Source organism: Crinia signifera, chromosome 1, assembly GCF_055691185.1.
Source record: "Crinia signifera chromosome 1, ASM5569118v1, whole genome shotgun sequence".
Taxonomy (NCBI): Eukaryota; Metazoa; Chordata; class Amphibia; order Anura; family Myobatrachidae; genus Crinia; species Crinia signifera.
In genome coordinates this window covers 124793205-124915100 of record NC_139217.1, presented here as the reverse complement: position 1 = coordinate 124915100, position 121896 = coordinate 124793205, and the positions used below count along the sequence as shown (strand labels likewise).

The 121896-nt window shown below is 44.0% G+C and overlaps 1 protein-coding gene across 2 annotated transcripts; it reads right to left on the bottom strand.

Moving 5' to 3' along the window:
- Window positions 1-4094: 4094 nt before the first annotated feature.
- ANXA10 (annexin A10) lies at window positions 4095-74440 on the bottom strand. Of its 2 annotated transcripts, none has more exons than XM_083157066.1 (13): window positions 74331-74440; window positions 73789-73837; window positions 63698-63788; window positions 56401-56495; window positions 53551-53664; window positions 49689-49779; window positions 41855-41934; window positions 31853-31906; window positions 30764-30857; window positions 28679-28774; window positions 24583-24641; window positions 22567-22689; window positions 4095-4357 (listed from the first exon to the last, which is right to left on the bottom strand). In XM_083157066.1, exons 1-13 carry the CDS (start codon window positions 74354-74356, stop codon window positions 4289-4291), a joined length of 1041 nt encoding a protein of 346 aa, XP_083013192.1. In that variant the 5' UTR covers window positions 74357-74440; the 3' UTR covers window positions 4095-4288. The 2 variants fall into 2 exon arrangements, with proteins under 2 accessions (XP_083013192.1, XP_083013199.1); XM_083157073.1 differs by having other exon boundaries at window positions 74054-74385.
- Between the last annotated feature and the right edge of the window lie 47456 nt (window positions 74441-121896).

Sequence of the window (121896 nt, the reverse complement as noted above, 5' to 3'; positions counted from 1 at the left end):
GGTTTCATATACAGAAAGGCACCGTCATTGAAAGATAAACTTGTTAAGAGCTGTCTAGATGTTATTCCTAGAACAAGTGACCACACAAAAGGATTCCATAGGTGCGGCCTATGTCTTATGTGCCGAACAGTTAAGGGATCAAGCAAAACAAAAGAAGTCACCATTAATGGCACTGGGTATAAAATAAATGAATTTATCACATGTAATTCCAAAAATGTGATATACTTTTTAGAGTGTAAATGTGGGCTCTTTTACGTCGGCAAGACTACCAGAAGCCTAAAAACACGTCTAGCCGAACACGTGTACAATATCAGGAAAGGCTTGGTAGCTCACACATTGTGTGCCCATTTTAAAGATGTCCACCACTCAAGAGAACATGAACTTAAATCCTTTGGCGGTCTGGAACAAATAACGCCAACCTGGCGAAACAAAATATTGAAACCAGACTTGCACAGACAGAGATGAAGTGGATTTTTAAGTTAAAAACATTGGTTTCCCATGATCTTAATGGTGACTTCGAAGTGAAATGGTTTTTATAAATACCTGTATTATTTTTAGCAGTGTTTTTATTGTCTTTTAAACTCTGCATCCCGCTGTTTTTAATATGGTATTTTTATCTTTATTTTATTTCATATGGACTTTTTAAATGGACATTATCCGGGACTTCTGAGTGCAATTCTACAGTACGGTGCACTTTAAAGATTGGCCCAAAGAGACAGATCAAGATGGAAAACAAATTCAAGAAAATTTGACAATGGACTTAAAATGGACTATTGTTATGTAAGGTTTGATGTTCTATTCCGGGTTTTCTCTTTGAAATGCAAGCTTGTCATCTGATCTCTTAGTAAAAAAACTCCGCTATCCAGCCCCGACGTGTGGAACGCACACTTCCGGGTTTCACTGGAACGCGAAACTTCCGTATTGTGGCGTGATGACGCACTTCCGGTTCCGGACCATGTGACCGGAGACCGGGATTTTCACGCCGTCTTCTGCCCATTTAAACAGCTCCAGCCACGGAGTACAGCATGCTCCTGAGGAAGGATGAAAGGACCGAAATGCATTGAGCAGCTGTACCCGTAGCAGGAGAAATACAGCATCTTGTGTCCGTGGGATCCACCGTCCATCCTGTTATCGAGCAGCTGTGAGAACCGGCATCTTTCAGCGGCACTACCACAGGAGTAGTTGGTGAGACCCATCCTATTTGTTATCACCGGCTGGTGATTATTATGCTTTATACCCCCATACCTTTGTGAGTTTGTAGAGTGAATAAAATTGTTCCCCCCCTGCACAAAGAGGTGTTTTGCACTATCTTCCTTTCTTTACCAGATTTACTGAGGAAAAAGGAAAAAGGGGGATTGCATGGACTAAGTCCTTTTTTGGTGATTCCTAGAACATCGCTATAAATAAGAGAGGAACCAACTGGGACATTGTCCTCTAATTAGTGTAAGTTTGATCTTACCTTTTGCTCCGCTGAACACAGCGCTCAAGACATTGATTTTTCTTTTTGTCTACGCATGTGCATGTGCCAGTTGCATGTTGACACGGCGAACAGAGTTTTCGCCAGGATCACACACCCAAGACTGCTGGGTAGGAGACCAGTGTGCTGACCATTTGGGCATTTGGCAGCAGGTCATGCAGGTCAGCAGGTCATTTGGCAGCAGGTCATGCGTCCAACCACTTGGTTAGCAGCGAACTTATGCTGCTTACTGAGCCAAGCTGAATCGCCACCAATATGTATTAGGTATTATGGTGTGGGGTATAATATGTAATAGGCATTATGGTGTGTGACATAAGGTGAAATCCCGGAATTGAAAAAATGCTCAATCCCAGGATTTCCAGTATTGGCATCCCTAAAAAATTACTTATATGGGCAGGCAGGCGGCCGGGAGCGGGGGAAACAGCAGTGATGCGGGAGTGCCTGTGCCTCTGGGCGGTATGCGGCAGCAGCAGCAAAGGAGTGGGGATGTGACTGTGCAGAGGGTGCTCAGACGCTGCTCGACATTAGATTGCACATGTATAATGGACATTACGATGTGTGGTACAATGTGTAATTAGCATTACTGTGTGTGGCATAATGTGTAATGGGCATTACGGTTTGTGTGGTTTAATGTGTAAGAGGCATTACTCTAAAATGACAGGGGGGCGGGGGGCGAAACATACCCTTGCTCCAGGCACCATGTCACCTAGCTACACCTTTGCATGGGCTGTCTGAATAGAAGATCCCTCTATTGCACAAGGTTACTTTTAGACAACAGCTTTAACAAAGGTTTGGGTCAGTATGCTATCCAAAGATGTTTGTTGAACAAGGTATTTACTTTATCCACATACTTCAGTATAGACACTGAGATCCAGAGCAAGAGCGAATGGAAGCAGTAGATAGAGATACTTACTAAAGGCCCATACACACTGGGCAATTTTGAGCTAAAAGCCACCCAGTACGGCCCGGCTGCTACTCGCTCCCGCATCATCACCGGGAAAGCCTTTCATCTACTGGTATTACCATCAGATGAGCAGCTTTGTGGATATCTTTCAATAGCGATGCGCTATGGAAAGCCGCCCGCCCCCCCTCTGACAGCACTGGGCAAGGGGAAATCCGCTTAATGTGTATGCACTGAGCGGCTTTCCCTCCAGCGATGACATATCCAGTGTGTATGGACCTTAAAGCTTCTGTATTACCTGAGTGATATATAGCTTTAGAATTCACATTTTAATATGAGAAAAAGTAAAAAAAAAAAAAAAAAACTTTTAGTGATGATAAATATTCCCTACAGTAACAGAAGGCTGTTTGCATTGGATTGCAGTTTTTAGCTAGTGTCTGACAAACAAGAAGTACACAGTGAATGACAGTAAACTGTTTGTGCTGGATTGCAGTTACTAGTTTGTGTCTAACAAACAAGCATACTGTACACAGTGACAATCAGGGCAGGACGGCAACTAAAAATAGGCTCTTTCATTTAAAGCACCTCAGTGTCATCATGTGGCTTCCGGCATAGACCCCTCCCCGTATTACTCCTGACTCCTCCTACTATCTAATTTATACTCTTACAAACATAATTATTAATAAAACAACATCCAAATGTGTGTAATTATTTGTATTACAATACATACAACACAGCTCAACCAGCAAGGGAGTAAATTTGGTCTGATCTATTTGGTAAAGCTGGCACTTCATTGGTGTAGGTGACACACGAAGAAAAAGGAAGGCATTTTACCAAAAGTCAATTACTGACTGAGCAGTTGTACTGGTCTACCTAGGGTGGACTGATGGAAGATTTTAGGTCAGAGTGTTGATGACAGAAGCGGCATATCTGTGCACATCAAAGCAGAGCAGTAACTTCATTACTTGGTGACCTGTGTACATAGAGAGCATTGGTGCCCCCTTCTTTTTTTTTTTTTTTTATTGGACAAGAGTAAAAATAGGGGTGTCATAATGCTTGCAAAGGGGTGTGAGCACACAATAGTACCTCCCAGTTCAAATAGTGCCACACAGTAATGCAGCCACATTATACCACCCAGCAGTGCCCCCTTATACACATTACACCACACAGTGACCCTTATTCATGTTATATCACAGTCATGCCCTTATTCATACTACATCAAACAGTAATGCCCCCTATTCATGGTATGCCACACAGTAGTGCCTCATACACATTACTTCACACAGTAGTAGTGCCCCTTACATACATTATTCCACACAGTAGTAGTGCATGTTATAATACATTATGCCACACAGTATTGCACCTTATAACCTATTATACAACAGAGTTATGCTCCTTGCACATTGTCATACAGTAATGCCCCTTATAACACATTTTGCCACACAATAATGTGCTCCTTACACATTATGTCACACGGTAGAAGTGCCCCTTGTAAACATTATGCCCTACACATTAATGCCCCTTATACATTATGCCACACACACACACACATTAATGCCCCTTACACATTACGTAACATTCTGCACTGCATCCTTTGTAAAAGTTTAGAAATATGTATCAAGTAGAGTAACGGGTTGGTAGACACAGTAAGCAAGCAAACGTTTCCAAAATATCAATAACAACTTTGAGGTACAAGTTATACATTTATTTGGCTTTCAAAACAGGCACATCCTTTGTGTAACTTATTATTTCTATTTTTCTCTCCTTATTAAAATCAACAATTGTGTGATTATAATTTTCTGATTGAATTAATCCATTGTGAGCTCTGTGATCATTTCAGCAAAGGCAAGCAATGTTATTCAATGTATCCTTAATGTAATGGTGTCTAGTTAGTTTGGGTCTCGGTGGTCTCAGTAGTCTTGTCCATCCCCAGCACAGATGGCAAGCAATGCTTTTTCATAATGTCCTGATGCAGAATTCTGTGAGGAAAAAAAGTTATATGATTTATTTTATGGTCATATAGCATACAAGGCAGACAAATAAGCACCACTTTAACAGTCCAATCTCCCATCACTTTTATTATATTGCTTCTTTTACTCATTTAAAACTTCAATTACTCATGGGACTATCAGTAAAACACGATGCACTTTAGTATTGTTAAAGCTGTACTTTACATTAGGCAAAGGGCATCATTTATAATTGTACATAAAACTGATGGTGCCTTTAACCATTGTGAACTACGACCATCGGTCACGATGTTGATGTGTGGTTGCATCCTCAAAGCAGCACTCAGATCTAGTAAATTCCTACAGGTGGCTCCTGTCTCCTACAGACACCTACTGCGCCATTTCAATTTAATTTGCTGTGGGCCCGAGATTTGAACATGTATTAGGTTATCATTTGGGTGGGCGGGGGGCCCTGAGAGTTCGACTGAGTCGGGGGCCTCCACAGGTTTTTTTCTTGCACTGGACATACAAACACATTGTTTACAGATGTTTTAACTCCCAACTGTCCCAATTTTCGCTGGACTGTCCCTTTTTTGGGGGATAGTCCCTCATTCCACCAGGGGCTGGCAGTGTTTCTTTGGTGGAGTGGGGGGAGTTGGAAGTCTTCCCTGCAGCATGAGCAGTGGTGACTAGACACTAAGAAAGGGCTTGAGAAAGTTGGGAGGTATGCAAATACTGTATGATTTAAAAAAAAAGTACAATTACATCAGGGTTGCCGACTTTCAAAAAATCCTCTCCGGGAGAAGCCCGGAGAGGAATTTTGCATTACGAGTTTTGGGGGCGGGGCTTAACTGTGACATCATTAAGCCCTGCCCCCATTACGACAAATAGCCGAAATAACTGGTATCCATGGAGGGGGCGGGGCTAAAATGACACGATTGTGCCGTTTTAGCTCCGCCCCCTCCCCTGAGACCCGCAGATTGCGGCATATAAATGCCGGGATCGGGGGGCTCAGTGGGGTTCCCCATGATTCCGGGAGGGTTGCCCACCCTTCCGGGGGCCGGGAGGAAGGACCCGATTTTCGGGAGACTCCCGCAAATTCCGGGAGGGTCGGCAACCCTGAATTACATATGGGGTTGATATTAGGGATGATGCTTTATGTTTGTATTAATAATCTGCAGACAAAGTAAGAATTTATGGAATGAGCATTCAAGTTGGTACCATTTCTCATCATTCTGAGACCGAAAAGTGTATACATCAGCCATTACTGTACTTTGAACTCCTGGAAAACTGGAACAATACATATTTATTTTACACAAGTGCGGATACCAGTGCAGCATTCTGCGTTAAAGCCAGGAGATCAACATTTCTACTTCTTGATAATGGCACGTTATTGAATGAAAACTATAAAATGATGAGCCACATCATTATATTAGTGTATTGCAAAGAAACCGAAACTGAATTTAATCTAAAAACAGTAAACAAATGCAATCCTCTAATACTGCTTTCACATTGCAGAAATGGGTAATGACACGGTATTCTTAAATGGGACTTTAAAACGGGTCTGAGCCTTGAGACCTTTCACATTGCAGGTGAAAACCGTTTTAAAAATTATTTAATACCATTCAAACATTCAACCCGTTTAACCCCCAAGGGACACGTTTCAAGCCATTGAAATAGAGCTGTTCAAACTGCCAAAAAAACGTCTTTGAACCGTGTAGGACTCTGCTTTTTAACCGTGTTGAAATACCGGTTAACTTTAACCGGTAAATCAACTCTGGCACTTTTACATTGCAGCCTTAAACGTTTTTAAATGGAAAAAAAACGGCAATATACCGTTTTAAAAGTGCGATGTGAAAGGGGTATTATTCCATAATATGCTTATTAACAACAACTGAATATTTCCTGGAAGAGATCTTGGTCTCCATCTGCTGGTTAAAGTAATAATTACATTAACACTGCTTTCTCATTGTTCTATTCATTAGTAATGTATTTAACCCACAGTAGCAGTATACACCATACCTCCCAACTGTCACGATTTCCGCGGGAACGTCCCGATATTCGGGGACGTTCCGGCGTCCCGCCCGGAGCCGCCATTGTCCCGCGGTGGGGGGGACAATTGGGAGCCCCCCCAGCTTGCCGAGAATAGACGCTGTGCGCATGCGCACAGCATCTATTCAGCGCCGACGAGCGGCGAAAACGGGGGCGTGGCCGGAGTTCGCGTCACCCCGTGAGGCCACGCCCCCTTTTCTCGAGGCCACGCCCCCTCCCCGACCTCCCAACTTCAAAAGTTGGGAGGTATGTCTACCCTATGGGCCTGATTCTTGTTGACTCACTGAAGAAACAAAGAAATCGCTGCTTAGCGAGTCATTTAACACCGCCCGCTGGGCAAGTGAATTCCCGTCCCTGTCTGAACGTCGCTGCCGCATTGCGATTGGATGTTGCCAACCATCAAATACATTTTCCCCTGTTGACAAATATAAGTCAGTCTTGATTGACTTATATTTGCGCTGTCAGGGTCTGAGAACAGGGTGGCCGTCTGAGTCCTGTGATGTCAACCCCCCACCCCTGGCAGACAGCCACCTGCCTTCGTTGGCATGGGGACGCCTGGCGTTTTTCTGGGCGCACCCAGCTTTTCCGACTTTGAAGTGGTTCAGTCCCGAAGTGAATCGGCATTTTGCTGTCTTCACGTCCCTTTGGCAACTTGACAATATTGCCAGTTCGCCATCATCAGGGGAGGAGGCAGGGCTTGGATCTGATGTTGCTCCAAGCACTGCCTCCTCCATCAGTGTGAATGGGAACCAGGTCGCTCTAACGGGTAAACCCATTTACATTGCACGGCAATGAATCGGTACGAACCATACTTTTTTTTCCAGTTTGTAATGCTGGGTCGCTGCCCGGTTGCTAGCAGTGGTGTAGCTAGGTGCCACGGTGCCCGGAGCAAGGGCATGTTTTGCGCTCCCCTCCCCGATTTGTAGTAGGCGGGGCTCTTGGGGGACGCAGCCTAACATTATACCACACACCGTAATGCCCATTGCACATTTTAGCAAACTTTATAATACCCATTACACATAAAGCCACAGATGGGGGGGGGGGGTTGGTGAGTGAGGGTTGAGAGAAAGAGAGGTGGCAAGTCGGAGAGAGTAAGGAGAGAGGAGACAGCGGTGGGGGGGTGGACAGCAGGGGAGAGAGAGGGAGACAGAGTGGGTGGGAGAACAGGAGAGAGAAAAGGGGATGGGAAGAGAGATAAAAAGAGGAAAGATGGTGTGGGGAAGAGGTTAGAGAAGGGTGAGGTGACGGCACAAGAGGGGGGTGTGATACAGGGTGAAGTGCCAGGGGGCGAATAAGTAAGGTAATGGAAGAAGAGGTGAAAGGGGGTTAGGTGAGAGGGGGTGAGGCGACAGGGGAGTGATAGGGAGGGTAAGGTGCTTGGTTGGGAAAAGGGGCGAGGTGATTGGGGGGGGGGGTGAGACAACAGGGGCAATAGAGAGGGTGAGGTGGTGGAGGGGCTGTGATAAGGGGCAAGAGGGAGTTAGATAATTGGGATGAAATGACAGGGGAACAGAGTATGGGAGGCAAGTCTTCTCACCAGCATCTGTGGGTCTCCTGGTTCTCAGCACCATCCACTGCTCAGCTACTGGTCCGTCCACTGGCCGCTGCTTGCCTCATTATCCCCTGCTCCCCAGTGCCAGCCCGCCGCTTGACTGGGGGGGGGGGGGGGGATCCGCTGCTCTGTTTAGGAGGGGGGGTCAGGCAGCGCTGTCCGCACTGTGGATGTTCTGGGTCTGCACTCTTAGCAGAGCTGCACACGCTGTGGCTTCACTGAGTGGGGTCGGGCAGCGCTGCCGCTGCACTCCTGGGAGCAGGGGCCAACGCAGGGTTTTCATGGGTGGGTTTCTGTACATGCACATAACTATAGATACACAAATACCCACACACATCATGTACACACATTATGTACACACACACACACATAGCATACACACATTATGTACACGTACCTACATACATAATACATACATACCATTCATACACACACACACACACACCATGTACATACACATACATAACCTACATACACACACACATATACGATACATACTATACCTGCACACATCATGTACACATACCATCCATTATTTACACACACACAAACACACATATAGCATACATACATCATGTACACACATACCTTACATACACATCATGTACACACATTATGTACAAACATAGCATACATACACACATGTACACAACAGACACATGCAAGCATACAGTACATACATCAGGAAAACACACACATACCATACACACACACACATCATGTACACATACATACATCATGTACACACACATACCATACATACACATGCACAATATGTAAACATAGCATACACCCTCCACCCTCAAACATCAGGACAACCCCTGAGCCCCCAAGCATAAACCATCCACGTTAGCTGCTTCTCCCCTCTCCTGGCTTGCTTGCTCTCTCACAGAGCACAGCCACGGAGCACTGCCTGGGAGGAACTACTGTATAGGCTGCCTCTTTAAACAGCACCCCCTACCTTCAGCCAGCCCAGCAGCACCCTGTCACTCAATCTAACAAGACGCAGCTCCCGGCAGCCAAACAGACTGCACGGGGCTGTGAATGGCGTCAGGCAGCGCTGCCGCTGCACTCATAGGTGAGGGGGGAGGAGTGGGATCGGGCAGTGCAGGGAGGGAGCGGGGGAGCAGGCTGCACGGTTCCGGCGCCATTTGATGTCTCTGCGCCCGGAGCTGGTGCTCCGCCGGCTCCACCCTCCCTACGCCTCTGGTTGCTAGACCCGGTAAGCTTTTTCAGATCGCACCTATTACCGGGTAAAACTGGCATGAACCTGGTAATTAGGTGCAATCCGAAAGGGGTATAAAAGTCAGTGTAGGCTAACTTTTTTATTTGCCTCGGAGATGGACAAAATCGTGGAGAGCACTGACATCATGTGAAGCAGCTGCCAGCCCTGTGCACGCTTCGACCCACTGTGTTTGCATTGGGATGCCCATCGTTTTTCTGGGCGCACCCACGATTCTTGTGGGCATGCCCAGGAAAGCTTATTGTTCCCATGCAACAGCCCCCTTTACCCACCCCCCTCTGTGGGAAGCCTTGGTGCATGTGATACTTGGTGAAGGAGTTTGCACAGCGGACCTGCATATGTGTATATTTGCCGATACACATGAGTAGATCCGAAACATTAGTCCCCAGACCAAACTTGCTTTTCAGCAAATACAATTAAATCACCCCCTAAGTTTGCAGTCTTTGAAGAGAAATTTTTAGTGCTCTCCCATATGCAGTTCAGAATAACCACAGTAACATACCTTTGCAATTGAACAAGTCACACAGTACATTGGGATTGCTCTGTTCACTGCAAAGTGTTACTAAACCAGATTAAAAAAGAAATCTGCTGTTTTAATAGCATTTGACATTTTGCATTATCTGATGTGTTGCAAATAAGCACAATGGCCAAATGGGAATATTAGTGCTTCAGGCTAAAATTTTCTGCAACTGAGTTATTCTATAAAAGGGAATGACAAAAAACGAACCCATAAATCTTTATTGTGAGCTAAATCTGCAAAATTCACCATATGGTATTTGTTGCACTGGCAATAAAGAGAGATGCATTAGGCCAAATAAAGAAAGGATTTTGGAAGAAAACTGCTTGTTTAGACTCTGTGGGGGAAATTCACTAAGGCAAATACGTCTAAAAAATTCATATTTGCATAGTAAAATACGATTTTTTTAGGCGTATTCGTATTTTTGGCATTTACTATGCCAAAAATACACATATTCATATTCGTATTTTTGGCACATTCATATTTGTATTTACAAATACGAATGTTTGCGCCATCGGAAAATATGAATAGGAATCACCATTCAAAAGAATAGTGATTCCTAATTTACTAAGTGGCCGTATTGAAAATACGGCCACTAATTAGCGTATTTCGGCCGTAGTGGTAGATATGCCAGGAAAATAGACTTCAATTTAAGGCTGTGGGGGTCTCCCCCACGGCCGTAACCAGCACCAGGCTGAAAGAGCCGGGGCTGGTATTAAAAAAATCAGGAAACCAACCAGACAGGGGTTCCCCGATTTTTTTTAAACCAGCCCCAGGCTCCAGGGCCGGGGCTGGTTCCCAAAACACGGGAGACAAAATAACTAGGGGTCCCCTGTATTTTAAGAACCAGCCCCAGGCCCATTCAGCCAGAAGGGTAATGCCACACCCAGGAGGAGAATTTTTATTCAAGTCCCCCCGCCAAAGCATTAACCCTACCCACCAGTCAGCCTGGCCAGGGATCTTGGGGAAGTGGGGACCTCTGCAATAAAGGGGGTCCCCCCCTGCAGGATTTACCTGGCCAGGCTGAAGCCTGGTGCTGTCATCGAGCTGATTGACGTGTAAAATATAGAATAATAAACTATTGTCTTATACTGTGGAACTATGGGTCCCAGCAATCCTCCCCCGTATGCTGGGACTTGGAGAACCACAAGTCCCAGCATAGTCCGGGGCTCCAGAGCTTCAGGATCCGAAGAACTCCATTGGGCAGGCATTCCCAACCACGGTCCTCAAGGCACACCAACAGTGCAGGTTTTAGTGATATCCAGGCTTCAGCACAGATGGTTTAATCAGAATCCCTCAGATACTAATTAAGTCACCTGTGCTCGAACCTGGATATCTACAAAACCTGCACTGTTGGTGTGCCTTGATAACCATGGTTGGGAATGCCTGCCATAGGGGTACCAGTGGATGAAAATCCTACTCACCAAGGTCCTCCAGCAAAGATTACGTCCTCTTCTTTCCGCCGTAGTTGTCAGGTCTGGGGTCTGTTGTGTTCCTGACTCGGACCGTGGTGGACCAGTGGAGGGCGCTGAGTACCGGAAGGCTGGAGGCCTGATGTATGACATGCACAGGGGAAAGACCTTGCGTACCAGAGTGTTGACGGAGACCAAAAGCAGAGGCGCGGAGTCTAAGCTGCCAGCGGTATTCACCAGGGACCCCCGCAAGGGGATATGGACTTGGCTGCGTCTGACAGGCAGGTCGCGGCCCCCTGCCCTGGCTCTCTGGACGTAGGCTGGGACTGGAGCTGTGAGTATCGGAGGTGACTGTAAGCAATGACACTGGAGACACTGGCAGGTGGAACAGTCTCTAGATGGCACCGTGTGAAAGTGTCAACACAGGTGTCGACAGCGAGGTCGTCGGGGATCACTCAACTACAAGATGGTAACTGCAGGAGGCTTCTGGAGATGGTATACCAGGTAAGTATGATTAGCAGGAATCAGTTACTCGACTGCAGAGTGGAATAGCAGGAGTCTTCTGGGGATGACAAACCAGGTAGTAGCTGCAGGAACTGCGAGAGGTACACGGGGAATCCGGATAACCAGGAGCCTTGGAAACAGCTGAACTCAGGAGGTACTGGGATCAGATGAACACAAGTTCAAGGCAATGACTGAGGATTAGAGGCCGGAATATATCCCCCCTGCTGCGTGCTGATTGGCTAGCTGCAGCAACACCAATCAGTACAGGGAAAGAGTGAGCATACCTGAGAGGTATGCAGGTGTGTGGGTCAAAGGTTACCCTGGCTGAGCAGCGGGATTGGACCTTCTGGTCAGCTGAGCGCATGTGTCATGGCGGCGCCCATGACGCGCGGAGTCCAGCGTGCCGGCATGTCGATTACACGGGTCAGCACCAGCCAAACATGGGACATCTCGCCAGACACTAACAGCGACCAGAGGCCTTACTCTCAACGCTGACCACCGGGAAGTTAATGGACGCGGTCTCAGACGGGGCTGAGACCCACGGTTTGTGACAGTACTCCCCCCTTTTAGGGTGGGCACCGAACACCCTTTAGGCTTGGACGGGTTCTCTTCGTAAAACATCTTGAGTAATCGGGGGGCATGCACATCTTCCGCATCTGCCCAACTCCTCTCCTCAGGACCATATCCTCTCCAATCAATGAGGTATTGGAGACGCCCATACCTCCGACGAGAATCAATGATTTTGTTTATCTCGAATTCTACTCCCCTGCTGGTTTGGACTTTGGGTAGTGATGGGGAGGAAGTATGGAAGCGATTCAGGATGAGAGGACGTAACAAAGAGATGTGAAACGAGTTGGGAATGCGTAAAGATTTGGGCAACTTCAACTTATACGCCACAGGATTGATCCTCTGTATAATAGTATAAGGGCCGATAAATCTGGGAGCAAATTTCATAGAAGGAACTCTCAGCCTGAGATTCCGTGTGGAAAGCCAAACTCTATCCCCTGGACACAATTCAGGAACAGCTCTTCTCTTGCGATCTGCAAAGAACTTGTACCTTTTTGAAGCTTTCTTGATGTTGGAATGAACCTCGCTCCAGATTTGAGAGAAATGGTTAACAGCTGCTGCGGCTGCAGGTACATCTATCGCAGGTAACGCTTCAAAATTGGGGGCCCGGGGATGTTGACCATAAACTGTAAAGAAAGGGGAATGACCAGTGGTTGTGTGGTACCTGAAGTTATGGGCAAATTCAGCCCATGGAAGGAGTCTAGACCAGTCATCTTGAGAGGATGATACATAAAGACGTAGGAAGGTCTCCAGATCCTGGTTTACCCTTTCTGTCTGGCCGTTGGACTGGGGGTGATAGCCTGAAGAAAACTTTAATTTTATTTGGAATGCATCAGACAGAGCTCTCCAAAACCGTGCTACAAATTGTACCCCACGATCGGATACAATTTCACTAGGCAAACCATGACTTTTGAAGATATGTTGTACAAACAGCTGAGCCAGACTAGGAGCGGATGGTAGCCCGGGCAATGGAATGAATCGGGCCATCTTGGAAAATCTGTCAACTATTACCCATATGGTGTTGTACTCTTGAGATTTGGGTAAGTCGCAGATAAAGTCCATCGAAATGTGAGTCCAGGGACGGGATGGAATAGACAAGGGATGGAGCTGACCGGCTGGAGCTTGTCGGGACACTTTGTGCTGTGCACACTCTGGACATGAGGCCACAAACTCCTTCACTTCCTTGCCAATCTGCGGCCACCAGTAGGATCTCTGAAGAATTTTTAATGTCCCCTGGGCGCCAGGATGCCCAGAAAATAATGACTTGTGTGCCCAGGAGAGTAGTTTCTGACGAAGTTCAGTGGGAATGAAGATTTTACCAGGAGGAGGCACAGGCGATACTTGTGTGGGAGCAAAAGGGATGGGATCAAGAATGGGCCGACTCTCCTGCAGATCTGAATCTTCTTCCATGGAACGAGATAAAGTATCAGCTTTTACATTCTGGGTGCCTGGACGGTATAATAATTTGAAAGAGAAACGAGAGAAAAACAAGGACCAACGAGCCTGTCGAGGATTCATACACTGGGCAGACTGGAGGTATAACAGGTTTTTATGATCTGTGAAGATCGTCACGGGGAACTTGGCACCTTCCAATAAATATCTCCATTCTTCGAGGGATAGTTTGATGGCAAGCAATTCTTGATCTCCAATGGAATAATTTCTTTCTGCTGGAAGAAACTTGCGAGAGAAGAACCCACAGGGGTGGAGTTTTTCATCACTGTTTTTCTGGGATAGTACAGCACCTACTCCTATGTTAGAGGCATCCACCTCAAGAAAAAAGGGCTGGTCGACATCGGGCTGAGACAGGATAGGAGCGGTGACAAAGGCTTGCTTTAAAAACTGGAAGGCTGCGACGGCTTCTGGAGGCCAGCTGGCTGGATTAGCCCCTTTCTTGGTGAGTGCGGTAATGGGTGCAATCAGTGTGGAGAAGCCTCGAATGAATTTCCTGTAGTAGTTGGAAAACCCTATAAAGCGTTGGACTGCTTTGAGGGAAGTGGGTTGTGACCACCCATTAATAGCCTCCAATTTTTTTTGGATCCATACGTAAATCAAAGCCAGAAATGATGTAACCTAGAAAGGGCACGGAAGGAACTTCAAAGGTACATTTGGAAATCTTGCCGTACAGTCTGTTTCGCTGAAGACGAGACAATACCTCTTTGACCTGGGTTCGATGAGAGGATAAGTCCTTTGAAAAAATGAGGATGTCATCGAGGTATACCACAAGGCAAACGTAGAGCATGTCCCTGAAGACCTCATTTACAAATTGCTGGAAGACTGCTGGAGCATTGCAGAGACCGAATGGCATTACCAGGTACTCGTAATGACCATCCCGGGTATTAAATGCTGTCTTCCACTCATCGCCTTCACGGATCCGTATCAGATTGTATGCCCCACGGAGATCCAGTTTGGTGAAGACTCGGGCACCCCTCACTCGGTCAAAGAGTTCGGTAATTAAAGGAAGCGGGTAACTGTTCTTGACTGTGATATTGTTTAAACCTCGGTAATCGATGCACGGGCGAAGGCCTCCATCTTTTTTCTTTACGAAAAAGAAACCTGCGCCTGCTGGGGAACTTGAGCGCCGGATAAAACCTTTTTGAAGATTCTCCTGTATGTATGCAGACATGGCTTGAGTTTCAGGAACAGACAAAGGGTAAGTTCGACCTTTAGGAGGAAATTTCCCGGGAAGAAGATCAATTTTACAGTCCCAATTACGATGAGGAGGCAGAGTATCAGCAGACTGCTCGCAGAACACATCAGCGAATTCACTGTAGACTTCAGGGAGCTCAGGAAGAACTTTCGCATTGGCTGAACGAGTGGGCACCACTGACTTGATACACTGCTGTTGGCAATGAGAACTCCATTGCTCGTTCTGTAACGTCTTCCAATTGATGTTGGGATTATGAAGACGGAACCAGGGAAGACCAAGGACGATTTCATAAGAAGATTTGGGAATGATGAAAAATTTGATCTGCTCCTGATGCAACATGCCAACTCTAAGGGTGAGGAGGCTGGTACAGAAACGAACCTCACTGCCTGGAATTCTGCTGCCATCAACTGCTGTAACAGCTAGATGTGGAAATAACGGTTCCATAGGAATCTTCAGTTTAGTAACCAGGTCTTGTGAAATGAAATTCCCGGCTGAACCGGAATCTGCCAAGGCGGTGCTGGAATGGGCACCGGCAGGGGTATCTAACGATACGGGCAAAACAAAGTCATATTCTGGAGGAGACTTAGCCACTTGACCCAACCTGACTCCTCCCTTACAGGTTAGGCTCGGTCGTTTCCCGAACGCTCGGGGCAATTGTTAATGAAATGACTGGGAGCAGCACAATATAGGCACAAACGATTGCGCTGCCTACGGGTACGTTCTTCGGGAGTCAGTCGTGATCTACCCACTTGCATTGGTTCTTCACGCGTAGGAGACTCAGAACGAATCTTGGGAGAAACTTTGGGAATTAACTTCTTGTGTTTTTCTTGTCCTCTCTCACGAAGACGTAGATCAATCTTGACACATAGAGATATAAGATCTTCCAATTGGTCAGGAAGATCGCGAGATGCCAACTCATCTTTAATCCGGTCAGAGACTCCTAACCAGAAGGCAGCTGTCAGGGCTTAATTGTTCCACTGTAATTCAGACGCGAGAGTTTGAAAGTGGATTACATACTGCCCCATGGGGCGGGGCCCTTGCTTGATCTGGAGGATGTTGGTAGCTGCTGACACGGGTCGACCTGGCAAATCGAATATGCGGCGAAAGGTCTGGATGAATTGGTCATAGTCCGCCAGCAGTGGATCTGCTCTCTCCCATAAAGGTGACACCCATTTTAGGGCAGAACCAGTTAATAATGACACAATATATGCAATTTTAATTCTGGCCGTGGGAAAATTATGAGGAACCAATTCGAACTGGATTTGGCACTGATTGATAAACCCTCTGCAGGTCTTGGGGTCGCCATCGTATTTGGTGGGTGCTGGCAGTTGGAGACAAGAAGGTGGAGCTGGTGATGCTGATCCTCCGTGGGAAGTTGACATAGAAGTCGACAGGGACTGCTGCAGGGTGTCCAACCTGCTGGAGACATCCTGCAAGAATTTGATCACCTGCTGCTGAGTGGCTTCTTGGGTCTCCATTCTGGCAGCAACATTTTGGAGAACCGCTGGTCCCACACTTGGGTCTTGAGCCGAGTCCATCGGCCTTGAACTTACTGTCAGGTCTGGGGTCTGTTGTGTTCCCGACTCGGACCGTGGTGGACCAGTGGAGGGCGCTGAGTACCGGAAGGCTGGAGGCCTGATGTATGACATGCACAGGGGAAAGACCTTGCGTACCAGAGTGTTGACGGAGACCAAAAGCAGAGGCGCGGAGTCTAACCTGCCAGCGGTATTCACCAGGGACCCCCGCAAGGGGATATGGACTTGGCTGCGTCTGACAGGCAGGTCGCGGCCCCCTGCCCTGGCCCTCTGGACGTAGGCTGGGACTGGAGCTGTGAGAATCGGAGATGACTATAAGCAATGACACTGGAGACACTGGCAGGTGGAACAGTCTCTAGATGGCACAGTGTGAAAGTGTCAACACAGGTGTCGACAGCGAGGTTGTCGGGGATCACTCAACTACAAGATGGGAACTGCAGGAGACTTCTGGAGATGGTATACCAGGTAAGTATGATTAGCAGGAATCAGTTACTCGACTGCAGAGTGGAATAGCAGGAGTCTTCTGGGGTAGACAAACCAGGTAGTAGCTGCAGGAACTGCGAGAGGTACACGGGGAATCCGGATAACCAGGAGCCTTGGAAACAGCTGAACTCAGGAGGTACTGGGATCAGATGAACACAAGTTCAAGGCAATGACTGAGGATTAGAGGCCGGAATATATCCCCCCTGCTGCGTGCTGATTGGCTAGCTGCAGCAACACCAATCAGTACAGGGAAAGAGTGAGCATACCTGAGAGGTATGCAGGTGTGTGGGTCAAAGGTTACCCTGGCTGAGCAGCGGGATTGGACCTTCTGGTCAGCTGAGCGCATGTGTCATGGCGGCGCCCATGACGCGCGGAGTCCAGCGTGCCGGCATGTCGATTACACGGGTCAGCACCAGCCAAACATGGGACATCTCGCCAGACACTAACAGCGACCAGAGGCCTTACTCTCAACGCTGACCACCGGGAAGGTAATGGACGCGGTCTCAGATGGGGCTGAGACCCACGGTTTGTGACAGTAGTCCAGGTCTTCTTTAAAATAAAACGTGACTGAACCCGACCGGTACCCACTCATGGACTAACTGTAGGGACGCTGAAGTTTAATCTAGAAGGCCAATAGAATCATTCGGAGGAGAGGTGCTGAAGATGAAACTTCAGTGTCTCTCCGATTAGTCTGTGAGCGGGTACTGGTCGGGTTCAGTTGCGTTTTTTTTTAAAGAAGACCTGGACTATGTCGGAAAGAAGAGGACGTGACCTTCGCCGGAGGACCTTGGTGAGTAGTATTTTCTTCCACAGTTACCCCTATGGATTTCTTGGGATCCTGAAGCCCTGGAACCCCGGACCCCGGACTCTGCAGCCCTGGAGCCCCGGACCCAGGGATCTACCTACGGGCTCAAGATAGGTAAGTATCAGTATGTATGTGTAATGTATGTATTAAACTTTTATTTTTCATGTGTGCCAGTGTGTGTTTATTTAACTATTTCTTGTACTGTGGAACTACAAGTGCCAGTGGGCCCTTTAATGTCCCACATGCTGGGACTTGTGGTTCTCCAAGTCCCAGCATGCAGGGGAGGCTTGCTGGTACTCATAGTTCCACAGTATAAGACAATAGTTTATTATTCTATTTTTTACACTTCAATCAGCTCGATGCCAGGGGCATCGAGGACAGCACCAGGCTTGAGCCTGGCCAGAAAAGTCCTGGAGGGGGGACCCCTTTATTGGGGATATCCCCACTTCCCCAGGACCCCTGGCCAGGCTGACTGGTGGGTACGGTTAATGCTTTGGACTTGTATAAAAAGTCTCCCCCCGGTTGTGGCATTACCCTGCTGGCTGAATGGGCCTGGGGCTGGTTCTTAAAATACGGGGGACCCCTTAGTCATTTTGTCCCCCCGCCTGCCTGGGGCTGGCTTTAAAAAAAAATTGGGGATCCCCTATCTGGTTGGTTTCTTGATTTTTTTTTAATATCGGCCCGGCTCTTTCAGCCTGGTGCTGGTTACGGCCGCTGTTTTTTTAATTAATTAATTTATTTTTCTATATTTTTTTTTACACACTGCAGCCTGCACGGATCTGACTGATAGGAATTCGCATTAATGTCCGTATATACGGCCGCTAATACGGATCAATACGACTGAATACGACATCAAGGATTACAAAGCATCATATTTGACTGCTTTGTATATTCCCCTCCGGGGGGAATACCAAATAGTTGGTATTCTAGCATACACCCTTTCCCAGTCTGTGCAAATATGAATATCTCTGACCCTTCCGCAACTCTGCGACAGATACAGGCTGATCAATGCCTGCGGAGATGTCACACACCCTCCCTTAATATGCCTGGGTGCGCCTGCATTTCTTCTGACACTCTCAAAACGGTGACATTGTGTCAGTCAAACTGCAAAGGGATTGCTATGAGATTACTTTCACAATTTATTTTGCTATTTGGCCTTGCGCATGTGCGCTATGATCCTTATGCAATTCGATCAACGATAAGATTGTGATTTTGCAAAATAGCGATTAACTCTGAATAACCCCCTATATGTGGTACAGTCTAAGCCAGGCATGTCCAAAGTCAGGCCCGGGGGCCAATTGCGGCCCGTGCTGTCATTTCAAGTGGCCCTTAGCCTCCAGCTGGAAGCGGGCAGAGCATCAGATATGGGAAGCACAGCACAGGACACTAAAGGTGGGGCTCCAGCGAGCTCACCTTTACCTTGCTGTCTGCGGCAGTGAGGAGGTGTTTGGCGTCCTATGCCTACTGCTGCAATTGTATACCACCCTACTCCTCAATCAGTGACAGCAGTGTTTGGGGAGGGGGGCAGCAAGGGGGAAGCTTGCTCCCGTAACATGCAGAGCGGTGGAGAGCAGCAGCGGGAGCCCAAGCATATCCTGTCTTTGCAGTGCCTGCTTTGCCTCTCCTTCCTCTGGCTCACACAAGGGGCTGGGAAACATACAGAGAAGGGAGGGGGCAGAGTGGGGGACTTACAGTGAAGAAGGGTCAGGCTGGGGGACATACAGTGAATGGAGGCAGTGATGGCCATTCAGAGAAGGGGGAGCAGTGACAGGCTGGGGGACATACAGTGAATGGGGGCAGAGTGGGGTACATAGTGAATGGGAGTCATACAGTGAAGGAGGGTCAGGCTTGGGGACATACAATGAATGGAGGCACTGATGGCAGGCTGGAGGACAGAGTGAATGAGTGCAGAGTGGGGAACATACAGTGAATGGGGGTCATACAGTGAAGGAGGGGCAGGCTGGGGGACATACAGTGAATGGGGGCAGGCTGGGGGAAATACAGTGAAGGGTGCAGGCTGGGGGACATAGAGTGAATGGGGGCAGAGTGGGGGACCATTCTGATGTGATTAATGATTCAAAGAATGTCAGGCTGAATGGTCGGCCCCCACACATTTACACTTCACCAAATCCCTTCGATAACATACATTCTCTCGCATGCGGCCTAAGGGGAGAGAAATCATTCGATGGTTGAGAGATCCGGAATCGGACCCTAAGTTTCATATCATTTGAAAATTAGATTTTGGACCCAAAATGGCATCTGATGTCTTCACTACCTAGTATGACTGAAGTCCATAAACACATAGGTTGAATCTGTAGAGGCTGGAATGTAGAAGTATATGTTAAAGATATCAAGTGTCTTCTAAGATGAACCTCAGATGATGATGTCTGTGAGCAGCAGTGTACTCCACAGTTTTTACTATAAAAAAGGATATGAAAAATACAATGAGCTGTGCATTGCTATTGCTATGGCCCCTACACACAGAGAAATGTATTTTCTAAGCAATCAAGTAAAATTAAGTCAGATCGCTTAGAAATGCCCTGGAATCTCCCCACTACAATCCATTCTGATTGCAGCTGCAAGGCTAATGTTCCTTTGATCTGCTGATTTGCTCTGTCAGTCCCTGCACTGGTTTCCTGTTTTCTATTGTATTAAATATAAAACACACAAACCTATTAACTAAATGACACCATCATAAAGCTCTTCTCTCATCTCGAAAATGTTGCTCAATCTGACCTTTCCATAGGTCAGATGTGCATTTCTCATCCACACATGGGGCAGATGTATTAAGCATTAACAAGAGATAAATGCAAGGGTGATAAAGAGAGATAAACGTTCAGCCAATCACATCGCAACTGTCATGTTACAGGCTATGTTTGGAAAAAGTCAGTAAGGAGCTGATTGGCTGGACGTTTATCTCTCTTTATCACCCTTGCATTTATCTCTTGTTAATGCTTAATACATCTGCCCCATTATTTTCTCCTATTCACAATTGCAGGACATTCTTTGAGTTGCACCCACTCTGTGGAATGTCCTCCCATGCGCAGTTAAACTCTATTCTCAAAAACTTCAAGCTTTCACTGAAAACTCACCTCTTCGGGCAAGCTTATCAAATCCTGGGACATCCCACATAGCTTCCATAAGCTATCCTACTCAATTACATCCCCACAATATGGCCCACACATTACCTCACATCTTTTGTCTTTATTTAATTTACAACTTCCTGACCGCTGGCTCACATTGTGTGACTATATCATGTATTAATGCCTAGTGTTCTTATTATAGGTGTCAATTTATGTTTAAGCTGGTGGGTGCTCAAACCTCATGAAAGAAGGTGTGGCCTTGTGAAAAGGGGGATGTCCTTTAGGGAGAGGGTGTGGCCCTTAGGTTTACATCTGCTTAGATTGGCCCACAAGATTGACCCACAAGGGGTATAAGGGAATGTATAGATGCAATCCCACGGAACATTCTAGAAAATGTGTTTAAAAAACATAACTGGAAACCCCCAGTATTTGCAATAATAATAACAACCCCCAGTGTCTAATAAAATAATACCTGCATATGTTTTGGTGAAACAGCCCTGCGTTTTGGTAGGGGGCTACCAAACACTGCCAGTGAGTGTGTCACCAGTTGTCCAGGCACTGTGCTGCTCCCTCTATAATGGCAGCCGCTCTGCACCTCTGCAGTGTCCCCTTACTGTCAGTGCGGCTGCCTACTATTCTCTAGTACTCTGCTCAGTGAGTGAAGTTACTCTGAATGACATTGCTGGATCAGCAGCGACATTTGAATCAACTCCACCCACTGGAGTACTAGGGGTGGGAGGGACAAGTCGAGGGACCTAGAGCCACTGGCTGCTGGCAGCTTAAAGTCAGACTTAGTGGCACAGGAGGGCAATGGGTGAGCTCTGGCCATGGGTGCTCATTATGTTCCGTGGATGCTAGGGCCTCGGGAACACCGACGGAATCGCGCCATATTATAAGCTTGCAAGCGGGGCCTTCCTAGGTCTACCTAGGTCTACTGTATGTCTGTCTGTTCTCACCCAGTTTGTTCTATCGCTGTTGTTTACAATTGTAGAGCTTGACGGAATATGCTGCATTATGTAAGAAACTGTTAATAATAACAACATAAATAGTAACATAATAAAGCCGCTCTTATAATTTGCTATTCCTTTCTGTAGATCTCTGCAAGATGTGTTGTGAATTTGATTCCATAATTCCATCTTCCAAACAGAGTAAGTGGGGAATTCTAGTAGCCCCAATAACTTTTCAGGAGCAAAAAACTGGGCTTCACTGAATTATTTTTAACTTCGGAAAAAAGTCGATTATGACTGGTTGCCAATAGCAACATTCCATCTGAAATAGAACTCCCATCTTAGTAAATAAACCTAAAAGAATCTATGATAAGATATCTATGTGTTTTCAATGCCAGCTTCCCAGGAAATAGACTTTTCAGGGACTTTTTCAAAACCTGCGGAGGTTCTGAAGAATTTCCTCCTAAATATTTATTTGTAAAATCTTTTTTCTAAAAGTGTTTCTAAACCTTTATTTTAGCCATCTCAGAAGTGACAGGTTTCCTTAAGTCAATATAAGTGTTTTTTTTTTTCCTGTTTATGTATTTTATTTTAGTTTGCTCTAATATTTGTGTATTTCAAGTTTTTTTTTTTATTTAAAAAAAAAAAGCATTGTGACTTTTAGATTGTATAAATTGGATGCTGTAATTTGTGTTCTTAACAATTCATGACAGGTTAGCTTGGGTTTTTAATGCTGCATTTGCACAAGAAATGGTTTAGCATTGATAATGTAGTTGAGATTCTCATGGGGTAACCGGAGACATCCTAGGACTGACTATCAGCTGTTGAATTACATTTTAGTTATCACAGATTATACAGAAATAAATACATACATATTTGTGTGCATATAGATTACCTTAATGTCATGGAAGAGGGAATTTCCATATCTCTCCTTGTATCTCTGTCTGATGGTCATTAGGTCTATTTCACTTCTGGCTATTAGAGTCCTTATAATTGTTTTATTGTGAAAACCAAAATCCTAAGCAGAGGAAATAGACAAAGGCAGGCATCAAAGTTAGTTACTTGGTGTTAACATTGTGTCATCATTGACCAAGTGTGATATATTTGGCCAACAGTGGCATAACAATGGCACTGTAGTCCAAGTGGTGGCTTGGGGAGCTTGTGTAGGATCTGTGCAAAAATAGTCCTCCAAAAATATCCGCCACCATGGAGGAGACAGATACTAGAGGTCTTACTAGATCTCTAATGTCTGTCAGGGAAGCATACAGCAAGAAGGGAACACCTGGCAATGAGCATGTGACCCTGGTAAAAAGCATGTAACCCCTGGCATTAAGTAAGAAACCCCTTGCAACAAGCATGTAGCTAAAAAAATATCATTAATGTCTGATGGGGAGGTTTGCGAGCTGTGTTAGAATTTTTTTTGCCAGTTGGACATTATGGGGCAGATTTATTAAGCTTGGAGAAGAGATAAACTGGAGATAAAGCGGAGAAAAGGTAAAAGGAGATAAAGCACCAGCCAATCAACTCCCAACTGTCTTTTTTCAAACACAGCTGATTGGCTGTGCTTTATCTCCTTTTACCTTTTCTCCACTTTATCTCCAGTTTATCTCTTCTCCAAGCTTAATAAATCTGCCCCTGAATCTCTAAGTTGCGTCACTGTATAAAAGTGAACCAGCCAATGGATCCACCCATCAATTTTTGGGACCTATTCTGATGTTGTCGCTAATGCAAATGCAGCTGCATTTTTTTTTGCACAGCTGCATTTTTTTTTGCATAGTCAGATGTGTATTTACCATAATGTGCTGCTATTTTCAACTGCCAGGGTCCCGAATGGTAATGTTTGGAGTGGCAGTTGGCGTGGCTACCATCTGAAGCCATCACGGCATACAACCCATGTGAAAATGTCAATTTATGTAATTTTGCTTAGATATTTTTATGCAGACCACTTGTGGCGCTCTTTAAATAAGTGTAATAATAAAATCTATTCAGAGTTGGAAGCAACTTGGGTGGTTTTGTCTTTTCGTAAAATAGTTTTGCGGTGAGAACTGGGTGGTGGCAAATTTAACAGGGGAAACCACACTGAGTTGTGGGATTCTCATTTGTGTACATACATCATTTGCTGAGTAAACATCGCAAATATAAGAAGTACAGTATAAGAGTTTCACAAACAATACAGAATTTAATTTTGTTACCATTTGATGAAAGAAAATGGTTATAGCTTTTGTCACCAGATGGCAGCAAAGTCCATGCTAATGTATTTTACTGTACAATTTAGTTGTACTATGTACAACTAATCTGAATTACTGTACCAATACATTGAAGTGCAAAACTTGTATAGCAAACAATCTGCAGTTATTTTTTATATGTTATATGCAAGTTGCATGCGCAGGTGTTGGAATGATTGGCCTGACTTAAGTAAGAGGTAACCTTTTGAATCTTAATAATAATTTTAATAAAGAGACAAGTGAAGTAAGACCACCTGACTTCTGAATAATTTTTGTCTAACACATAGTAAATTTAGGTTGATATCGATCAATTATTTGCATTAGAGCTAAAATATACTGTAAAGTCTTCTTATGTTCATATCTTATGCCCCTTTCACACCGCATCTAAAACCTGGGTTATTGCTGGGTTGTTGCCTGGTCAAGCCAGGTCGACCCAGGTCGAGGTGCAGTGTGAAAGCACAAAACCTTATATCATGTGTCATCCAACCTGGCAATTTGACCTGGCATATAAGAAGGGTTAAACCTGGGTTGGACCCGCGGTCAAGATCTTGGGTCTGACCCGGCAATGCAATCCGAAAGCAGAGAAATTGGGAGATGTTTCACATCCAGTCCAGTGATTACATTTTTATGAATACAATTTCAATAAATACTCCTACATGACGCCTATTAGTAGTATAAACACTTACATGAATTGCAGAGTGAAGTCTGTATGCAAAATATGATGGTTTGTCCCGAACACAGGATACTGTAAAAGCATACAAAAATAGGTTATTTCAAGAAAGATGGCTAGAGAAAAGTAGATTGCAGTATCATTTTTATACATGTGGGTTTTACCAAGTGTATAGACTATGAACTCTAACTTCATTGATGATTTATTGGAGACACATGTGTTATTCTTGTGCCAAAGAATACAAAACTTCTATCAAAAGAATATATAAACCAGATATCTCCTTGTACCAGATACATTTCATTACTGCCTCACTGGGATCAGTATTGTTTTAGTCATGGTCACTTATTGCACAGGTATGTTTGTTGTGGCTACCAATGAATAGAATCATATAAACAGATGTTTTCTTTCATTAGCAAATTGTATACAAATTCAAACCTTTATATTGGTGGGTACTTGTTTCCTAGCATGGCCACACCGATTTCCATCGGGGTGGTCGTGTTGGAAAAATCGCGTCGGTCGCATCGCATGCGATTTGGTCGCATGCGATGCGACCGACCCGATTTTTTAATTGAATAAAATGTATTGGATTCAATGTAAAATATTCCCTAGACCCCCAATTTTATACCGTAAACCCCACCCCACGATTGACGCCAACCCGAAGCGTGGCGAGCGCAGCGAGCCTGCGAGGGGCGGCGGTGCGCGTCCTCCGACCTTTTCATTCCCCTACTATCCACGACGGCGTGGAGTTGAGAATATAAAGTGTGGCGAGCGCAGCGAGCCACCGTACCCGAAGCGTGGCGAGCGGACGCGTATAACTTCACAGGTATACGCGTCCCCTCGCGGGGCTCGCTGCGCTCGCCACGCTTCAGGCTCGGTGGCTCGCTGCGCTTGCCACACTTTATATTCTCAACTCCACTCCGACGTGGATAGTAGGGGAATGAAAAGGTCGGAGGACGCGCAACGCCGCCCCTCGCGGGCTCGCTGCGCTCGCCAAGCTTCGGGTTCACGTCAATTGTGGGGTGACGACGGGGCCCATATAGAATGTAAAATGGGTCATATTGGCCCATTTCACATTTTTTACTATGTGAGATGGACTTAATCAATTTCAATGTTAAAAAATATTTTAACATTGAAGCCTATGGCAAAATCGGGGGCATCGCGTCGGTCGCGTCGGGGCCAATGTTAATGGTCCCGACCGACGCGATGCCCGCGATTTTTCCTTTGCCGGCAATGTCGTGTAAAGGTACACGATGCCCGCGATTGTGGCCGTGCTAGGAAACAAGTACCTATTGGTGCAACTCTGATGTAGGATCCAGCTATTGAATGGGCGCACTCCTCTTAATAAATGATGTATTGAGAACAGTGATAATTACATTATCATAGGCTTAGGGTAATGTTTCACAGCTTAGCACCTTTTCACCAGGATGGATGGCATCATGAAAGTACTAGTGCAAAAGTGCTGTGCTCATACAGTGCAAAATGCGATTATTTATATAGCTATAAGGTGAGTGCATAATACACCAATAAGTATTTTATGTGCATTGCCCAGTCTAATGTTCTGGTGTGTTGAGATTTTGTATTCTGGTTTTGGATTTTCCTGTTGTATACTTGTTGTTAGGAAGTTTAACAGACTCTTTTTTCCAGTTCCTCATCCACCCACCTAATTTAGCTCTTGAGTTATGTGTGTTGGTAAACAACAGTTTGTGGCTCCTGAGTTAGGTCAATCTCATTATGAGTTGGTCAATAAAATTTGACATGATTTGAAAATGACAGCAGTGTTTTCTATGTCAGTAGTTTTTTTTTTGTGATTGCATTTTGGTTAAAATTGTTTACTTAAGCAACATGTGAATAAAAGCATGGGATACACCATTTAGTGGGTTTAAATGGCCAATACGGTGGTACAGAAATCAAGTAATTGTCCGACTCCTGTGAATGTCATGTTACAAGGCTATGGCCAGTAGCCATTCCTTGGATTATTCCACTATGGTTCTTCTGTAAATGTCAATGTTAATTTTACAAATATGGATGTTTTAAGTAGCTATGGATGTCTATTGATAGGTATTATACTGAAGCGGAATAATATCATAGTGTTAGTCCATTTACATCTTCTATTTTAAAGTAGTACCTGAATACTGCCTATTGTAGAGACGTGTTTGACTTTAAATCTCTGTAGTAGTAAAATGCTCTGTAATGCTGAAATTGCAATCTGTTCTCTACATCCTTTATTGCTGTCTAAATAAGTTATCTTGATCATTGAGCAGAGGCGCTTTAAAACAGGAGAGGGCCAGTGTGCAGGCTCTAAATGGGCCCCATACTCTTCCGCGATACAGTAGACTCTGGCATTGAATTAGAGTCTACTGCCCATGTGCAGGTCCCCAGGAACATGGCTCCCGCGCCACCTTCCTGAGGGCACCTCTATTGCGCATGTGTAAATCACTGAATAATGGTCACGGCTGCTTATTCACAGTGATTGTTTCCACTTATGCAGGAGCTGAACTGAGAGGTGAGTATTATTAAATGGGTGTAGGGTGTGCAGTGTGTGGGCCGCTAGGACAAGGTGTGCTGGCATACAGGCCCCTAGGTCTTAGGGGAATATGGGCCACTGGGACCTAGAGGCCCATATGCCAGCACACCTTGCACCCATTATAGATACGCCAATGCCTTTAAGGTTTATTGATGTGATTGCTGTTTATCACTCCAGTTAATCTTTCTTATATACAGTAATGTATCACAACCATATTATTCTCAATTTCAATTCTAGAACCAAAGAACCAAGTTATATATTTTGTATCTGAGGGGCAAATGAATTTTAACACTGGGGACATTATATTGTGAATTAGCCATTAGTAAGGGCACTGTAGAATCTAGGGCTGGCTATTTGTCTTTGCTCACAATACTTATAAACTGCAATACTTACACAGGTGGTTAAGTGGTGCAAGGTGCTGAAAATAGGCGACTTCAGTGCACCTTCTATTATCATCTTCCAGATCCTGTCTTGTGCTTTTTTTATGAGGCGTATGCTATTATGATATTTACATACTAGTTTTGAGCCATCTCTGCAGGTACTGTATGCCCTGGGCTGCCAGCAGAAATGCTGACATCTGACAGAGCAGTAGAATTACTCAGCCAGGCTCTCAGCACTCAAACGTCTGCCGAAACCCCCCCCCCCCCCCCATTTGCAGTTGAAATATCACAAATGGACATTCCAACAGTAAATGATGATAAACCTCTTCAGAAGCAAATTCCAGGACACTTCTTCAGATACAATAAGAAGGCCATTCATGTTCTCCAGACTGTGACTGCATGATTTTACCAATAGATGTTTACAATCTTATGGTCTACCTTACATATTATCAGAAACTTTAATCACAGTGTTAGGACTCAGCATATATAAGGCTAGCACAGACTCTTAAGTTGTGCGATTTGGCAGTGTGCCAGCATCGGCTGGCAGGGAGGGAGGGGTGGGGGGTCTAGCAGGGGCATTGAGCAGCATGGCCCTCTTTCTGACATACAATAGATAGACTGTGCTGCGCAGTCCATTTCGACTTCCACCCCAATGCTGCTGGGCCGCGCATCGGGATCGGGATCAGATGCGGGGGCACATGGTGCAAACTGCAGTCATTTGCTATCAATTTTGACTATACAGTATAGTCAAAATCGATAGTGCAAATAGAACCGTATATACACACCATTATCACTAGCTCTTTGCACAGGTTGAAGCACTTACACATAAACACCACTCACCCATCTTTCCAAGCCCAGGTCACTGCAGATGTCTTTTAGTATGAAGCTTTCTCCTTGGTTTTCATTAGCCAATGCAACTCTTTTTTTACCCATAATGTACATCAAATTCAATCACTATCAAACTCCAAATTCTTATTTAAATCCCATTTATTTCTGTTACAGAATTTGTTAAACCTTATTTTTTCCCGCCAGCAAGTTTGTAAGGCACTATTATATTACATATTTGTGTGATAATTACTAAAATGGGAGTTCTATTAAAGATGGGATGTTGCCGCAACATCCCATCTTCATTAGAGCTCCCATCTTTGTTAAATTTAGCCAATAGTGTCACTAGTTGCAAATTGTTCATCTCAAAAATCTTGACTTACCTATGGCCAAGAGAAGCTGCTGAAAATATCCGTCATAGCATTGTTCAATAGCAACAGCTATATCTTGTCCAGAGATATTTTGAAATTCTTGAAAAACTTAAAAAAACAAAACACTGTTTTAATAGGTTTTACTGACACACATAAGAGTTTTCCAAGCATCGGCATGGAAGACCAGTCATTGGCTGTGAGTGAAGGCTGGCACCAATGCTTGCATTCTATTTTGCAGTAAAACAATGGTACCCGTTTAGAGCAGTTTCAGAAAACTGTAAGTTTTTATGTATATACAGTATATAATATTACTGAGAAAATGTATTTCATTTGGATGGGGGCACTTAGAGGAACCTTTGCATGAGGACTAGATCGCTTAGAAAATGCCCCACATCACTACATGTTAAGTGGCTGTAGCGGCCATAGCGATCCATCAAAAATGGATGCAGATTTTACCTTTTCTCCGACAATGCATATTTGATTTTTTAAAAAGCGAAATCTGCGTGGGTGAAAATGTGGAGAAAGCGCCTGCATTGAATAGGTTTTTGACGAAATTTCAAACTGTCAAAAATAATGACACACCTTGAATGCCCCTATAGTAAATGGCTGCTCTGCCAGCCATATGGAAAACATGAACCGAATCACATGTTTCAGTGGCAAACACAGGATTGCTAGTGTTGGTTTCCATATTCTAGCTTTTAAAGCAAGTGTGTCCAGTCCATGAAGAAGGTATCAATAGCATTTAAAGCGTAGTGGGGCAGATGTATTAAGCCTGGTAAAGTGATAAAGCGATTATAAAGTGGAAGGTAATAACGCACAAGCCAATCAGCTCCTAATTGTTGGTTATCACTTTCCCCTTTATCACCACTATCACCACTTTTATAAGGCCTAATTCATCTGCCTCAGTGTGCAGTATGTACTTAAGCCAGGGGTGGCCAAACCAGTTCTCAAGATCTAACAACGGTCTCGGTTTTCCAAATCACCTAGCTGGTGCGTAGCTGTAGTCATTACTAACTATTTGGCAACATGCTGAATTCATTCCTAATATAGATCCATAGGTTGCCTGAAAAACATGAACTGTTGGCAAATCTCGAGGACAGTAAGATCACTGTTATGGTGTGTACACACGGAAAGATGTGCCTTAAGATCCTATCCACGATCCGATCAGATAGGATCATGGATAGGATCTTAAGGCACATCCGATTTGCATCCTATCTTGACTATATAGTGCAGATCTGCACTATATAGACAAGGCAGCCAAGACTTTCTGGCTTCCGATACGTGATCGGGATCGGATCGGGATCACAAGGGTTAAAACCCTTGCGATCTGCATCCGATTCCGATCCGATGCCGATCCGATGTTGACTATATCGCCAACATCGAAAAGGAAATCGGACCGTGTGTACACAGCATAAGAGGTGGCAGTAGGTCCAAAATGAATGGGGATTGTTTTCCAGTTGTGGGCACCATTCCACAATCCAAATCACCTGCTTGGTAGAGAATTGGAGCACTTGGCAGAGAGTCGACAGTTAATAGGTCAACCACTGTTGGTTGACAGGCAATAGGTTGACACATAAAAAGGTCAACATGGTCTAGGTTGAGATTGACAAAAGTTCAAAACAAACAAAAATTCAGCATGTCAAAGTCAATGCAGAAAAAAAGCTTGACACAAGTTTTTCATGATTTTTTTTAAAACCGACTTGTTCCTACTTCACGATCCAAGTGGGCATAAAGCGAGAATACTGAAGTGTGGCGAGCACATCGAGGCACCATGCCCAAAGCTAAGTGATACACTAAGATGCACATCAAACTTTTCCTGTGTGGACCATTTCCATGTCAACCTTTTTTTGTTTTGTTTTGACCTTTTATCAATGTCAACATTTTTCATGTGTCGACCTATTGCTTGTCGACCTGGCTAAGGATTATTATAATTGTATTATACTACTGTACATACTACTGCTATCTTGGTTATGTTCTCAGTCACCTGCTCGGCCAGGTGGATGGAGGTTTCAGGGTAGTTTGAAATCCCCATGTTTTCTCGTGTCTCTTAAATAGAATGACATTAAATTGTACAAAAAAAATAAAGGATTATATTACCCATCCATAATTGCTGGTGGCTTTTGTTACATAAAATCATCTGCATCATGTTTTTGTTTTCCCCTGTTCTGTCTTGACATGCGTTCCAGAGAACCTAGAACATAACCAGACACACCACTTACTATGTGCAATTCATTTTGATACTTTTCAGGTTCCTATAGATAAACTTAACAATAACTGCCACATTTGTCACATGACCGTCTTACTTGTGCCATACTTGCCGACTTTGGCATACTCCTTTCCGGGAGAAGCCCGGAGAGGAGTGAAAGGGGGCGGGTAGAGGCTTCGTTTTGGGGGCGGGGCAAGGGTGATGTCATCAAGCCCCCACGACGGGCTGAAGCCTCAATTTGCGGGTCCGTGGGTGGGGGGAGGGGCTAAAAATGATGCGAAATGCCGCGAATTGCATCATTTAGCCCTGCCCCCTCCCCGCGGACCCGCGAAAGTCATAGTTTTTAGACCGCGGGGAGAGGGGGAGCCGGGGCTGTAGGGAAATGCGGGAGACTTGCCCCCCTTCCCGGGGGACCGGGAGGGGGACCCGATTTGCGGGACCCTCCCGGCTATTCCGGGAGGGTAGGCAAGTATGACTTGTGCATTTCTGTAGTCTAGCAGAGCACTAAATATTCAGTATTTCTGCATGGCAGCTTATCATCAAATAGATGCAGAAACCATCTTTAGCACTTACAAGGGGGTTCTATAGGAAATATCAATTTGACCAAATAGATTATCTTATAAGACAAAGGATATTTTCCTAGAAAGACCCCCACTCACTGTATTCAGTGGACACCCCCATGCAGTACAAGCTTCAGAGCTGCTTGGTTAGAGGGCAAATGTTATTGTGTATACTGTATGAGCGAGCAAATGCAGCAATGGACAAGACATTGTAAAAGTACTATTACCCTGCTAAAGGCATTAAATGGTGCATTCCTAGGATAGGCAGTCCATCTAATGTGCTGCTATGGGAATATAAAACTTTTTATTCAATTAATATTTAAATTTACAGTGTGATATATAATTAGCAGTATTGTTCTCTGAATTACTGTACACAGCCAGTCTGGAATCAGAGAGTAAAGTGAGCATCCCTTCATGTACCATTGCATCCTGAGCGGCTACAGCAGGGTCTGGATATCCTTCCTCTCTTACTGCCTGCAATGACAAATAACAAGAATGCATGCGGTGATCATGACAGATTAAGGCCTTTATTCTGATCTGTGCGGAAATTCCCGCATTCTTACGGAGCGGTCCGCACGCCACGGTGTTTTTCCGCATGCGGCCATCGTCCGTAGAAACGCCCACGTGTCCTCCGCATTCGGACGGACTCACTCTTTAAGAACAGGGCGTGTTTACGGACGACATACAAACCATGCGTGTGCGGGAGAAACACTCCGATTCTGCACGGTATTACAGAGTATTACAGAGTATGCTCGGGAATACCGCATCCGAACGGGAGCCAAGCGGTGCTACCGCACGTAAGCGGAGGATTTCCGCCAAACAACCCACTATGAAGTATCTTCTGCAATACATCACATGACCCACTTATTCAATTACCTACCCTCATAAAAAACAGCTTATTTGGAATTGGAATCAATTAGATTCCAATATATCCTTACAAGCATGCCTAACACATGCATAGCACACATTAACCCTTACAGCAATGTAAGTGCAATGGTTTCTATTACACCCTGTGTCAAACATTATAAACATTCTACACATATACTATTTAAAGTGCTAATAAAACCAACAACTGTGAACTTGCATAAAGAATTTATTAAAATATCGATTTAACAAAATAAGGAAAAAAAAAAAATGAAACATTAAATGAGCAGGTCTTTTAGGTCCTGCAAGTCGGCTTGAAGGAGCCGGAGATGGTGCTCTGCTCGCAGGAGGGCCCCACGCACCCCCTCATCTGCCGGTGTGGTGTCATCTGTGGGCATGTCAAAGGGGCAAAAATTAGTCATGTTATTCATGCATACATTTCACATACTACGACATAAATTGCACAAATGCTAGGTGACATGTGTGTATATATATATATATATATATATAGAGATATATATCTATCTATGTAGAGAGATAGAGACACACATAGAGAAATATATATGACACATACATATATACATACATGCAAACTTATTTACTACATACTGTCTTTTTTGGCCTCGACCCTTAACTCTGCAGAAGACATAACAGTCATATTGTTTCTTCTCAGTCACAACCCACCCATGACTAACCAATGACAAGCAGGTCATGGCCTCCGTCAATAAGAACTTGTCACAATCTGCTCATTCGAAGTTCAGTGATGGTTGGTGGCATGGGAGTTATGCAAATGTCAGGAATGCACAATACATATCCTCTAAATCATAATTCTGTCTAAACCAACCTACAATTCTGTGAGGCAGAAAAATAAATCAGAACTACAGGGGGGGTTTAGGTAGAGGAGGATCCTGGGACACTGCCAACTTGTGACTCCATTCCAAGGTAGCCCGGCCCATACTCCATTTATAGCATACATCCTACAGTTTATAAATAACATTCACCAACAATATAGATGCCACTATTTGATGGCTCATAATCTACGCTTGCAGCAGGTGATTTTAATCCACAAATGATCCACTCATCCCTTTACTCCTGGATCCTGTTTAACTACAACGGTTATGTGGCAGTCAAAATGGACCTCCAACCCATCCCACAAACCTGTGTAATTGAGAGGTGTCCTGGATGAAAGGGATGCCTTGGACTCCCCATCTAACCCGTACCTGTATCTGTAGCTACCCACTTTGGGGTCTATATGATTAGTATGTGCCCAAAATTTTTAATCACCAGTGCTACATAACATATACCAGTACAACTACTTCATGAATGATGCATTATGTAAACATACCGATCTGCGGCGAGTCCGGTGCCTGGCACGCCTCCTCCCCCTCGGAACTTGATGTGTCCGGGGCAACCGTGGCCTCCTCAGCCCCCTCCTCCGCCATCTCCTCGACCACAACAACCTCCTCCTCCAACTCCTCCTCCACCTCCTCCTCCAACTCCTCCACCTCCTCCTCCAACTCCTCCTCCACCACCACCAGCACCTCCTCCTCCACCTCCTCCTCCGCCACCAACACCTCCTCCTCCGCCACAAACTCCTCTTCCACCTCCTCCTCCTCCACCTCCTCACGCACCTCCTCCTCCTCAACCTCCTCCTCCACCATTTGCTCCTCCTCCACTTCCTCCTCCTCCACCCTTGCCGCCACCTCCTCCTCGGGGTCTCGGGCCTCGTCCTGGGCCAGGCCTGCCTCCGCCTCTTCACGGGCCTGTCGGGCTCGGGCTCGTGCTGTGTGGTAGAAAAAAACATCATGGTCAATGTCGGCTCATTGGGGCACATGTATTAATCCATAACAAGACATACATGGAAGGGTGATAATGATGGCAAACGATGCAGGAAAGTAGCTCCTTACTGTTAATGGACTCCAAATTGTGACATTTAAATTATTCAGTGATGGTTAGTAATTTGTTCACACATTACAACCCAGCCATTTATCAATGTGTAACACATATTAGATCGGGAACATTGTATGCATCAGAATCCTCAATGCTATGGCATTACATATAAAAGCCACATGACTGCATGTTAACCAGGAAGAAGCACACATAAGAGTCTATGGACTTTTAAACCCATGGACACCCACTTATCATGAGACACATTTTATTGCTTATATATGCTATGTTGTAAGTGCGAAATTTCATAGCGAAAATACTCACATTCAGCAATTTCGCCCCTTATCTGTTGGAGCAGCTGGGGCTGGCGCCTGCGGAGGTCCGACCACCGCCTCTCCAGCTGCCCGAGGGACCTCCGCACCCGAGTGCGGGCGTAAATCCGGCGCCCTGCCGCAGTGTACGCCCTCCGCTTATGGCGGTTTGTTATGAAGGGCCCCGCACGGCCCAGCCTTGTCTCCATGACGGAGACAAGAACCCTGAGCTCCTCATGTGTGAAGGGTTCTGCCCTTCGTGTCTCCGCCATGTTGACAATGGCATATATCAACCAATCAGGTGGTGGCATTGGTTGATCACAGTTATTTGTGTTAATAACTTTATTGTTCATTTTTACATTAACAGCGTCTCTGCGCCAACACAAATGGTGACAAATTCGCATGCCTTCAAAACCGTAGTGTTGATGTATGCCAATGAACAAATCTGATATATATAAAACACAGTGTGTATGCACTTAGCAAATCCAATGAGGCCGCGCTCCGCCAAGCAACGCGTGCTATAGCTTAGCAACGCATAGCTGTACTTAGCATTACTTACTCTATGCATATATGTGTATGCGTACATTTATGTGTAAAAGACACATACACACACTTGCAGGTATCCTGAAACCAGCATTATACACCAGCCCTGGCTGCCTGCCTGCCTGCCTGCCTGCCTGGCTGCATGCTCCTTGAAATGTTGAAACATGTGAATAAATTCCAACATCATATATATAGATATATATATATATATATATGCAAACAAATCATACATCAACACAGGAAATAATCCCCAACACATGATAGAATAAATCAATGTACTCACCAGTCATCAGGGATAGTATCAACTACAATAATGAAGATATAACAAACACATAAGATCCCTTGTACAAGGTATAATAATTAGCACCTATATTGAACTTCCCCCAAAACTAAACACATATGCTAAATATCTCCTATTTCTTTGCCATTAGGAGGGCAGGCTGGCTAATGTTCGTTTTGTAACACTGACAACTAACACACTGGACTTATTTGAAGGGGTGATTGTGACTAAAATGGGTGTGTTATGTCAACTCAATAACATGTACCTGAAGTATCTTTGCGCCACAGAGTCCCGCAGCTGGTATCCCCTCCGGCATTCAGGGGCGCGGGATGGGCGCATGGGCGGATCTTGCGGCTCAGATGGTACCTCCCACTCATCAAAGGGTATCTCACGCCGCACAGCAATGTTGTGGAGAAATATACACAGGCCCACGATCCTCGACACCATTTCAGGCGCATATTGTAAGTCACCACCAGTGCGGTGGAGCACTCTAAATCGACCTTTTAAAAGGCCAATTGAGCGCTCCACCACTTGCCTGGTGGCAACATGCGCCACATTGAATGCCTCCTGTGGGCCCGGTGCTGGGTAGCTGTACGGCGTAAGTAGCCAGGGCATACATGGGTAACCGGAGTCACCCAGAACCCACGCATCACGGCCTTCCAGCTCTTGGAGTCTTTGCCATATCCCGGTTTGTCGGATGACATGAGAGTCATGGGCACTTCCGGGAAACTTCGAGTTGAAGGCGAGAATCTCCATGGATGGGCCACATACCACCATCACGTTCAGTGAGTGGAACAATTTGCGGTTCCTATATATCTTCTCACTTCGAGATGGAGGCACAAATGGTACATGGGTGCCATCCACAGCCCCTATCACATTAGGGAAGCCAGCAATTTGATGGAAGGCCTGCTGGCTTCTGCGCAGGGTCTCGGTGGCAAATGTCATGGCCATGAAGTGCCCCTTGCGCCTGAACATGGCCGACGTCACACGCCTCAGGATTCGGCAGAAGGCCGGCTGAGAGATTCCAGCAAGTACTGCCACTACTTGTTGGAATGATCCTGAGGCGCAGAAATGCAACACCGCCAGCAGCTGTGTGTGAGGCGGAATTGCTGTCGTGATCCCGTGTAGAGGTTCCAAATCGCTCTGAATTAGGGTGAGCAGATCCAGAATTACATGTGGGGGTAACCGGTACCTAGTAAGTACCTCATCATCGGGCATAGCAAACAGAGTCACCCGTGTGCGATAGATTCTAGCACGTCCTGGCCTCCTTGGCCGACGAGTGGGGAGAGCCGCAAGTGCCCTTAGCCTCCTCTCCATGTAGCGCAGAATAGCTTCTGCAACCTATAAAGAAATGAACATAAATACTGAGGCACCTATGCACATAATGGCCATATCCCACTACAAATTGATTTGTAGCCTTCAATACGTACAATAGATGGCCGCCCCGTGTAATCCCGCAGATCCATTTGACTCTCTAATGATGACACAATAATATGAACTCAATACACACCGTCCAAAACACACAGATAAAGGTGTCAGCATTTTTTGCCGACATCATGTACTATGAGACATTTCATCTATTGCTGGGACATGTTGTCCTGCAATAGATGAACCCACACATGTTTAAGACCTGTGAGTGAAATAGTGAACATGTGACATGTTGCAATAATGATACACGCACTTTGCTGGCCCAACAATCTGTAGTCAGTGAGGCAATGGTGCATACATTCATACACTTACATTGTTAATGGATATCATATCTACAAGGAGCATGGAAGAGCTTACCTTAGACCCTGACAAGTCCAGATCTGGAGACAAAGGATTCTAGCAGCAACTCACTATTTATAGGGCTCTCACATGTGTGGTCTATAACAGTAGAGATGAGTATTGCATGATTTGTGGCCTGGATTAGCTAAGGGATTGGGCTACTTTTAGCTTGCAATAAAACGCCACAATACCACAGTAGTCATAATTCAAATGTCATGTCATGCTAGCAAATAGCATGTGTATTGTGCAATAGTCACAGGTTTATCAGAAGATTCTATGCAATGTTAGCATTGGTGACCAGTATTTCATGTAGAACTTTCGCCAGGTTTTACACAATGGAATTTCCGCCACCGTATGCGGCGCGAAAAAACAGCGACGTACGCACACGCACGGAACGCAGCTGCCGCTGATGTCCGCCAAACAGGATACACAAACAGTATATAAAGGTCTATTACAAGCTGACAATGTTGTTGCTAACATGTCTGGATCCCAACCAGAGCTGGACCCAGAGCTGCAGCAACTTTTTCACAAGATGGACTCCAGCACCACCTATGTGCCACTGCACATGCGGGCAGTGGGTAATGAGGAGGCTGCTGGGCCTTCTACAGCAGGGCAAGCTGCACCTGACCATTCTACAGCAGGGCAACCTACACCTGGCCCTTCTGCAGCAGCCCAACCTGCAGCTGGCTCATATGCACCATCAGCAGAATTGGTTGGAACACAACCGGGGACTTCACAAGGTAGTACCATGGCCAGCACTTCAAGTGCAGCGACTGGTGCCAGGGGGCGTGGCCAGGGACGTGGCAAGGGGCGAGCCAGGGCAACAGAGGAACCAACTACAAGAAATAAGGCATATGAAGCACAGGAGCTTGCCATCCTGGTTCCCCGAGCACGTGATTGGATTGAGTGTCCATCGGAGAAGCTGACACACACACGCAGATGGAAGATTTGGGAACAGATAACGGCAGAGATTAATGAAGTAGCGCCACAAGTTCGTGAGACGGACCATGTGAAGAAGAGGCAAGTTGTTTTGTGATACATGTGGCCAGTAATAGCCAAGTAATGATTGAATTGATGCTTAGATGCATTTAGCAAATGGGCCGTGAGGTTGTTACGATACACATACATTATTGCCATGTTATTTGGTAGAGAGTTAGAGTAGGGTGATTGTGAATGTGTATTGTAACGGTTGATATCATAGTTGCATGTAATATTATATATGGGACATTAATCACATGTTGTAATATGTAGCACAGAGCAATGGCTGCAACAGCTAACATTGGGAGTGACATGTATTAATATGTCAACTTACATTGCAGGTGGCAGGACTTCAAAACCAACCTGAAGAGGAAGATGACCAAGCGGTGGGAACACAGCCAGACATCTGGGGCCGGGCCCATGCCATCAGGGCTAGAGCTCACCCCCCTGGAGGTGATGGCCGAGAGCTGTATCTCAGTTGAGGAGATCAGGGGGGTGAGCACGATGGATAGCGAGGCCCCAGCTGAAGTGTTTGCGTCTTTTCTGGAAGGTAAATATTGGTCATGCCATAAACTTGTGCAAGTAATTATCGTAGAATGTCTCCTAATTGTGTTTTTCTTTTCCCACAGACACCCCACCGCTTGGTGAGGACTCTGCTCAGGAGGTGGAGGAGTCCGTGCCACCTGGCCCCAGAGGTAGGCCTGTGCAGCAGCAGGCATCGGGCCAAGCCGATTTGGCCGCCTTGGCCCAGGTGCTTGGGGACATCAACCAGCAGGGAGACTTGGCATCAGAACGGATGCGTAGGACCGAGGAGATCCTGGCGAGCTTGGTCAGCACCCAGCAGTCCATGGCTGCGAGCATGCAGGCCATGGCTGAGTCACATCAGGCCATGGCTGCAAGTGCTCAGGTGCTGGCCGAGCAAGCCACCCGCCAAAATGATCTCCTCCTCCACCATAATGAGCTTATGGTGGAGCTGATTACCAGCAACAGGGTCCTAATGTCATCCGTTTCTGGTGCATTACCACCTGCAACACTCCCTGCTGGCAGGAGGGGTAGACCAGCCAACCCCTCCACATCATCTGCTCCACCTGCCCCAGCATCTGGCCGTCCCCGAAGAGCTGCTGCACAGGCCAAGGAGCCTACCAAGGCCAAACGTGGTCGGAAATGAACTTGTGGCTGCATTAATCTCCGCCGTTATGTGTTCCCAAATCTTCCATTGTGCTGTGTGTGTCAGCTTCTTGTGTCCAATCACGTGCTCAGGGTAACCAGATGAGCCCTTGCTTCATATGTCCTTAGTGGTTGGTTCCCCTGTTGCCCTCTTTTGCCTGCCATTACTGTCAGCTGTACTTGAAGTGATGGCCATGGTACTATCTTGTGAAGTCCCCGGTTGTGTTCCAAATGATTGTGCTGATGGTGCATATGAGCCAGCTGCAGGTTGGCCTGCTGCAGAAGGGCCAGGTGTAGGGTGCCCTGCTGTTGAATGCTCAGGTGCAGCTTGCCCTGCTGTAGAAGGGCCAGCAGCCTCCTCAGTTCCCACTGGCTGCATGTGCAGTGGCACATAGGAGGTGCTGGAGTCCATCTGTGTGCAATTATATATGTTTTGTATTATTATTTATTTTGCAGCATTCCTGCCATGTTGTTTATTGTTTGTATGTATTATTTTATGGTCTTTGCATCACACTGGCATTGAGTGTGACATGAATATAAATAAATGTGTTTACTTTACCCAAAATGTGTGGTTTCATGAGTACATGTCGAATACACATGTGTATTGATAGTATTAATATTCAGTCATGTCCATTGTTAGCAGTTTTTAAGTGTGGGACAAGTACAGCATATGTGGGGGATTACTAAGGTTTCCTTGAAGCAGCAATGGTTTCAATTAAAGCACTGACAAGCGGCCTATTAGTGAGTAATGAGTAAAGGAGTAGATTCTATTGGGTTCAGGTGTTAATGGTTGTAGTCATTAGGCGTACGTTCGCCTACCGCATGAACGAGTGGTGTCCGCAAAGCAATAGTACACTTGTGGACACCGCACATTTCTGCCCTTTTTGATCGCGTGCATTCGGAGTGGTTTCCGAATGTACGCCCCCCAACATAAGTGTACTCCCCCGTGTCCGCCCATGTTTCCGCCCCGTTTTGCCCACTTTGAAACTACGCCCATGTGTCATTCCGCATGACGCCCATAATACGCCCCTATTTCCCGAATGATAGCGGTGAACAGTTCTGGACGGGATTTGGCCGAACTGGTACCGAGTCAATGCGTGGCACATGCGCGTAGCGTTCTCCACGCATGCGCAGACGCCATAAAGACGCGATCCGTAAGAACGCGGTAAAGTCCGCATCAATCAGAATAAGGGCCTAAGTCAGGGAGACCTTAACATGATTTTATGAGTAGCATCTCAGACGCATAAACACTGAATTGCACGTGTTACAGAATATTGAATAAGTAAAATAATGTTTTTTCTCATGTGTCAGAAATGGAAATGTTGGGGGTAATTCAGACCTGCTCACTAGACTGCATATATTCATTGTCTATATCAAGCAGGTAAATGCCGCCCCACCGAATGCACCCCCCCCTAGCGACTAAATCCCTGCAATGCGAGTGGATGAGTACGCTTACACATCTGCTCGCATGCGGCCGCACAGAGGAATCATCCGGGACTTACTTTTATCCTGCATGGTGATGGCCGAAATGGGGGTGAGCACAGATGTCATGTGCCTGCCCCAAACAGGCAGGGCCACGTCTGTGTTCACAGGTGTCCGCTCCAGCGTTTCTATGGGTGTGCCCACCATTTTTGTAAGCACGTCCATACAACGCTGGGTGGACTCCAATGACCGCTCCCTGCCGATCCGCGGGTGCGCACATGCGCATGAGCAATCCCTCACCATCGAAAATGGGTCTGAATTCGCTGCCGGTCTGAATCAGCTCCATAGTACGCTATTAAATAATATTTACATTTTACAGATAGAGACTTCGGAAACGCAATTATAGCATTAAAGGGCCACAAGCCGAAGAGAAGAGACTCAGGCATGTGAGTCAATACACCATACAACCAGCAGCTCAAAGAGTGCTGGCCATGCCCCCCAATGTGACTACAATGGGGGTGGGTTCCTTTCTGGTAGGCTCCGCCCCTTTTTGGGAGCACGCTGTAGTGAACACACAAGTAAGATTCAAATATTGGGAAGTATGTATGCAAGTAAACTTTGCTATGAAAGACTATGAAATGTGTGGATGAATGGATATATAACGAGGTTCATTGAATGCACTTTAAAAGTGACCTCAAACTTGAGAGACTCCCCCATATATGGCGGCTCTGACAGTTAATGTTGCTTGTGTACCAGAAAGCACACAATGGTCACATATGGTTTCCCATAACCTTAAACAGACTTCACTGATATTATATAAAGCATATAATATAAAGGGCCAGATTCTCTAAGCTTCAAAAGTGATAAAATGAAGAGTGATAAACAGCCAGCCAATCAGCTCCTGTCTGACATTTTTCAAACAGAGTCTGTGACATGACAGGTAGGAGCTGATTGGCTGGCTATTTATCACTCTCCATTTTATCACTTTTGAAGCTTAGAGAATCTGGCCCAAAGTATGTTGTCCATAAGTTATTTTCCTTTTGCTTAATCAATGAAGGAACAATTTAAATTATGGCAATTTTTTTTTTCATTGAGATTACGTGAACGGAAATATTATCTTCTCTGTTAATGTGCATTACTTTGTGGTGGTTTTGTATTTTCACTGTTTTTACTTTTAACAATACTTCGTCATTCTAATAGTACCTGGACCAAGTTCATTAAAGTATCTCTAAAATGCCCTGAGGTTTCCGAATAAATGCTTTCATCCAGATTGTTGCCATATTCTACAAGGGAAACAAATGATATTATATTATTTTAAATGTCACATATGTGTTCTATAAAAACATCCATAGCATGAAAGAAAATGGTTTAATCAAACGTACCTGTTCCAAAGATAACAGTAATTCATACAGTATTCACCCAACTTTCCAATAGCATCTAATACATGAATAAGTTGTAATAAAAATATCATGATAAAGTATCCACACTAAGGGGTGAATTTATGAAGCGTGGAGAAGTGTTATCTATCCCCATAAAGAACGTTATGAGCAATGTTATAATGGTTCAGCCAATCAGCTCTTACCTGTCAATTTACATATTGTAGCTGATTGGCTGAACCATTATCACCTTGCTCATAATGTTCTTTATGGGGATAGATAACACTTCTCCAAGATTCATAAATTCACCCCTAAAGCTGGCCATACACCTGAACGATATCAGGCCCGAACGTACAATTTCTAGGGGTCGTGCGATGGATTGTGTGCAGATCATGAGGAAAATTGGTACAATGTGCGATCCGGCAGGTTGAGACATTGATCCTCAGATCATACGTATGATCCATCGGCATAGCTTACGGTCGTAAGCAAATTGTATGTGTTTTTAAAGCACATACAGTACAATCTCTTGTTTGATCGTTCTTATGACCTGCATACAATCAGGTTCTGATGTATGACCACCTTAAGGAAGCCTTGCCACGATAAACTGACATGAAGAAGAACTTGATGATCAAGACTGCTAAAATGCATGGGAACATGCTGGTGAGGGCATGGGGGGCACAAGCCTGGGCCTCTACCTTCCTGTGGTTAACCAACAATTTTTAGACTGCAGAGGTTCTCTAACTTGTTTTAATGTGTTATTTTGTGGTTGACTCATTATTTCCCATACTTGCCTACTTTTGGAAAGTAGAATCAGGGAGATTATAGTAGGATATGCCGTGGAGGGGGCATGTAACACTCTCCCCAAGGGGCTTGTCTAGTTCAAAAATATGGGTTTGTCTATGCTTAAATGATTGTTGTTGCAAGATATGTCTATATAACCTTAATAACAATATCTTTTTATATATATTATTTATATATACTTTTATGTTGATTCTAATAGTGCTGTATGCAAAATGGAATTTTGGTATTTATGTATTATCTAGACTCCCATGTTAAATGCACCCCATTTTTTCATACCCCTACTATCCAACTACGCATGGAGTTGATTTTATATAGTGTGGCGAGCGCAGCGAGCCACCGTGCCCGAAGCGTGGCGAGCGGACGCCGTCTCATAAGAAAAACGGGAGTCCAAATATTACATAAGTACCGGAATTTCTTGTTTGCAACTATATATGCACTGTGATATTTGTTGTGTTCTCACTTAGCACAGTATACAATAAATGCAATAAATTCCAAATGCAATTTGACCTTGTGTGATTTTATCCCTAAGCTTATAATTATAATTTATATTTTATTTTATTGTGAACACTGGACTGTCTGCAACTTGTAGACACTGCCTATATTTAATGGATGTGCTGTTTTCCTTACCATTATAACATTAGCCAAATCATAATCAGTCTGTTTAACTAAAACAAAATGACTAACATAAAATCTCATTGCTAGCAGCAGCAACATCATGCTATGGATGAGTGCACACCAGCACATGTAAGGAGACCCTGTGTGTGATCAACCATGTGCTGCCATCTCTGTCTTGTCAGAGGTTCACACAATGGGGATAATGAGAGTCCTCAGCAGGGGACACCTGAGCAACTTCAGCAAATCACAGTTACTATAGTAACTTACTATACTTGCAAATAAACCTTAGTGGGACTCCTGGCATGAGATTAGGGGCCAGATGCACTAAGCTTGAAAAGTGATAAAATAAAGAGCCAATCAGCTCCTACCTGCCATGTCACAGACTGTGTTTGAAAAATGACAGGTAGGAGCTGATCGATTGATAGCTTATCACTCTCCATCATATCACTTTTCAGGGCTTAGTACAACTCACCCTAGGAGTATAATGGAGGTCAGGGCAGCAGTGGGAGCTGGTAGGCAACTAGAGGATGCCTTTTCCCTGTGGGTACCATCCTGGCCAGCTGAACTAGGCATGGCACCAGATAATGATATACAGTACAACAGTATTAGCTGATGTTATCATGATCAATTTCTATATACTCAAATTGACTGTGCATAGCAATAGACTATACTCTATATTGGGTTTTCAAAATATAGTAATAATACCCATACTTCAGTTCCGGGCCTGGACCAAACGAGAGCCCGGGTGGCAACAGTGTGGATTGGGGCAGACCACCAGTTGGTTACCAGTAGAGAACCTTGGAGGGACAGAGCTGGCGTCATTATTACTTTAGCTTAAGCCACAAACCAATCAGTGCTTGCAGACCAGCAGTCAATCAGGAGATGACACTCAGGGGATTTTCATGCTCTGCCCAAAGGGCATGTCTAGCTTCACTTTGAAGAAGTCTGATGGACGAAACGCGTAGAGTTCCCCACTGACCTCCCATATAAAAAGGTAAGATTGTATTGTGTATATATATTTTTGGAAATTTATTATATGTATTTTAGGAGTCTGCATTTGTTGTGTATATTTTATGGCAATTAAGTTGTAATATTGTTTAAGCTATATATATATATATATATATATATATATATATATATATATATATACATACTAGAAAAACAAACAAGAGCGCTCCATAGTGCAATATATAGTGATACTTTATTCTTAAAAAGATTCTTCTCCAATAAAGGCAGGTATAATAAAATAACGTACCACAGTGGGCGGTTTTAACAACAGCATGAACATTTATGTCTCAGACACAGTAAACATCGGAGCGGTTACACTCAGGCTTCCAGACACATCAGATGGGCAGACTGCAACGCCAGGCCACGCCCCAAAGTGTTCCTTTGTTGTATGTATGTATGTATGTATATATAAATATATATATATATATATATATATATATATATATATATAGAGGAGAGGGTTTGTTTGGCACTCTCGGCAAATATCTGGTCACAGACCGTGGTGCCTAAACACAGAAATAATTATAGTGGCAGTATTCTCCCAGGACGGACCTGTAGGAAAAAATGAGTGGCACTCTCCGGATTTTTGCAAATAAAGTTTTTAGTGCAAAAAATTAGTTGTACATAGTCGTCAACGTTTCAAGGCCTCAGCCTTTTTCGTCAGGACGGACATAAAGTGCATACAGTGCTGTGCACTGCACTGTATGCACTTTATGTCCGTCCTGACAAAAAGACTCAGGCCTTGAAACGTTGACGACTATGTACAACTAATTTTTTGCACTAAAAACTTTATTTGCAAAAATCCGGAGAGTGCCACTCATTTTTTCCTACAGGTCCGTCCTGGGAGAATACTGCCACTATATATATATATATACACACACACACACATATACAAATTCGAGGGAACCAGCACTCCTGGATGCTGTGCCAAATCTAGGTGCCCTGGTGCCTTCCCAACGCAGGGACTGAGTGCATACAGAGGTACAGGAGAGGTGGCACTCAGAGACGAACATATGGTGAAACCAAAAAAGTGGTTTAATATAACATGAGGCAATGTTTCAGGGCTTGTTGTTTTGTTTGGCTTGATAAAGGGGCGCAGCCCCGAAACGTTGCGTTATATTAAACCACTTTTTTGGTTTCACCATATATTCGTCTCTGATTGCTGCCTCTCCTGTACCTCTATATATATGACATCCCTCCCTCCCTGTCTATCCTCCTTTCTCTCCCTGACACTCACACTCTCTTGTGCCTCCTACTTTCTCTCTCGCTCATCTCTCATTTTCTCTTTTTATCCATGATGGCCTCTCTTTCTCTCCCTGACCACCCCTCCCTCCCTCCACACTCTTTTCCTTCCAGCTTGGTTGTTGCTCACCCAAGGGGAATTGCAGTGGCTATGGTCGGAGGGGGCCACTTTCAAGATTTTTCTATTCTAGTTACACCCCTGCCTGTGCCCTCATTCCCACGCAGACTGGCCTCTGTGGCCCCAATCCCATCTTGGCCTCCCACCCAAGGGGGTGTCCAAATGGCCAGTTACCCAGAGGCAGAGCTGTGCAACATGTGGTGGGGCAGTGACCTGCTTACAGAACACTGCTCTGCATTGGAGTCCACACGTTTTCCATCCCTGGTCCCATCACAACCTTCGCTGGAGCCCACTGGGTGCCCTTGTCCCCTCACAGCCTCCGCTGGGTGCCCTTGGTCACCTCAAATCCACTGCTGGTGCCCACCAGATGCCCCTGGTTCCATAGAAGCCACTGCTGGAGCCCTCCGGACGCCCCTGGTCCCCTGGAAGCCACCACTGGATTCCAATGGACGCCTACACTAATTCAAACCGCCGCTGGAGTCCCCACCCTTCAAGTCTGGTAGGCCTACTATGTCACTGTTGTCAGTCTTCTATCCCTGCTGTCACTCTTCCTGTGTCCCCGTCACTCTCCCTGTCCCTGTGTCCCCCCTGTTGTCATTCTCCCTTGCATTTTGGCTTATTTCATGTGTTTTAATGTGAATTTTGACTCACAATGTATAAGGGGTACTAGATAGTATAAGGAGTCCTACTATTGTGATGCCTAATGTGTATATGTACTTTGTGTGGTACACTACATGTAAGGACATGCCCCCTTTTCAGTGGCCACACCCGCTTTTCTGAAGCTCGCGCCTTCGGTGCGCACATAACAATAGCCTTTGCTATTCCTCCCACCTTTGCTGGCTGCAAGGGCCAAACTGTCCTCCCAGCCTCCTCTTCTGCCGCGCCACTGCCAATAACAGCCTAAGGTAAGGTACTGTAATCTTACCCTGCTGCCTTACTCTCTCTCACCTGTATATCCCTGCTGTCACTTTCTATCCCTGCTGTCACTCTCCCTGTCATCACTCTCTGTCCCTTTTGTCACTCTTTCTGTCCCTACTGTTACTCCCTCCATCCCTGCTGTCACTCTATCTGTCCCTATGTCCCCACTGTCACTGTCTCTGTCCTTAAATGTTGGCTCATTCAGTGGGAATTTTGACTGCCTTTAAGCAGATCGCATTCTGTCTCGTCACCAAACCCCGCCCCTCACCAGACACTGCCCCTCAGCAGCTACCCCCCCCCCCCTTCCCGATTAGGGCTGGTTCCAGAAATTTCCTGGGCTGGTTTTCCACCCCTGACAATGTCAGATACAGTAGGAGATGATTGGCTGGATGTTTATCAATCTCCACTTTATCACTTTTTGAAGCTTGATACATCTGGCCCAGAATCTGTGGTGTGCATCCACCAAAAATAAAAATCGTATCAGAAATGCATGAAAAGAAACCATGCGCATTTATGTGTCTTCCTATGAATTACAGTTTCTACAACATATATACAGAAAATGCTTTAGCTTTAATTTTCTTCCTCAATATTCTGCGCAGGAACCTAAAGGTGAAAATACTGTCTTTTTTCTCAGAATTTCAATCAGTCTTTCTCTGTGGGAGACAGTTCTCCTTATTTATGAAGTCACAGAGGGGCTCATTTAGTTCTCAACATATTTGAGATCCAAACATTCATAAGAAAAACACACATTCTCAAAAATGTGTATGTATATATATATATATATATATATATATATATATATATATATATATATATATATATATATATATGAGATGTTTCTTGTTGGTCACATTATAATATTTGTATTAAATATAATAAAGTAATTAAGGGGCCTATTTATCACCAACCGCATCTGAGAATGCCCATGTGACAACATTGGCTCAATATGCAATGCGATAATTGATTACACCACATGGATGTATCAATTATCGCTTGCAGGGACAGAGCTTACAAGAAAGCTCCATTCCTGCAAAGGCACTCCACATATTTATTGGTGTATTCCTCACGAAAAATCCCCTATCTATGTGCTGCATGAGCGTCGGTGCTCCGGGAGCACTATCGGATCCTCTCCTGCTGCATGAGCCCCTGGTGCTGTAAAGTGGGTTGTCGCTTTGCAGCATCACTTTATTGCATCCGGGGTCATGCAGTGCAGGAGAGTATGAATTCTTTATTTTCTACAGTGATCAGCTTGTGTGTTCATCAGAAACATATCGCTAATAACACTGGCCAGATCCCAGCACATTTCCTTTCTCAGCAAATGTTCTAGGATCCGACAGTGAGCCCTGTGATCACGAAAACTGCTCCAAAAATACATTCAGGTGACATTGCTACCGGCCCCCAGCTCTGTTACAACAACACACACTATGAATGCCCACCGCTGATCACACTCATAACCCAGTGATTGCCTCCTGCAATGCTGCTGGTCTTTATGACTTCCTGTGACCCCCATTGCAGTAAAATGAGCTGCCATTTTACAGCATCACTTCAATGGACTGGGGGTCACAGAGCAGCAGGAAGCCGGGGAGACTGGCTGCCCTCACCAAAGCACCGATCACTGGACCCTGTTCACTTTTTTCATATTGCACAGTGATCAGCTTGTGTGTAAATTGTACCTATACTGCTTCCTCTGCCTAGGGGCAGAGATGGTTGTGCAGGGGTATGGGATTCACACTTAAGCCCTGTGTTTGGTCAGCTGAAGCTGGCATTATTATCACATGGCTCACAGTAAAAAAAATTCACATTTTTTTATTTTATAAAAACTTAGCCAGATCGCATTTTCCGTTATACTGTGAGTATGGGAAATTGGATCTGCTTATTAAAGAATAAATAAAGTGAATGAAAGGGTTTGGAGCAGTTTTTCAGGAAAACTGCTCCAAAAGACCTTTAATGCATTTTTGTGATGGTAAAATAATGTTAGTAATAGACCCCATAGTCAGTGGCGTAACTACAAATTTTGCTCCCCCCTGCCAAAACGTGTGTGGCGTCCCCCCCTCCAGGGTCCTCTCCAGCATGTTTCCCCAGCGTGTGATGTGATCACATCACACTCATAACAGAGAAGCTGAAGCAGGAGAGAGGAAGAGAGACCAGCAGACACTGGTGCTTTTCTTGGCTCTGACACATCCAAGGCCGTCCTAGCACGCCCATCCGCCCGCCCATCCTGTACACAGTAGCCAATAGCCCGCTCTGTGTACAGTCAATTGAATCAGTGGGGGAATTTGTCATCTCAGTCGTCCAGTGCTCAATCAGTGGGCAGTGGCAGGCAGCAGCATGTCAGTGCGTCGAGCGGGTGCCGGTGCCCACACAGACCCTGCTGCTGCTTGCTCCCCCAAGCGGCTGCTGGGGCTGCCTTACAGTAGTTACGTCACTGCCCATAGTGATTAATACAGCAGAATAGAGCAGTAGTTTACAGGAGTAATGCAAAAATGCAAATGATTAAAATATGATAAAATATTACATTTCTAAATGATAAAATAATAATATATAAATGGGATAATTTAACATGATATCAGGTTGGCCTTCAAGAGATGTTTTCATTTTTTTATTTTGTGCTGGGTGGAGTGTCAAAGACCATTAACGAGGCCTTCAACTTGAAAAAATGCTTGCTGGACAGAGAGGCACATATCGCTCAAATGGGCAAAATGAGTGATATGGTTTAAAATATTACGTAGTGTATACGAACCTTAGTGTGTCCACCAACACATGACTGAACATATGTGTTGGTGGACACAGTTTACTTAATTTATTTTCTCATGAGAATTGTGTACAATGGCTACAATGATAACAATTCTGATACTTTAAGTTTATAGTGCTGTGATGTGAATGGTTTGTGACCACTCCTGCACGCCAAACATACAGTAAATTGGTATGTACTGTACTTATGTTGGAATCTAGTACTTACGCATTAAATAGACCTCCTTCAGTTGAAATATGTCTGAGCTAGTTCTTGATGCTAAAATATCAATTAGGCAGTTTTCATCTGTACCGGCTCCCTGTGAACAGGAGTGTAATGTGAAAAAGCAGTATAAAAAGAAAATAGGTATTAGTTGATAGTATCATGCTATACTATGTTTGCATGCTCACCTCTAATAATAACATATGAAAAAAATATATATTTATAGAATAATAAAATGTTTATGGTATATTTTATGCATATGGGAAAGCACCTTAAAGTGCCCATACCCCAGTACAATTTGGACCTTTCTACACAATTTTGATGCATTGAGTCCATAAATCTTGTGAAAAGTGTCAAATCGTATTTAATTACGATTCCACTAACTGTCACTGTTGGAGCAAGGATTTATTGGACCCGAGGCAGCAAATGGGATCAGATGCAATACATATATTTTGTAGTGCATGCAATTCAGCCACTGGGGAGCTGACGGGTGAGTTGGCTGAGTATCGCATATGAGGCTAGCATGCGATACCTTGGCCTAGAGAAGTACATGAAACAGCTTTGCATAGCAGTACAGCACATGAATGGATGTCAGCTGTATAATGGTTGCATGACTTTTTCACTTTTCCCAGTTACATTTGGAGGGTATTTAATCCCAGCCGCTATTTCCGACGGGGGGAAATAGCGGCGGGCGCCTATTCAATGCTGTCTAGTCTGACAGCATTGAAGAGGCAGATCGACAGAATTGACCCGACATTGATTCGCGCGTGATCATGACAGATCACGCCCGAATCTCGACAATCCATGGCCGTTTATGTGGACACACCCCCTTTTCGATTGACATTGAATCCCACCTGGCGATATGCTGTCAAGCAAAACAATAATGGGCCAGGTTCACGGCTGTTGGGACAGATCGACAGTCGTGACCTGAGATTGAATTACCCACTTAGTCTAATACAGCAACTGGCTAATATTTTTTTTTGTTGTCCTTCACATGAGTAAGCCCCTCTAGCAACCTTAAATATCAACCGATGAAAAGTTTAAATTACTATGCACATCCAAAACAGTGCTAACCAGTAAAAATCAGTAATCTCATCATTTACTTTATAGAAAGCAGCACTGTACCACCACTGGAGGGACAGCAGGGATGTGTCAGTCTCCATTTTAGTCAAAGTGATTGAATTTTCACAATTATTCGATTTATGGCCCAATTCTGCAAGGATTGCCAATGAGAGAATTCGTAGTTTGTTCGGTTATAGAACGACTGCATGCAGGGCCGGTGGAAGTCTGCCCTCTAGTCACGGCACCATAGGCAACTGCCTAAAGCTGCCTAGTGGTGTTGCTGGCCCTGACCGCATGTTCTCAGCAGTCACATTACACAGCGCCACGGCTGCAATTAGTGAATAAAAATCCGCAGTGGCAGTTTGATATACAGGAAGACAGCTTTTATGGCCATAAACATGGTGTTTTCTGGGTGTGTTTGTGAAAATGCATGTGTGCCCAGGCGTTTCTGGGGTGAGTCAATGACGTCAGCAATGACCACTTCCAGCCTGGTTTTTAAGTAGATTACTAGAAGCCCTAGACTTACTCAGATGGAAAAAACTTTTAGAAGGTTCAGTTTTTCCAAATGGATATGCAAATGCATCGCAATTTTGCAAGGAGAGATGACTCTTTCTGTCTGGATGGCAACTTTTTGATCTCAGGCAACTGCTGTTTCTTTACCTACTGTAGCGTTCCATACTGAATTAGGCCTTTAGTTTGGTGGCAGCCACATGTTATATTATCTAAATTGTTTGCTGGATATACTTGTGTAAAGAGCTCACTTATGATTTGGCACTTGAAGTGCCATTTTTTTTATATGTGATAAATCGCATGTGATTTAGTACTTGTAAACCCAGGGAGCTGCAGGCAATTTGCAGCAGAAAAATCCTATTGAAAAAGGCTGGGCGACCGCTGATTCAGCAGCCTCCTATAAACTGAAGGCTGCACATAAGATTTATCTTATGTGCATCCTGTCCGACCTCCGATCTGATGTGCACGGGACCACTCATCGGATCCAATCGGATGTCATTCACCAGAATTTACTCATCTGTACATTTAAATGCATTCAATATTTATTTAAAAAGAGATGTTCTATTTATTTAACTCTGAACAGTCTTCATCTGTCCACAGTTAATAGCAAAATAATGTGTAGGACTTCCAAATCAATATTTTAATCTTTACTGTAGCCATTTTTTGGGGAATTAAATAAATTGATAATTATTATTTTTGTTTATGTTTGCACAACATTATTTTTTAAATATGGACAGTAGTGGTCATTAAAAATGAATGCCAGAAAATTTGATTATGCCTTATGGATTTTTTATGCTGATGCAGAAAACAGTTGTATAGTACTTCTTTAAATTATTTAACTATAGCAGGAAGATAAACGCTGCTGCAAAATAGGTTGTGATAAACAACTCCTGCAGTCTTTTCAATGTATTGATTTATTACCAATGACAGCAGCTCAATTTTTGCCTACTTATTTTATCATTACATATTTTTTATGTCCCTTACCCCTATCACATATACTGTATGACCCAAGAATTTCAACACAGCAAATACTCATGAGATTGCCTTTCACACTACATTTTGAAACCAGGGAAATTGCCAGGTTGACCCTGTTCACACTGAACCTTTTGTCTTAACATAAAATTTGTCATGTCATTTTTATAGTTGACAGCTCACACCTCCATTTAAGTGGTCTTTGGGGGTGATACAGAGATGGGTGGTAATTCAAAGCCAATAATTATTTTATTTTTTTGATGAGGGAACTGGAGGAAGATTTCTCAGTAGAAAAGACACCCCTGCATGTAGCTGTGATCCCAGCAATGCGACCAATGTCACCAGCTGGGATCCAACATTACGACCATCATAAGATCATAAGATCATATTCTAGCGCAAGTTCTTCCTATGCAGTAAATGGGTCCCAGGTCACACCGACCCAGCTTACCAATTTACAATGTACCGCTACCAGAGTAGGTCCCAGGTTCAACCCTTGTACCTACCTAAAAGGAAATGCCGGATTGCTTGAATCATTATTTCCCCTGGCCCCATTTAGACTAAGCAAAATCTCTGTTATAATAAGTCACTTTTACAATATACATTACAAAGTTTTTACTTTGGTAGAAATGTGCCTACCGCTTTTGCTTTAAAAAGGTACCTGGATAATGTAAAACACTTCCCATTGAAAGCATAGAGATTACCAAGGCCTCCTGAGTACCTGTAATATTGTATTACAGTTGTTGGGAGCAAAGCTTAGAACATCAACTGATATGAGATCCTCCACTCAGGGGCAACATTTCTGGAACGGGGGGTGGAGGATTCCAAAAGTTTGGTATCAGAGTGGTTTATCATATAATAAGTCAATGTCTGCCCTAAACAAAGTGTAGTTTATGTAATATAGTACTTCAGACATATGCAGACCCAAGGGTCACGGTAAGCAACTTACTGTAGTGGCTGCTGGCCATGCTGTCGGGAAAGGGAGTTTCTGGTCAACTGGAAACTACTCTGCATTCTATGCCACCCCTGGTCTTACTTAATCCCTCCCTGTATGGAGGTTTTACACCCCTTTATGAAACTGCCTAAATTGACAGATTTTGATATTTATTTCTCAGTCTACACAATTATATTTTGAGATAAATATTATTATTTCAGTAATGTTTAGTGCACAAGAAGATGCATAGAAGCACATAGCCGTTACGCAACAGGTAACATTCCCAACACTCGCGGCTTCTCTCACCATAAGCTAGATGTTGTCTCCATCTTTCCCTGCAGATCCAGGCATTCCCCACAGGAAGAAAAGATAATAAAGTAAAGTGATTATTACCTTCATGGCATGATAGAGCTCATGGGCATCGTAAGCCGGAAACGAGTACATCAAACCCACCATAACTTGCTCGAAATGGCCATCAAGATTTTCTCTCAAGTCTTCAATCAAATTCTTTAAGAAAGACAATTAGGAAATAATCAGAATTCGGTATTGTTTACCTAGAACGGCGCCCACGATCTATATCGCGGGTATCTTGCCGCAAATTGCAGGCATCGCATGCATCTTATGTGTTTGTAATGTTAAATTACCTTCCAATCAACCAGATCAACCCAATGGACCCGATTTTACATAGGGAACAATGTTAAATTCCCTGCCAATCAACCAGATCAACCCAATGGACCCGATTTTACATAGGGAACAATGTTAAATTCCCTTCCAATCAACCAGATCAACCCAATGGACACGATTTTACATAGGGAACAATGTTAAATAGCCCCCAGACCACAAATTGAATTGAATAAATATCCCTGAAGTGTGAAATGCCCCCCCCCCCCATTGTTAACGTCACCCCGCGGTCAACGTCATCCCGAAGCGTGGCGAGCGCAGCGAGCCCGCGAGGGGCGGCGGTACGCGTCCTCCGACCTTTTCATACCCCCACTATCCTTGTCGGCGTGGAGTTGAGAATAGAAAGTGTGGCGAGCGCAGAGAGCCACCGAGCCCGAAGCGTGGTGAGTGAAGCGAGCCCCGCGAGGGGACGCGGATACCTGTGAAGCCCATGAGGGGACGCGGATACCTGTGAAGGTATCTGCGTCCGCTCGCCACGCTTCGGGCTCGGTGGCTCACTGCGCTCGCCACACTTTCTATACTTAACTCCACGCCGACATGGATAGTGGGGGTATGAAAAGGTCGGAGGACGCGTACCGCTGCCCCTCGCGGGCTCGCTTCGCTCGCCACGCTTCGGGATGACATTGACCGTGGGGTGACATTAACAATGGGGGGGGGGGGGGGCATTTCACCATTCAGGGTGGTTATTCTATTCAATTTGTGGTCTGGGGGCTATTTAACATTGTTCCCTATGTAAAATCGTGTCCATTGGGTTGATCTGGTTGATTGGAAGGGAATTTAACATTGTTCCATATGTAAAATCGGGGCCATTGGGTTGATCTGGTTGATTGGAAGGTAATTTAACATTATTTTATGTAAAATCACTACAATCGCACCCATCGCATTGCAGGCATCGCATGCCACTATAATGGCATGCGATGTACATGCGATCAACGCGATGGGCGCCGTGCTAGGTAAACAGTACCCAGAATTCTAATTTACCATAACAGTTCTATAAATATTCATGTATTTGAGGTTAATAAGATTTATGTAAATATATATGTTGTGCATAAAAGTGATCATTGGGCCTGATTCAGACCCAATTGCTGGACTGCGAAATTGCAGCAAGAGTGATTATCGAATGACTGCGCATACACATGGTACTCTGTGTAGCCTGCACTGGCTGCTCTCAGTGGGCCTTATTTTGGTTCATTCTTTCTGACAAAATCCTTCTTAGATGGGCAAAACCATGTGCACTGCAGGTGGGGCAGGTGTTACTTGTGCAGAGAGAATTAAATTTGGGTGGGGTTTTACTTCAAAGTGAGATCTATATTGCAGTGTAAAAATAAAGCAGTCAGTATTTTCCCTGCACAGAAACAAAATTACTCACCCAAATCTAATTATCTCTGCACATGTTACATCTGCCCCCCCTGCAGTGCACATGGTTTTGTCCATCTAAGAAGGATTTTGTCAGAAAGAATGAACCAAAATAAGGCCCAGTGTGATTGACACCGCTCTTTGGGGTTGGTAAGCTTTCATTTTCTGGGAGTGCCAGAAAATTGTCTGTGATATGAGTATTCTACATCTGGCTGCATTATGTTCCAGCTGGAAGTTTTTTCACCCAGATTTCGACATCATCCAAACCACAGAGCATATCAAATCAACACAATCTTACAGTAATTGCTATTGCAGTTGTGTCATTGTAGCCCTGTAATGGTGTGTGAGCATTTCCACCAGACAGAGTGCAAGGCATTGTCAATGGCACCCTCACAGGAAAGTACTGCCTAGCAGTACTTTCTTCTGGCTCGTAGTATGGAAGGACCGGCACCCTGCAGCCAGTATTGTTGTGGTAGTGCCTTTCTATATAGATTGTAAGCTCCACTGGGGCAAGGACTGATGTGAATGTTCAACTATACTCTGTAAAGCGCTGCGGAATATGTATGCACTATATAAGAAACTGTTAATAAATGTATAGTTTTAGACTTAAGCTCAATACACTGTAAATGAGTCCCGTCGATGCCAATATTGGTGGCGGCGGGGTGCTGGGGAAAAAGGTAGTGATGTTGGGGAGTGGGGGGTGATGCTCATGCTGCAGCATGACTGTCATTAATGAGGACTCCCTTGTTCAGACATGGGAGGAGGTCGGTAATGATGTGCAGGAGCGCACATTGGTAATGATATTGAGTGTGCACTCTAGGCGATCTTGTTCACAGAAAGCCCTTTCTGCGCGATATTGTTCACAATATTGCCTAGTGTGTATGGGGCTTTATGCCAGCAATTTTTAATAGCTCTTCCATATCCAAGTTCACTGAACTGATAAAAATGTACTCCTATCTATATATAGAGTTAAGTAGTCATTGTTACCTTGGCTGAGCTTGCTATTTAATCTACTATAGAAAAGATTGATTTTAATAATACAAAAAAGCACAATAACACTTTTAGTCTAATTTCTTTATCAGAATAGCAATACTTTTCCTGTATATATAGCAATATTTTTTAATAACAAGATTATTAGTACCCTAATAGCAAATAAGACATAATTCTTATATACAGCAATATAAAATGCACTTAAATATTTTATACCCTGCCAAACAAACTCCCATAGGCTTCAGCAATCATAATTCTTTGTGCATTGCAGCGTTGAGTAAGGATATTTATCAAGACGTCCTTGTCACAACCTGGTGATAAAGAACACAAAGCACATGTATTAACTAACCTCTCAATTTATCCTTGGTATTTAAAATAATGGATGTAACCTACTCTAGATAAGAAATTAAGGGAAGGTTTGCAAAGTAATTACCACCATCTCAAGTTTTATTTTGTTTCTACTGGCCTAGGTCATAATAAAACTCTCAAAATTGACAATAAATATTTCATAAGCCCTGTAACAGTTGTACTTTACACCCAGTGAACTGATCTCAGTGTTTAAGCTACCATGGTACAAATTAATCAACTGATTTACAGACTTGCTACGACCCAGCAGAGACTAATTTTATGGAAGGAATAACAAATGCAAAGTCAGCGGAGCCTTAATATTTTGTAGACAGGTGTTTATATATGTAGTGTGTAACTACCAGACAATGCGTAACTACAGTATTTCAGTCACATCACTGTATCACAAAGTGCATATACTGTACACATCTTAAATTCTTTCTTAACTAAAAGTCTCTCCTCACAGAAGCTATATCTGCAATACAGATATTTACTGCTGCTATATACAATTTTGGTGAGACAGTGATCAGTTTGGTGATCAGTCCTGATCCTTTCCACCAACGTTTCTCATAAGAGCATCATGATATAGATAGGATTTTGCCCTCTTAAGATATTATCTTTGATTGAGTGCATACATTTTAGCTTTTGAGGGCTCCAAACATACACCAATGTCATTGTAGGCTATTCACTGTGTCGGAATCTGCTTTTTGTGTGTGACCTAACCCATCTTGATCACTAAATAACAATGAACACCCCTTTTACACTACTAAACTGGGTTGCACCTGGGATTTGTACTCGCCTCCAACCCAAGTGTGACCTGGCTTAAGACCCCTTTGATACTGGCATAATGCCAGGTGGGTGACATCACCGGAGGTGGGTTCCAATGTGGTGCTTGGGGATGACATCATCTCCAAGCGCCAACTGTTCCATTGCTGTAAACAGGTCCCAGGTTACATCGACCCAGATTAACTGTTTACACTACACCATAAATTGAGTTAAATCCATGTTCAACCCTGCTTGCTACCTAGGTTGTAATGTTGGGTAACTTGACCCTGGTAATTTCAACGGGTGCTTTTACACTACACAATATCCCGGTTTGCTGTTAATGTGTAATAACCCTTGATATTTATGGTAGTGTAACAGGGGTATCAGAGTTCTCTAGATGCTTCTAGGGCTTTGCTATATTTCTAGTAAATATATCTTAAGTAAATTTTAGCTGCAGAAGGTCCAAGCAGATCTTGGGCAGAGCATGGATTTATCAGGTGCCAGAGCTCACTTCTCTTGCAACACATTCCAGGTTTATCAGAATCCATTTTGTAAGGCCTCAGGTGAATCATAGATCTGAGTTTAGGTACTCATTAAAAAAGCTCTTGGCATTGAGCAGTAATATTAAATGTTTTAATCAAAATATTACCTAAAACCTCATACATACGGGATTGCAGAATAGCATGGATGTTCATTTAAAAAAAAAAAAATTCTTGTTCATTTAAGGAATTTATCTTGTCTTGCAGCTGTGAACCTAGAAAATAAAGATTTAACTGAGCACTGACTTTTCTAGTTAGTTTCCAAATCTTGCTTGTTGTCTTGGCTGCTGTCCAGCCATCCTGTTAAGGTTTATTTGGATGTGGTTTACAAAACTAAAATTTTTGTTATATTTTAGCTTTATTCCCTAAGAGATGGCTGTACGTGATTTTAATTCAATTTCAGCATTCAGTCTGAAGTAAAGATGTGAGTGTAAGGACTCTTGGCAATAATATACACACTTACATGCTTTCATCACAATATGAATCAATGCCTTACATTTAATTTAACTAAATACATATAGATTTGCATTAGTACTGTTACTTTAAGGGCTGACAATGGTATATTTTGTTTTCTACTATGTAGCTAGTACCCAGGAAAATACAGGCAGTCTGCGTTACTAATAAAAATGTGCCCCCCACCGATTTTGGCAGATCTCCCCCCCCCTGAGTAAAGTTAACCTCCCCCTCCTTACCCCTCAGCATGCTGCTTGCCGCCACCGCCGCATTCCTGGGCTGATCTGCGCCGTGGTCCGGTGCGCCTCTTCTTCTGACCCTCCCAAAATGGCTGCCTCTTATAGCAGACCGTTTTTAAGGATGCTAGAGGAGGCCGCCGCCACCTCATCTAGCATCCTGAAAAACTGTCTTATGTATGTGGGCAGCCATTTTGGGAGGGTCAATTTTCACTGCAGCAGGTGACGAGGAGATCGGGGACCACACAGCTGGCACAGACAAGTAACAGTGAGTCCTGGCCACAGACACTGCAGCAGCGTAACCATAGCCCCGCAGACCCCCAGCGCTGAGACTTTCTCAGCGCCTCCCCGCCACCGCGGTATCTGTGGTGCTATAGTTATGCGATTGAATACAGGTGCAATGGACTGATAACTTCTTTATTTTCTTATATCCTCTATCCTTATATCCTGATGGGCACCATATATACCATCTTAAATATTATTTGTAAGACCTTTCCTTGATCTAGGAAGTGGCGCATCGGGCTCGGTGGCTCGCTGCGCTCGACATACTATATAAAATCAAAATCAACTTCACGCCGACATGGATAGTGGGGGTTTGAAAAGGTTGGGAGGACGCGTTCCGTTGCCCCTCGCTGGGCTCGCGAGCCTTTATATTGTACACTGTTGTTTTACACTGTATTCACTGTATATGCCCTGATGACGGGGGTGATCTTGCAAAACGTTGACAGACTTGGAATAAACCTGTCCTCACTTCACCCATACCCATCATTGAGGGTCCCTGAGTGCCCGTTCTTCACCTCTGATATATATATATATATATATATATATATATTTTTGTATTTTTCTTTATGTGTGTGGTTTTGTTATTATATTGTTTATTTCACATGCACATATAAATGTATTATGCTTTAGCCTGCTCTTGGTTAAAAGCCATATTTCTTATATCACTGACAGCTCCCTGAGATGGAGGCGTGATGCGGTTCAAGGGGCAGAAGTTGGGATTGCCAGGACGCCAGATCTGCGTTCCACCGGTAGTGGGACGTCTCTATGACGTAACCCGGAAGTGCGCTGAGGCTCTGAGGCGATCCGGCTACACGCTGCTCTGGCTTCACGCTGACCGTTCTCATGTGAGTATGATTTTGATGATTCAGCTGTGTGGAGGCGGGGGATGGTAGCAGGGTGCTTTAAATTTGACTCTGTGTCATTGCTTGGTTGTACCCTGAGGATGAGCACTGGGCTCGAAACACTGGTGTAGGTCACCTGATATGCAATAAAGCACTTTATTTACTTCAAGACTCTGAGTGATGCCTGTTGCCTGATTTACATATATATATATATATATATATATATAACGTACAATATCTCTAGAATTTGCGCTACACTAGGTCGGTCACTTGATAACACTGAATCCCCTACTAGAGGCACCCCAACACCAATATCACAGACAATAGTGTTATATAGCGCCCTTATACAATTTACTAGGTGATTCCTGTCTTTCCTTAACTTTATAAGACCATAATCGACATAAGCATTTTTCAAATAAAAAACATTTATTTAAAACATTTAAAACAAATTAAACTTTGTCTTGAGATTGAATCTTGTATCAGCATTTCTTTAGATTATGGCTCACAATAGAAACCCGACACGTTTCGTCTCTTTATGAGACTTCATCAGTTTTTTTTTATAAACAATAGATCTTTAAGGATCTTTTTTTGATCACAAAGCTGTACTGAACTTTCAATTGTGACTGGTCCAAATAGGGGCCTTAATTCCTTTTACTGTAGTTGGTACTTTAGGGCTACCCGTGTTTAATCGGTGCCTTATTTTTCTTATGACTCCATATATACCTTTAATAGATATGCTGTAATCTACAATACTTTAATTTGATGATGTATTTACACATGTAGAAAACATAGGGGTGAACTCCAAAGTGAGTAATGGTCCCCTTGTGATTAAAGTAAGAATTAGATCCAATCAAAACAAAAAAAGGGGATTCGATCCAACAAGTGACCTTATCAGCTCCTTTAGGTGTGTGCTCTCCTGTGTCCAAACACCAAGTGACATCTATATATATGTCTAGTGTCCGTTTCTGTGTCTCCAAAACACTTCCACCTGTTGGCATCTAGTGAAACTACATCTCTTTCTCTCTCACACATGCTCAAATGCAGAGGCAATCACAGGATAGCAGACTGGATTTTGAAGCATTTGCTTCAAGAGGGCTTACTAGTATGTGTATATATATATATATATATATATATATATATATATATATATGTATATACATAGCAACTATTTGCTTTGTAAACAAATAATTATTTTCAATAAAGTTTTTATTTAAAAAATACAGTTCTTTGAAGGAGTAGTATCAAGCCCTGAAGAGAGATAAAGTACCAAACAGTTTCTAACTGTAATATTTTAAACCCAGCATGTAAAATGGAAGTTAGATGCTGACTTGTTAGTACGTTAGTACTGTATTTCTCTTCAAGGTTTGATACACCTTCCTCTTGCATACTGTAATTCAGGAATTCAGGAAAAATGACAATGTAAAAAAAAACAACACAGTTTTAATTAAATGAATTAAATATTACATGTTGAGAATTGTAGTGCCAAAACTCTGACAGATAAGTGCTTAGACACACTAGTTCAGTAGCACAGTGCCTCTGAAAACCATTTGAAATGTTAGCCACTAACTAAATGCATCTTAAACCCATAAAATGTTATTTGTGGTTTACAAAAGTAACACAACAAACTAGTATTTGGATTTGCACATATTAAACATTTTAAATGCATAATTAAGCACAAAATATTTTATGTAGGAAATCAGTAACAAAATGATTCTACTTTGCCATTTACAGATATTATATAGTGCACTGTGCACGCAGTATATTTTATGAAGTGGAGACATTGGATTGTGCTTCTATAAATTAAGTTTACTCTGTAGATACTACACATTAATCTTTGCATAAAGAATAGCTGCTTAATTTTCATCTTACAACTTTTGATCTGTACTGAGAATAAATTGCTAATGAGATGTCTAAATTCATAATTGCCTATAACTCTGCCTAGCATTCATATATACCTGATTAAAATTCAATGTAGCTGCATCATTTAAACTATAAACTGAATGTATCTCGGAAGAGCAACATTTTTGCCTTTAGCATACAGTACATAGTAATTAAACTCCATTAAATTCCTGGTAGATTCTGTGCTGTGAAACAGTTGTTAAAGTGCTTAAAATGATCAGTTATCAGAAAGTATAGCTCAAGTAACGAAGACAACTAGAAAAAAGACTCATTTAAATTAATTCATAATATGTGCTTAAGTAGAGAAGTAGAATCTAATATGAACAAATATAAATTTTAAAAAGATGTTATTACTTATAAGTTGATTATGTTATCAATCCTTAAAGCAACACAGATTATTTTCTTGCACTTATAGCAGGGGGTCTCAAACTTGGACCTCAGCTCACATTTTCCAGGTCACTCGGAAGGTGCATTCCTTACTCAATGACACATTTTAAAAGATCCACAGGTGGAGCTATTATTTCACTTGAGATTCTGTAAGGAGGCCTGCAAAACATGCACTGTGTGGGGTCCTGACGACCGAGTTTGAGAACCTGTGACTTACAGCATTACTGTGAGGGTCTCATTCAGAGTTGGCTGTTTAACTCTATAAGAGGCAGCCATTTTGGGAGGGTCAGAAAATTTTTTCTATGGCACCTTTAGGCTAAAGGTTTCTCGTTGAGAAAGTCAGAAACAAATATTAAGTTAAATAAATTGTGTATCTCATCTTTAGGATCAGTTATGTGGTAATGGTCAGAATTCCATTCTGTTTGTCCACAATTTGACTATTCTAATGGACATAAAAAGTTGAATTGGTCCTGGACCAGCTACCCCAGGGTGCCACGGCACACAGTTTGGGAACCACTGGTGTAGTCTGTTAAACTAATCAGCACAGTCTCCTGGTGCATGAAACATCTTTGTCAAAAAAGACGCCCAACTGGACTACAGCAATGCTGTACGAGGACACATCTGTATATAGCCTATTTGATGGCTCAGCTGAGATTTATATGACTTTCCAGAGATTTGATGTAATGTGTTTGCATGTACAATCTCCAGTTATTGCAGAGAGGAGGCAAATTCAGAGACACACACACCAATGGTTAACATCACCAATGTTTGCTAAACTAAGCATGAGCAGGACCCATTCTGCACATGTGCCGATCGAGTCCTGCATCATTGGACAAAGTGCCTCTTAAAGCTGGGTACACTCTGGAGCGATGTTGGACAGCAGGAGGAGGGAGAGCCGCAGAAACCCGTTCATCCCCCCGCTGGCTGCTTCACAAAGGGCAGATCTGGTTGAAGAAAAGAAGAAAAACAGTTGTTTCTTCTTTTTCCCATATACATATAGGGATCTACTCCATCCCTTAAGTAGCTGCTTGTCAGATCACCCCCTGTTAGCGCCCAATCAGCTACCCAGGTAGCACGTTGTTTCCAGCTCTTATCGAAGACCTGCCCTTTGGAATACTAATAGCATATGTTAATACATATGTGATTAGTAGAATTGCGATGTGTGATGGGCTGTACTGCAGTTGCTTGGTACATCCCGCCCTCAGTGTGTATGATTGATTGCACTCTCCCACAGTACTTAGCGATGGATGCTAGGTTGGATGAGGTGGGTTCTGGATGTCTAGCATGGCCCAGGGATGCCTATGTGAACCATTTGGAGAATACTGGAATTGAGTAATACTTTATCACACACTGTGATAAAGCATGTGATAACATACTTTATCACAGTGTGTGTGACTTTTTCTGCATTTTATTAAATTTACAGGTGGACTGTGGTCCTCCAAGTAATAGCATGTCCCTTATGCCATTATATTTGGGTATGATGGGGTTGCTGTGACCTACTGTACTGTATATGGCACCATCATCACGGGTTTTTCTATTATTAAACATACTAATACACAGACACCTACTGCACAAGGATGTAGGAAAAACCGTGGGTTTCTTTCTTATTGATTGCAGTAAACATGTTATAGGGGGGACAACATCTTTTGTATACAATTAAGTTATTGATTTGTTGTTTATTGCAGTTTATTACATTAACCGCTAGGACCGAGTTTCTACAGTATAGTTTATATGCAACATAAAAATATGTATGTAGAATACTGACCAAATCCTTGAAGTGCCCCTCCAATCATTTGTGCATCCATCATCGGATCACTGTTTGGGTTTGGGAATATGGTTCCCTGAACCTGAACCTGCTGAATATAGTGACAGAGAGATTAGACCATTGTAAGTTGAATAGACTATTTGAGCTGTATTTTCATATATATATATATATATATATATATATATATATATATATATATATATATATATATATATATATATCTCCTATATATTTGGCTACATCTGTCACTCAAAGTGGGTGTCTGTGTCTATAACGCTCTGTTCCTGGACTTTCCTCTTAATGTGTGATTGCCTTCATCTGTGCTGAACACCTTTCTGAGAAATTAACCTGTTTAAAACAGGTGATGGCAATCATACATTAAGGGGAAGTCTAGAAACAGAGCTTTGTGTCCCTCCTGGAGAGGGTCATGTTGTTGGGAGGTATGTGACAGAGAACCAGCCCAGTGAGCCCACAGACAGTGCCAGACACCCACTGCCTTCCCATGTTGCCCAGCACTGCTACTCCACAGCCACCAGGTGAGCGCCCCCCTCCCGCGATTTGCGGCAAAACCTCCCCCCCCGCGCCGCCCCCCCTCCCGCGATTCGCGGCAAAAACACCCGCGACCCCCCCTACCGCGATTCGCAGCAAAAACACCCCCGCGACCCCCCCTCCCGCGATTCGCTGCAAAAAGAACCCCCCCACGACCCCTCCCGCAATTCGGCATAACCACCACCCCGCGACCCCCCCCTCCCGCGAATCGCGGCAAACCCTCCCCCGTGACCCCCCCCCCGATTTGCGGAAAAAACACCCCCCCGCGACCTCCCTCCCGCGATTCGCGGCAAAAAGAACCCCCCCGCGACCCCCCTTGCACGATTGGCGGCACCCCCCCTTCGACCCCCCTCCCGCGATTCGCGGCACCCCCCCCCGCAATTCGCAGCAGCCCCAGGATTAAATGGCACATGCAAAACACTGACATGGCTATGGTCGACAATGAAAAGGGTTGACATGAGTTTTGGAAGATTTATTTTTAATTTTTTTAATTTTTTCATATTCATTGTCATGTGTCGACATGGACACCAATGAAGTGGCACACTTATGTCAACATTTACATGTGTTGACCTTTCTGTGTTGATTTTTTTCTTGTGGCGATTCGCGTCACACCCCCCCGCAACCCCCCCTCCCGCGATTCGCGGCACCCCCGTGACCTCCCGCAATTCGCGGCAACCCCCCACCGGAACCCCTGTGAACCCCGCCCTCCTGCGATTCGCGGCACCCACCCCCGCGACCCCCCCCTCCCGCAATTCGCGGCACCCCCCCGTGATTCGCGGCAGCTCCAGAATTAAATTGCACATGGAAAACACTGACATGGCTATGGTCGACAATGAAAAAGGTTGACATGAGTTTTTGAAGTTTTTTTTGTCATTTTTTGAATATTTTCATATTCATTCTCATGTGTCGACATGGACACCAATGAAGTGCCACACTTATGTCAACATTTACATGTGTTGACCTTTCTGTGTTGATTTTTTTCTTGTGGCGATTCGCGTCACACCCCCCGCGACCCCCCCCCTCCCGCAATTCGCGGCAACCCCCCACCGGAACCCCGCTCTCCCGCGATTCGCGGCAGCCCCAGGATTAAATGGCACATGCAAAACACTGGCACGGCTGTGGTCGACAATGAAAAAGGTTGACATGAGTTTTTGAAGATTTATTTAATTTTTTGAATGTTTTCATATTCATTGTCATGTGTCAACATGGACACCAATGAAGTGGCACACTTATGTCAACATTTACATGTGTTGACCTTTCTGTGTTCATTTTTTCTTGTGGCGATTTGCGTCACACCCCCCCCCCCCACAACCCCCACTCCCGCGATTCACGGCACACACACACACCGCCCCCGCGATTCTCGGCACCCCACCCCGTGACCCCCCCTCCCATGATTCACGGCACACCCCCGCGACCCCCCCTCCCATGATTCGCCGCAACCCCCGCCCCGTAACCCCCCCTCCCGCCATTCGCGGCACCCACCCCCGCTACCCCCCCTCCCGCAATTCGCGGCACCCCCCCGCGATTCGCGGCAGCTCCAGAATTAAATTGCACATGGAAAACACTGACATGGCTATGGTCGACAATGAAAAAGGTTGACATGAGTTTTTGAAGTTTTTTTTCATTTTTTGAATGTTTTCATATTCATTCTCATGTGTCGACATGGACACCAATGAAGTGCCACACTTATGTCAACATTTACATGTGTTGACCTTTCTGTGTTGCTTTTTTCTTGTGGCGATTCGCGTCACACCCCCCCCCATCCCCCCCGCAACCCCCACTCCCGCGATTCACGGCACACACACACCCCCCCGCGATTCTCGGCACCCCACCCCATGACCCCCCTCCCGTGATTCACGGCACACCCCCCCGCGACCCCCCCTACCATGATTCGCCGCAACCCCCGCCCCCGTAACCCCCCTCCCGCGATTTGCGGCAACCCACCCCGCGACCCCCCTCCCGCGATTCTCTGCAATCCCTCCCCTCCCGCGATTCGCAGCATCCACCCCCCCACAACCCCCCCTCCTGCAATTCGCGGCACCCCCCGCGACCCCCCCTCCTGCAATTCGCGGCACCCTCCGCGACCCCCCCTCCCGCGATTCGCGGACACCTAAGTTGCAATACAGGGCATCTTTCATACAATTCTAACCATATTTCTCATATACAAACGTTCACAAATTAAGGGGGCGCAGCCCCTTACGACGGTGTGAAGAGCGCCCGTAGGGCGCGATGAATCACCTAGTATATATATATATATATATTTAAATTTCTTATCCTAGTAGCAGTGATAAGTATACAGCACTACACAAATAACAGCTAATTCTAAGAGGCATCTAGCGCTTTTGCACATTTGAACCTACAGGGTTAGTTAGTTTATTACGGCCTAGTTAAAAGAAAAAAAATGATGTACAATACCGAAAATATCATTCCTTATTGCAATTACTGCAATATTATAACTAGAGGTATGCGAGCACTGCACTGGGTGAAGTGCCCTGGTGGTGGCACCATTGCTGACCCAGAGCATCTGCATATGGTTAGCGGGGAGCATTGAATGGCACCATGTAGCCAGTTTTGTAACAGCAGAGCTGCCGAGGGCATCCAAGAAATGCTCTGTGCAGGTACCTTGCAGCATATGGAGCTGCCTGTAGCAGCCTTAGGATGCTCTGTGCAGTGCTCGCTCTACTTCCCATTGGTGGAAGCACAATTCCATACATGTGATATCAGGGTATCACAGATTTAGTGGATGTGGCTGGCACAGCATGCACTGTCACCCTGGTACAGGGCTGCAATAAGGAATGTATATTTGGGGCAATATATAAAGAATATCTTGTGAGGACAGAAAGGCACAAAGTGACTAACACCATCTTTTACCCTTTTGTGGAGATTGGTAAATGAGGGCTCCAGTGTTCATCGCTAATTAGCATTTTGCAGGAGATTAAAATTAGGCTGTTGTTAAATCACATGATTCAATAAAAAATGGGCTTAATACATATTATTATTTTTACATTTCTATAGCAACAAGTGCTACTCAGCACAGAACAGATGGATGGGAGGAGGCGTAGATGAACAGGGGTAGGAGAGGTGGTATGGAGAGTTGAAGAGGAGAAGTTATAGATGGATGGATGGGAGGGGGGTATAGACAGATGGACTGATGGGGCCACAGATGAAAAGATGAGAGGGGTCATAGAAGGACAGACATGGCTGGACCCTTTAACTATAAAATGTAAAGTTTTTAATAATAATTTATTTTCTTCATTTTTTTATTTCAAATCACGACTGCAGCGCCTGGTTTGGGACCAGGCAGTGTACTTATGGGGGGAGGTGGGGGGGGGCTTGAGGGAGGCAAAGCTGCTTGTTCTTCAGAATCCAGAACCGTGGTTGAGCCTGCAGTAGGGGCACCGGTGGTGCATGGCTGACGTATGTGGCACAGTAATCACAACCATTGCAAGTCCATCAGCTGTGCAGCCCCGGCGCTGCTACTGGAGGTGCAACCATGCTTACGGATTGTGCAGAATGAGTGGCTTTACCTCTCTCCTTCTGTCCAGTAAGTACACTACTGGCCCCCTAACAGGTGCAAGTGAAGTTGGTTATCAAGAGTTGTAAGTAATGTTCATTAGAGCTCACATTTCAAGGGAAGGGGGCAGACAGATACGTGATGCAAGGAGTGCATGGTTGTAAAGGAGCATGCATGGAGATTAGGTTTGAGATGTAGGTAGCAATGCAGTCAGAGAGGGCCTTAGACATGAGGTTGAAGTGTTTAAAGTGTATTTTGTAGGGGAACAGGAAGCCAATGTAATGTTTGGCAGTGGTGAGAGGCAAAAGTGGAGCAGTGAGATAGTAAGATAAGTCTAGTTATAGCATTAAAAAATAGATTAGAGTGAGATGGGAGAGGGAAAGACCTGTAATTAGAAGGTTGTGGTAATGCAATGATAAGTGAGTGGATAATACAGTAATTTTAGAAGCATCCTGGTAGAGGAGTTTTTGATGCGTCTAGCAGAGCTAGAAGCATCAAAATTGGCAAAGGATAATATGGGAGGCTAAGGAGCCACGGTGACACCCAGCCAGCGAAGCTGGGACAAACCAATAGTGATAAAACCATGATGGAGAGATCAGGAGGGAAGACTCTAGACAAAGGGAAGACAATGGGTTCAGTGTTGGCTATATTGAGTTTGATAAAGCATTAAGACATCCAGATGGAGCAAGAGACAACTGCGCACACAAGAGAGGAGAAAGGTGGAGAGACCAGGAGAAGAGAGGTAGAGTTTGGTGCCATCGGCATAAAGGTGACACTGAAAGCCAAAAGAACATGAGTATACAGAGGAAGGAACTTTCCAGAGTAAAAAAGAAGAGGTCCAGTGTCAAACCTCTGTGGGACTCCTTTGGGAAGGATGGATTGGAGAGGGAGGCAGGAGTTGTTACCCTTGATATCCACAAATATTGTAACACTGCTTCCATTTTCCTGTCACTATACATTTGGGGCCTGATTCTGGTTCACTTGCAAAAGCAAATCCTGTATATGGATAAAACCATGTGCACTGCAGGTGGGGCAGATGTAACACGTGCAGAGAGAGTAAGATTCCAGTGAGGTTCGTTCTTCAAACTGATATCTATATTGCAGTGTAAAAATAAAGCAGCCAGTATTTACCCTAAACAGAAACAAAATAACACCCTAATCTAACTCTCTGCACATGATACATCTGCCTCTCCTGCAGTGCACATGGTTTTGTCCATTAGAGACAGAATTTGCTTTTGCAAGTGAACCAGAATCAGGCCCTTCGTTCAGAATAACTAAATACCAATGGACAACCATATCTTTCAATGGTGCTTTAAAGAAATGATAGAATTTGGCTGTAGTGCTCACATCTACTTATTTATGTTTATGTATTTTTTAATGCAGCTTCAAAGCTAATCTTCCTTGCTAAATGTTCATCATCTGCTGATCAGCTCTATCAGTTTCTCTTCTGGTTACCTGTTTTCTACCATATTTAATATACTTTTAATTTTAAAAAAACATCCGAGTTCGGCGGACATCTCGCACTGCCGCTAAACTCGGTGGCATTAAATTCTGCCCATCTTCTCTTATCTAAAAATATCATCCACTGCATAAGATCTGTGTCCTATACACACACATTATTCGCTCCCATTCGCAATTGCAGGACCTATTTCAAACTGCACCCACTCTGTGGAATGCCCTCACACTCACAATTAGAATCTTCTTTAGTTTCTAAACCTGCAAGTTTTCACTGACAGCTCACCTCTTCAGGCAAACTTATCAAGTTATGGAACCGAACCACCCACATAACATTCATACGCAATCATACCCTATGCTTCTGCTCTTTTTACAGTCCACACATTCTCACATATTTTGTCATTTCACATCCTCCTGACCCCTGGCCAACATTGCTGTTTGACAATATCATACAGTCCTTTGCAATCTGGCTAGACCTTCGTGCAAAAGATAACACCTGTCCTTCAATGCATTTTCCACCTATAGATTGTATGCTTGTGCATACCCACTGGCCCACAAATATTCGCAGGCACACTATTAGCAACAAATGAGTTGTATTTGCCATAAACAGACAGCAGGATGAGCCTGGACATCTGCCTGTTGACCTTTAGATCCTATTGCATTTCCACCATTTGGGGTCGACCTAATGACTAGACACTGTGGGGAAAATATGCGTCTATGTCCGGTTCCCACCATAAATGCCTATGTTAAAACTACATACAGATGGAGCAGCTCTCATTGCTACTCCTGGCGATAGAATCACCAATTGCTGCTGTGTGCCATCTGCCAGAAGGGGGCACGCGCGCAAACGAGATGCATGCGCGACCTGTTCTGTCTGAGCCCGCCTCCGCCGGCTCCCCACTGCTCCCCTGTCGCCGCCCGCAGCCCCCACTAACCCTGCCCATTTCCCTGAAAGGAGACGGGCAGGGAATCCGCTCCCTGCTGCCATGATGAAGGGGATACGGGAGCGTGTGAGATGCTCGTGGGCCTCCATTAGATAGAGCACCTGACTGACAGCCTGCACCATCTCAGGTAATATGGCGATTCCTTAGGCTGGCTGGGAGGTGCTCTATCTGTAATTGTCTATTGTAGGAACCGGCCATAGGTGAGCTGCACATAAATTCTCTTATGTGCAGCCTGTCCGACCTCCGACTCTGATTCAATGTGCACGAGACTGATCGGATGACATACACACAAGATTTGGGCAAATTTCTCAGCCCGATCCACTGGAATCAGGTGAAATCGGGCTCAAATTGCATAGTGTATGGGGGCCTTAGGATGTTGCAATGGACTTGGTATACAATTGCATTTAGAGAACAACACTATTATTTTTAACATCTGTTCTTGGCAGCCCTGTGTGTATGTGGACACATTTGTAGTGACAAAAAAGGAGCAAGGCCTATGCTCACAAGAGCCCATTGGGGCCACCCGTGACCCAATGGGGGGGGGGGGTGTTTCAAGCTGCAAGCAAGTGTATAATCATAATTGTTCCCAGCGGCGTAACTATAGCACCGCAGTAACTATAGCACCGGGGGCTGTGGTGCTATAGTTACCCCCCCCCCCAAAATGGCCGCCCCCATATAGCACACAGTTCTCTGAAACTGTCTGCTGTATGGGGGTGGCCATTTTGTGGTGGTCCTCAGCAGAAGAACAGAGCCGCCGGGACCAGCGCGATAGGTAAGGCTGCGGGGGATTGGGGGTTTTGCATGGGCGGGGGAGCTGTGGGTGCTTGGCGGGGTGGCGGCGGTGGGGGGGCACCCCCCCTAACGGCGGGGGGGCGCCCAAAACTTAGCTACGCCACTGATTGTTCCATTAGTGAATGTATACCACATGTCATTTGTAGTAACTTGCAGCATATCTTCTGTCACTGACCCTGTGTAAGTGAATTTAGCTTGCACTACACTACAAATATGGTTGACAGTGCTTTTTTTTACCTGTAGCAGAAAATATTTCCTACATGTAAAGATATGTGAATTAAACACAGATCTTTACATTATAGTCTCCTCGTTCCTCCAACACACAACTGCATAAGCCTAAATACAACTTCTGTGCATAGAAGCCTGAAATTAAGTAAACCGTTTTGCATTAAAGATTTTAATTACAAAATTCAGGCATGATCACTTTCCCTGACTAAGAATAAAAAACCTACAACATAGAAACAGTTTCTGATATAAAATCCCAATAGACTTTAAACATGATTATCCTGCTGGCTTTACTAGCCATATTATGGAATATATAACATTTTAAAATAGCTGTACTGATTTTGACTGAATATACACACACACACACACACACACACACACACACACACACACATTTGTGTGGTTTGGTACTATAGAAATTATTATCATTAGCAGTTATTTATATAGCGTTAGGGTTACCAGCTCATCCCTTTAATTCCGGACACATATTAATTACACAGGTTCTGTGGCTGATTAAAACTAACTGAAATGGAGTCTTGAAGTCAGCCAGCCACAGAACCTGTGTAATTAATATGTGTCTGGAATTAAAGGGATGAAGTGGTAACCCTATATAGGGTACACATAATGCGCAGCACTTTACAGAGAACATTTGAACATTTACATGAATGTAACAATCTATATACCCTACACCATGTATATGCGCACTCATTCATGCTATGGTCAATTTTTGTTGGGAGCCAATTAACCTACCAGTAGATTGTGGGAGGAAACCGGAGGAAACTCACACAATCATGTGGAGAATATACAAACTACACACAGCTAGGGCCATGCCGGGGGTTGTACCTTTGACCTCAGTGCTGTGAGGCAGTAATGCTAACCATTACACCATCTGTGCTGCCAATAACGAAGTCAAAACTGGGCAGGGCCATCTTAACAAGTAGGACCACTGGGCAGATGCCCCAGGAGCCATGATTTTAGGGGCCTTAGGGCTGGGCCAGCTGGGCCAGGGTGCAATGGCTCCCATAGCTGTTGCCTTTGTAGTTTCTTGGAATAATTATGTAACTAGAGGTGCATGTTATGCGTTGTGCGCTCCCCTGGCCAATGGGGCCTGTGTGCACTGCACACCTTGCATCATTGCGGTAACAGGGAGAGCGGCCTCATCTGAATACACAAACATAAAATATAAGATGTTTTTGCCCCCCCCCCTTATATTGCAACATGGTTTGCCCAGGTGCTCTGTTCCATTTTTATTTTTTTAGCTTGTCACTGCTTCCAGAATCAGCCTCTACAAAGCGTTCATTGCCTGCATTTTACAAAGTCTAAATTGACTGCCAATATTAAAAAGATTAACATCAGATATTTATTTTTACATTGTTTGTCACTTGCAGAGTGATGCAATGGAGAGAGATAAACTGCAAAACAATCCGATTCTGTCATTTTTCAAGCCAAGCCCACTGTAACATGGCAGTTAGTACCAGATCAGCTGGTACTTTATCTCTGTCTACTTTATCACTCTCCAAGGCCTAGTGCATCTCCCCTGTAGGCAGACGTTAAAAATTAATCTATCACTTATTACAATGACATTGTCAAATCATTAAAATTTTTGTTGTAGAAATTAAAAATTTACACTGAATCCAATTTATTTTGTTCCCTAGAACTCGCTGATTAAAATGAGGTCCGTTGATCAGATATCACATTTGCTCTTACATACATCCATTCATGTTAGAGACATGCATATGGTGTAACATAGAAGCTTCACTGTTACATTCATAATTGTTATATATGAAAAGAAAATCCATGCTCATTATTTTCTACATTTGAAAAGGAACAGTTACAGGCCCAGAATCTAAAATATTGTACAGTACAGTATGTTGAATATTGTACAAAAAATAATTTGGTTTTAAGAATATATTTCAGTTATGTTTCAATGCTTCCTACTTTTTCATTGATTGAAAAACCACAGTGATTTTTATTCTAAATTAAACAAATTGATCAGTATCTGGCATATTCCAAGTGGAATTGTTATACTACTGTACATGTACTGTGGGCCTAATTCAGTCCTGATCGCAGAGCAGATTTGATCTCAAAATGGGTAAAACCATGTGCACTGCAGGTGGGGTAGATGTAACATGTGCAGAGAGAGATTTGTGTGATTTATTTTGTTTCTGTACAGGGTAAATACTGTTTTATTAATACAGTTATTAATACACTGCAATTTAGATTTCAGATTCAACACACCCACTCCAAATCGAACTCTCTCTGCAGTTACATCTGCCCCACCTGCAGTGCACATGGTTTCGCCCATTTTGAGGACAAATTTGCAGTGCGATCTAGTTTGAATTAGGCCCTGTATGTGCAAAAAGCCATATATATATATGGCCATCTTGAATAAAACTTTATACGTTTGAAGATCTACGTGTCTGGAGTGCTGTGTCCACCCCAAGAAGTCTATATATATATATATATATATATATATATATATATATATATATATATATATATATATATTCAGTAGAAGACTAGCTATTTTCTATATAGATAAACACAAATACAGATATAAGATATATACAGATTCAAAGCATGAATTGTATCAACAAAATAATGCAACTTACATAGTTTCCACAAAACATGGTTATGCAGGTTGTCTCGTACAGCACGTTACTAGACGAGATAGAGCAAGGAGACAGAATGAAACCAGAGTTACTGTAGTTTCAACATATGATGGGAATGTACCGACTCCACCCAATCTGATAATGGGTTTGCTTAATACAAATAATTGCACTTCTTGGTACCAGGTGAATGTGTGCTGAGCCATCAATCATGTAGCAAGAAACAAATTCATTTTCTAATACAAATAAAACTTAATCTTTGCTTTACCTGCAACAGATATGGAAACAGCCAATCAGCACAAGGGTATGGTGAAAAGACTTCAGTTAATAATTAATTTCTGACACATTACAGTATGTGACATTATTAAAAAATGTTGTTCTGTATAAAGCACAGGGGCGATACATGCTCACATGTTCATTTCTAGGGAGATAGTTCTTTACTCCAGTCCTCAAGTACCCCCAAGAGGTCCTAATTTCTTGTTTTCTGTTTGTGGAAACAGTTGTGATAATTACTGACCCAGTAAAATAAAACAACTCACACATACATGAATAAAGATATCCAGGAAAACATGACCTGCTACTTGAAGCCTGGAGCTGAGAACCACTGTTGGGAGACTAGAGGACAGGGGCTTTTTAAGAGAGGAGGAGCCCCATGTGCAACCTCTTCTGGCCGGGCCCACTCCTCCAGCCACAAGTAGCTCAGCGAAGTAGGGTCTGAGTACTAGAGTGCTCAGACCCTATTGCACATGCACAGATCTCCAGAAAAATGGCACACCAGCCATTTTTCTGATGACTTTCGCAACAGCAGCATTGTGGAATCGGAGCACTAGATCGCTCAGACTCCACTGCGCATGTACAGTTCTTCTGGCGATTTAGGCAGCGCTGCTACTGCCGTTGCTGGTCTCCCGGGGTAGGTATTTAAAAAATGGGTGCAGCAGGTGTGATGTGGGCCCCCGGAGGACTTAGGGGCCCGTATGCACCACACTCAATGTACCCAGAATTACTACACCACTTCTAAGGGATAATTCAATTAGCCCCATTTTCACATTAGAAACCATAAATTTACCATGAATTGCAAAAAGTGCCTTTTTCAATTGTCCATGAAACAGATTTGTGGTAATTTTCCTGCAAATTCTAATTATCTATCTCTGAGTAGGTGAAAAGTTGGAGAAAAAATAGCTACTGTATTTTAAGTAAAAATTTTTGGGATTTGGTTCTGAAGTACTTATGTAGTATCTGGACGCCCGATTAAAAAATCGGGTCCATCGCATCATATCGCATGCGACACGATGCGATGGACCCGGTTTTTCCATAGGATTCAATGTTAAAATGGACCATTTTAACATAGGATTCTCTGGGAAAAAGGGTCCTTTTCATTTCCCCACTATCCAACTATGCATGGAGTTGGATATAAACCTATGGCGAGTGCAGCGAGCCCCGCGAGGGGATGCGGAATACTTTTTAACAAATCCGCGTCCCCTCGCGGGGCTCGCTGCGCTCGCCACGCTTCGGGCTCGGTGGCTCGCTGCGCTTGCCACAGGTTTATATCCAACTCCATTCGTAGTTGGATAGTGGGGAAATGAAAAGGACCCTTTTTCCCATAGAATCCTATGGAAAATCGGGTCCATCGCATCGCATGCGATTTGGACGGATGCGATGCGATAATCGGGCGTCCAGATACTACATAAGTACCGATTCTGATTCTCTGGGACACACCCCTGAATGATTAATTATGCACTTAAGTCCTTTAATTATTTTTAATTGGCCATTAATGACATGTCCTTTCTAGGGTAAAAGAGTGCAAAATAATGGAAATTGGAGTGCAAGGTATGGGAAAGGTACTGCATGTTTTATTTTGCATTTATTTAAGCAGAACAGCCATTTAACCAAATTCAAGTAACATAATTATTTTATTAGAATCAATTTAAAAAAAACTTGTATATTGTTGTCTATTATAGTTCAGGTTTTTTAGGGGTACAGTCAGAATTAATCACTTTTCACTGCCAGCAACAATTTTCTTGGAAATCCCATTTTCATGAATTTGCAGTTAAATAGGTGAATGTTGTACCAGGCATAAAGCCCATTCTTTTGTGGCAAAAAGCAGTGAACCACAAAAACGGCAATTGCTATAAATGACTGCGATTTCAAAGCTAGTTGTATTAGGCCAATAGCTGGCAAGATTTTATGTGAAGAGTGAAAAAAAAACTCTGTTTGGCCCCTTCCACTGTCCATCAACTAGCCTCCCACCCGCAAGCTGTTCTCCCAATTCCACCGCCCATTAGCCAGCCTCCTGGCCACAAGTCATATGCTGCTCGCTCCCTTCCATCAACCAGCCTCCCGGCCGCAAGTCACCCGCTGCTCACCCCCTTCCACCATCCATCAGCCAGCCTCCCGGCCATTAGACACCCACTGCCCACCCCCTTCCACCATCCATCAGTCAGCCTCCCAGCCACAAGTCACCCGCTGCTCGCCCCCTTCAACTGTCCATCAGCCAGCCTCCCGGCCGCAAGTCACCCTCTGCTCGCCCCCTTCCACTGTCCATCTGCCAGCCTCCCGACCGCAAGTCACCCACTGCTCGCCCCCTTCCACTGTCCATCTGCCAGCCTCCCACCCACTAGGCACCCGCTGCCCACCCCCTTTCCACTGTCCATCAGCCAGCCTTCCAGCCGCAAGTCACCCACTGCTCGCCCCCTTCCACCATCCATCAGTCAGACTCCCGGCCGCAAGTCACCCACCCCCGCCCCCCTTCATCCATCCATCAGCTAGCCTCCTGGCCGTACGTCATCCACCCCCTGCCACTGTCCCTCCACTAGCCTCCTGCCGCTGGCCACCTGCTGAATGGATCCGGCAGGTACTGGAAGTGGGTCGAGAGGGCAGCGGGTGGCTAGCGCCATACACATTGATGTGAAAGTGACCTATCTAATGGGTAACCCCACAACACTACAGCTTGTCTGGGGATCACTACTCCCCCTGTGTGTGTGTGTGTGTGTATATATATATATATATATATATATATATATATATATATATATATATATATACTGTGTAAATATATATACAGTTGTGCGCGTAAGTTTACATACCCTAGCAGAATTTGTGAGTTTCTGGCCATTTGTCAGAGAATATGAATGTCAACTCACAAACCTTTCTTTCACTCATGGTTAGTGTTCGGTAGAGCCATTTATTGTCAAACAACTGTGTTTACTCTTTTTAAATCATAATGACAACATAAATTATCCAAATGACCCTGATCAAAAGTTTACATACCCTGGAGATTTTGGCCTGATAACATGCACACAAGTTGACACAAACAGGTTTGAATGGCTACTAAAGGTAACCATCCTCACCTGTGATCTGTTTGCTTGTAATCAGTGTGTGTGTATAAAAGGTTGATGAGTTTCTGGACTCCTGAAAGACCCTTGCATCTTCCATCCAGTGCTGCACTGACGTGTCTAGATTCCGAGTTATGGGGAAAGCAAAAGAATTGTCAAAGTATCTGGGGGAAAAAGTAATTGAACTGTATAAAACAGGAAAGGGATATAAAGATATCCAAGCAATTGAGAATCAGCAGTGATTAAATTCTAATTAAGAAGTGGAAAATTAGGGATTCTGTGGAAACCAAATCAAAGTCAGGTAGACCAACAAAAATTTCAGCCACAACTGCATGAAAAATTGTCCGGGATGCAAAGAAAAATCCACAAATAACTTCAGCTGAAATACAGAACTCTCTGAAAAAAAGTGGTGTGGTTGTTTCAAGATGCACAATAAGGAGGCATTTGAAGAAAAATGGGCTGCATGGACCAGTTGCCAGAAGAAAGCCATTACTAAGCATGCCACAAAGTATCCCGCTTACAATAGTCCAAACAAGCACAGAGACAAGCCACAAAACTTCTGGAACAAAGTCATTTGGAGTGATGAGACCAAAATGTAACTTTTTGGCCACAACCATAAATGTTACATTTGGAGAGGAGTCAAAAAATGCCTATGATGAAAGGTACACCATTCAGGCTGTGAAACACGGAGGTGGATCGCTGATGTTTTGGGGATGTGTGAACTACAAAAGCACTGGAAACTTGGTCAAAATTGGGGCAAAATGAATGGTAGATTTCTATTTGGTAGAATCGTGGGGATGCCAGGGAGCTTATGTTGGTGATAGCTCTATCCGGTTAGATGTGAGAAGGAGCGGGGAGCTTGTTGTTTGAGAGCTCTACCCAAGCATTGGTGCTGAGTCCAGTGTAGCAGGCAGAAGGTGATTGCTGATGTCACAGTGTGATGGGATGCAGACGGCTGAAGTGTATGCCGATCAGCGGAGGGAAACCTCGACCGCTGGCTGGAGTCAGGTAGCTGCTGCCCAGTGGCGGCGACTTGATAGTGGAAGACCACGGCAGACCAGCTTGCGCAACAGACAGTGTGAGGGAATCACGGAGATTTGCAAGCGTGACCAGGAAGTGACGTCGACGCGTTTCGTCTCTATGGAAACTGGAGACTTTTTTCAAGTCACGCTTGCAAATCTCCGTGATTCCCTCACACTGTCTCCTGCGCAAGCTGGTCTGCCGCGGACTTCCACTATCAAGTCGCCGCCACTGGGCAGAAGCTACCTGACTCCAGCCAGCGGTCGAGGTTTCCCTCCCGCTGATCGGCATACACTTCAGCCGTCTGCATCCCAGCACGCTGTGACATCAGCAATCACCTTCTGCCTGCTACACTGGACTCAGCACCAATGCTTGGGTAGAGCTCTCAAACAACAAGCTCCCCGCTCCTTCTCAACATCTAACCGGGTAGAGCTATCACCAATATAAGCTCCCTGGCATCCCCCACAATTCTACCAACTAAGGGTGAGATACCAAACCTGCTTTCAGTGCCGCACTTAGGGCATCATTCTACCAAATTTAATGGCTCTGCATAATGCTGCTTAACCGCTGACTGACTGTGCTACTGGCTTACCTGCTTTAACCTCTTCCCCCCTGCCACTACTAACCTCTATAAGTGACTGCAACTAACCTCATTTACCCTGATATAAACTAATCCCGGAGTTCATATCAATCTCTATTTGCAAACGTGCCCCACAATATGGCCATTTAGGTATCCTAGATATAGATTGTATTGTGCATTTTTTATAATTGATATGTATTAATTGTTTGTATAACATATTTTACCTTTTTATTTACATAAAATTTGTATATTCATTGTGGTGTGTCCAGTGTCCTTCTGTCCAGTGGTATTTATTATTGTTCAATCCATCTAGCAGCACATGGTGGATTAATAACCCAACCCCAATCTCTGTTTGGACTGAGTGCAACAGATTTGATCACTAATGGGGCATGAACATGGGGCGCTTTAAGCTCCAACTCTAAGGCCCTTATTCTGGTTGGTGCGGTCAGAGCCGCACACGGGGCTCCGACCGCACAAACCAAGGGCCGCCCACCCGACGGATCGCCACTGCCGTCCGTACACGGACGGCTGGCGATCCGCATCAAAATGGTGGAGGCGTACGCCTCCACCATGGTGGGAGCTGCCCCCTGCCTTCGATGGTCGTCGACCATCGAAGGCAGGGCCGCACGCCGCGGCAGCCCCGCAAGCTGAGACCACACGGACAATCGTCCGTGTGGTAGCTTGTATGGGGGCTGAAAGCTGACATCCGGCGACGTCAGCTTTCCGCCCCCATGTCATGGTAATGAGGGCGTCATGCCCTCATTACCATGCATACGCCCCGCGTTTGCATGGGAACGCCCATGAAACGCGGGGCGTACACATAGGGAAATGAGGGGATGAAGCCCCTCACGCCCCTATACGCCCCCTTTGCGGCGGACGAAATCCGTCTGCGGCGAAGGGGGCTGCACATGCGCAGAATGACCTCTGCGCATGTGCAGTGGCAAAACATCGGCGGTACGGCCGCACGCGGGCCGTACCGTGCCGATTAGAATAAGGGCCTAAGTGATCTCACTAGTTTGCTTAGAAATGAAGCACAAATCACTGTGTGTGTGTATGTCCAATACAGATAGGGATGCACTATCGTCGGGCTAGATATTTCAAGCATGTTTGAAATATGAAAAAGTGTACAATAGTAGCGCTATCAAAATTTCCCTTTTACATCGATAGGGTGGTCCTCTGCAGCGTTTTTTTTAGAAGAAATACTCAATCCTTATCAGTAGCAAAAAGGAACAAAACATCAAATATAAAAAACTGCTAGCGACTACCTACATATAATTAGATTTATTATCTATACACGAATCACTGGCCAGTGAACATCAAAAATAAAGGAAAATTTATTAATTAAATAATCAATAAATTAATTGACAATACAATAATAAAACCACACATAAGCATAAAAAAGGCAAAATTACACAGTTTGCAGCTCATTTTTGTTATTAAAGTGCCTCGCAATAGGTGTTAATCAGCCATTTCCTTTCCCTTAGCAGGAAGCATGCATGTTAGTAACTGGTAGCATGTTAAAAAGTAAAAAATAAAAATATAAAGAGTAAAAATTGTGATACCTTTACCAGTCCTGATATGTCTGGCCAGACAAAAAGTGAGGTCCCTCTCTTAGGTCCTGTTAGTGTTGCGTACCCCAGTAGGTTGTATAGGGATGCGGTCATCTATTAGAATGAACTTAGGTCTACAGTCATTAGGTCGACCCCACTAGGTCGACTGGCAGGAAGGTCGACCTGACTTAAGGTCGACATGGGCCAAGGTCGACATGACTTAAGGTCGAATTTGCTTAAAGGTCGACATGAGGAAGGTCGACTGGTCATAAGGTCGACATGGGGCTTTTCACTGTTTTTTGAGCCAACATGTGCCGACAGGCAGTATTTCATGGCCTACCATCCACTAGGGCGTGGAGGAGGTTATTAAAGCTGTGGCGAGCGAAGCGAGCCACCGTGCCCGAAGCATTGCGAGCGATGCGAGGGTCCGATTCTCATTGCCAACTGTGTCCATGTCGACTGTGTCGACATTCGGATAAAAAAACAGTGAAAAACCCTTGTCGACCTTATGACCAGTCGACCTTCCTCATGTCGACCTTTATGCAAATTTGACCTTAACCCCTTAACGACATTTGACGTATATATACGTCATGGCCGGGAAGTACTTCCCGACCGTTGACGTATATATACGTCATGGCTTCAAACTGTCACTGCGTCTAGAGACGCAGTGACAGTTAGGTGATGTCTGCTGTCCCTGACAGCAGACATCCCCCCTCGCCGCCCGGGGGGGGCAGGGATGCCCCCACCGGTCGGCGATCGCTGTGATTGGCTGTTCAAATGTGAACAGCCAATCACAGCTATTTCTGTGTTACCGGCGGCTAAGCCGCTCGGTAACACAGGGATCGGCGGTGATCGGTGCTGGCACCGATCACCACCGATCCGCAGCTCTCCCTCCCACCCGCCCGGCAGCCGCTCTCCCTCCCTCCCACCCGCCCGGCAGCTGCGCTCCCTCCGGCAGCCGCTCCCCCTACCTCGCTCCCTGTCACTGTGATCAGGAAGCAGCCGCAGCGCTCCCCCCCAGCTCCAACCCCCCCCGCATGTAAAAAACTTAAAAATGTTTAAAATGAAATCATATATATATATATATATACACATATATATATATATATATATGTATATGTGTATATATATGTATATGTATATATATATGTATATATATATATATGTATATATGTATATATATGTATATATGTATATATATGTATATATGTATATATATGTATATATATATATGTATATATGTATATGTATGTATGTATGTATGTATGTATGTATATATATGTATATATATATATATATATATATATATATATATATGTATATATATACACATATATATATATGTATATATGTATATGTATATATATATATATATATATATATATATATATATATATATATAGACAGATAGATATTCCAGACATATGACGTATATATACGTCATGGTCGGGAGGTACTTCCCGACCGTTGACGTATATATACGTCATGGCTTTGAACTGTCACCGCGTCTATAGACGCGGTGACAGTTTGGAGATGTCTGCTGTCCCTGACAGCAGACATCCCCCCTCGCCGCCGATCGCTGCGATTGGCTGTTCAAATGTGAACAGCCAATTGCAGCGTTTTCTGTGTTACCGGCGGCTAAGCCGCTCGGTAACACAGTGATCGGTGGTGATCGGTGCTGTTAAGTACAGCACCGATCACCACCGATCGCCAGCCCCCCCCCCTCCCACCCGGCAGCCCCCCCTCCCTCCCACCCGGTAGCCGAAGCGCCAGCACCCCTCCCACCCCCCACCAGTCGCAGCGCCAGCCCCCCTCCCCCACCATTCATTCCACCACCAAATATCACTCCTTCCCTTCTAAATCCTGCCATGCACCCAACTGGTATTTTTTGGTCACATATGAGGCATTGCCGTACTCGGGAGAAATTGGGGCACAGATTTTGGGGTGCTTTGTCTCCTTCATTCCTTGTGAAAATGAAAACTTTTGAGCCAGATCTGCATTTTTGTGTAAACAAATTAAATTTTTTACACAAAAATGCAGTACTGGCTCAAAATTTTTCGTTTTCACAAGGAATGAAGGAGACAAAGCACCCCAAAATCTGTGCCCCAATTTCTCCCGAGTACGGCAATGCCTCATATGTGACCAAAAAATACCAGTTGGGTGCATGGCAGGACTCAGAAGGGAGTTGACGTATATATACGTCATGGCTTCAAACTGTCACTGCGTCTAGAGACGCAGTGACAGTTAGGTGATGTCTGCTGTCCCTGACAGCAGACATCCCCCCTCGCCGCCCGGGGGGGGCAGGGATGCCCCCACCGGTCGGCGATCGCTGTGATTGGCTGTTCAAATGTGAACAGCCAATCACAGCTATTTCTGTGTTACCGGCGGCTAAGCCGCTCGGTAACACAGGGATCGGCGGTGATCGGTGCTGGCACCGATCACCACCGATCCGCAGCTCTCCCTCCCACCCGCCCGGCAGCCGCTCTCCCTCCCTCCCACCCGCCCGGCAGCTGCGCTCCCTCCGGCAGCCGCTCCCCCTACCTCGCTCCCTGTCACTGTGATCAGGAAGCAGCCGCAGCGCTCCCCCCCAGCTCCAACCCCCCCCGCATGTAAAAAACTTAAAAATGTTTAAAATGAAATCATATATATATATATATATACACATATATATATATATATGTATATGTGTATATATATGTATATGTATATATATATGTATATATATATATATATGTATATATGTATATATATGTATATATGTATATATATGTATATATGTATATATATGTATATATATATATGTATATATGTATATGTATGTATGTATGTATGTATGTATGTATGTATATATATGTATATATATATATATATATATATATGTATATATATACACATATATATATATGTATATATGTATATATATATATATATATATATATATATATATATATATATATATATATATATATATAGACAGATAGATATTCCAGACATATGACGTATATATACGTCATGGTCGGGAGGTACTTCCCGACCGTTGACGTATATATACGTCATGGCTTTGAACTGTCACCGCGTCTATAGACGCGGTGACAGTTTGGAGATGTCTGCTGTCCCTGACAGCAGACATCCCCCCTCGCCGCCGATCGCTGCGATTGGCTGTTCAAATGTGAACAGCCAATTGCAGCGTTTTCTGTGTTACCGGCGGCTAAGCCGCTCGGTAACACAGTGATCGGTGGTGATCGGTGCTGTTAAGTACAGCACCGATCACCACCGATCGCCAGCCCCCCCCCCTCCCACCCGGCAGCCCCCCCTCCCTCCCACCCGGTAGCCGAAGCGCCAGCACCCCTCCCACCCCCCACCAGTCGCAGCGCCAGCCCCCCTCCCCCACCATTCATTCCACCACCAAATATCACTCCTTCCCTTCTAAATCCTGCCATGCACCCAACTGGTATTTTTTGGTCACATATGAGGCATTGCCGTACTCGGGAGAAATTGGGGCACAGATTTTGGGGTGCTTTGTCTCCTTCATTCCTTGTGAAAATGAAAACTTTTGAGCCAGATCTGCATTTTTGTGTAAACAAATTTAATTTTTTACACAAAAATGCAGTACTGGCTCAAAATTTTTCGTTTTCACAAGGAATGAAGGAGACAAAGCACCCCAAAATCTGTGCCCCAATTTCTCCCGAGTACGGCAATGCCTCATATGTGACCAAAAAATACCAGTTGGGTGCATGGCAGGACTCAGAAGGGAAGGAGTGATTTTTGGTGGTGGAATGAATGGTGGGTGCTATGTCGCATTAGCAAGACCCCTGAAGCACCCATACAGTGGAACCCCCCCACAAGTGACCCCATTTTGCAAACTAAACCCTTTAGGGAATTCATCAAGGGGTATAGTGTACATTTCAAACCCCCAGGGGTTTCACCAATTTTGATACAACTGAGCTGTGAAAATGAAAAATTAAATTTTTACATTTTCACAGCCCAGTTGTATCAAAATTGGTGAAACCCCTGGGGGTTTGAAATGTACACTATACCCCTAGATGAATTCCCTGAGGGGTGTAGTTTGCAAAATGGGGTCACTTGTGGGGGGGTTCCACTGTATTGGTAATGCAACATAGCACCCACCATTCATTCCACCAAAATCTGTGCTCCAAAATCCAAAAATCACTCCTTCCCTTCTGAGTCCTGCCATGCGCCCAACTGGTATTTTTTGGTCACATGTGAGGCATTGCCGTACTCGGGAGAAATTGGGGCACAGACTTTGGGGTGCTTTGTCTCCTTCATTCCTTGTGAAAATGAAAAATTTTGTGCCAGAACTGCATTTTTGTGTAAAAAAATGTAATTTTTCATTTTCACTGCCCAGTTGTATCAAAATTGGTGAAACCCCTGGGGGTTTGAAATGTACACTATACCCCTAGATGAATTCCCTGAGGGGTGTACTTTGCAAAATGGGGTGACTTGTGGGGGGGTTCCACTGTATTGGTGCAACATAGCACCCACCATTCATTCCACCAAAATCTGTGCTGCAAAATCCAAAAAACACTCCTTCCCTTCTGAGTCCTGCCATGCACCCAACTGGTATTTTTTGGTCACATGTGAGGCATTGCCGTACTCGGGAGAAATTGGGGCACAGATTTTGGGGTGCTTTGTCTCCTTCATTCCTTGTGAAAATGAAATATTTTGAGCCAGAACTGCATGTTTGTGTAAAAAAATGTAATTTTCCATTTTCACATCCCAGTTGTACCAAAATTGGTGAAACCCCTGGGGGTTTGAAATGTACACTATACCCCTAGATGAATTCCCTGAGGGGTGTAGTTTGCAAAATTGGGTCACTTGTGGGGGGGTTCCACTGTATTGGTGCTTTGGGAGTCTTGCTAATGCAACATAGCACCCACCATTCATTCCACCAAAATCTGTGCTGCAAAATCCAAAAATCACTCCTTCCCTTCTGAGTCCTGCCATGCGCCCAACTGGTATTTTTTGGTCACATGTGAGGCATTGCCGTACTCGGGAGAAATTGGGGCACAGATTTTGGGGTGCTTTGTCTCCTTCATTCCTTGTGAAAATGAAATATTTTGAGCCAGAACTGCATGTTTGTGTAAAAAAATGTAATTTTCCATTTTCACATCCCAGTTGTACCAAAATTGGTGAAACCCCTGGGGGTTTGAAATGTACACTATACCCCTAGATGAATTCCCTGAGGGGTGTAGTTTGCAAAATTGGGTCACTTGTGGGGGGGTTCCACTGTATTGGTGCTTTGGGAGTCTTGCTAATGCAACATAGCACCCACCATTCATTCCACCAAAATCTGTGCTGCAAAATCCAAAAATCACTCCTTCCCTTCTGAGTCCTGCCATGCGCCCAACTGGTATTTTTTGGTCACATGTGAGGCATTGCCGTACTCGGGAGAAATTGGGGCACAGACTTTGGGGTGCTTTGTCTCCTTCATTCCTTGTGAAAATGAAAAATTTTGAGCCAGAACTGCATTTTTGTGTAAAAAAATGTAATTTTTCATTTTCACTGCCCAGTTGTATCAAAATTGGTGAAACCCCTGGGGGTTTGAAATGTACACTATACCCCTAGATGAATTCCCTGAGGGGTGTACTTTGCAAAATGGGGTGACTTGTGGGGGGGTTCCACTGTATTGGTGCAACATAGCACCCACCATTCATTCCCCCAAAATCTGTGCTGCAAAATCCAAAAAACACTCCTTCCCTTCTGAGTCCTGCCATGCACCCAACTGGTATTTTTTGGTCACATGTGAGGCATTGCCGTACTCGGGAGAAATTGGGGCACAGATTTTGGGGTGCTTTGTCTCCTTCATTCCTTGTGAAAATGAAAAATTTTGAGCCAGAACTGCATGTTTGTGTAAAAAAATGTAATTTTCCATTTTCACATCCCAGTTGTACCAAAATTGGTGAAACCCCTGGGGGTTTGAAATGTACACTATACCCCTAGATGAATTCCCTGAGGGGTGTAGATTGCAAAATGGGGTGACTTGTGGGGTAGGTTCCTAACTTTTAGCACTTATGGTGCCTAGAAACCTACATGGTGCCTAAAAAAAAATCTCATAAAAAGGAGGCTCCAAAATCAAGTAGGTGCTCCTTCTATTATGAAGCCTGTGGTTTGGTCAACGTGCACACTAGGGCCACATATAGGATATTTTTGAAAACAAAGGAATTGGGGGAATCAATTTTTAGTCACATTTCTCTAGTAAAATCTACTGTATTCGTTAGAAAAATGTATTAAAATTGAAACTCTGCAAAAAAAAAGAAATTTTGAAATTTCACCTACACTTTGTTTTAATTCCTGTGAAACACCTAAAGGGTTAACAAACTTCCAAAATGCTGTTTTGAATACTGTGAGGGGTGCAGTTTTTGAAATGGCATCATTTATGGGGGTGTCTCACATACAAGTCCCTCAAAGTCACATCAGAACTGAACTGGTCCCTAAAAAAATCAGTGTTTGAAATTTTCTTGAAAATTTGAGAATTTGCTATTCATATTGTAAGCCTCCTAGTGTCCAAAAAAATTAAAAGGAAGTTGAAATAATGATGGAAACATAAAGTAGACATATGGTCTATGTTAGTTATTAACTATTTTGAGTGGTATGATTATTTGTCTCACAAGCAGAAAATTTAACATTTTGCATATTGCTAAATTTTCCATTTTTTCACGATATTTTGGTATTTTTCACAAAAAAACACAGACTGTATCGACCCAAATTTACCACTAACTTGAAGTACAATGTGTCACGAGAAAACAATCTCAAAATCACTAGGATAAGTAAAAGCAAAAAAAAGTTATCCCCACTTAAGTGAGACATGTCAGATTTGAAAAAAAGGGCTCTGTCATGAAGGCACAAACTGGCTCTGTCATGAAGGGGTTAAGTCATGTCGACCTTGGCCCATGTCGACCTTAAGTCAGGTCGACCTTCCTGCCAGTCGACCTAGTGGGGTCGACCTAATGACTGTAGACCTAAGTTCATTCTGACAGATGTACCAATTCCGTTGTATAAGGTGCACAATATTGCTTAGCAGACTGGGGCAGCTGGCTGAAACAGCTCATTAGTTTAGTCTTCCGGTGCCTTAGAGAGCCTCCTCGTATTCCAGATGATTTTTAGATTGACCTTTATAAAACTATTCAAACGATAATGCGTTTCCCCACCTCCTTTACGGTGTCAGCGGCTTCCTCAGATCGATGATATGTTTGAAATATTAAGTAATTCTCTCCCCTGAGAAAAATGGCTTGTTAGTTCGCTCAGCACACATCACTGGTGCAGCACTGTGTGCTGAGTGATCTATGCTGAGCGATCTGGCTCTAGAGCGCTCAGCACAGAGCTCAACTCGCCCAGTGTGTACCCAGGGCTGCAAGTATGGCAGTACGGGGTGGTACGGTGTAAAGGTAAAATATATATTACCGATACCCTGTACCGCCATAACAAATACCCAAATATATCTGCAATGCACATGCACGCATATGGAAGTGGCGGGGGTGCCCCACCACAGCTGTTTGCCTTCGGAGGGGAGCGCATTGCGCGTCTCTCCTTCCCCTCCCTGTGTCACTGTGACACAGTCGGCTGGCAGCCAATCAGGAGCTAGCCCACGAGATAGACGTGGGGCAGGAGGGATGCGAGATGCGTTCCCCTCCCCAGAAGCATGCAGCGGCAGCAGGGGGACTAGAGGAGGACCGGACAGGACACAGGACCTGACACAGGATCTGACACAGTGATTTGCTCACTGTACTTCAACTGTTTATGTGCGGCACTGGGGACATATGCATATTTGGCACTGGGGGCATATGTGTGGCACTGTAGGCATATGTGTGGCACTTGACTGGGGGCATATGTGTGGCACTGGGGGCATATGTGTGGCACTTGGGGCATATCTGGCACTGGGGGCATATGTGTGGCACTGTGGGGGCATATGATATCTGGCACTGGGGCATATGATATCTGGTACTGGGGGCATGTGTGGCACTGGGGACATATGATATCTGGCACTGGGGGCATATGTGTGGCACTGTGGGGGCATATGATATCTGCCACTGGGGGTATGTGTGGCACTGTGGGGGCATATGTGTGGCACTGGGGGCATATGTGTGGCAATGGGGACATATGTGTGGCACTGTGGGGGCATATCATATCAGGCATTGGGGGCATATGTGTGGCACTGTGTGGGGCATATGATATCTGGCACTGGGGGCATATGTGTGGCACTGTGGGGGCATATGATATCTGGCACTGGGAGCATATGTGTGGCACTGTGGGGGCATATGATATATGGCACCAGGGGATATGTGTGGCACTGTGGGGGCATATGATATCTGGCACTGGGGGCATATCTGGCACTGTGGGGGCATATTAGTAATGGGCATCAGTTGTGCGGTGCAATGAGCATTATGGTGTGGGGCATAATTTGTAACGGGCATTAGGGCATGGGTCATATGTTTTGGGTGTGTGACGCGTAACAGGCATTACTGTGTAAATTTTGGCCGTATGCCTTCGGCGTGCAATATTCCAGCCACTCCCCCTAGTGTCATATATCCACGCCCATTTTTCGCCTTGCACAGTACCACTAAGTCATTTTTCCTACTTGCACCACTGTGTGTACCATATGGGGTATAAGTCATTCCTATTTTATAGTAACTGGAATGTATTTGATTAAATTAATGATAAATGTATCAGTTCACACACACTTTATTACTTTAAGGGGACAAAGGGTTCATCTTTATTTGAAGTGTCATATTTACAATCGATTGGGCGCTGTATAAACTTCCTGTGTCACTGCAACTATGTACAGTGTGTACATACTGTGGATGGCTGTTTATCACTTTTTGAAGCTTAGTGCATCTGGCCCAAAGTCTGGCCCTTTATTTGTGCAGGTAAACAGCATACCAGGTTTACAGCTTGGCAAGTAGGTTACATCAGTGCAGGGTTTCCATAATATTGTAGCGAATGTGATAGAAAGAAGACTCTTTTTTTCGGGGCACTTGTTTTTGAATAATCGTGTATATAAAACTTATCTTTTAATAAGATAGATACAATTTATATTAAGGAGTTGGGGGTAAAGCTATGCTAGTAGACAAACAAATTATTAATTAAACAATGTATTGAAGCCTATTTACAAGAAACAAATTATATATTTACTATATATAAGAGTATATCTTAAATGGATAAGTTGCAAACTATAAACAACATTTGGCAACCTTTTAGTCTGTTTTCCAGGGGACTGTAACTATAGAAGCATATGAATGCGTAATATATGTGGGATTATATACTTGCTTCCCGTATGTTGGAATCTACATTTTTATCAGGACTTCTTACCTGTACCTGTGTAATTATTTTTAGCAATCCTTGGGGTCTATCCTATTAGTGCCGAATGGTGCGAGGTGCCATTCGGGTGCTGTTTACATGTTTAAAACGGCACCTGAGTTTAGCTTCCTTCGTTGTCCCGAATTTGCTTAAAATTGCTCGCAACCCTATGGAGGTGGAAGCACTTTTAAGCGAATTCAGTCAGCCGTAAAGTGTGCCCGGTGCCATGATGATTCGCAAGTGCGAATTATCCAAGCCCAATAAGATCGACCCTTTAGTATCCATTTAAGATATACTGTACTCCTATACTGTATGTAGGAAATATATAATTTTTTTTCTTGTGACTAAGCTAATTAACGCATCATTTAATTACTTCTTTTTTGTCTACTAGCCCTGTCTGTAATTCTAGCAACATTTTTGTGTTTGGTACTCTCACAACATAAATATAGTAAAGAGACATTTTCAGCAAATTATCCGAGACACTATTAATGAAATTTTGTAATATGATCCTTGCTTCATGGAATTTACAGATTATTTCTGAAAACCAGGAGAGAAGACATGTCTAGCAACTGCAGGGGGCTGAGCTATACATCACTAAGCCATCACCACCAAAATGATGGGATTTACAGATAGGAGGTGGGGCTACATGTATTTGCATATTTGCATATTTTATACACACCCCTCCATGCTGCTCAAGGATTCCACTGTTAATCTCCTTAAAATGTCAGCAGGTGGGATGCAGAAGAAAGACCCTGCTGTTTTGTGGGTGTGGGGGACTTCCTGAAAAATTTTGAGTCTCCTACAGAGGACCCTAACCTGCGCTGTTACCCCTGCGATACACTCTTACCTGCGCTTTTATACCTGCGACTCACACTCGTCTGTGCTGTTAAACTTGCAATGCACCCTTGCCTGTGCTGTTACACAAGCAACAAACCCTCGACTGTGCTGTTAAACCTGCAACACATGCTTGCCTGTACTGTTACACCTGCAATGCACCCTCACTCATGGCCGCCAATAGGGGGTGCTGTGGGTACGGCTGTCCTGGGCCCCGGCCTCTGGCAGGGCCCGGGCAGCTAATTTTGCCCACTGCAAACCCCCCCCCCCCCCCCCATCGACTGCCTCTGCTGCTCTGCATTCAGTACGCTGAACAAAGCAGGTCCTGGAGCGCAGGCTTAGTCAACCCAACCTTTTGAGCCAATCAAAGCTTGCATACCGGCAGCCAATCAGAGTGGCTGCCGGTATGCAAGCTCTGATTGGCTCACCTGCCAGTGCTGCATTTAAATTGACCAATGGCATCCTAAGTTGAAGAGGCCTGTGCTCCGGGACTTCTGGGCTGCAGCTCAGCGGAAGTGGAGATAGGGGAGCAGTAGCTGGGTTATGGTAATTTAAGTGAGTTGGGGGGGCCAGGTCCCAGACTGGAAATGAGTCCTGTGCCCCACAATTCCTGATGGCTGCCTTGCCCTCACCTGCACTTTTAAATCTGCAACACACCCTCGCCTGCTCTGTTAAAGCTGTAACACTCCCTCGCCTATGCTGGTACACCTGCGATGCACCCTCATCTGTGCTGTTACACCTGCAACGCACTCTCACCTGTGCTTTTAAACCTGCAACACACCCTCACCTATGCAGGGCCGCCAAGAGAAATCCTGGGCCCCGGTACAACAACTTCCTGGGGCCCCTACGTACAGAGGTCCCGCACACTCTGCGGACCCGCTGTTACGCCACTGCTCCCAAGGTGGATACAGGGACAACATTTGACACCGTAATGCCTATTACACATGTCACATATCCATTACATATTATACCACATTCATTAATGCTCATTACACGGTATGCCACACACCATAGTGGGCAGTACACATTATGCCATACACCATAATACCTATTACATATTTTACCACATGCCATAATGCCCATTACATGTTATTCCACACACCGTAATGATCATTGCATATTAGGGTGTCAACATGCTCATTGCCATGGGGTTAACATTCTCTGCCAGGGGTTAACATTCTCTTTGGTATAGGATTAACCTGCTCTGCCAGGGGTTAACATGCTCGTTGCCATGGAGTTCATTGCCATGGGTTACATTCTTTGCCAGGGGTTAACATTCTCTGCCAGGGGTTACATGCTGACTTCCAGAGTTGGATCTTAGCCCCAGCAGCATGGAGGGAGGCAGCAGACACAGGACAACCAGCCACCCACCTTCCACCTTGGAACACAGTGACCTGGACATGGGAGGGGAACCAGGTCAGGGACTGCTAGACTGGAGACATGGCACTGGCACCTGCTGCTGCTGGTGGCGGTTGGGATGGAAATGTGGGGAGCAAGGCGGGCTGGATTATGCAGAATGGGTGGTACTCCCGCAGGAGGTGGCCTCTCTCTGACCCAGTTCCTCCTGGCACCCAGGGACTACCTATGCTAAGTATCCTCCTGTCACCAAGCCACGGTAAACTCCCAAGTCACGTGTCTGGCTTTCAGCAGGCCCTGGAGTCGGAGAGCGGAATGACACAGAAGGACCTCTGATGCTGCTGCCTCCACACTGGCCCACATCCGCACTCCCAATGCTGCCACTGAACAGCTGACTCAGCGCACTCAGACCCGGCGCACTCACGACCAAATTAAAAAAAACCTGTGTGTCCAAACTAGGGCCCCCACTTACAGACTCGGGCCCGGGTAAACTGTACCTGCCCCCCCCCCCCCCCCCTCTCAGCACCCCTGCACCTATGCTGTTAAATCTGCGATGCACCCAACATCAGGCATAGAAATGCCTAAATACACACAGCTACGGCACAGAGGTGCAGCTTTCCATTTATAATCCGCAAATAAAATGCAAACCCATCTTGGTATACATGTGCAGGGCAGAAATGCAGATGTTTATACAGTATGCCCAGAAATAGAATTAGATCCAATTACAAATTACAGACAACAAAATAAGCATCAGCAAATTCAAGGATTACAGTAGAAAATAAAACTGCTATATTTTAGGTACTGTATATACAGTAGAAAATAGTTTTTTTTTTAAAGGTAAATGACTCATAGTAATTTAAATCAATGAGTAACATCTAAAGGTGTGGTGTAGAGTTGGCATGAATCATTAGTTCTTCAGATTAAAATAATTATAATGTGAACATGACTAGGTGAAATGAATGACTACAGCATTTCACTTGATAATTATACCTGACATTTGTGTAAAAATTTTTTATTTCAATACATTGTTTATACCCCTTTCAGACAGAAAAAAAGACCCGGGAATTTCCCTGCTATTGCCGTGTCGACCCGGGTTTTTCTTCTGTCTGACAGGGTCAACACGGGTCTAAAGTTCCGGGACTTCGACCCAGGTATTTACCTGGGTTTTTCCCGTGTCAGACACGTGTTTGCGGCTGAGTGAAAGGGTCTGACCCGTTTTTTTCTCCCGACTATTGAAAAATCATGCTGATTGGCTGTGCAGCATGGCGCTGCGCGATTGGCTGATCTTTTCAGCTTCCCTGATTGGCTGAGCGGGCGTGGCAGTGGCGTGCAGTGCAACACTGGACAAAATCAGGGCTCTCCTCCGGTGCAAATACCTGCGTCGAGTGGAAGCCCTCTCCACCAAAAATTGTGCCTTCCTCCTCCTGGCATAACACTGTGCCAGGTAGCAGTGTAAGCATCTGCATAATGCTCTGATTTGCTGTAAGCAGCAAAACACACAGAGCACTCATGACCTCCAGGTTCTGCAACTTGTCAGCCATGTTTAATGCAATGCAGTGAGCAGACACCTCCCACTTTTCATGATCTCATCTCTGTGTGCCTTTAAAACTGTCCTTTTCTTATGACACACAGAGTTTTGCAGGAAAAATCCGGCTTCTGTGTGAAAGGGGTCGACACGGGAAATACCCGGGTTTTTGCTCCTGTGTGAAAGGGGGTCTTGCTGCCTAGATCTACCCGGTTTTTGTATACGGGAAATACCTGGGTTTTTGGGATTTTTCTGTCTGAAATGGGTATTATTGATCACAAATCAGTACAAATACAGAAAACTATGGGAATTGAGGTGACAGTATGGCCCCTCTACAAAATAATCTACCCATTGCCATTAAGCTTTTAGATCACTTCTGTATTTGCCAAAAGTTGATTTTGAAAATGATGGCGTTACATATTGTGTCATCATGGGTTTTGATATGAATATGGTGATATCCTTGCAGTAATACAGTATTTGTAATATACAGTGAGTGGAGGAAATGAAATCTCTAGGATTGAGTGATTTGCATAAGAAATATATTTATATCATGTGTGACAAGGAAGCACATACTGTACAGATCAGATGAAGTTTTGGAGCCAGATGCACTAAGCTTCAAAAGTGATAAACTGGAGAGTTATAAACAACCAACCGATCAGCTCCGGCCTGCCATTTTTCAAACACACTCTGTGACATGGCAGGTAGGAGCTGATTGGTTGGTTGTTAATCACTCTCCATTTTATCAATTTTTAAGCTTAGTGAGTCTGGCCCTACGTCTTTATTTTGTAGCAAGTGAACAGCATACCAGATAAAACAGCACAGCAAGAAAGTTTACAGCATTGCAGCATACAGGTGTCACAGCATAGTACAAAAACTTCAGGAAGCTTCAGTGGTCCCTACTGTAGACCACACCCCGGCCCATCACTTGGGCAGCTATTAAAACATCAAGACCAATGACCTCCTGCCCTGGAAATCCTAATATCAGGAGAACACAGGTGCTGCTCAATCAGCCAAACCCAAGTCACATCAATTAGGAACCAAAGAAAAAAATAAGAAAGCAGCGCTGACTTGTAATAGTTAAAACCAAAGAACCCAAATGGAAATTGGACTGATTTTACATTAAAATAAATACACTTTATTCAATACAATGTGTAACCATATGGGGGAATTGCTGGTATTTGATTCAAGTTAGCCTCACATAAGGAATGGGGGAGATAAGGGGGGGGGGGCTGTCCATTCCTATTATGCCTCGAATCGGGGCCATATAAAGTGCAAGTGCAAGGAATAAATGTTACCGTCCACCTGTTAGTTGAAGACTGTGGTGTGTCTTGTACCTCCCAGGGATGCAAGGCCTGAATTCGCTGGGCCTAGTCACCATCTAAGAGTAGGGGAGTACACCCAATGGCTGCAGTCAAAGATGGTGGTACAGGGATCCTTAAGGGAAAATGGAAAGGTCCAAAAGCTGTGCCAGTGATGTGGTCCAAAAGATGTTTCTAACAACAAAGATTATCGTAGAGGCCTTGGGGATTTGCTGACACTGCAGTGTCAATATGGTGAATCACTGAGCTGTTTCATAGATGGCAGAACACAGATGGAGCTAGATTACCAATGATGGAACACTGATGGAGCCAGGAGAGCTGCACGCTGGAAACATACAGGCCTTGAAGCAGGAACAGAATCATCTGATCATCTGGAGCAAGGTACCTGGAAGCCGCTGGTTGGTTGTCAAAGGTCCTTTCTCCCACTAGGATTTAGCAATGGTTGTGTCTAGATCCACTTCAGTTATTTGACAAGGATGTGACGTGAGGGCAGAAGTTGCAGTTGCCCTCACAGCATTTTCTATTTTATCTCTAATTTCCGTAGGTTTAGGTTATTGCATTTTATAGCAGCTGGATTGTGTACCCTCGCTGGCTCACCACATCATCAGTTAGGAAATCTGGACTGGATCTAATGTTCCTTCTGCTGACCTAAAACCTGGTCTGGATTTTCCACATTATCCTCATGTGGAAATATGCTGTATCTGACACACATGATACCCACAAACATATCGCTTCTGCCAAATCGCGGGGTTTTGTTTAAGATCCCCTTTCACAATACTTCACAGACCCAGGAAATTCCTGGGTTGGCCCCATTCAGACATACAGTAAGATGTTTTTTCCAGTTTTTAAGGCAGTGTCATCATAAGGGGACGGTTTGCAGACACACGATAATGAGGGAAGAAACAGGATATGCAGCGCTCTGTAGTTATTAAAGAAATTTCTGACTAATGGATTGACTTAGCACATTTTTATGTATTAAAATAGCATAAAAATTACAATTTAATAAGCCTTTTGGCTACACATGATATACAACTTAATAAGCCTGTTGGCTACACATAGTACATTCTATTAAAAAGACCAATGCTACCTTTGAAAAAGCTTTTTATAAGTGAAACGCGTTAGTTGGACCTACAATTCTCAGCAGGAGTGGACTCTCAGCCGTGATTACATCACAGTAACCCCAATCTGCCCGAACCAGCCTGGAAAGGACCAGAAAGAACAGCTTCTACCAATCGATACCACTTGGTACTTACCAATAATTGGATTTACAAATAAGGGACTCTGGACACACAAGGGAAATTTCTCATTCCATCAGGATCCAGTGCCCCCTTCATCCATCAAAGTGGACGGTAAATATACCCATCTGTTATACTCTGAGCCACAGAGGTGGTCCAATCAATTTACCAGGCAATATAGGAACGGACAGTAAGGACTGAGCCACTATCCATTATCCATTACCCCCTGCATGCACCCTTTCTTTTTAATAGAATGCACTATGTGTAGCCAACAGGCTTATTAAGTTGTATATCATGTGTAGCCAAAAGGCTTATTAAATTGTCATTTTTTATGCTATTTTAATACATAAAAATCTGCTAAGTCAATCCATTAGTCAGAAATTTCTTTAATAACTACAAAGCGCTGCATATCCTGTTTCTTCTTCCATGTGTATTTCTTTCAGGCTTGCACACCTGATATTACTGCAGCTGCTACTGACTAAGGCAGCCCAGGTTTCCGCGCCCCAAAGGGTTCCCGTTCCCACCTTCACAAGTGGGAGGGGACACCCCCAATTTGCACACACGATAATGAGGTCATGCAAAGGTGGAGGCCACCCTAAATGGACTATAGTAGGTGTGCTTTACAATCATAAATAATTTACCCTTGCTAAGATGAAGGTTTGGCAAGGGTCCGACAAATATGTGCCAGCCCTGAGTACGCTCCTTAATTTATTAAAAGTTTACCATAGATTATATGTAGTACAGATTGAGTATCCCGTATCCGAATATCCGTTATCCGAATTATTCCGAAAACCATACATTCCAGAAAGTGATTATTTTTTTTTTTTTTTGCTAAAAACTCACTGGGGACATCAGTAACAGCACTACTGAGGGAATGATATGTAACTGCCACTATATATATACAAGACAATTATTGCTTGGCATTCAAATTCAATATCTGAGATAGTACACAAATTTCGTTTTCGAACCTTGTTTTTTGAACAAATAAAATATATTTGTGTGTATTTCATGTGTTTGATGTGTTTATACAGCAGAAATGCAAGATACTTCAAAATACATCATTGAAATATTAAAATATTCCAAAATACAGAATAATCCGTTATCCAAAATTCTCCTGGTCCCGAGCATTTTGGATACGGGTTACTCAACCTGTATATAATTCTATATTTACAGCTTTCCAAAATTTTTCATCATTACCATTGTTTCAGAATACACTGACAATTAGTGAATGGACAATGCAGGCTTAACCAATTCCTTTTGTTCATTCTTTTTGTCTTTGTTTTTATTTATAAACACAGAAGGATGTTATTCCTTTTGAAGAAAAAAGTCAGCACATGGTGAAACATTTTATTCCCAGTTTATTCATACAAAATACATAATATACATTTTTCAAAAAGAAACATGAGAATTGTATACATTTTCAACAGAAAACATAAGAATTGTATGGATGCCTTTTTAAAATTGCATGCCAATATTTCACTAATTCATCTCATGTTTACCGCTCAATACATCATGCGTACTTCCATATGCAAGCACAAAATCTGCTTGTTTGTTTTTTGTCCCCATTGGTAGGAGTTGAAAAGAGGATGAAAAGCTTCATCTTCAATAGCAAATGATAAAACTGTAATGTAATTGTACTTATTACAAAGAAACAGATGTTGGCACATAATAGATTTGTGTTGAAATCAAAATGAACACTTGTATGCAGTTTGAATTATAAATATAGAAAAATAGATATATTGCAAGTCTCATGAATTTAAAGCGGGATATCTATCTATCTATCTATCTATCTATCTATCTATCTATCTATCTATCTATCTATCTATCTATCTATCTATCTATCCAGAAAAATATAAATCATAGGCAATATCATTTTCTTGTAACATAAGCATAATCATGGTATACAAGCCACTAAGGAATTTGCAGTGCCCTGTATAAGTGTATCAGGAGGTGAATCCAGAGGGTCACAAAGCCAGATAGAACAAAGAAGATAGTGAAGCTGTCACAGTCTGGAGGTGTTAATTAAATTGCTGCACTGATGAACTGTTGATGGAGCTGCAGTTACAGCTATACAGTAGGTAAGCTGTGCATTGCTCTCAATTACAGAGACCAGAGCACTGCAGTGCCACTGTGCCAGTAATACCTCTTTCATGCATACAACCGAGGAAAAAGCTGGATCTATTAAGCTGGCAAATTCGCAGGCCTCAGCCCGACTCTAGTAAAGAGCAGGGTTGGGCAGGGCTGGATTTCCCACTAGGGGTGGCACCTGTTGGGGGGGGGGGTGGCATGGCATCTACCCCCCCACTGTAATTTTTTGACAGCAAAATTTGGTACGCCTCATGCAGGAGGAAGAGGTCTGTTGCGTCTCGTTCTCACGGGAGCTGGGTTACCAGGGCCATAACCAGCTAGGGTGCACGTGACCCGGGCACTGATATGGGGGGGGGGGCGCTAGACAGTGAGCCAGTCACTCCACTGCCGAAGTCCCTGCACATCGCTGCTGAGTTCTTCCTTCTCCAGTGGAGCCTCCAGTGGAACAAGGCATGCAGTGCAAGAGGGAGAGGCGGGTGGGAGCCATGGCACACAGAATACACTGCATACACTGATCACTAAGCACTCCCAGTAATGCAGTGCGCGGCTAACATCATTATGTCAGCCGTGCATCCCCACACCCATGGCGCGTACTGCATGTGAAGAGAATGCTGGATCTGCCAACATCAACCATCTCCTGCAACCACAACTTCAGCGGATAAAACTCCTATCTCCCCGGCAAAACCGGTCAATATACCCCCCCCCCCCTGCGCGATTACTGGGGGCTTCATCGTGATTAACCTGCTGAGCAACCCTTTGAGAACTCCTTTGAGAGACTTTAGCCCAAAATGGGGGGGGGGGGGGGGGGTTGGGGTTGGGAGCCAGATGCCATGGTCTGACGGTTGAAGGTGAGCCTGGAGGTCTTTGCAGCATAAGATTCGGCTCCTTAGGACATTGGCAGTCTGGCCCTTAACAATATCTCTCCGTTTTCCCCCTCTCTATCCCTCTCTCTCTCCTTTCTTTCCCTCCCTCTCTCACTCCTCTTGTCTCTCTCTTCCTCTGCATTTCCCTCTCTCCCTATCTGTCACTCTCTCCCCCTCTCTTTCTCCCCCCCTCCTTCTAAAGGGGGACATGCAGTAGCGCACGCAGGGAGGGTTTCTGAGTACCCAGAAACCCCCTTCCAGGAGTCTATGGATGCTACACTGAAAGCTAAGGGTTCCCCTCTTTCCTTGGGTATAAGAATTTTAAAAATCGGCCCTTGGGAACCGGAGATATCTGACTTCAAAGCAGTGGTCCCCATCCAAGCCTGTTAATTGCTATTCCCAGTCAGATATTTCAGGTTCTGTCTGACTATCCCCTTTGATGTACACTAGCAGCTTGTCTCTACTATTCCCAAAACCAGAGATATCAGCCTTCCAGCAGCTGGTTACTGCTCCAGCTCCACACACCTGGTATGTAGTTTTATATACTCGTTGGCAGATTGCTCTGCCTACTGAATTCTGATCCCCTAGTCCCCAATATCGTTTGGTAGGTGGAATTCTCTAGTTTTTAATTCCTGGAGATAACTGGAGATATCTGCAGTCAAGCAAGCTGTCCTCCCACCAGAAAATTATGAATAATATGCCCACTCCACTAGACACCCCTCCTCTGCATATTAAACATCCTCTACCACCTTGGAAGTTATGTATCAGGGCCCCTTCATTCAGCCCAATGCCCCCTTCTCCCACCATCTGTGCAGTAAAGGGGTAATTAGTGGAAATTACTGATCCAGGCCCTACATGCTGAGCGGTTGATATAATACCCCCTACCACCCACGGATAATCAAAGCTTCCCCCACCCCTACCACTGGAGGATTGGTAGGGGCCCCAATACATTGCTATGCCCAGGGGTCTTCACTGCTGTTATATATATATATATATATATATATATATATATATATATATATATATATATATAGTATTATTATTTATATACATTTGGTCTATCTATAATACTTTTACTGACTCGGCATATACTGGGTCACCTAAGTGTCCATCTCCGTGCTTTGCTCCGCCCCTCTGGAAACCCCCTTCTAAAAATCCTGCGTTTGCCCCTGGGGACATGGCTGACACAGGGGAAGGGGGACATGGCTGACCCTGGGGAAGGGCGACATGGCTGACACAGGGGAAGGGGTCCATGGCTGACTCAGGGGAAGGGGGACATGGCTGACACAGGGGAAGGGGGACATGGCTGACCCAAGGGAAGGGGGACATGGCTGACCCAAGGAAAGGGCGACATGGCTGACACAGGGGAAGGGGTCCATGGCTGACACAGGGGAAGTGGTCCATGGCTGACACAGGGGAAGGGGTCCATGGCTGACACAGGGGAATCGGGATATGGATTACACAGGGAAGGGGGACATATTAATGATTATTTATTTAAAAAAAGGCAGGGGAGGAGTGGGCTCAACCAAAAATGTTGTGCCTGACACCTAAATTCGCCACTGGGGTTGGGGACCTGGAACTTTCTCCCAGGCAGTTTACTTTCACACATCTGAAAAACCTGTGTTGATTGGAGTTCATATGCAAAATCCCAGGGTTTTGCTGTATGTGTGAAAGGGGAATAATAGTCTGCACCAGAAATCATTGTGACAGGTGGGCTCAGCCCCAAGAGGTGCAGAAAACACTTGTGGGAATGAGATTCTATATACACCCCCCGGTTAGACTCATCTCTGGGGCAGTACGGATGGTGTAATGGTTAGCATTACTGCCTCACAGCGCTGAGGTCATGGGTTCGATGCCCACCATGGCTCTAACTGTGCAGAGTTTGTATATTCTCTCCGCACTTGCATGGGTTTACTCCGGGTACTCCGGTTTCCTCCCACAATCCAAAAATATACTGGTAGGTTAATTGGCTTCCAACAAAATGAACCCTAGAATGTCTCTGTGTGTGTGTATATGTGGTAGGGAATATAGATTGTACTGTAAGCTCCACTGGGGCAGGGACTGATGTGAATCTTCCAATATTCTCTGTAAAGCGCTGCACTATATAAGAAACTGCTAATAAATAAATAAATAAATCAATCTCTGGTCTGTTGACAGACATGGCTAAATGCAATGCACCTCTCCCCTTCCCCAGCATCTTTTAACATAAGAAAACAATAATAGCATTCATTTAACAGCATATAAGTGTAATAAACCTATAAACATGGCACTGCAATTAGCTACAGATGGAGCACCTCTCATTCAGTGCCAGTTCTCGCCAGATTCCCTCTGCTGGCGAGAGTTGGCAGAGAGACGCTTCATCTGAAGGGGACGCCCGAGCGTCTCACATGCACGTGTGTCCCCATCACTCGGCAGTGGGGAGTAGAATCCCTGCCCGTCTCCGCTTCAGGGAGATGGGCAGGGTTAGGGGGGTGTGAGGGTCTGCGGGCAGTGAAGGTACAGTGGCAGTGAGCCAGCGGAGGGTGACGGTGTGCTCAGACGGAACAGGGTGCACGAGCATCTTGTGCGGTTTGTCCTGGCGAATGGAAATAGAATTGCCAGGACCAGCAATAACAAGAGGCGCTCCATCTGTACCATATAATACTTATCAACCTCTTTACAGTGCATATACTCTCTATGTATTTAAATGACATGGCTACATCACACAATAGGTATTGACAGAGCTATAATATTAAATGACAGCTCATGAGTCTTACATCTTTTGCGGAACTTCTTAGGCAGAACTTTTTGTTATGAAGCTATTCCATTGTAAAAACATGCATAACACCTTTTAACCCCTTCATGACAGAGCCAGTTTGTGCCTTCATGACAGAGCCCTTTTTTTCAAATCTGACATGTCTCACTTAAGTGGGGATAACTTTTTTTTTCTTTTACTTATCCCAGTGATTTTGAGATTGTTTTCTCGTGACACATTGTACTTCAAGTTAGTGGTAAATTTTCGTCGATACAGTCTGTGTTTTTTTGTGAAAAATACCAAAATATCGTGAAAAAATGGAAAATTTAGCAATTTGCAAAATGTTAAATTTTCTGCTTGTGAGACAAATAATCATACCACTCAAAATAGTTAATAACTAACATAGACCATATGTCTACTTTATGTTTCCATCATTATTTCAACTTCCTTTTAATTTTTTTGGACACTAGGAGGCTTACAATATGAATAGCAAATTCTCAAATTTTCATGAAAATTTCAAACACTGATTTTTTTAGGGACCAGTTCAGTTCTGATGTGACTTTGAGGGACTTGTATGTGAGACACCCCCATAAATGATGCCATTTCAAAAACTGCACCCCTCACAGTATTCAAAACAGCATTTTGGAAGTTTGTTAACCCTTTAGGTGTTTCACAGGAATTAAAACAAAGTGTAGGTGAAATTTCAAAATTTCTTTTTTTTTGCAGAGTTTCAATTTTAATACATTTTTCTAACGAATACAGTAGATTTTACTAGAGAAATGTGACTAAAAATTGATTCCCCCAATTCTTTTGTTTTCAAAAATATCCTATATGTGGCCCTAGTGTGCACGTTGACCAAACCACAGGCTTCATAATAGAAGGAGCACCTACTTGATTTTGGAGCCTCCTTTTTATGAGATTTTTTTTTAGGCACCATGTAGGTTTCTAGGCACCATAAGTGCTAAAAGTTAGGAACCTCCCCCACAAGTCACCCCATTTTGCAATCTACACCCCTCAGGGAATTCATCTAGGGGTATAGTGTACATTTCAAACCCCCAGGGGTTTCACCAATTTTGGTATAACTGGGATGTGAAAATGGAAAATTACATTTTTTTACACCAACATGCAGTTCTGGCTCAAAATTTTTCATTTTCACAAGGAATGAAGGAGACAAAGCACCCCAAAATCTGTGCCCCAATTTCTCCCGAGTACGGCAATGCCTCACATGTGACCAAAAAATACCAGTTGGGTGCATGGCAGGACTCAGAAGGGAAGGAGTGATTTTTGGATTTTGCAGCAAAGATTTTGGTGGAATGAATGGTGGGTGCTATGTTGCATTAGCAAGACTCCCAAAGCACCAATACAGTGGAACCCCCCCACAAGTCACCCCATTTTGCAAAGTACACCCCTCAGGGAATTCATCTAGGGGTATAGTGTACATTTCAAACCCCCAGGGGTTTCACCAATTTTGGTACAACTGGGATGTGAAAATGGAAAATTACATTTTTTTACACAAACATGCAGTTCTGGCTCAAAATTTTTCATTTTCACAAGGAATGAAGGAGACAAAGCACCCCAAAATCTGTGCCCCAATTTCTCCCGAGTACGGCAATGCCTCACATGTGACCAAAAAATACCAGTTGGGTGCATGGCAGGACTCAGAAGGGAAGGAGTGATTTTTGGATTTTGCAGCAAAGATTTTGGTGGAATGAATGGTGGGTGCTATGTTGCATTAGCAAGACTCCCAAAGCACCAATACAGTGGAACCCCCCCACAAGTCACCCCATTTTGCAAAGTACACCCCTCAGGGAATTCATCTAGGGGTATAGTGTACATTTCAAACCCCCAGGGGTTTCACCAATTTTGGTACAACTGGGATGTGAAAATGGAAAATTACATTTTTTTACACAAACATGCAGTTCTGGCTCAAAATTTTTCATTTTCACAAGGAATGAAGGAGACAAAGCACCCCAAAATCTGTGCCCCAATTTCTCCCGTGTACGGCAATGCCTCACATGTGACCAAAAAATACCAGTTGGGTGCATGGCAGGACTCAGAAGGGAAGGAGTGATTTTTGGATTTTGCAGCAAAGATTTTGGTGGAATGAATGGTGGGTGCTATGTTGCATTAGCAAGACTCCCAAAGCACCAATACAGTGGAACCCCCCCACAAGTCACCCCATTTTGCAAAGTACACCCCTCAGGGAATTCATCTAGGGGTATAGTGTACATTTCAAACCCCCAGGGGTTTCACCAATTTTGGTACAACTGGGATGTGAAAATGGAAAATTACATTTTTTTACACAAACATGCAGTTCTGGCTCAAAATTTTTCATTTTCACAAGGAATGAAGGAGACAAAGCACCCCAAAATCTGTGCCCCAATTTCTCCCGAGTACGGCAATGCCTCACATGTGACCAAAAAATACCAGTTGGGTGCATGGCAGGACTCAGAAGGGAAGGAGTGATTTTTGGATTTTGCAGCAAAGATTTTGGTGGAATGAATGGTGGGTGCTATGTTGCATTAGCAAGACTCCCAAAGCACCAATACAGTGGAACCCCCCCACAAGTCACCCCATTTTGCAAAGTACACCCCTCAGGGAATTCATCTAGGGGTATAGTGTACATTTCAAACCCCCAGGGGTTTCACCAATTTTGGTACAACTGGGATGTGAAAATGGAAAATTACATTTTTTTACACAAACATGCAGTTCTGGCTCAAAATTTTTCATTTTCACAAGGAATGAAGGAGACAAAGCACCCCAAAATCTGTGCCCCAATTTCTCCCGAGTACGGCAATGCCTCACATGTGACCAAAAAATACCAGTTGGGTGCATGGCAGGACTCAGAAGGGAAGGAGTGATTTTTGGATTTTGCAGCAAAGATTTTGGTGGAATGAATGGTGGGTGCTATGTTGCATTAGCAAGACTCCCAAAGCACCAATACAGTGGAACCCCCCCACAAGTCACCCCATTTTGCAAAGTACACCCCTCAGGGAATTCATCTAGGGGTATAGTGTACATTTCAAACCCCCAGGGGTTTCACCAATTTTGGTACAACTGGGATGTGAAAATGGAAAATTACATTTTTTTACACAAACATGCAGTTCTGGCTCAAAATTTTTCATTTTCACAAGGAATGAAGGAGACAAAGCACCCCAAAATCTGTGCCCCAATTTCTCCCGAGTACGGCAATGCCTCACATGTGACCAAAAAATACCAGTTGGGTGCATGGCAGGACTCAGAAGGGAAGGAGTGATTTTTGGATTTTGCAGCAAAGATTTTGGTGGAATGAATGGTGGGTGCTATGTTGCATTAGCAAGACTCCCAAAGCACCAATACAGTGGAACCCCCCCACAAGTCACCCCATTTTGCAAAGTACACCCCTCAGGGAATTCATCTAGGGGTATAGTGTACATTTCAAACCCCCAGGGGTTTCACCAATTTTGGTACAACTGGGATGTGAAAATGGAAAATTACATTTTTTTACACAAACATGCAGTTCTGGCTCAAAATTTTTCATTTTCACAAGGAATGAAGGAGACAAAGCACCCCAAAATCTGTGCCCCAATTTCTCCCGAGTACGGGAATGCCTCACATGTGACCAAAAAATACCAGTTGGGTGCATGGCAGGACTCAGAAGGGAAGGAGTGATTTTTGGATTTTGCAGCACAGATTTTGGTGGAATGAATGGTGGGTGCTATGTTGCATTACCAATACAGTGGAACCCCCCCACAAGTGACCCCATTTTGCAAACTACACCCCTCAGGGAATTCATCTAGGGGTATAGTGTACATTTCAAACCCCCAGGGGTTTCATCAATTTTGGTACAACTGGGCAGTGAAAATGAAAAAAATACATTTTTTTACACAAAAATGTACTTCTGGCTCAAAATTTTTCATTTTCACAAGGAATGAAGGAGACAAAGCACCCCAAAATCTGTGCCCCCATTTCTCCAGAGTACGGCAATGCCTCACATGTGACCAAAAAATACCAGTTGGGTGCATGGCAGGACTCAGAAGGGAAGGAGTGATTTTTGGATTTTGCAGCACAGATTTTGGTGGAATGAATGGTGGGTGCTATGTTGCATTACCAATACAGTGGAACCCCCCCACAAGTGACCCCATTTTGCAAACTACACCCCTCAGGGAATTCATCTAGGGGTATAGTGTACATTTCAAACCCCCAGGGGTTTCATCAATTTTGGTACAACTGGGCAGTGAAAATGAAAAAAATACATTTTTTTTACACAAAAATGTACTTCTGGCTCAAAATTTTTCATTTTCACAAGGAATGAAGGAGACAAAGCACCCCAAAATCTGTGCCCCAATTTCTCCAGAGTACGGCAATGCCTCACATGTGACCAAAAAATACCAGTTGGGTGCATGGCAGGACTCAGAAGGGAAGGAGTGATTTTTGGATTTTGCAGCTCAGATTCTGGTGGAATGAATGGTGGGTGCTATGTGGCATTAGCAAGACCCCCGAAGCACGGTGAAATGATGAACCTAATAATCCATAGATGTGTGGTATATTTTGAAACACTCCTTTATACATAGGTCCGGGTTTGTCGGGGCAAGTTTCACAGTGGAAAATAGTTTCCTTTCTTATTCCCTTTTTATAGCAAACTTTGCACCTTTTTTGTGTCCTGCCCTTTCTTGCAGTGGAGGGGATTTCGTTGGGAAAATGCTGCCCTGGTACAATACGGGGGCCAGTACTAGAAGTACTGGGGCCCTCTGCCTGCTGATTCCCAAATGTTAGGCTCTTTATGACTTCCTCTTGAAAGTGCATAAATGTCCCCCTCTGGCCGGTAGAACGGAATAGCACGTAAGCGTTATACAGTGCCATCTGGATGATATACACGGCCAGCTTCTTGTACCAGATATTTGTTTTCCGCAGGGCACTGTACGGCTTCAGTACCTGATCTGAAAGATCCACTCCGCCCATGTACTTATTGTAATCTAGGATACAATTTGGTTTTGAGGTGTGGGTACTGGTACCTCGTACAGGGATGGAGGTGGTACTGTCTCCATGAATTGTTGTCAGTATAAGGACATCCCTCTTGTCCTTATATTTGACCAACAACATATTTTCGGTGCATATTCCCCTGCTTTCACCCCTTCTCATTACTTGGGCAATGTGCGTTTTGGGGAGGCCTCTTTGGTTCTTGCGCACAGTACCGCAAGCTGCTGTACCTCTTGAACCAAGGGCCTTAAACAGGGGGATGCTGGTGTAAAAGTTATCCACATAGAGGTGATAACCCTTATCCAGGAAGGGGTGCATTAAATCCCAGACAATTTTTCCACTAACACCTACGAGGGAGGGGGGGCATTCTGGTGGTTCAATTCTTGAATCCATCCCTTCATATACCCTAAACTTGTGGGTGTACCCTGTGGTGCTTTCACACAGCTTATACATTTTTATGCCATACCTTGCCCTCTTACTGGGAAGGTACTGGCGGAATTTAACCCTTCCTTTAAAATGTATAAGGGACTCGTCGATACTAATACATTTATCAGGGATGTATAGCTCTGCAAATTTGGCACTGAAATGATCAATGACCGGCCTGACTTTGAATAGCCTGTCAAAGGTGGGATCATCTCTGGGTGGGCACTGTGCATTATCGGTGTAATGTATAAATTTATGGATTGCCTCAAAACGAGCCCGGGGCATGGCCATACGGTGAAATGGGGTGCTGTACAGAACATCTGTACTCCAATATTGCCTAATTTGTGGCTTTTTTACTATGCCCATATGTAACACCAGACCCCAAAACGTCATCATCTCTACTGCATCTACAGGGGTCCACCTAGCAAATGATGACGTGGGGTTTTGAGCAATAAACTGCTGGGCATATAAATTAGTTTGGTCCACCATTAAATTTATAAAATCATCAGAGAAAAATAATTTGAAAAAGTCAATTTCTCTGAGACCTGTTGAATCAAATTGGATTCCTGGGATGGCCAAAAACTCAGGAACCTGGGGCTCAAAATTGTCTGGTGGTGGGGTCCATACGAGATCAATTATTGGGGGGGGGGGTCTCAGCTGCTCTACGGGGGCGTCTTTGAGGGGGTCCCTCATCATCAGAGGAGGAAGAGGAGCTTAAGACAAATCCTTCAAATTCCCCGCTTGCCTCACTGGCTGTGTCAGAGTCAGAGGCAAGCATGGCATATGCCTCCTCCACCGAATACATTCTCCTGGATGACTGGGACGACATTTGGGATGACATTTGGGATGCCATTTATATTTTTGTGTTACTGGTAGTGAAATGTTTCAACACGTGTATAGTGTAGGGGGGGGTACAAACTTTATTTCAACCCGGGGGGTATGTAGTGTGTAGTGTGTATGTAGTGCAGAAAAAAAAAAATAAAAAAAAATAAAAATTGAAGGGTTCAAAAAAAAAAAATGGAAGGGGTTAAAAAAAAAATGGAAGGGGTTAAAAAAAAAAAATGGATGGGGTTAAAAAAAAAAAAAATGGAAGGGGTTAAAAAAAAAAAAAGGTCCTGCGCCAAAAATTGAGCACAGATGTTGGTCAGTAACGTCCGTCACTGAACAGCGCTCAAAGGCAACAGGAATTTGATCCAAAAAAAAAAAAAAATAGATCAACCCTGTGCCGAAAAAGCTGATCAGTGATGTACGTCACTGATCAGCGCACAGTGGCCACAGGACACACACAAAATCACAGTGTGTGTAAAAAAAAAAATGTAAAAAAGACCCCACAGCACTCACAAAAAATAAAAAAAGGTGATCAGTGATGCGACACTGATTACCAGTGAGGGGCAGCAGGTGCACAACCTTTGGTGGTACTGACAGGTATATATAAAAAAAAAACCTCTGTACCCCCAAAAAGTTGCTGATCACCTCAGATATAGTGATCAGCACAAAAGGCGGGGGCAGCAGACACAAAATTTAGCACTCTCTATCACTCTCTGTCACTATCTCTCTCTATCTCTCTATCTCTCACTATCTATCACTCTATGACACTGCAGCAGCAGCACTGACAGGTATATCTATATATAAAAAAAAACCTGCGCCCCCAAAAAGTTGCTGATCAGTTAATTTATACTGATCAGCACAAAAGGGGGGGCAGCAGTCAGTTATATAAAAAATATATAGCACAATCTGTCACTATCTCTCTATCTCTCTCTCTATCTCTCTCTATCTCTCTCTATCTATCTATAGCTCTATCACACTGCAGCAGCACAAAATATAGCACTAGGCCTCTCTATCTCTCTCTATCTCTCTCTATCTCTTTCAGTTATATAAAAAATATATAGCACAATCTGTCACTATCTCTCTATCTCTCTCTCTCTATCTCTCTCTATCTCTCTCTATCTCTCTATCTATAGCTCTATCACACTGCAGCAGCACAAAATATAGCACTAGGCCTCTCTATCTCTCTCTATCTCTCTCTATCTCTCTCTCTCTAACTCTCTCTCTATCTAATAAATCGCAGCAGCACAAGATGTCACAGGATGTCACAAGATGTCACAAGCATAAGCAATATCAATGATCAGGTAAGTATTTTGGATGGGTTCTGGTCAGTATAGGCGGCAGCTGGGCACGGTGACCGCACTGCACGCTATTCCAGACCGGAATGGCGTCTGCAGTGCAGTCACCGTTAGTTTAAACCCCCCTCCATGGCTGTGATTGGTCCGTCGGTCCGACGAACCAATCACGGCCTTTGGGGGCGGGAGGGGTGAGGTGGGGTGACACCAGTGTCACCCTTACACCCCGCGGTGATTGGTGCTGTACTTTACAGCACCAATCACCTCCGATCCCGTGTCACCGGCGAACGTTATTCGCCGGTGACACAGAAAACGCTGTGAATGGCTGTTCACAATGAACAGCCAATCACAGCGATCGCCGACGGGGGGGGCGGCATCGCCGCCCCCCCTGGGCATGCACGGACATGTCTGCTGTCAGGGACAGCAGACATCGTCCCTCTGTCACTGCGTCTCTAGACGCAGTGACAGTTTTAAGCCATGACGTATATATACGTCAACGGTCGGGAAGTACTTCCCGGCCATGACGTATATATACGTCAAATGTCGTGAAGGGGTTAATAAACCAATGTGTAAATCACTTTTAAGGCTACACATATCCCTTCTTTTCACTATATTAATAACACATTTTTATGTCACATCTTCTATAACACACAAAATAGTCATTAGGAACTTATTGCATATTTTTGGGTCCCAGCTGCTAAAATGTTGAAATAAATATATTAATTTCTGAAATACTGCAGAGAACAACATAAAAGAGGATGCATATATATCAACTAGACAGTTATTGTGTTAAACAGAACAAAAACTAATATTCTAACTGCTTGCTGAGACTGTGCCTTATATTGTATTATATCCTGCTATTTGCATTCTTGAATAGACAATTTTCAACTTTGACTTTTTGTTCTCTTCCTTGAGGAGCGTAACTTAGTTTTCAGTAAAATAATAAAACAAAGTGTAAAAATATTTTGGATTGTACTTTAATCTCAATTTAAATACCATTTAAATAACTCTGCAGGGCACCGTTGAATCCACTTAAATTTTCATTCTATGCCCTTATTCCAAGTATCCTGCTCGGTTACATTGTAGCAATAAGTGGTGCCATATTTTATCAGCTAGACAATAAAATCGATGTATATTGCCCTTGATATTAAAAATGATATATCTTCATATATATTAAGGAGATTTTATACCTACGGATGTCCTTGTGCAACTTTACTAATGTAATTACTTCTTTGATTGAAGCTATGTATTTGCCACTGTTGATGCTTGGATGTGACACAGCTCTGCTGTCATCTCTGCTTATTTGTGCCCAGAAAGCTTATGTCACATACCAGAGTTAGATGATGAGATAGAAACCTTGCTTGAACCTCTAGGAGAAGCCAAAAACATCAGTCAATGCATTTAGATTGATTAGAGAATGCTCACACATCTAAATAATAATAATAATATAATAATAATAATAATAATAATATTATGTTCATTTACTTCTTAGATAAAATGCATAGCTATATTGAAATTTTATTTATTCTAGCTTTTTCAAGAGAAATGCATATTTTTGTATTATTTATGCTATTCAGGACCGGATCAAGGCTGATGGGTGCCCAGGGACAATGACTTTGTGGGAGCCCCCACAAATGAAATCGCCGCCGGCCACTGGCCATCCGCGAGGTGCAGGTTGTGCGGCAATTAGCGCAGCTGCCGGACCACGAGCTCTGATTGGTTCATAAGCCAGCACTGCATTTGAACTGGTCGAGAGCAGTCGGAGGTGCGGTAGCTACAGTGGAGTAGCTGCAAGGGATCCTGGCATGGTGGCACTAGATGGACCAAGTGGTTCTTATCTACAGTCAAATTCTATGTTTCTATGTATTGATATTGATCCATAAGTAAAAATGGTAATTATATTACCGTACACCATGGGCACTTCTGTTTGACTGCTGGGAAGGTGTTTCAAGCTGCTCCAGAAAGGGTCCAGTCCATCATGGAGGAAAGCTGGTGGTGTTTAAGCCTGGTGGGCAAGGCTCCCGTGATGGTGTAAATGAAGAAAGGAGCATCAAGGACTGGTTAGGATCAGTCAAAAAAGATGGACAATGTATCGCCTTGAAATGACCAGGATATTGTGACGCTTGAGGAACTACTGGCTGACACGTTTCACCATGTCAAATGGCTTTTCATATTGCCCCCAGAGGGGTTTATATACTGTATGAATGATTAGTAATTGATCACATGATACACAGGTCCGCCGAGAGGGGGGGGGAGCGGGTACTAATTGCCCGGGCCCAGGCTTGCTGTAGGGGCCCGGTGGAGGCCCTGGTCCAATCTGTGCTGACAGCAGGCTCAGCATTAGTGTCTAACTGACAGCGTGAGAGCTCATGCTGAGCCTGCTGTCAGCACAGCACATGCTGGAGGCGTGTGCTGCTGCTGCTGAGGTGGGGGGTTGAGGGATGAGTGTTTTTGTTTTTTGGGGGCATGACCTAATCACGGGAGGACCACGCCTCCCACAATTAGGCCATGCCCTCAAATTTTACCGGGGCCCAGCATATCTCTCGGCTGCCCTGGTGATACACGGTCACATGGTACATAATAATCAGTCCATTTGTAATAAAATTTCTTTCTAATACAAAAAGGAGGCAGAATCTGCTATACAGATTCCATTAATTATCAAAATGAGTAAAAAAAGACGTGAGATTTATACACATTTGTTAATGTTGTTAATATTATAGTCATGTTTAGGACTCAATTTCATTGTTGGACAGTGGTCACATGGGACATGGTTGTATAGTGGTAAAGCACATGCCCATAGGTTTCCCAACATGGTACTAGGCTATAGGTTACAAGTCCGTCACCTTGCCAGAAATGTGGCATCTGACTCCTGCTGCATCACCGGAAGTGTGGCACCAATTCTCCGTGTCTATTGGCTGGACTGCCAATCGGAGGTGGAAGTGCGGTGCCACTACTCCTGCAGGCCGAGTACTGGTCATGTGGCCGTAAGTTGTCGATGTGACTGTATAGTTGCAGTTACTACTAGAGATAAGCGCCGGGGCCGAAGATCTTTATTTGGATTCATAGCCGTGATTTGGATTTGGCAAGCGGCGATGAAAAGCTTTGGATTTGGATTTTATTATTTAAAATGCCCAAATAGCGTAATTTTTGCATTTTTCTGTCCCTAGAGTAATATTGACCTCAATAACATTATTTCCAGCCCTTTCCAGACAGTTTTGACCACTTTACAGCTCACAATGTTATTTTTATTCAATTTATTTTGAATGTGCAGCTTTTATAATGCTGCGTGGAGGCCGAACAATCACACACACACCTTCTAACAGTATACTATGGGTGCAATACACACAAAGAATGAATAAAGAAGAGAAAAATTGATTTGGATTTTTTTACTTTAATTAATTTAATTTGTTTTTAATGCGCAGCTTGTATTACACTGCTTGGAGGCCGAACAATCACACACCTACTTTCAGACAGTATATACTATGGGTGCAGTGCACACAAAGAATGAATAAAGATGAAAAAAATTAATTAGGATTTTTTGAATTTAACTATTTTTAATGTGCAGCTTGTAAAATGCTGTGTGGATGCAGAACAATCACACACAGAACTTTTTTGCACTATTGGGGTGTAGTATACAAAAAACAGTAAAATTTATTTTTATATTGTATTTTTTTATTGACGGGCCTTAGATAACACTGCGTGGACTGTGGAGGCAGAACTATCACACACGGAACTTGTTCTGCTTCTGACAGTAGTATATATTATGTTTGGTGTATTGGATTGCAGTGCAGCACACCACAGTGACCACACACCACAATGAAAAACAAATCAACAATGAAAAGCTGACTGACAGCCTGCCTGTGTACCCCACTACACTGACAGTCTGCCTGACCAGTACAATTGGTAATTACTACAATAAGTGTATTATATAACCCAGCACACAAACCCTTCTGCAGTCTGCACAGCACAAACCCCTCTGCACTGCACAAACCCCTCTGCTGAGTCTGCACTGTACTGCCACAAACCCCTCTGCACAGCACAAACCCCTCTGCACTGCACAACACCCCTCTACACACTGCACAAACCCCTCTAGTCTGCACTGCACAACACCCCTCTGAGTCTGCACAGCACAAACCCCTCTGCAGTCTGCACTGCACAACACCCCTATGTCTGCTCTCTGCACTGCACCCCTCTGCACACTAATGATTGATGTGACAAGTGATTGATGATTCAAGATCAACACCCCAGGCTCCTGCACGCAGCACAACTAGACTCGCCGGGCACGAGCAGAGTTGTGCGCAGCTGGAAACGTGAGTGTGAAATGGCGCCAAATTCTCGGGACACCGAGCTTTTATAGACTCGGATTCCGAACAAAGCAGAAAAGTCACGAGCGCGTCTCGTGGCCCATCGGGCTGGCGACGTTCGGATTGGTTCGGATTCCATGGAATCCAAACTGCTCATCTCTAGTTACTACTGTGCTATTTTCCTCTCCCAGAAGTGGGGAAAATTAAAGATGTCCATGGCGTTGTTACAAGAAACTGGGAACACGGAAGCGGGGCATGACCGGAATAAACTTTATACAACAATATAATTTCATATTTGTATATATTTCTACATGCAATACCTTTCGAGTGCCACTTTTGAGGGCGTTCATAAAGGACAGGATTAACAGAAAATACTTTTAAAAGAAACCAAAGCACCCTTTTACTGGTTGTCATAGCAACGAAGGTCAACATTTCCATTGACTGCTATTTAGACTTTGTGCATTTCTATATTCAAAAAGATAATCTCATATCTAGATTTAAGGTAAGGAGATGTATTTTTGGAGAAAAAAAGAGCTAAATAATAATTAAGAGTCTATTTTCTCAGAGTGACAATATAGTGAATCATAATTGAGTGTATAGAAGTATTTATGTAGCTTAGACCTTGAATCTAATTCAAAAGAAGTTTTGCATATAAAAGTTGTGTATGATATATCATAATAGCAAAAATATATCTAAGTGAGTAAATACTTAAATAAAGTATAATTAACAATAGAATATAGAAAAAAAAAAAAATATATATATATATATATATATATATATATATATATATATATATACATATATACATATATACACTAGGTGATTCATGGTGCCCTACGGGCGCTCTTCATACCATCGCCCCTTTAACTTGTGAAGAATGTAATTGTGTTTTATTAAGGTTGGCCTGTTTTTAACTTTAATGTGAAGGGCGTATAAATTTGAAAATTGGGTATTACAGGTAGTCACTCAGAGCGCAATTGTGTGTTATGTGGGTTTGTGGCCTTAGTGTTGGTGTAAGCACTGCATGTTTGTATGTATTGGGTGTGTGCAGGGGTGTTGTGGGTGGGTAAGGGTGGTGTATGAGGGTGGGGTAGGTGACAGTGTTTGAGGGCGGTATATGTGTGGGGTAGTGGCTGCTGCGGGGATCCTAGGGGAAGTGTAGTACGACATGTGGGGCTGTGTTGTGTGGGTGTTGTGGTGTGGTTAAATGTTGGGGTGTACGGGGTGAGGAGCAGTTGCAGTACATCAGTGGGTGTGGGTGGGAAGGGTGCATACAGTGGTGTGTGGGGGAAAGGCTTTTATAGGTACTTTGTCTGCATTTAGTCCAGCAGGTGAAGGGTTACCGCTGCTGTGGTTGTGAGGCATTTTGTGCCTTTCCTGTTGTATAGTCAGAGGCAGGTGTAGTATGAGCAGAAGATGGTGTGCAATAGATAGTGGCTTGTGGCACTTACATTGTAGCGTGCGTATGGGGGTGTGTTGTCTGTTCCTATTGAAAAAGTGCTCCACGTGTTGTTGTCACAGCGGGAAGAGCAGCATCATGTTGGCAGCTGGGTAGAATGTATCCTCTCCTCACATGTGTAGTGCCATCAGCTTGTAGTGGCTTGTGTGCTACTTAGAGGCATGCTTGTTATCAGCGGCTGTGAGTGAAAGTTCAGCAGATCCACCAGGGGTAGCGGCGTCAGCGTCTGAGGATGTGGTTTGTAGCTTGAGGCAGAAGGGCCCACCTTCTGCCTCAAGCAAGTGTCTTGCTGGCTGGACACCAAACAGAGAGCACACATACTATTTGTTAAATAGAGGAATTGGCGAATAAAATCTATTCCATGAATAGGTGAATACAGCCTTACAGACTGATGTCTTAAGGAGATACTATCTTCTTCACAAAAATCGTCCATTTTTACCATTGCATTAATAGCAACATTTTGGTCTATTTTTCAGGTAACTTGGTGCTTAGATTAGAGCTTCTACTGGAAGGGATTAGATTAATAGAGGGTCTTGCTTCAAGATATTATAATTCTTCTTTATAAAGTTTTTAATCTCGTCGCTTGCGTTGTTGTAAGTTGCAATATAGGCCAGTTCTCTATTCGAGTCCTTTTTATCTTTATCTCTCTCTTTGTTTTTCTTTGTGAGGAGACACTCTCTTTTGCAATTGAGTACTTCGACATAAGCTTTTTCTACCAGGATTTTAGGATAACCCCTGTGTAAAAAGGCAGAGGTAATTTCTTTGACCTGTGTTGTGAAGTTCTCAATATTCGAACAATTATGCCTAAGGTGGGTAAATTGGCCCTTTGGTATTGATCACTTCCAGGGGAAATAATGTTCACTCTGTAAATGTAGATAGGCGTTTTTTCGGATCCGATACGATTTGCCGGCGGTCGGGATCCCGGCGGTCGGAATCCCGACACTGGAATCCCGACCGCCGAAATCCCGACAAGGGGGGGACATGGATCGCCCCCCCTTGCGGGCTCGCTGCGCTCGCCACGCAGCGGGCCCGGTGCCTCGCTACGCTCGGCACGCTATTTTATTCTCCCTCTATGGGTGTCGTGGACACCCACAGAGGGAGAAAGTTTCGGGATTTCGGCGGTCGGGATTCCAGTGTCGGGATTCCGACCGCCGGGATCTCGACCGCCGGCAAATTAACTGCATCCCGTTTTTTCCAACCTCCTTGTTGTAGTTCTTAGTGAAAATTTGGTTGTCAACTATTTCCAAAGCTATATCAAGAAAGGTGATATTAGTTGGGTGAAGGTGATTCAAGTGATCAACAAAAGATTGTGCTGAAAGTGCATCCTCATCCCAAATAATAAAAAGATCATCAATGCAGAGAACCAGGCTTGCGCCAAAGTCGTCTGCCCAGATTAGTTGGTCCTCAAACTGTCCCTTATTTAAATTGGTGTAACTTGGAGCAAACCTGGTTCCCGTGGCAGTACCCATGACCTGAAGATAGTAAGTGTAGAGAAAATGGAAATAATTGTGTTGTAAAATAAATAGAATAGAATCCCCAAAAAAGTGTTAGTGTTCCACTCCCAAGTCTTCATCTTCCCTTAATTTGTTCACAATCGCTTGAACTCCGAGATGGTGTGGGATGTTGGAGTAAAAACTCTGTACATCAAGGGTTAAGAGGTATGAGTTTTACATTTAGAAATTAGTTCCAGAAACAATGTTGTATATTTGATGTGTGACCTGAGAGTGGACACCAGTGATTGCCAAAATGAGTCAACATAAAAAAGACAAATTTGATGTGAGTGAATTAATTCCTGAAATAATAAGTCTCCCTGGAGTTGAAGTGAGGGATTTGTGCACTTTGGGTAAATGATAATAAATAGGAACCACAGGGTGCTCAGGAAAAAGAAAGTGAAATTCTTTATTGGAAATGAATCCTTCTGATTTAGCATTGTTCAGGAGGTCTCCCAATTCTGAAAGATATGATTTTGTGGGATTATTTTTTAGCTTTAAGTAAAACATTTGGTCTTCTTATTGTCTGAGATAAACAATTCTCCGCCCTTATCCGCCTTTTTAACGATTATCGAGGTGTCTAAAGTCAGCTTCTTAATGGCTTGCTTTTCTTGTATCGAAAGATTGGATTTCTTTTTCTTGCTTCCTAGACCAGATAGGAGGTCAGTGCAGAGAGTTTGAAAGTCTGCTAAGGTCATTTTATAGAATGCTTCAATGATCAGGCTTTTGTATTTGATAGGGAAAAATTCTAACCTAAGTTAAAATTTTCCTCTTTTTACATCAAACTCATTTTTGATCTCATTTACACCATCACAGGAGCCTCGCCCACCAGGCTTTAACACCGCCAGCTATCCATCAGGACTGGACCCTTTCTGGACCAGGTTGGAACACCTTCCCAGGAGGCAAACAGAAGTGTGGGACTATACCATACCCATGGTGGACGGTAATATAATCACCATCTTTACTTTTGGATCAATATCAAGGGCTTACCCAAGAACAGACAGTATCCATTCTTGTACCAGGAATTGTGCAGGATATTTTAAATACAGTTCAATGCACTAGCATACGCATTCATTTTGCATCTTTTATTATTTTTTATTTTTATTTTCTATTCTTTTATCAGTATTGGTCATATTCATGTCTAACAAATTGTCTTTATACATGTAAAATCAGTCCAATTGGCTTTTAGTTTTTACCAATAGTATTCTATATAAAGAATAAGAATTCTAACCCTGGAAACAAAAGTGGATCTTTTTCTGTATTCAGAGTTGCAGCAGTATTGCCCCTATTCATCCAAATGTAAAATAAGTTTTAATCACTATCAAGCAGGGTCCAGAGGGTCCTGACACACAAGTATCAACTTAAATTCTTGTATTAGCGTGCTCCAGTGCACAAAAAATCTGGAGATCTGTATCTCTACTTATATTTGGATTGTTACAAATATTTGGATGAAAACGTTAGACGGTACTTCACATTTCTATTTTTTCCATCTCCTTTTTCTCCATACACGTTATTTCTGGATACCATCCACTACAGTACATGTAAGGAGAGAAAGACACTGGAGAAAAAAAAGGGTGGAATAGAAGACTACACCATAGAAGATCTAGGGAAGTAACAATCCATTACCATTTGGGTGTGGTATATTTCCCCGACAGTCGGGATTCCGACAGTCATTAGTCAGACGTCGGAATCCCGACAGCACAGCGTGGGGAGCGCAATGAAGCCAATTGCGGGCTCGCTGTGCTCGCCACGCTGCGGGCACGGTGGCAAGCTGCGCTTGCCATCTATTTTATTCTCCCTCTATGGGGGTCGAGGACCCCCACGAGGGAGAAGTCGGGATTCCGGAGTCGGACGAATGACTGTCGGAATCCCGACTGTCGGGGAGCCGTCCGGCACCCTACCATTTATGACCTTACTCTTTCCCCAATTTACCCTATATCCATAAATGGGGAGCGCTCAAAAGCTGATCCAACACCCACTTTGTAACATAATAATTTTATGTCCTAGGCTTGGCATGCCCCTAGACATTCCAAATGCCCCAGGCATTTGCCTAGTTTGTCTATGCCTACGGCCGGGTCTGTGTACAGAAGAAACAACAGGAATTTTAGCAGCGCTTGACAGTGAGTGACACTAAATGGTAAAAAATGTAACAATTTATTAAACAATTAAAATACAGTCTAAATAAAGATAAAAACATATCCACATAATAATGGGGGCAATAGGGGGGCAAGTGTTGGTAGGACTGAAATGGTGAGGAGGACCAAAAGGTAATATGACCTGCTCTGATCCGTGAAGTGAGTCCCGATGGAGTACAGTCCAAGATTGTCTGGAAAATCGCTGGAGGGATCGGTCCTTAAAGATGTTGAAGTAGGACCAATCTTAAACCTCGACCAGTAGTGCGAAAGGTGGTTCCAGTGGGGATGTATACTTTCCAGATCGGGTGGTTGGATGAAATAAAACGGCAATCAGAAGAATAGGCAGGAGATGGTCCAAAGTGCACTCAGAGTCCAAACCAAGGTGAGGGGGGAGTTGTTAGCACCAACGCGTTTCGCTGGGACTGAATTCCAGCTTTATCAAGGTGACTGTCCTTTGTCTGGGCACCCATATACATACCCAGACTCCCTTGCATCAATTTGCATAATTGGGCAATGGATATGTGTTACATGACATAAAAACAATAAATTATGGTGGAGACAGACATATAATTCATTCTGACTAATCTATTGATCTAAATTGGAAACATTTATACATACACTTAAACATAAGAAAGACGAAAAATTTAATATATATATGGATTACTTCCGGGTCAGGCTATGATAGCTTAGTGTTTACACCAGGCTTTTAGAATCATATTATCATCATCCATAGGGCCCTGGATAACCGAGACATCAACAGTGTATTTTGATCGTAGTAGTACATATTTATTGAAAAAGGCAGAAAGATAAATATGAAGAATTTTATTAAAACGTAAGACCGGATGTGTAAAGCCGATATTCGGCCAATGGGAATGAGCGTGTGGTGCTTCCTGCTTATTGGAACGCACTTACGTATATGTGGTTCCACCGGTTATGATGTCAGAGAAGTGTCACATCTATTTTCCCCTCTTGCCGGAAGTGACGTATCGTGGTCACCGGCGATCTATCTATACATCCCGGAGGGCAGGATGTGATGTGTGGTGTTACATCCATCTACATCCCCCTACCGGAAGTGACGTATCGGCAGATTCTTAGTCACGCACAGCCCAGAAATCAGGAAGTAGTACATAGTGTTGCGTGCGTCTATGTTCCCCTACCGGAACTGACGTATCGGCATGTTTATTGACTGTGCGTCATCTATAACAGCTTGTGGAGGTGTAGGGGAATAAAATATAATTTGTCAAACCGGATGTGACGTTACGTGATTGATACTTATGGCACATTTGTTATTCAATTTATCACCGCATATCGCGGGTTTGTGTGGCCGGAAGTGATGTGTTTCCACCTGGTTTCACTAAGGGGGAACTATTTCGATGGGCACTAACTTCCTTTTGGAAAGTTAATCATTTAATAATTATATACACCTCATTCGAACACAAATATATATATAAAACGGGATGCAGTTAATTTGCCGGCGGTCGGGATCCCGGCGGTCGGAATCCCGACACTGGAATCCCGACCGCCGAAATCCCGAAACTTTCTCCCTCTGTGGGTGTCCACGACACCCATAGAGGGAGAATAAAATAGCGTGCCGAGCGTAGCGAGGCACCGGGCCCGCTGCATGGCGAGCGCAGCGAGCCCGCAAGGGGGGGCGATCCATGTCCCCCCCCTTGTCCGGATTTCGGCGGACGGGATTCCAGTGTCGGGATTCCGACCGCCGGGATCCCGACCGCCGGCAAATCGGATCGGATCCATATAAAACACGGCAACAGAAATAAAAAATAGTAAATGATGATGGTCAAAATATTTATATAATGGAAACTAAAAGATATGAATAAATAATTAAATATACTAAACAAAAAATAATAATAATAAATAATAAAAAATACTAATGTTAGAAGAATTTAATAATTAATAATAACTGAACAATTAATATATAGAGTAGATATAGGACATTCAACTGACTAATTGAATACACATAATACCATTCATCACCATATAGGTAGTGGTGGCATTAATGATCAGGATAGACGATACCCCAATAATAATTCATTATTAGTGATGGTTCATAATATCAGTTACAACTCTCAGATAGGTATTCTCAGAAAACCATCCTACGCAAATACAGACGATAATCTAAAGACGCAAGTATATCGAAGAGTTATTCTTCACTGTAAGGATTATATATTTTGATGAGACTATACTTAAAGGACAGTGTTTAGCTCCAGGGACTCGTTCAGTCCTTTGGGGAACAGCGAGTCAAATTTAAATATCCAGTATATCTCTTGTCTACATAATATTTTGTATCTATTTCCTCCTCGTTTACTGGTATTAATATGTTCTATTCACAGTACTTTTAAGCACTCTGAGTCACCATTATGGTGTTCCGCAAAGTGCCTAGATACACTATGTAGCATGTTTCTATTTTTAATGTTTTTTCTGTGCTCTAAGAAACGCGTTCTTAGCGCTCTTGTTGTTCTCCCAACGTACTTGAGATTGCAACTACAGGACAAAACGTAAATTACGAAGTCTGTGTTGCAATTAATTAGACCCCTAATTTCAATCGGTTTACTCTCCCCTTCAATTGTAAACATTGTGGTCCTAATGTCGATAAATTTACAGGTTATGCATGAAGTTCTGCCACATTTGTAACAGCCATTCACCCTTTGTGATAACCACATGGTGGGCAGGGTTGAGTCTCCTGAATGTACACTCTTTTTGATCTTAGTTTCCTCCCTGAGGACACTAGGAGCTAACATTGTTTTAAAAGATTTATTTTTCTTAAATATGAACGTCGGATGTGAGGGTAAAATACTCCTTAATGTTGGATCCTGTTTAAGAATGGGGAAATTTTTTTGTACAATCTTCTTGATCTCTACATATTGTGAATTATAGGTCGAGATGAAGGAAAGATGTTTCTTATTTTCACTCTCAGAAGGAGCCTGGGAATGTGGTTTCCTTTTAATAGTGCTGTTCTCTCACAGGCTCGGACTTCTTTGATAGCACCTTCTATTAGACCATCTGGGTATCCCCGTACTTTAAAGGAGTGTCCTAAACCCCTAGCTTGTTCCTCGAACGTTTCTATTTTAGAGCAGTTACGTCTTAGCCTTAACATTTGGCCTTTCGGTATGTTTTTGATCCAGGACGGATGATGTGCACTCGTATAGTGGAGATAAGAATCAGTATTTACTTCTTTACGAAAGTTGGAGGTCTGGATTTGACCTTCTTCAATTGTTAAACTAATATCCAAAAAATCGATACGTTCAACATTATAGACATGGGTGAATTTTAAATTAAATGAATTAGAATTCAAGTGAGTGACGAAAGAAAGTGCAGAAGTGCTGTCCCCATCCCAAATAATAAAAAGATCATCAATGTAACGGCCATAGAGAACCAGATTCGCGCTCCAGTCGCCCCCCCACACTAGGAGGTCTTCGACCTCCCCCATGTAGAGGTTGGCATAGTTTGTC

Excerpts from the sequence above, each read along its gene's own strand:
- ANXA10 (XM_083157066.1), bottom strand. The coding sequence starts at position 74,356 with ATGTTTTCCTGGATATCTTTATTCAT. Across the intron at positions 30,858-31,852 it reads TAGCCGCTCAGGATGCAATG|GTTCTCTGGAACGCATGTCA; the intron begins GTACATGAAGGG and ends GTTATGTTCTAG. Across the intron at positions 28,775-30,763 it reads CCACCAGCAATTATGGATGG|TTTTTCAAGAATTTCAAAAT; the intron begins GTAATATAATCC and ends TGTTTTTTTAAG.